The sequence below is a fragment of the Symphodus melops genome (genome assembly GCF_947650265.1).
Source record: "Symphodus melops genome assembly, chromosome: 8".
Lineage (NCBI taxonomy): Eukaryota > Metazoa > Chordata > Actinopteri > Labriformes > Labridae > Symphodus > Symphodus melops.
This window is the reverse complement of record NC_136698.1, coordinates 12,086,363-12,230,541: the sequence shown is the minus strand read 5'-3', so window position 1 is coordinate 12,230,541 and position 144,179 is coordinate 12,086,363. Positions and strand designations below refer to the sequence as shown.

The 144,179-nt window shown below is 40.5% G+C and overlaps 1 protein-coding gene and 1 long non-coding RNA gene across 5 annotated transcripts in view; one reads left to right on the top strand and one right to left on the bottom strand.

The window, feature by feature from the left end:
• The window catches only part of ttll7 (tubulin tyrosine ligase-like family, member 7), a 69,438-nt gene extending 61,567 nt beyond the window's left edge, over positions 1-7,871 (top strand). The window contains exons 20-23 of one of the 4 annotated variants that reach the window (XM_079350479.1): positions 1,076-1,249; positions 2,663-2,772; positions 6,294-6,398; positions 7,238-7,871. In XM_079350479.1, the coding sequence (XP_079206605.1) occupies positions 1,076-1,249; positions 2,663-2,772; positions 6,294-6,376 (367 nt within the window). In that variant the 3' untranslated portion in view covers positions 6,377-6,398; positions 7,238-7,871. Of the gene's footprint in view, positions 1-1,075; positions 1,250-2,662; positions 2,773-6,293; positions 6,399-7,237 lie in introns of those variants that run through there. The other 3 variants (XM_079350481.1, XM_079350480.1, XR_013779710.1) reach the window with 3 other exon arrangements.
• A 31,678-nt stretch (positions 7,872-39,549) lies between these two features.
• Positions 39,550-112,303, bottom strand: LOC306828471. The gene is made up of 3 exons (XR_013779751.1): positions 112,205-112,303; positions 45,469-45,674; positions 39,550-40,901 (listed from the first exon to the last, which is right to left on the bottom strand). It is a non-coding gene; the product is annotated as an uncharacterized lncRNA (long non-coding RNA).
• Between the last annotated feature and the right edge of the window lie 31,876 nt (positions 112,304-144,179).

Below are 144,179 nucleotides of genomic sequence, written 5' to 3'. Positions count from 1 at the left end.
TCCATTTCTTGTTTGATATTTTATCCAAAGGACTTAACAACAATCAAACAGCCTTGCAGCTATTGTGGGCGATGAATTCAACAGGCTTTGAAACGAAGAGAATAGAAACGCACACAGTTTTGAACCTTTCAGAGGAAACACCCCCCACCAGCCAAGAAGTGAAAGAGGGTAGACATCAAACGTATCCCCTGGAGTTGTGTGTCTCAGTTGTCGAAGCTCTCTCACAGTTAGGGGTATGTCCGGGGCTGTAAACGGGGTTAACTGTACTTGGATTTGTTTCATCCTCCACATTTCCCTGTATGTCTGTGTGTGGGAAACGGTGTGCAAACGTGTATACACAGATGTAAATGTAAAGGCCAGACATGAAACAACATATTTTCCTGGAGTATATATGAAGCTATGGAAGGCAAACAGATCTCAATCTGTGTGGCTGTCTCATGAACACACTTGATATACATGTACTGTTTACTTCTGATACATTCATGCGTATGCTTATCAAATATAGCCACGGTCAAATCCCTCATGTCCCCACAAAGATCTGGAAAAACTCATCCATGCCTTCATCTCCTCCAGCCTTGATTATTCTAATTCATTATTCACCTGCCTCAGTAAAAAAAAATCAATCCACCGTCTTCAGACAATCCAAAACGCAGCAGCCCAGCTTTTATCATGAACAAACAAACGTGCTCGTATCACTCTAATTTTAGCATCCCTTCACTGGCTCCCTGTTGATTTTAAGATTCTTTTAATTACTCTAAGGCACAACATGGGCTGACCCCTTCTTATATTTCTAAGCTTTTAACTCCCTATGAACCAGGACACAGTCTGTGGTCCTCTGTCAGAGCCCTACTGGCTGTTCCAAAGTCCAATCTATTTTAACTAATTTTATTAGTCAGATTTTATTGTTGGTTGGTTCATTTTCAGTTTGTTGCTTTTATTGTCTGTTTTAAAGCACTTTGTTGCTTGTATAGAAAAGTGCTATACAAATAAAGTATTATTATTATTATTATTATTATTATCAATAATTGCCAACTATAACTGTATGTGTGTGCATGCTTTCTGGTTTTCTCTCCAGTTCGTCTTGGGAAACCATCTTCTGTAAGAGCAGCGAGGTGGTGACACCCCATGAGCTGCAGTGTTGCCGCCGATTGGTCCAGCTGTCTAGAGACTGCTTGTTGGTCGTCTACAAGTTTGTCTCGGAATCCCGTGGCTCATTGACCGGTCTCAGCCCCGAATGGGATGACACCAGGTGAGAAGGAAACTCAACCTTTTTTTGATGATTCCTCAGGAAGCCTTTTTTCTTATTTTCTTCGAGCATTGTTTCTGTAATAGCTACTTCACAATGCTGTGGGGTGGCTGGGTGGGATTCAAGGATACTAAAATGCAAGATCCAAGCTTAACAATGTACTCGGTTTCCTCTTACAAGATGTTTAGCTTTTGCTCTGGAAAAAAAATCCATAATATAAATGCCAGAAAAGCAGAGGCCAAAAGCAGTTGAAACAAATTCTTGCAGATTTTCTGAAGTAAATGTCAGAGAGCGTCTTCAGAGAAATAACTACATAATTACCGCAGTTTATTGCCCTAGTTGAAAGATTTAACAAGTAAATGTGTATGTGCATGGTCATGAAATCATTAAAACACCACTACAAACTGTACAACAAAAAGTACTTAAATGCTTAGATTACTGACAAAAAATCAACTGGAGATATTGAAAAGAAAACCTTCAGGGTGTTTCAAAGATTGATAATAAACCCAACTGAAAGCAGGTTTAAGCTGCTGTATGAACTACAGAGATGCCTTGTAATAAGCCTTCTGAAAAAAAGGAGAAAAAAAATGAGGTTAAAAAAAACAACACATCGTAAACACACTTTGACATACAGACAAGACAACTCTGATCTGAAAATGTAAACAGCCCTAATCATTAAAGCTCTCAGGAGCATTTCCTCTCTTTTCCATTGGGCCTTAGAGCCATCATCTTCATCACCTAACCCAGATTAAACAAACAAACAAAAAAAAAAAAGGCTGCTTCATTCTATTTTAAAGGTTGATCCCCGCAGGAGACAGCAGCTCAGGTTTGCAGTGAGTGAACTTTTAAAGCACATGTGCTTTTGGGCTGGCAGAGAGGGAGCAGGGAGAGAGGGAGAAGGAGTGCGCTGTTAACAGGAAATAATGGCCCACAGATTAGCGCTCAGGTTAGCCTGGGGCCCCCCGAGGCCTTCTTAATTCAATTAGAGCCCAGATGAGTCTCTGCAGCAAATGACCTTATGAGAGAGAGAGCTCTGTTTTTCCCGGAGCCTCGCTTTTCATGATTCATAACTCTTACACATATTTTAACAGGCTATCACTTTGCACCTAGAGTATTAAAACCTTAGCTGAATAAAAGTGTGGGGGGCTTGGGTTCAGAAAGACTTTTGTTTCCACTAATCCAAAAGTGTTGCTATTGATTGTTTTAGCCTAAACATTTGTGGGGATGAATTGGAGAATATCATTAAATCAGTGGGCGATATAAGGTTTTAAAAGTTGACTGTGATTGGATTCAATACACAAGCATGAGCAAAATGACCCATACTTTTTTCAGTAGGTATCCTAAAGAGTCCATTTAAGCATGCATTGGTCTGTCTCTCCTTATTTCTTCTGTCTATATATTTCTGTGTAAAAAAAGCTTACCATTTGCGGCTGGACCAGCCTCTACCCATGGCTCAACCCCTCCTGCTGCTGTTGCTGCTGCTTCTTCTTCCTCCTCTTCCTCCGTCTCTTCGCCCCTCAACGCAGGTCTCTGCTTGGTTTAGTTCCGCTAAACCCCCCCCCCCCCCCTTCCCTCCCACCATCTTCCAGCACTGTCCCCGCTTTCTGCTGCTCTCACAACCTCACAGCTGTAACGAAGGCTTGGTCCCACCTGCACAATGATGGTTGCAACCAACAGTCTAACATGGTCTCCTCTCCTTTCCCACAACACTATCAGAAGTGTTGTTTGGATTGACTTTTACCTAGTGAAAAATGGGCTATGTTTCAAATGATGTGATTATTTTTAGTCAAAAACATTTTAAAAGTATTCCAATGAAGAAGATTAGAGGAAGAGGAGGAGGAGGAAGAGCCATATTGAGACCGTTAGAGCACTGTTTGTCTACAAGGCAACCATTTGGCAGCTTGCTCCAAACCAGCCAATCACTCTGCTGCCACATGCTAAACTCTACCTCCACTCAATGCTTCTATCAAGAACATCTTACCCCAAGTGCATTTTCAGTACAAGTGGCCTCAGTGGGAACTGAGCTCCTCACCTGCACCGCATCAGCACCATGTTCAACCTAAGCACTGCTCTCTTCTTGTCTCAAGAAGACAGACAATGGCTCGCTTGCATCATGTGGTTCGCAGTTTCTCAACACAAGCAGTTCACATCTTTCCATCAGGCATGCAGGGAACAGTCGCTACCCACCTCCATTTCAGATAGCTGAGAAGCAATTAGGATTATTTTCTGATTGATAAACATGAGAGGGTAAATTGTGTGTATAGACGTGTGCATGCACATGTAATGTGACTGTTTAATAGTACAATCATCAATCTCAAGTCAGTGTTTTACACCCAGTTAAGTGCAAACTATTCTTCTCAACTTGTGTCCACATCTAACTCATAGTCAATCCAAATAACTGTTTCCTAAACAAAACCAACAAAATCCACAAAGTCACGAAGGGGGAATTATGTACTTTGAAGACTAACCCTGGATGACATCCCCTTGACTTGACCAACTTTGACTGCTTAAGCCATACACAACATTTTGAGATTTTTTTTGCATAGAAAAGGGATTGTGGTTTTATTCCGCCAACTCTTAAGTTGTAATCACAGTGGTATAAAAATAAGATGTAATTACTGTAGCCAATAACTCTCAGAGCACTTGTGGGTATTCCAGTGATTTTTCCATCAGGCTTGGAAGAAAACATGAGCCTATGCTGAAATGAAGACTTGGACACAAGAGTAAAAGAGGTTAATTCGATTTCAAAATCACAACTTTATCAACCTTTACTCAATAAAAGACTAAACACTATGACAAGTAGAGAGATCCACTCCTATGAATAGCATTATCAAAAGACTGAACTGGACAGATACGCGTCAGAGAATTACCTTGTGTTTGAGACAATTCCAAATGAATATCAAGCGTTTCCAGTTCATTTCATTATCAGACACAAAGAAACACTAGTCTGGAAGCCCTGTGTGGGAGACCTTCACTGTCGGACTCCCTGAAATCAAAGGTCTTATATTCTGGCTAATTTGTCTCTTTGAATCAAACACTTGCACACTGTCTCTCGTGCATGTACACAGACATCCAGTTGTTGAGCTTGTTAGGGATGGTCTTTTGTTGTGTCCATTGTTGACCACAACCTCCCACTCTCGTTCAAGCATCCTTCCTCCGTGGAGTGCCTTGATCAGGTGTGTCAACAGAATCATGGGCCTTAGAAAAGTCCTTCAGTCTGTGTGGGCAGATGAGAGGAAGTAGCCAAATAGCTCCACTAATAACTTTCTTGTTAAGCCTGGAATTACTGTCATTACCCAAAGACAATTTCCCCATGATGACAAAAGTTCCCCATTCTATTAACTTTCATCTGTTGGATAAGTGTGGCAGTAACTAGGGTTAATTGGGGTGTTGAGCTGAATGTGTGCTGCAGATAACCTTCAAGCCTCTTGTACCTCTTGGTTCGGATTGCGTCAGCTATCAAGGCAGCCTCCCCCCTTCTATCCTTCGCCACGGCATTTCGTCTTGCCTGGCGTCCTCTTAATTCGCCGTGGCACTCCTCTAGATGGAGTGGCGCGGAAAGCATGTCAGTAGTCAACCGTAGTAGATAGTAGCCTTGCATGTGAGGAACAGAGAAAGAGCGTGTCTTTCTGTCTCCCTGTCAACTGTTGTATTGAAGCAAAGCAAAAGTGCATGAAACAAGCCTCCCTCTGGCTTTCAAGCATGCGCGCTGTTGCCAAGACCGTCTTCATGATCAAAAGGAGGACGAACCTGGAAGATGCTCAATGAGGGTCCAATTAAACATAGCCTGCAGAGACAGCAGCCCCTTGGACTTGAGAACCCCCACCCATCCCTCACCACTACCACCACTGTGATTCTTTCACTGAGCAGAATATTCTTATAGTGAATAGCAGAAAATCTCTTAAGAGCACACACTGGCAACCTAATGGATGTTCAATATTTGATTGCCATTTCTATGCCTGTGCTTGGTTATCAGTAAATAACAACTTTTGGAAATTGAAGGGCGAAAGCAGATATCACACCTCAAGGCCATGAAAAGAATCCCAACATACACGTCTGAGGAACGAGGAATACCGTACCTATAGAAATGCAAGAAAAGTAGAAGACGTCAATCCAAAGGTGACACAAAATAATTCGATGAAGTTGCTAATTGTCAAATCGAAGCGTAAGCTTTGAGCTACCTAATTGAGGCAAATGTGAAAGGCTTGAAGCAAAGCAGGTCCTGTCCTTCTGTTCTCTGGGGATCCAGTGCAAGAGTTTAAAAAGAAAAACTGGACTAAGCCTTTGTTCAACGAGTCCAGTCAGAACCAAAGAAGATGTGCTGGAGGGATACCTACGGCCCACTTGAAGCAGTTTCAAGGACACTCTTGTTGGACTAAATGAAGTTAATTTGAATCCCTCCTAACTCTCCTGGGTCTGTGTTTAAGCGGATGCCCTCAGCGACATGTGCTTCCCCCCCCCCTTTCCGGGCAACTTTAGAAGCAGCTCCTTGGCTAATTTGTCCAAGAGCTTTTTCACAAGGAGAGAGAGCTGTCAGAGAAAAAAGTATGCTATCTCTGCACCAGCTTAAAAGGAGATATTACTTTTTTCTCTCCGTATTTCACAGCCCCAGTGGCTTCCTTTTGATTAGATTGTCACGTCTTGAACACTTCTACAGGGACTATTTCTTTTGACCAATGTACTTGTTCAACTAAACGAGTATTAGATGTCTTTTACTATCAAAAGATCTTTGCTGCGGATGTGGCAATAAGGTCACAGTTTATAATACTACAGTACAAAGGTGCAGGGAAAAGCGCAGCAATGTAAGTCATTCTCCCAACTGATCAGTTTGGAAGAATACACCCCCCCTCCCCCCCTCCCGTCCTGTGTCCTCTGAACTACCCTGACATTTGCATAACCTTCAGTTAACCTTGTCCAGGATTTGATCATCTCATCTGACATTAATCTGACAACCATATCTGACTCATTTCCAGTAACAAGCGAAGATGGGAGCAGGGTTCAGCCCCTCCTGACACTTATCTCAACCTGACGCTGGTCTCATTCTCAGGTACTGGAACGCTGTTAGCAGGAGCTGCCTCACTGCTCTGTCTCGGTGGAAGGTGTCATAGAAAAGTCTTAGAAAGGTACTGACGTCTGTGCCGCGGAATGATAGGTGAGGAATTCCTGTTCATGATACCAAAAATTTAAGGGTTAAAAGTTGAAAAGGGTAGTTGTCCTTAAAATAAAAAAAGAGTTGTTTTTTTCTCGGTGTAATGCCCTTTACTTCATCCTCGAAGATAAGATCCATAAACACTGCATGAAGAAACATGACTGCAACGTTTCATAAAAAATTGAGCTGCAACAATTATTCCATTGGTGAGATAACTGAAAGAAGAAATTCCTACTATTTTGATACCTGTGTATTACTGAAGTGATCATTTTTATGCAAAAAAAAACCAAACCCAAATGGGCCATTTCCAGCTTCTCCAGATGACATGAAAGGACTCCTAATTCATATATATACTTGTGTTTTGGACTGCTGGTCAAAGGAAATCTTCTCACCTGGCGTCAAAGTTTTAACCTCTCATGTCTAGGGAATCATGAAATCTTAAAATTTCATTCAAATAGTTGTTTGCTGATTACTTCAGGGTCAAAATTGCACATCAATTGATGGCGGTTATAATCATTGGTTGCAGCCCTAAACAAAATACTCCAGATCTTATGGATCTCACAAATGATATCAACATCTTTTTCTTTCTTCTTCTTTTTCTGTCAAGCAGAGGGTGATGTCATTATGTCTTGAATCACAAGGCCTTTATTAAAGTTGAAATGTGCAAATAGAGCTGGTCATAAATGGTCAAATCAATATATGAAAGTTGGCAGTATTTGGTCTCAGTGCTGAGCACTAATGCGCCCTGACCTCTAAATTGTGACCTTTGCATATCTAATCCTCTCATTATGTTTATCCTCTCCCCTAATCCCTCCGTCCCTCGCTCTTGTCCGTCTGTCCAGGTATCTGCTGCCAGTGACCTCCCAGTTCATTGTGAAGTGGCCTTCGTCCAGCTTTGGCCGCATCTCCTCGGCCGTGCCACGCTCGCGCAGCCTTTTCTCTGCCAGGATGGGCAACTTCTGAGGTCACCGTAGCAACCCTGGCTTCGGACACCTCGCCTTTTAACCTCAACCTTCCTCCCCTGACTCTCACCAAGCCAAACTCAGATATCAGCAAGTCCAGTATGGATCTGAATTCGGGGCAGCTCTGGACACCGGATGGAACCTTAACCTCGGCCAACCCCCCGAAAGACCAACACAGCAACGGCTGGTGGATTTAGGACTGCCAAAGGGCTCTGTTCAGTTTAGATTAGTTTGGACCTTCCCAGACCAGCAGACCACCGGTACCCTCGATCGCCACCTAAAACCCAATAAAAGCAGTCAATGGGTCTGTTCCTTCTTTCTCCTTGTAATTGCTGTAATATACCTACTTACTGTACAGTTACAAGTCAAGGTACTGTAAATGGGGGAAAAAAATAACTAAGCAATGCAAGGATTATATATTTATGTACTAACTTATTTTGTAAGGTATTCCATGAATGCTGATGCAGATGCAAAAATGGAATGATGTAAAAAAAAGAAAAAAAAAGAAGAAGAAGCAATCCCTTGTTTGAGAAAGTGGATGTAAAAAAAAAAAAAAAACAATACGAAAAGCTTATTTTTGCTGGCTGTAATTTTATTTCTGAATGTTATTTATTTAATAACTTATATCAGAGGCTTTATGTTTATAAAGGTTTTAACAGTCACTTTATGTTCAAGTTTTTCAGGTCAGAGTACAATGAGTGGATGGTGCCCACAAAGCTCAAAATGTTTCACTTTTGAATGCTTCATGTTTTTCTGTGTGTTATTAGGTGCAGCAGAATTCAGCGAGATATTGATTAGGATGTTGGTGTGCTAAAGCCAAGCCTCTTTGCCTCTTGGAGAACGAGCTGACTTTTGAGCCACAGTGCAAAAGGCCAAACTTAAGTCTCAGTGAGCACTCGGTTTGTAATACTCACTTTGTCTTAGAAAGAGAAAGTGGGTGCACATGGCAGTAGTGATTGCATGCTTAGACTTTAGACCCTCACCAGACTCTAGTGGTTAGACAGAGGAGCCGCATTTGGAATATACTTGAAGTTTTATTTCATTAATTATCATGTATTGTAATGGCTTCACTCAGAGGAAGACACTTCCCTTTGCAGGTTGGCTGCTCTCATACAGATGTGTAAAGACTAAAAGGGATGTGTTGCTTCACTTCGATTGTGCAGCACGTTGAATGACTCGGCTCTTTCAGCCCCAATGTGTCGCACTGTAAAAGCGATCATTTTGCCTCAAAAGCTGCAGCCTTCTTCCCCACCGCATTGCAGGTACAAAGTGCCAACAATAGGCACATCTACTTAGCCTGTTCAGTAGGACCTCGATTTAATACAGTCTTAAATGTCAATAGGGAGAAACACAGTGTTATATGTTAGGTAGTATACTTGGCTTCATGTACATGTACATGATACTAGATTGTTAAAGATGATAGTTTATGTCTTATACAGTTGAGCTTGCATTTTATTGCATCAAAATTCCGTTCAAATCAATTGCCCCGATACACTGACAGCTTTTCACAATGCCAAATACTTTCATTTTGCCTGACTTTGTTTTTTTATTTAACAGTGGTTTCTTTTACATTGGAGGCATAAGATTTATAATTTTACATAGCAATAAAATGTTTAAACAAACACATCTTCCTCTGTTGCATTCGTTTGTTTCAAATGTCCTTCGTATTGATTGTTTGAACACTCGCAGACTTGTGTCTAGTTTGAGTTCAAAAACTGTCACAGACTATCAATGTTATTTTGCTGTGTCATCGCTACATTGTTTACATGACTCCTTTGAGACTATTCTTCCAAAAATTGCGGATGGATTCATTACAATTAGTTGCCTGAGAAAGAGTCAAAACATTTTGTGCTGTAGAACACACAACCTGCAACATAAAGAAGAACTCATTATAAACAAAAAAATCCAAGTCCTTTCCTACACTAATGGCGTCTGAAAACTTCTGATTCAGCTTATATCCATTACAGGAGCAGCTCTCAGGCTATGTGGGTCAGACCCTGAGTTATATCACTTTTCACAGAGAAGTCCCTCTGGACAGGTGACACTCCTGAACTGTCACTCCCTTTATAAAGGAGAGTGTTCCAAGCAGCCCATTTATGTTCCGCCTTGACCTGCACGCTGCCCTACATGACTGTGTGTGTGTGTGCGTGTATGTGTATGTGTGTGCGTGCGTGCTTAGGAAGAACAGACAGGTTTTATTTAGAGCTGCATTTGCAACATGGCTTTCAGGTTTTTGTGACCTTTCCACCCCTCTTTCTTCCTGCCATCCCTCTTTCCCTCCCTGTTTCTGTCAGGAGAAGAGGTGCGGGGCTTGACCTTGAAGCTCTCCGGCCTCTGCCTTGGTCTGCTGCAGACCAGAGGCTGACAGTCTGGCGCTGCGACCCTAACGTGCTGTCCAAAAAATATTTCCCCCTGCAACAGGGCTGCACTGTTCTGTCCTGACCTTCCCAGTCATCGTTCTCCTTTCTCAGCCCCAATTCAACAACGGGTCCATCCCTCTCTCCCCTACCTGCGCAGGGTTCAGGCAGCTCTGCAGCCACTGTCCAGCCTTTTTTTTTTTTTTTTTTTTTTTTTTAAATCAAACACCCAGATGACCCAGTTTCAGGGCCTTAAGCCGACCTCCCCAGCTTGAAAAGTAAAAAAAAAAAAGCAAGTGGGAGCTGTGTGAGAGGTGGATGGTTCAGATGAGATAAGGAAGCAGTCACACACACACTTTCACACAAAAACAGATGGCCAAGCTTAAAAAATATGCTCTTTTTTTGCTCTTAATCCACTATTTCAAATGACATGGAGGGAAAAGAGCAATGTGATTTGCTCTGTAATTATGAGGGAGGTGTCCAGAGGCAGACATGCCCTCCTTTTTCTTTCTAGTGAAGCTTTAAAAGTGCAGCCTGTAGTGGATTTCGTGTTTCCAAATGACAAAAGTGACCTTTTTTTATCAGACAAATACTGCCTGTGTGTACAGTGTGTGTTTGTGTTTGTGAGGATTACATATCTCTCACTTCCTTTGTTTGCAGCATGTTATGTACTGTATGTGCCTGTGTGTGTGTGTGTGTGTGTGTGTGTGTGTGTGTAGCATGTACACATACACTGCAGTGTTGTATTAGTTTTCCAGGCCTCACACCTGCCTCTGTCTCCTGGCATGTGTGTATGTTTGTGTGTTTAATGTGTAGTCGCAAAGGGACACATTCAATGAAGCCCGCTGCAATATATTATCCACTGAGCCTCGTTTACAGCATCTTTGCTCTCAGCAGGGGTTCTGTCTGTAAGTGACACATAAACCAACAGATAAACACATGGACATAAATACAGATCCTGGATGGTCTTCACTCACTGTGTCCCTGCGCCTCGGCTTATTCATGCTACACACGCTTCTGTTTCTCTGCAACACATTTGCAATTTTAGGCTTTTGTTTAAAAATATTTTTTGCATTACTTATATATTTTAGGCAGGATTTATATTTTTGCTCAATGTAATTGTTGGTTCTTGTAATGTGATTAACAACAAGAGTGGCTTATATCTAAATGGAGCTCATAAGAAAGTCAAGTTTCTTGACACGTAATTTAAAAACACTGATTACTCTTGACTCTATGTGAAACAGTCGACAGCCTGCGGGGCGAAGTTACACTAACGTCAGCACTGCAGCATCCTGAGAGAAAGGATGTGCGCGTAGTAAACAAACACAGGCAGGGGATCATTCGGACTTCTTAAAAACTTCTCTCACAAGAACAAAGGGACCGAGCTAAAACAAAACACGTCTACTAAACGAGCTGTCAGAGACCCCCGTGCTGCAGACACAGGAGACCCAGGTGTAGCTCATGTTAGTTCAGCAGACCAAGGAGGAGACTCCATACAAACGATGAGTATGCGGCCTTCAGTGATCTAATTGGTCAAAGATCTACAAACTGAAGATGACTACATTGTTTTTTAAAATGTTCAATGTCACAGCTCAATTCTGCCACAGCAACACTAAAAAACGTCAATATTAAAGCGAAGATTAAAGCAAGTCAAGTTATTTCCCAAGTAACGAGTTACTTTAATAATGCAGTAACTCTGTTAGGAACTCAGTTACTTTTTGATAGTAGTAACTAATATAACTAGTTACTACTTTTCAGTAGTGCCCAACAATGATAGATTTAAACTTTGTTGGAAGTTTCAATATTGACTATTTTCTGTAAAGCCGGAAACACACACACACACGCATACAAGGACTGCAGGATGTAGAGCTACTTCAAGGTGAATTGCTTGTGTTCATGCAGAGGACTCACGGTTTAGTCTTTCTTCAACAGGTAAAAAAAGGTTACATTAATCAAGACACTCAGAAAATGTTGCATCCTGGAGGACGAAAAAGAAAAATCCTCTATTATATTGTTTCATGGCCAAACACTCTCAAACTCTCTTCTCTCTCCATACCCTTGACTGTTTGAATTTTAATTGTGAGTGTTGTTTTAGTGTGCCTGAGTGAGTCCGCCAGTGTTTCTTTTCTATCCACCATCAGCTCTCATTTTTGAGGTTTTTTTAATCCCTTTTCTTTTTTTAACCTTCATTCATCAAGTGAATGTGTTTTGTTGAGCATGCATGCTTGAGCATACATATACGCACAACATATACACATACAATTAACACCAGCAGTGACTGTTGACTGCAGCATATTCACATGATGCATCATAGCGGGCAGTGTGCGACTTGTTCGTCTTGCCTGCAAGATTTCTACTCACACTCTCCACAGATTATATCAAACCACTGACCTTCTACCTCTAAACCTGCTCTCCTTATCTGTATGGACATGTGGACGCTGACCAGGCGAACTTCTCCGCAGAGGCACTGAAACCGACTGCACTGCACCACTTCCAAATGTTAACCTTGGTTTTCTCGCTCAAGGAGTCTACTGTACTTTGTTCCAGCCACAGGGGGTTATAGATGAGCACACTTCTGCATATGGCCATCATTCACAGCCCCAGGCTCCCCCTGAGTGTGTGTCTTGAGCGTGTGTAACAAATGGAGCCGAGCAGTGAAGGTATTAATGTGAGGGAACGAGCCCTGTGGTGGAAGTGCTGCAGGAAGTCACTTTCTCTCCCATCTGGCCCTCTAACAAGATGAAGCGGAGCAGGCAGGTGTGAGCAGTGGTCTGCTCCTCTGCCGGCTGGATTAGCACATCTGATGGGAGAGAAGAGAGGTGGACGATTCTCGGTGTGGGCTGTCATTCTCTCCCCTTCTCCCACACACCCGTGTCTCTCCATCCTCCTCTTCCTCACCTCCTCTGTGATCACTGCTCTCTGCCCCTCACTCTGCAGCAAGTGTGAGAGGAGAGCGTCAAAATGAGAATAAATGAGGTGTGGGGAATTCGTTTGGGCAGTGTGCCTGTCTATGAGTGTGTTTGTGTGTGTGTGTGTGTGTGTGTGTGTGTGTGTGTGTGTGTGTGTGTGTATATGCATCCATGTACCTGCCTTCAATCGTGTTCACATCTCTTCCTCGTCTGTGGAGCCAAAAGACTGTCCGGGGACTCTTCATCCACTTGCTGCTGAGCGCCCCAGGGGATGGATTGAGCCTTGCAGGCTGGGATTTTATCAATACACACCCTCCAGGCAGCCTGGGAGACAGAGACGGAGCCACTGACTCACACTGCCTATTAGTCTGCAGCTGAGCATCGAGGTGAGGGGCAACAGCTGATTTGACTGGAAGCTCTGCCAACCAGTCTTCCATTTTTGTCTCATGGATCCACCTCAATCTCTTTTTGTATTGTATTTGTCTCCTTCTTCTTCAACCTCTAATTTACAGTCCATCCCGCGGCCTTGCTCCTTCCCGAACAGATGTCTTTACAAGCTGAACACTATTATTCTGCTCTTTCTATGTCCATTCCCCAACCTTTGACGGTGCCAAGGTGCACCAACAGTAGCACCGTGCTTCCCACTCCAGTAATTTAACATGCCCTGATCTTTTTAAAAGCTCTGTTTGATGGAGAAAGCTTTTTTAGCCGAGGCTCACGTCCATGTCACTCCTCTGTATTTTAAATCTCCATCTCCATCTTTGTTTTACAGTTGTTTGATATTCCATTTGTGTAACACGGAGGCTGACCTTGTATTTGCATTTCTGAAAACTGCAAATGAAACTGTGCATGTGGTGAACGCAAGCTAAAGAACTCAACATGGCATTCTTTGAAAAACGGTCAGCTGTGATTTTTTTTTATAAACTCAGTGAGAATCCACAGCGCTGTCAACACAGAAGTTATATTCAGATGTATATGGAAGAACCTACATATTTCATCAAGCAGTAATGAATAAAATATGGGAGCAATAAAGGTTTAAGGGAACTATACATAATGACTCACTGAGTTCCTGTCTAGCTTTCAAACTCTGGTCATTCTTTAACTTTCCCTCTACCCCCTGCCAAATTCACTAATGCCGAATCATTCCCAATTTCCAATATAACCTTGATGATTCACAGAGACATAGATCTGCTCTCAGCTCCTGCACGAAGGAAACTGGAGAAACCCTACACAGCAACCACAGCCTGGTCTCTGGAGCCAGCAGCCATCTTGAATCCCTTTCAGATGGGTTAAACAGACATGACTGTGACCTCATCTTCTTCAAAAAAACAAGAGGAATTCAAAACTGGTGAGCCTGAGAACCCTCATCAAGCTCCACCCCTTGTTTCAGACTATGATTCTCGCGTTCTCGCTCTCAAAGCCACTCAAATACATAACTGCACTTGCAATTTTACTAAAACTCAGCTAAAATGATTTTAGCCATAACATTTTGTGTGAACACAAAAAAAGCGTTCCTCTTTTCACAGAGTTGACATGATGTGATTTTCTGACAGTTTTCTGACAGCTAACAAAGCAGAGAGGCGATATAGCATGTTTGGAAGGGTTAGACTGTACTTACTTGATGTATTGTGTGGAGTATTTTAGGGGTAAGTGTTTGACCTGCAGTAAGGTCATTTTGCATGTAAACACTTCAGTAAATGTAGCAATTACTTCGCTCCCATTATCCCTCACAAAGCCTGTCTTTTAAAACTGACATTTTAAATATACCAGCCTACCAGAAGATGCACATCACTCAAGGTCCCTTTAACTTGTGCTTCCTCTAAGTTGCTGTAAAAGTCATGTCACAGCTGCTTGGAAATACTTCGGAAGTTAAGGTTCTGCATCAAAGTACTTACATAAATGGATGACTAAAAAAAACAAACTTTCTTTCAAATGTAAGAGTGGCATTAATTAGCCTAGGTACTCGAAGGAAGCAAATTGTTCTAGAGTATCTGCAGCTTTTCAACCACTGAACGAGCTCCGTTTCACATAATTAGAAGAGCATTCTCACAGTTTCTGAAACTGGAAATAATTGGCTTCTCAGACGGCTGCTGTGTCTGCAGCTCTCTACTCGTACAGACTCATGCTTAAATGTAATGTCAAGCCAACACAGAGTCATCCAGATGTTGATTGATATTATTAACATGAAACAGAATGCATCTGCACGTTACAATAATAAAAAACCTCGATAAAACCATCCTCGCTTTAATGTCAATAAATAGCACTTGTTACTAGTTTGTCCCTCGTGGCTCAGTAACTTTGTTTTGATTTTGATTTAATAAACTCAGTAATGATGTAACAATTAACCCCTGTTTGGATCACCTCCACGGTTCACACTGTCAGTCTACAGTTCACGGCCAAAAAGGCAATATAATATTTTGTCACTTTTTATCTCTACTCCCCTTTGTTCATTAAACATTTTCCCCAAATTCCAACATATTTATACAGTAATGTTTTAAAATGTTCTTTTATGTCAAATTGGCAACATTTGGCCAACCAAGGACAGATCTACATCAAAAGGACTGACTGAGGTCTGGACTAACAGCTCGATATCTCAGCATTTCATGGTGTTCTAATTAACCCATCATTACAATGACTTCAGAGCTTATCTTTTAAACATCATCCACAAAAATATTTGTTTTGCTAACTTACAGACATAATGGACACCGGCTATATTTCAGCCTTCAAGAGAGACATCTCACACAATAAAACCTGTAATTAAAAACAGTGCTGTATCTGACACTAAATGTTTTTTTTTTTTTTTTTACAAGTAATCTAGAGACACTACAGCACAGCTGGAGCTCGCACTGATACAACACATGAGAAAACATTAAAGGCTTACTGTGCCAGTTTCACAGCTGATTTTCGTACCAAAACAAATTTCCTTTTAAGACATCCTCCTTCATCCTTCCTCAGCTCCCCACTCGCCTCCTCTCCTGTTTCTCTAGCAGGTTTCTTTAAAGCCCGGCATTCACTATACGAGTGTTGACATTTCATGGTGGAATGTCAGTAACATATACAAATTATTTGTGCCTAATTTATGTACTCAAACTATATGATCTGATACTTGGCCATAACCTCAATAGCTCACACTGTACAGGTTAAATCAGGACAGAACATTCACAACTGTCAATATAAAATCCCCACAGATGGAGATTGATTTCAGATGTCTCATATGCATGGCTCAAATGCTCCCACTCTATTTTTCACACGTGATCTGCATCGCCCATAATCAAACACCTACTAGCAGTTGAATCTTTACAAAAAGGCCTTTGCCCTGTTTAAGGTCCGCAGATAACTCTGCTGTAGTTCCTTTCATTATATGAGGGGAAGGACAATTTAAACAGGCATGCCTGCTGTTGTTTGTGCAGGTAAAATCATGGGGGGAAGTCCCCACCTAACTATTTTGAAGATGCTCTGTGAATCAGGCTCAGACTCAGCCAGTACCACTATGAACAACATCACCAAAACGTCAATATCATTCATCATCAATATCATGGTCATCCACATCATCCGTAGCACAGTAACATTTAGTGTGTTGGTGTTCATAAAAGAGTTGGATTTTTGCCAAGGGAGGCAACTTCCGGGAATTTCAGTTCTACGAAAGTAGAGTAAGTAAAGTTCTTACTGCGGAGACTGCATCATTGTGACCTGAGACGAACGCCTAATCTGCTCTGGAGCAAGCTTTGTTCTGGATAAAAGATCGACTTGTCTGAAGCTCCACCTACTGACCAATCAGATTTCTTGATCACATCGCTGATCAGGGAGGAGGGAGAAAGACTGATATTTTGTGTCTCTGTATTCATCATTCATTATACGGCTGTGTGGTTTGATTTTTAGACTCTTTAATAACAACGTTTGCTCTGAGTTTGTGTAATATGGCGATCTGTTGAGGGCAGACTTGTTAGTGAGTATAATTAGGGCTGCTGACAGCTCTCGTCATGTGAACAGACCGCCACCTTTGGGTGAAGCAGCTCAGCTTGGCGGAGGCCATTTTTGTTGTTGTTTTGAAAGCCAGTTTTGTATTTGATGCGATTGGCAACTGGAGGTAGTCTTGCTCAAAAAGTAGCTCTGTAAACACCCCGATGTTCCATACTAAATGTAAAACATGTTGGATATTATTGTGCTGGTCTGTGAGCTGTTCAGGATTTTCAAGTCTGGAATTGTAAAAACCTGACTTTTGGGACAAATGTTGTTACAAACCAAGAGCCAGAGCCAAATATTCTCCCCTATTGCTGGGAGGTATGAATGTGAGTCTGAACTAAATGGGCTCTGATACTGCTCTATAGAATGATGTTGACTATTAACGACATAGACTCAAAAGTGCTGTCAGCTGTTTATCTTGCAGTGTGCCTTTTACAGTCCTTTCAATGAAGATTTGTATAACGTTCCCTTAATACTCAAATTTGGATCTGCCCCTTCATATGTTGAGCGACATTTGAGATGAGTAAGTGGTTAAATATACTCAGTAATTTAGGAATCCACATGGATACGATGCCAGGCTAATGGGTAACAGTGTCAGAACAAGCATAGCCTAAGGGTTCAGGAGTGAGCCTCTTTCAGCTGTAGGTGCAGATTACTTGTGCATATCCGTCACTGGAGGATGAATGACCGGATGATTAACCCATTTCTGTTCTCTTTAGTCATCAAGGAATATACATGCTCTCAGGCTGTAGGCTCTGCAGCTCTAAGAAGTGGCAGTCCTGGTTTGTGAAGTTTTCTGCATGAGAGGCATAACAAGAAGGTGCTTCTCCACAGTGCAGAACTTCAAATGTAGACGGGGGGGGGGGAGAAAAAAAATGCAAAGGGAAAAATTCAGCTTGATTTTAAAATGAATGTTCCTCTGCTGTGCAGTCGTTTTAAAAGTCTTGTGCAGATGTTCAAGGAAGAGATCATCTGAGGTTTTCGGGAGGACCTTAATATTGGAAAGCAAGCAGAGAGCTGCCCTGAACTTCAAACTGTGCTCCTTAAATGTATGCAATGATCAATAATTCTTCATCCTCTTCCTTTTTAAACATTTGTGAAAGACCAAACGCATAAAGCCATTTCCCAATGAAAGTATGAAAACAAAAGAAACACAGACAAATAGTTGGCCCTCTCTGTTTGACAGACCGAGGGACAGATGGGGAGTGAATTATTTTTTGAGGAGAAGTAAACATGCCAGAACACAAGTAATAGGCAACTAGTCATCTGATGATGAAGCCAGTCCTAGACACAACTCCAATTTGGTGTGTCATGTTTAAAAATCAGGCTTTTATTAGAACCTGTCCATCCTTTAAATCACACAGAACAGAAAAGGTTTTAAAAAACAAACAGAGCTTGAAAACTACAAGTTACTTTCTGCTCCGGAAATGTTAGATCATGCTGTGGCTGGATGTGACAGGATTGTGTTTTTTTCATCAGCTGGAGGTTTCCACAGCCAGGTGTTGTGCCGTGTTTGTTTGGTGATGAGAAGCATCACATACAGAGCATGTTGTTGACCTTCTATAGTGCCAGTCAAGCTATGAAACAGAGTGTGATGAACATGTAGGTAAAGATAGTTTTTATAGGCTTCAGTGAGGCTGAGTTGGAGGCGGGTGGTTCTTATCGTCTGAAGAAGAGGGGGTATCAATTCTTACACTATTACACTGTTACAGAGGCGTAAATATCCCGGATTACAACAACAGTCTGAACAGAGACTTGTGCGTGTATGCAGACCTCTCGCTGTTTCACAAGCCGTGCTTCAGCACCGTGAATTCACAGCCTCGGACACCAATACTAAGCAGTTGCAGAATCAATATGAATGTAAAAAGATGTAATGATGGCAGAGATTCAATACAGGGCTGTCAGCAAATGGGGGGGGGGGGGGGGGGGGGGGGTTGTGTATGGTATGAATAGAACTGAAATAAAGCAGGATGAGCAGACAACAAATGTTATAATTAAAGATTTAAACTACTAATTTCTTTTCGGTTATTTGATATAGAAGTGCAGTGCATAGTTGATATTGATAACATATCTAAATACCTTTCTCTGCCTTTCTTGAGTCCTAACCCTCACCCAACCAAGGCCACCAGAAAACCCAATATTCACCAGTCAACTGACCAACTATGAAATCAATGATTCTTACTGACTGAACCCTGGACAATAGAAATGGCATTGGTCTTACCCTGACATCTAAATCCAATGTGTTAATATTTGATTGTACTAAAGTCATACACTTTGTCTTGTTCCAAGGTCAAGGTTGATTCTTTTTCCAGTGTCTCCCGAGATAGCAGTAAATTCTTTTACTACCCGACAAACAAAACTTGAACACATTGCAGGCGTGCAACTTCTGTTTTGCCAGTGGCTTTGTGTTTCAGGTTGTGATTGTGCCAGTACGTGTGTGCTGAATTTGCATGTACAAGAGTGTGTTAACTGCGTGACAGTGTCTCTGTGTGTGAGAACAACGTGCCCTCTCAGAGTAACTCAAAGTGTAGGAGCCGGAGGGGCCCGTAGGGGTTGGTAAAAATAGCCCCGAGGCTGATTAAAAACGTGTCGGTGTGGGGATTCTAAAAACCTGCTCATTACAGCACCTGTAAGGTCTCTTTAAGTAGCCCTTCTGCAGAGCCCATTCACTCACATCTGCCAAGACTGTTCACTATGCCCGTAAACTCCTCTCATGCATTCCCCAGGAGCAGGACATCATGATGCAAGACGACAACGTCGATGCTGGGTAAAAACTCTGGCCTACATACATCCCTTAACACAAAAAGAGTAACCTCATATATGCTAAAATAGCATGCGGCTTGAATTTTTAATATTAAACTATATTGCTCTAAGCATCGTCTAAATGGAACAGGAAAGTTATCTGTTTAACTTTCAAGTTTAAAACCGACTTGATCACAACTCCCTTCTCTGTTTTTCCATACATAGTGCATAGGAGAGTGATGCTGTCATTTCTGTGTTGCATTGCCTGTACACTTCAATAAAAACAAACTTTATGGAAAAGATGACTCACTACTCCTTTAAAACAATAACACAAACAGCTCAACCATGGTTGATTAAACTTGTCCTCTATAAAGGATATACAAACTCCCTGAGAGCGGTGCTTGGCGCCGCTATTGAACCAGCAATCTGTGGGGTCTGAAGAGGCTACGCCCCTCTGTCAAAGAACGGCTATGAAGCCTCAACCTACGCTGACCCCGGTTGACTCCCATCAGCCCTCCTGCTGGGTCAGTAAAACAAAAGAACCCCCAACAGACAGACTGTTTTTAAATGTGTTGTACTGGTGCTTGTCCCTGGATGCCTCTTGGAGGGAGAGAAAGAGGAACAAAAAAAAAAACAGACTGGAAAATTGACAAGCCCTGTGATAGCTGTGAAAAAAAGGGAAAAGTTTTTGTCATTGAGGTCTTTGATCAAATAATGTGTTATGTGGGTAATGTGTTGTGCTCGACCAATATGATTCACCTTACAGAAATAACTCATCTGGAGTTTGCCTCTGGTGTTTGGTAGACACTTGGTCTCAGCTCAGTCAATGAAAGAGTCAGATGTTTGGTTTCTGGCAGGAGTTTTTGGCATACGCTAGAATTGGATTAAATTCAGAAAGCGTTGGACTTTTTAACACACCTGTGTGTATCTTTTTTCTATTACACATTTTCTAATTATTCAAAATCCTTTATCGGACGTTCACCCGCTCAGAGTAAGGCTGAGGAGTTCTTTTCACGGATATATATCACTTCCGGGAAAAAGCACATTTGGGCTAAATCTAACATGCGCATGGTATTCAATAAGTGAATTTTAGACTCATGTTTTCTGTGTTTACATAAACCTGTATTCATCCGGTGAAGGTCACCTAAGCCTGATAGACCTCATCCAACACCAACATTTACATTCAGAGGCCAACACACTTAAGACTTAAACCTGCCACGTTAAATTACAGTCTTCTTCTTCTATTTTCCATCTTACACCGTGATGCCCCTCCACATGTTCCGATCACATCCTGCATGTAAAGCACATACACATGCAATGCCTTGCATACAAATGTGAATGACAATCATTCAGTCTAACACCTTTTTAATCTTGTTTCCTTTCCTTCCCTCTCTCTCTCTCTCTCTCTCTCTCTCTCTCCCTCCCTCACACACATACATACACACACTCACAGTGAAGCCACAGCTTTAGGTCTTCACTTAATCCTGCTGTCCTCTCGTGTTATAACAGCTCTGAACTCAAGCCCTTGAAGAGAGGGGGCTCGCCCACACTGTGTTTTCACAGGCTGCAGCATCTGGACCTCCAGACGTCACTCCTACAGTGTCCTGTTTGGGGTCAAGGACACATCACGGGATCAAAAGGAGCCAACATATATCACTTGTTAAAGATAACATACTTTGCAAGAAGTTGAGGAATGGGTGAGAACGTAAGACGTTTTGAGGAATGCTTTCAGACTCTCCTTTTTTTCTACTTCCTGATTATTGTCTTCCTTTTTTGTTAAAAACTAGACTGTCTTCAGAAAATGAAAAAAAACAATAACGGTGGATCTCTAAAGTTACACTCTGTCTTGTTGATCTTTGAAGCCTACACATTGTTTTAAGTCTCCCTTCTCTTTCTTTTCACTTCCACGTTTATTTACATTTTTATCTTCTGAGTTCATAGCCTGTCCACCTCTCTTTGTCCCTCCTGGATTATAACCCTGCTGACCTGCTTTGTCCAGAGCACACAAACATATTTTCTGTGATGTCTGCCAGCTGCCTGGCTCAGCTTGGCTCAGCCCAGCTCTGCTCAGGCTCCAGCTTTTCTGTTGACCAGTGCAACAATCAGATGCTCCCCAGCCTTTTGCAGGCATTTCCTGGGTCACCTGAGCAGCATGCAGCCCTCTCTCTCAAACATCCTCCCACTCCCCAGTACTCGCCAGTTCTTCCTGCCTGGTTTAGGAGGTCCTGAGAGGGGTCAGAGCGGCCCGGTGCGCAAGAGGGAGCCATACTGTGGATATTTATTATTTCATTTAAGTCCTCCCTTTGCTCTGGAGAGAAGAGAGGCCAATGATGTCTCACGGAGGTGGACAGATAGTTCACAAGGTGACCATGTGAACTGTTGAACCCAGAAGCAGGAGTGTGTTGTGTGTGTGTGAGAGAGTGCACAAAGTGCTCTTAGAAAGGCCCCCTGTAGAGTTGAGCAGCTATGAGTTTATGTGACATGATAAATTCAGAGGAGAGCACATGAACGAGCGACCACACACAAACACAGACACACACATGGTCGCAGCTGCAATTTGGTAGAGGGATGTGTACTGCCTTTTAAGTAATTGCCTCATTTATTTTATGTTGTTTGGCAATAGTAACATGGACTGGAACACCTTTACCCCCCACCCCCCCACCCCCCCCACCCAAACTCACAGTGTTGTTAGAAGGAAATCCAATTCCATAAAACTGGAGGATAATTTATTTAGTTTTGGCCATTGGTAAATGTGATAATAGGTTCACTCTCACACAGTTAATTACAGAGATGTGGGAGAACAGTTAAAGTTAAACAGAAGTTCTATAAGCCAATAAACATTAGCAATTAGCTGATGAAACACATTTAAACGTTTTATTAGCCTAACTTTCAGTTCGGAAACAGCCAAGTGTTTTCTCAGATTTTTACTTGTAGGTCACATAATATTTCAGACGAGCTGATGTTCATGCTATCATTGATAAGCAGGTGATTGGATCATCTAAATATCTAAGAATGACATCTGGGTTTAAGAATTTCCTTGTTCTCAACTCTGGCCAACCATAAAATGAAAAGGTGCTTTTAGGGTTTTTTTGTGCAGCAAGAGAATATTACAAAACCACTGGATGAATTCACTTATCTATGAAACAAGCCTTTCCAAATATCAGTTTGCATATTTACATTTATGTTATTGTGTACATAAAATGCTCAAAAATAACAATTTTGAGAATGAGAAATTCAGAAGGTAATCCAAAATTACGAAGGCAGAAAATCTTCTGCTTTTGTTCTGCTTTTAAGAATAAAATTAAAAGCAGAACAAAAAGGAAAAAAAGGCACTTCACTTTTACTCTCTTGGATTGGCCATCTTTCCAGACAGATTTCATCAGTTACATTGCGAAAGACAATTTTGTAGGAGCTATGTTAATTGTGGCCAAACAGTCAGCCACAAATGAAAGCCAAAGTTATGAACTAGATGGTTTGTTTTCTCTTCCTTCAATCTTATCACATCTAAAAATCCTTTAACAAGCAGTAGTTCAACATTGGGTCAGTCTTTATATTCCCCTGCTGTGCAGCCAAGCATTGTTCAGACCAGCAGAATTAAAATGTTGTTGGGTTCACAAAGTTTTTATCGTATGAAATATGCCGGGTTCAAAGTGGGGGATGAAACGTAAACCAGTAAAAACACATTTTACTCAGTTTGGTGAAATGTCCGAGGAAAACAAATGAAGAAGTAAATCTTTGACTAAGAATACTAGCTAATCTTGAGCGTATTCAAATACACAGCCGATAGTGTGTGTCAGACCATGTATATTTTCATTACATGTGGATGTATGTCTGCACTGTAAACTGCGAATTAACCTGTTAGGGGAGGTTTTAATGCAGTCTGGCCAATATCAGCTTCTTTTTCCCAAAGCCAAATGGAGGCTGGCTGGGGAGCCAGAGCCCCACAAACCAAAGCATCCCAGAATCCTAACATCATTACAGGGCTGAGAGAGGCAATAAAGGCGAGTCTGTGGAGATTACTTCTGCTGCGGCTGGCGTTGCTTTCTGGTTTGCACGTGTGATCTTTTTGTCCGGTCTTGTACAATAAAATGATCGATGATTTAGTCTTGAGGCTGCGAGTGAACTCACTGTGGTTTTCATCACCTGAAAAACCCTCTGATACATTTGTATGTCACCACTTATTACCAATGCCTGATACAACCATAAGACAAAAGAAGGAGTTTTTCTCTCTCTTTTTTTTTTAGAGTGACAGGCTTTCATTTCAGATTGTAATATGTCAGCATGTGTAAGCTGCCTCAGAATCAAAGAGGAACAGATGAAGGTATCACTAAGCCAAACAAGACAGGGATGAATACCATCTGCAACCAGTTGCTCCTTGGGAGGAATGAGATTAATGATTTTCCCAACATGATGAATGGCTGAGATGGCCGATGACAGGCTTTGAGTGACAGGTTACAGCTGTATATGCTCCCAATTCCCAAAACTCTTAGACTCAAACTATACCATGTATCCCTTCCGTTTTTCTTCTAAGGGAACAAGTGCGACAGCCGCTTTTCTTTGCCATCGCCTTTTCTCTCTGACTAGCCGCAACATCGTGCCCCGTCTTAGGTTATTAGGACCCAGCGTGACCTCTGACCCTGTGTAATAAACAGGGTAAGCCACTTGTATGAAGTCTGGCTGACGATAGTCACCAGCTGAATCCCCGGGACTTTGCTGCTAGTTTGCTGCACTCTGTCTTTGCCGAGCAGAGAAACAGTTAAGCTGTCACACATCACAGAGAACAAGTAGCCGTCTTTTGTGCAACACAGTACCAGTTGGCCCAATTGTTGAAAAGAAAAAGGGGAAATCAAAGGGCTGCGAAAAAACAGCTGCAGCCGGGTTAGAGTTACAAAATAAAGCTGACGAGGAACAGGGCAGACTGTGGTCATTTGTGGGAGACTGACTGTCGCAGTTTGCAGCCATTATAGAGCGGCTGCTATTCAAGCTTTGACAAGATGTCAACTTTCACTAACTTTTGCTTTCCAAGTTGCTTCTGATATGGAGTGGCATCAAAGCCCAAGTGCTGACTGAGAACACACTGAAACCTTATTAATGCACTCTGTCTTTCCTCAAGGCAACATTCCTGCTGTTTTGACTTCCTCTCCTGCCATTCAGGACAATGTTTCCTGATGCTGGGTCCAACAGGTTAATTAACTGGTGCTGCTTGGTTTTTTTCATCTTAATAGATTTTCTTTTACTCAGCTAATAAAATCTTACACGTTGTATGAATCATTACGTTTTAATTGTCATCTTCAGCTTGTTTGTTTAGAAGGACAAGTTCAACATCATTCTCAGTCTCCTGTGAGACAATCCTTACAACAGAGAGACTATAAGTTAGGTCTTCAAAATGTTTAATGTACTGAGCATTGTACATTTTAACTATGAGGGACAGACCAAGGACAACAGGTCAATGCAGGTATAAGCACCTGTAATCAAGGCAACCATTAAATAAACTAATAAATTAGGTGGAAAATGGAGACTTTTTATTTTTTAAGTTATCAATAAGAAATCACTGCATTCTTAATGACAGTAAATGCTTTTGGAATAGTTGTTTGCGTTCATATGTTAGATGCTTTAACTTGTTCAGATGTTTTTCAGGGCCAGCCAGGTTTCTGGGAGCAGACAGCAATCTGGATTCTGGGCAGTTAAAGGATTCAGGTAAACGTGGACAATGTGATCTCTATTGAGTTCTCCAACAGCGTTCCTCCCATGCTGCAGTTTTTCTCCTGAGTCAAAATGATAGGCAGCAGCAGTAGTGGGCCCGTGAAGCTGAATCATGCCACTCCGTCAAAGGACATGACAACCTCTGATATCACATCCTGCTTTTTCTCTTCCACTGAAGGTCCTCACCTTTACAAGATCTCTGTCGTTCTTTCTCACGAGGCCCTAAAGAGTGCTGAGACGGCTAAATAAATAGGATGTTAATACCATTAAAAGCACATAAAACAAAAATCAATATATTAGATTGTTGACACCTGAAGACATGTTCAAAGTTTATCGATCAATTTGTGCCAAGTTTACAATAATAATGGAGACATCTAAGAAGAGTGTCCTATTCTGTACTTTCTTCTCCTTTTGCCGCATTTATAATGACCAGCGGACATTGAGTAATATTGCAGGGAATTACATGGTAATGTCCATTTCTCTTACGTGACAAGATAAAGTTGTGGAAAGTAGGACGCCGATGATCAGGTTTGCTCCCGCCTCCTCTTAAAGGAGGGGGAAAAAAAACAAACAGACCAGTCACCTTGGATACAGCGAATCTTACCCTTCAATTTTCTTTTGCCGTCTCACAAACATAGGCACACACACACACACACACACACACACACACACACACACATACACACACACACACACACACACACACACACACACACACACACACACAGAGTTGCAAACACAGGCACACAGACATGCACAAAGACTTTTCCTAACACAAATATGCTTTCTTTTTCTCTCCCACTAACACAAACACTCACAAACACCCACTGGGAGGCTTTACAGAGCGCCTGCTTCAGTGTCCAACCTCGCTGTAGAGCGGAGATCATGAAATCTGGCTGTCATGCATCCGTTTGACAAGTATCCTTGACAAAGCAAATCCCTATCTATATGCGGCTGGGCAGGCGGAGACCTTGTCAAATGCTAATGCCAGGGACACTTTAAAGGCTGTTGCCCTCTGTGGCTATATTTATAAACTGTATATCTCCTTGTTACTCCTGTTTGTGGAGCAGTACTGGAGTCGGCCAGCTGGTGGCGGTGTCTGCGCTTACTTCATCAATCACTCCCTTTTGCTCTCTCTCCCTCTGCCCTCTCTTCTTGTTATTCATTAAAGCGCCTCGGAATAATAAGTCCCCAAGAAACTGGGAACATGTGATGAAGTCGTAGTTAATAATGTATATGCCCCCTCCCCCGCCCCCCCTCCCATCTCCCTCCCTCTTTTTTATCCCCACTTCTCCCTCTGCCTCTCTTCTCTTAACTCTCTCCCCATTCAGCCCCTCTTCCGTCACACAACTGCGTTCTCCACCACACTCAAAGCGCTCAATGCACCCGTGCCCTTGCGGTGAATGGGGGTAAACACACATTAACATATTTATATCTTAAGCCCTGACTACCTGAAAAAAAAACAAAAAAAAACGTGACAATAACGGTGATGTAAATGGGCTCATTTGAAAGCCTTGAGAACACAAGTCTTTTCACACTTCAACGGCCGCTGGTTAATTATGCCATCTTAATGTGTCGGTGAACCCAAAGTCTGCTCCTGGAGTGGTCACTTGGATGTTTTGGCTGCTGTGGTTGTCACGTAGATGTACACACAGAAAATGTGCCCTTTAGCTTTTCTTCTACTGGGTTATGGGTGTCAGTGAGGCGCTGTGATCTCAAGCACTCCTCCCTGATGCTCCCGGTGACGTAGGAGTGCGTTTTTTTTTGTTGGTTTTTTTTTCGTGCTGCACATTTGGAGCCTCTTGCTGATCACGCCCAAGCTCTGAATGCAACTTCAAACAGATCACATGACCATAGGCTAAAAATGTGTTAGAGCCATTAAGGCAATTTTATTTCCCCCTTCTTCTCTTTTCCCCATTTTTTTTTTCTCTGAAAGAAATCCATCCTGAAATCTGAAAATATCCAGGTTTTAATCAGCACTTAGACTTTGCTTTGCGTGAGCAGACCTGGGGATTGTCCTATGAGTCAGAACCTTTTCATATTTTGCTGGTCTAATGGCCAACTTCACTCACCCTGTGCCTACAGGCCTCAGCTTTCCCCCACCATTTGCAAGCCTTCAGGGAGATGCACTTTTATCGGAACAAATGGCAACAATGGGGACGTCATTGTTCTGCATTGGCGGCTCAATTATTGAAGCACGAGAATCGATATGGTAGCTCCGGAGTATTTTTTTTTTATAAGGAGCTGAGTAATGCATACTGCTCATGACACTGTCACAGGAAATGGAGGATAATACTGTGTACACTGTGGAAAAAGCAGGCTCAGGAGAATCCAAATCGATTTAATTCAATTTAGGTCAGCCTGTCTTATTTCAAGGTGGGTTTTTTTCCCTTCTGGGCAAGAAAAGAGAATCTGGACATAGTCGAACACTGCCTGCTTCCGATCATTTTCTCTCCTCTTTCTTTCTTTATTTGTCCTGGAAAAAAATGACTTGGGTAACAGGATATATTATTTATTTCAAAAATTAACTGTTTTCGTCATGCTTCTCTCTCTCTGTGTCTCTTATAAGCTCCAGATGCAAATGTGTCCCTACCCTATAAATAGCAGTCGCCAGAGGGTTTCTTCCAGGAGTCGGCCTGGGTTTCTCTCCCGTACGAAAAGAAGCAGGGGAGGGGAGATTGTTGGAGCAACACTGTGGCAATACAGCCATTCTCACATTGAGTCAGAATACTCGATCAGCATAGAGATAAGTGAGGAGAGGGGGAACTAACAGAGAAAAAAAAAGTTTGGAGTGATTCGTCAGCATGACCTGGAGGCGGCCCCTGATTGGCTGCCTATTTGTTGGTGCTTCATCGTGATTGGCTTTTGAATCCTGCCCCACTTCGCTGCATATCTTTCCCTCACGGTTGGAGACTTGAGTTTAATGAATCTCACAACTGTCCATGGCGTTGATAATAAGAACTTCACAATTACCCTTTAAATGGTGGTCTTGTGTATTGAAGTGTTATAAATACAGAGCCTGGCAGAGTTATTGGCACCCTGATGATGAGCTAAAGAGGCTCTAAAAGAGAGGCAAATTTAGAAAATTGAGAATAGTGTATTCTTTGGTTTGGCTGTGATTGTTCTGTTAATTTATTTTAATTTATTAGTATTTGCACTGCAGGATCTTTTTTTTGCTCCCAAATTATTATTGCTTCAGTGTGTAATGTTTTGTGTCCTTGTCTGGTCTCCACTGCAGTATTAATAAATGTGCGTTTTCAGCTATATGAGCAGCTCTGTTTGTAAAATTGTACAGTGGTGGCTACATTTTATATGAATGATTCTGAAATGTTTAGATTTCGCTGGACCAAGTCTTACTGTGGCCAAGATTATAATACTGGCGTTTCTTTTTTCCTCTAGCTGGTTTCTATTGTACTTAAAGGCAGAAGGTCACGGTAAGAACCTTTGAAATCTGTATTTCTATTGTTTTTATAAACATTGTTATAGTTTAAAAGCCTGCACTCTCATTTCTATAACAATAGTTTAACCAACCTTTAGACTACACTTGAGATTTAATTATATTTAGAGATTAAAAAATATAATTTAAACAATTGACAATTTCCCACGTCTGGTGAATGTAGTTAAAATGTATATATATTTGGAAATAATTAAATTTTATCAACTAAAAGTACTAATACCACGATAACATTATAATATGCGCACACACACACACACACACACACATATATATATATATATATACATAATAATGTAATAAGTGTTTGAATGCATCTCTTTTAATATTAAAAAAAGAGACGCCCACCAATTACATTTTTTAAAGTTTTTACGGAATATAAAAAATAAAAGCTAACTTTGTGTGTAAGTCTAGTTAGAGCTAACGTGTTGTTACTGTTGTCTATTTTTTGAACAGTGACTTATAATTGTATTTGCCGCAGCTCAAATGGTTGTTCTCTGTGTAATAAATAAATAAATAAATTACACAGAAGGGCACCACAAATTCTGGCCATAAAAATAATTTTTAACGTTTGATGGGACGTGAGACATTCAATCCAACAGCATTCAACAGAGAATTTAAAAGTAGGTTCATTTTGCTCTTCGCCTGAAGATACTGTAGGACAAATTGCAATGATTGAGTTTAATTTTTGAAGAAAGTCTTTGAGAATGCGTAAAGGATCCGAGACACAAACACTAAGTGTGCACACTCTCTCCAATCCCATTCACTTTCATTTCAGTAGCAACACACACACACACACACACACACACACACACAGGTACTGTACACAGATGCATGCACCATCCCTTCTTCTCTGTTCTCATTAGGGAGGCTGTATTGTTTCACAGCTGATTGTGAGGACTGCACAAAGTGATCCTGATGAAGTCTTTATTTTCCATCCCAGCTAACTAATCAATTTCATATTCTCCTTTACCCTCGTCCCCCCCTCTGTCTATCCCTCCCCTCTTTCCTCTCTGTCTCCTCTCCTCCTAAAAGCCTGACACAGAGCCAGGAGTGAGACAAACACCCATGGAAATCATTTTAATAAAGACTGCCATCATATATCCGTGGTGCTAACTCTCTGATAGCCTGATTCATAGCAAGTCAATTAACTGAAATATATGGGCTAATGGAAAAGTATCTGCCTATAATGTCCGCATTACTCGCCAAGCTTTACAAGGGAAAGAGAAATGAGTGAGAAATCCCCGCTGTCTGAGGGAAACAAGTTATTTCTCAAAAATAGTCACATGGTTCTACTTTTAGTGATCCTGAATATATATGTGATTGCATGAGTTTATTCATACATTCAAATCTGTTTTCGAGAGCTAAAGAAACGGGGTAGGGTCACTTCCATGGATTACCATTGACTGAAATGAGAATGACAAAACTTGCACAAAAAGCCATAGTGTAACCATGAGCGCAGCCATGCACAGCCTAGACACTGACTATACAGCACTATCTAAATAAATGGCCGCCCCTTGTTACTTAACATATTCATCAGAAGCAACCTGAATTGCATTCCCTGTGACTGATATCACTGTTGAAAATGCATGAACACTTGTTTGCTGGCCCAACGTTTCAGAGCCTGCAGAAGAGACTGTACTTTTGAATTGTTAAAGTCTCTCTCCCTCCCTCCCTCCACCACATGACACAAGCACCAGACCACAGTCACCAGGGAGTCAAGCCGCCTGACTCCTGAGACAATGGACCGTAATCCAGTGGTGTTTTCAAAGCAAGATGAAGGGGCAATGGAGTGCAGATTTTAGTGGAGCAGCTAAGCTATGGTAAAATATTTGGACCCAGCGGAGCACGGATTCAGTTTTTGAAGCGGCACACTCCGCTCCACAAGCCGCCAAGTATTTTTATTCAAGAATAAAAATTGAGTTTTGTCAAATTGGGCTGGTCTTCATCTCATATATTTTGCCTCTTCGGGAGAATGAGAAATCTACACAATGAGATACTATTTTGGCATTGGCACACAAAGCATTAGACCTACTTTAAAAAAACTAAAATATTCAGAGAAAATAAAAAATAACAAGAAATTTACTCACACTCTAAACATCTCAACATGGCTGCAAAAAAATCATACCTGAAACGCTTTACAGAAAATGCAGTAAAACAAGGTTTAATACTTAGCCTTTTTTTTCCACTTTTTAAATGGAGTACAGTAACTATTGGAAAAATACTGCAGCCTGTGAACACAACAACAACAACAATAATACTTTCGTGTTCGTTTTTCACCGTCCCACAGGGAAACTAAGCCAACTGAACGTCTGCATCTCTTCAGCCAGCAGAAGCCGTCTTGTGCATCTAAAGCCTTTTGCTGCATAAGTAGGCCTCTGGAGCTCAGTCCGTGAGCCCGCTGAGCTCCAGCTACTGTATGTAGCTCCCAGGTCAGCCAATGAAATTCCCGCTGAAGTCTCCATGAGAATGACCGCTTGTACATTTGTGGGAGAAAGCCGACAAGCTTTAAAAGAATTCCTTTGTGATTGTCCACATTCATCCAAACTGAGGCTTATTCTTCCCTTTTTTTGACTTCCACGCCATATTTGCAAGTGATGAAAATGAGATTGCGAACGCCAGTGGATATTTCTGTTGAGGGGTGTGCGATATTTATCTCTTTGGGTCTGTTTACCTTTTTCAGCAGCAGGAATATTAAGAGGAATCTAACATTTAGTGCTGCAGTAATCCCAATGATTAAGACCTGCTGACAGTTGAAGGTAAAGTTTATTGTTACCCTGGGACCCAGGGTGCGCGGCCATATTAAAAACTGGCTCTGCATGCAGCGCTGGCCGTGAAAGCAGGCAAAAGAGAGGAGGTGAGATCAAAGGGCTGCCCGGTGAGGATCACTATAGTGGTGCTGTTCAACTAGGGAATGTGTGTGTGTGTGTGTGTGTGTGTGTGTGTGTGTAATGTGTGTGTGTGTGTGTGTGTGTGTGTGTGTGTGTGTGTGTGACGGGGAGAGAGACGAGATCTACAGTGTAATATGAACTCATGGAAACATAACACCTGTCTAAGTTTGCCCCGTAATGCAGAGGGAAACAAAAATACAGACAAATATTTTTGGTCATTTTAAGGTTTACTTACTAAATTCCTAAAAAAACAAACGAAGTTGTTACATTTTGATCTTTGTACCCTACATCTCCATGTTCTTTTAGCTAACATCAATCCTCTGTTTACCTGACTGTTCTTGCCATTTTCAATACCCACAGAGAGAAGGTCATATATAATTATTTTTATCGTAAAAAAAAAAATAAAAAAATAACCCAACCAGTTTATCAGACTCACTTAAGAAATGAACCGACCTTCACAATGGATATACATAAACAAATAGCAAGAAAAAATACAAATATACCAAACAAAGCTGGAACAAAAGAAATTGCTTACTTTTAGGGGACACAAGAAAGAAAGAAAAGTTATTTTCTTTTTTTGTGGCAAAATACTCACTGAACGTAGGACCAGACCTCTACATTTGACAAACATAAAAACACTGTTTCTAATTCCTTACCTGTCCTCCACATAGGACACACACACATTTAAGTCAACACAAATGATAAAAGGAATAGCTATTTTAAAGGCTCAAAAACAGAAACCACACTACCGTTCTAATAGTGGCAAACACAAAAAAAAAAATGGCACAGCATCCCTTTTTTTTTTTTTTTTTAGCTATCCCACCCTATGTCCAATCAGATGCTCAGGTTGGAAGATGAAAATGCCACTTTTCCTGCAGGCAGCCCCAGGCATGTCATTAGGAGAGGAATTTGATGCCCTGGAAAAGCGCTTGGAACTATCAAGTGCAGTAAAAGTGAAAACTCATCAGTTTTGGGGTTGTTTTTTTTTTGTGTGCCAGATTTCACCATGTCCTTGAGTGAAGAGCTAGTGAGAGAGAGAGAAATAAAGAGAGGCCTATAGGATCAGGCCTTTAGGTGTCACTGTACTTTCAAGAATCCGTCCTGCCCCCTCACACAAACACACTCACTCGAACACCAACAAAATGGTGTCACGTTGGGGCATCTATTGTTCAAGAACGCTGGGTTTGGCTTTCAGTCTGTCGTAGCTACACAGAGAGGGCCCTGTGCTCCACTGAGCTCCCCTCTCCAGAGATGGGTGATTAATGGACGAAGCAACAACTTTAGAGTTGTTCACAAAATCACATTTCTCCCCCAGAAGTCGATACAAACCCTAACTTTGACTGCCATTGTGTATTTTTTTTTTACCCAGTTTATTTATTTCCCTTAAACTTTCGTCTTTTGTGCGACAGAAACTGACCCTGCATTCTTACAACAGCAACATTTAAAAAAAAAAAGAAGACGCCGCAAGAGTGCTGGGCAACAAGAACATTTATAAAGTGCAAATTATACTAGCGTTTGCTTGTAATGCACCTTGTAATTCTATTCCGCCTGAGTAAAATCCTTTTTTGAAAGCAGCAGGACAGCGTTGGAAAAAAAACAGGGATGAAAAAAAGCCTTTTTTTTCCCTTTTTTTTTAAATTCTCAACATTACACATACAACACTGCAAGAACAAAGTGGATCCATAAATACATCCATATGCTTTCTGTTTGTGGCTGCGCATATTTCTATTCAAGGAAAAACATGCGGTTTTATGCTGAAAGACTTACTATTCAGAAAATAACCTTTGTAGATGAGAAGATTTGAAACAGTTTTTTCCCTTCCCTCCTCCTGTTTTTTTTTCTGTGCTTCCCCTCTCTCCTTCTCCCAGCATGATTTTTTACTGCTGCATCACCCCAGATAGAGATCTGCTGTCTGTGCTGCGTTCAAGGCTAATCAGCCCTAGCATTGTTATGTTGTTCATATTCAGACAACCCTCTGCCAAAAACAACAACAGGCATAATCACTAGGCCTGAGCTACAGCAACAACAAACACAATGACTACAAATACCAAGCGTACACATACACGCACATGCACACGCACACACACACACACAATACAGTGTCTTAAGTCAGAGATCGGGGGGGAAGACAGACCTAGTTAAAACGGGGTCCCGTAAAAATACAAATTTGTGTATTTATTGGTTGAAGGCAGCGTCACCTCAAGCGGCTGCTGTTGTCATGGTGTCCATCCCAGCTAGTTAGGATCTGTTCGAGCCGCTCTTTGTGTCGTTCACAGCAGTGAAAGCTGCAAATAGAGCAAAAGCACTAGTAGTACCCTCGCAGGGAAACATTAAAAATAAAACAAGGGGCTACATGTGCTGTGCAGGATGGACATGCACTGTGTGGCATGCTTGATAAACGTGCAAATCTAAAACTCACTTGTAATGTTTTCGAATGGCTATTTGAAAAATGTTAAATCACATGAATGAAAATGTTTGCGTTTGCCCAGTTTTAAGCTCCCAACTTGCTTCTTGTGTCACCAATGGAATGCTGTCTTTATCAAGGAAAAAAAAGGAGAGAATGTTGTTTTGGGACAAATGGCTCTGCCTGCTGAGCTGGAACGACCACTTCTGACAAAATTTCGGGTAAAGTGAGGACATTTTTCTTCTTGGGAACTTTTTCTTGCAAGCCCTCAAAAACATTCAGTGAAGAGGGTAAAGCAGCGAGGAGAGACAGCGGCTCTCTCCCTTTGACTCTCCCTCCCTCCCTTCCTTCCTTTTACCTCTGTGTGTGTGTGTGTGTGTGTGTGTGTGTGTGTTTCCTTCTTTCTACTTCATGCTTCTGTTGGAAAATTAGCTGGAAGACAAAGAAGCCATGTGTTGTGACAGGGCATGCTTACTGTACCTGTGTGGTTGGGATTTCCGGTGCATGACCTTCCAGGCATGGCTGCACAGGTAATTAAAACTCATTTGGATGCTTTTTTACATCTCTGCTGACAGCGCTGTTTAGGGTGAGACTTTAGGAGACATGAGGAAGGTAGTTTGGCAGATTTTTATATACGGTAGCTATGAGGCTGATGTGACTCCAAAAGAGCATGAGGGAGAGAAAGTGGAAAGGAAGTAAGACAGAATACAGATATGAGTGTGTGTGTGTGTGTGTGTGTGTGTGTGTGTGTGTGTGTGTGTGTGTGTTTGAATAAAGCAGTCAGGAGAGTTTAGAGGGCAGTGTGTATAAGCAGAGATAGGCAGCAGCCTGTACAGGAGGCTTTGTGACCTACATTGAGGTGGGGAGGTTTGATAAAAGTAGAAAAGGGAAAAGAGACGGGGCAAGCGAGGGAAAGAGGGGCAGGGTTAGGGAGGGAGAAACAGAGAAAGGAGTATGTGAGAGACAGAGGTGAGAGAAAGAATAAAAGATGGAAGAAGGGAGGGAGGGGGAGAGAGGAGAAATCCTAAAGAAAGAAAAAAGGAAGCAGGGGAAAAAAAAAAAAAGGAAAAAAAAAAGTGTTGGGTTTCAAATCCAGCGTTCCCGACAGTGGCATGCCAGATGACCTTGGGCATGTCACGCTGCCATCTGTTCCTTCTGTCTGGCCTGTCAACATACCTCTAACTCCAGTTAAAACATGACATTCCAGCTTCCTTACACACCGAGGGGCAGCCGTCGTCACCCCAAGCGCACAAGATAGAGAGACGCAGACTCTAAAAAAAAAAAAATAGAAAGGGAGTCGGAGAGTGACGGAGGACCCGGGGAGACATCATAAGACGGAGAGAGAGGAGAGGGGGGAGAGAAGAGATACAGTATGCAGAAGAAAGGGAGTGACCTTTTCTCCAACAGCCCGTCTTTATGAGCTGATATTGTTATCAATGTATTACTCCCTGGATGGCCACTAGAGCAACAATAACGCCATTGAACCGACAGTCCATCATCATAGGACAAAGAGGGGCGCTAACACTGACATCCTGTGGGGCATTGGGTTGCAACTGATTGCACTCGTAAATGAGCGTGGCTCTCATAAAATCATGTGGTAACTGCTTAGCGGTGCACAGGGTGATGGCTTTTGTTATCAACAGCACGAGTGGCACGCAGGTTGCCTGTTTTGTTTGCGCTACTGTCCAAGTTGCCAGATGTTGAGTAAACCATACATACGTTTGAAACATACAAGACTGGGATTTAATTATTATCAATTATTTCATTTTTTTTTTATTTCTAAAAGAACCTACATTGTCCTCTGTTGTCTTCTGGCTTGTCTTCTTCTTCTTTTTTTTTTTTTGAAAGAATGGGCAGTGAAAAGATTTATTCTGGCAGCTGGAGAGGACAGAGCTCTGATGGGTTTCGATCTTAGCAGGGAAGCAGGCTCCCAGGGCGACAGACACATAACTATCCCTGGGCACATGTTTTTTACATGTGGCAATAAATACTCATTAATTCCTAATGACATGAGCTGTGTGTTAGCATGAAAAAGCCTACACTTGCTTCCAGACATAAAATGCCTTTTAGTAAACCTACCTTTCTTTGTGGAATCATAAAAGATGGAGAGGATCGTACATTTGGGGCCATTAAAACTCATTTCTTTAAAATGAGAAGAAAAACAAAAACAATAATTATCCAAACCCCAAATTCACTGTTTTGTTTTTTCCCTCTGCTTCTAGATTACTTTACAGGTGAAATGCTAATGTTAAAGAACAACTGAATGAAGCACCTTTTAGAATTGTGCCAATAATCAGAAACCGATAACACCAGTAAGAACATCCCCATTGAATCATTTCATTTCAAGTACTTTCCCCACAGCCCTTACGGGATGGGGGGGGGGGGTAATTCTACAAAGACCAGGCCTCGTGCTCTCCTCCTCATCCTTCAGTGACTGATTCGTAAGGGAAGTGGGACCCTGACCTACTCCTGACTCGGGGAAATTGCTGTGACCTCTCAGCGTTTTTTGGGAGGAAGCCAGACCAGGCACATACGTGCCGGGGTGCTGTGGCAGTCTCCTCTGACCCCAAGGACCTTGAGTTGGCATACCCCCTTTGGCCATTTATTTGCACACACATACACATGAAGTGCTCCTGTTGGATGGATTGAGTTACCTCTAAGAAACGATGGCTGACTCTGTTTTGCATCCTCTCCCGTTCTCATCCTGGGAGCCTTGTATGCCCCAGTCATTAACACCAGCAGCCTCCCGTTACTGGCAGCTAAAAGGTCTGCATTCATGAGAGCTGTCCTGGAAACCAGATGTGCCTCTGCTGTGAGAATTTGTGTGTTTGTGTATATGCGCATATGCGGCGGCTGGAGCAAAATTCAAAGTGTTTAAGAGCAGCAGATAAGGCCATGTGTGTGCGTGTCTGAGCCCCCAGGGCACAAGTGGTGCACAGGTCACCTCAGAAAAAGTGGAGCTTGGCTGGGAGAATCACACACCCACCCTGACGCACAAAAACACACACACTGTGAGATACTCTTTTATATAAGCCATTTGCATGTAACACTAATAATCTAGCGTTACCACGAAGTTTGCAGACTTGATATATTTGCCTTTTTTGCTGGTTTTTAGAGTATATATTATATATATATATATATTAAAAAAAAAATACAATTAGAAACAAAAATTAAGAACAAGCAACAACAATCCCTGCATATTTGCAAGACTCATCTAGACTTACATATACTATCAGTTTCCTTTACAAATGTTCGTTAAAGTGTCACACAACGAGAAAGCCACTGGAAAATATTCCCTGTCATGAAAACTAGCGTCAGCATGGTCTGTGGATATGAAGTAATCAGGGCATTGTTCCTGGAAAGACACACTGTTGATGACACTTTCAATTATACAAACAAGTTTCCATCAATATTGTGGTGGAAGAGTCTAAGAGAAAAAAACAACCTCAAACACCACAGAAAATACAATGCAGGATTTTTGTTTGACTTTAAGAATTGGGAGGAAAAAAAACCATTTCTCTTTTTGAAAGTTTTTAGTAAACTTGATGACTTTTGACTCAGCAAATGTTCATGTCACATTTAGAAATAAGAGCAAAGTAAAAAATTAACCTTTGCAGTCTTTCATATACCTATCAGATTTGTTCTGTCACTCTACCTTGTATCTGCAATAGTAAGTTTCAACCAATATGATTTCCCTGAATTTAATCTGCGAGTCCACAGGGTAATCTTCACTCGCCAAATATCATACCTGGGAAATACAGCTGAACGGAAGTTATTAAACACACCATAGGATGTCAGGAAACACAGTTATCAGCTCTCATTAGAGAGTTTTAATTCTCTTCTTCGATTCACTTTTCCCACACAAATCTAACACTGAAGATACCAATCCCTGCCAAATAATCTTTGCCACCCACAGAAAACCTATGCTGCTGCCAGAACTAAAACTAAATGAAAAATACATTGACTACGTTTCAGAGTCAATTATTTTCCTCTAGTAGCAGCCCTGCTAACACAGCGCAGAACAGTCCCATTTTCAAGTGGCAATCCATTTTGCCCAAGTGATGTCACATAGCCTGTTACTTTAGTCTGTGTGAAGCAGTGGGCCTATTCCTCATCTCAGCGGTTGCTTGTTCATGGTGGGGATAAACGACAATTCTTTCTCATTTGGAAGGAAATAACTGGGCCTGAAAGTGAGCTGGCAGCCAAACAGAAACTGCAAAGACTGAGGACCCCAGCCAGTCTCTTTGTTTTTTGTTTTTTTTGTTTTAAAGTAACATTAAAACATATCCTGCAACATCACAAAGGTTATTTCACTTTCCAGTTGCTTTTAGTAAAATTAAGCCAGCCATGTGTTCAAGGCATCCATTTCCAGGAGACACAACAAAAACAGTAGCAGCGACTTTGAGTTGGGAATAGCAAGCCCCTTAGCCCATTTCAGTTGGTACAATCACAAACATATTCCCTCTATTCCAATTTACACGACCACAGAAATCTTTACGCCAGAGACAGCTTCATTATTTGCGTGCCTTGCACAGATCTCAATGGCAGGATATTAGATAGAGAAGCATATAACAGAGGAGCGGCACCTGGGCATGCAGGTATTGTACTTTTAATTCTCTTCTCTATTCCCACGCCCTATGCACAGTGGGCTGTTGTTCTCAAATGAGTTTGAGGAAAAAATGCTCTTCTCAACAGAGAAGCAGGAAGCATTTACTCAATTTATTATCATAGCTGGATTTCTCATGAAACTTACTTGCAAGCTTTTCAGTAAATTTGACAGGGCTCTCTCACATGGACGTAAACAACAAAACAGTATTTATTTCTTTGACTGATTGCATGATCCAACAGATCTACATCACACATCCCACATTATAATGAGAAGTCCAAACTAAGCATTACCTCAGAGTCAACCTTTTTTTTTATTATCTTGAGTATATTCCAAATACATGAGAGCTTCTGCTTCCATCACCACATCTGTGGAGTAAAATGTCTCCCTGTTATCCTCCATCTAAATGGCCATTAGCTGGACTAACCTAATTAGTGGAACAAGATCTAACACAGCCTGCATTGTCCTTCCATCACAGGAAACAGTAGAGGTTTGCTGCATTCTGATCAAATGTATGGTGATTAATGACTGCGCTCTCACTATGTTGACAGGCTGTAACCGTTCCAAAATCTGCCCCACATCGGCGCTACACATATTTGTCTGTATAACTGACACTTGAACGAATAAATTGGGCAATAGTTCCATCATCGACCTGACTACCTATACCCACATTTTCCCCCAAATGAACAAGAGGAGTGAGATGCTGTCAGGCCCCGCGTTCCCTCCGTGACATGCCACATCTGTGCACTGAGAATAACGACTGGGCTAAAAATATTAGAAATTTGCAGCAAATTGCTTAAAGGTCGTTTTAATTACACGGATGGGCTGTCGAGCAGTCATGCTTGACAGGCTATAGAAACGAATGATGTAATGCTTGAACGAGGAAATGCCGTTCGTTGATAGTTGGGTGGGCACAACAACAGGAAGCTCCTGGGTGTGAAGGTAAAGCTCGTGGCAAATAATATTGTGCCCCAAAAATGTTGAGCTTAATCCGCACGTAGGTTCTTTTATTTCTCAAATGCCTTTAAAAATGTTTTGACAGTTCAAATATGAGGCAAGTGGTTGAAATGGATGAAATGTGCAGCAGAAAACATGTGAGAGTATGTGGGTCATCTTCTCGGCCTCAGACATGTTTTATTTACAGTGTACACTACTTACAACATTGTGCGCTGAAGCCATACTGCTGACTTTTTTTTTTTTTTTATTCACAAATGAGAAACATGAGCTTATGGCCACGGCTTAAAAACGCTTAAATAAATTAGAGGAACACAGAAGTCATGTCACATATTTATTAAAGAGTACAGGTTGAATTGCAATAAAACAAAAAGGGAGAAAACACAATAAAAAATGTATTATCAACACTATGAGCCAGATAGTAGGCATAAAACAAATACTGTAGTAGAGAATAGAAAAGATCAGAGCAAGAAAGCATGACAGAGAGAAAAAGACGAACACAAAGAAAAGGAGGTCGACAGCTCGAGAGAGAAAAGCTCTCAGCCTGTGAGGTGTATTTAAATGATCCCCATTTGAAAAAAAAAAAAAAAAAACAAGTCGGAGGCACTTTTCAAGCCATAAATCTCGTGGCCAGGAATTAAAAGAAGTAAAAAAGAAATAACAAACAGCAAACGTCATGCTGCTTTGAATGTCTGCTGTCTTTCCCCCCACACGGCAGGAGTTCAAAAGAATAATAACTTTGCCCTCAATCATCACCGCCAAGAGAAGCGTTAGGGCAGCTCGTAATATTGTTTTTTTCCTGTCTTTTTTTTTTTTTTAATTAGTAACTCTAATCTGATCATTAGGGGCAGGAGAAACCTGCACAGCTATAGCACAACCGTGAACCAGTCTAGTAATTGAAGCGACAGAGGCGTCATCGTCGGAATAGTCACATCTGTCTGATGCCACTTTGTGCCATTCCTGCCATAATGCATGCTGTGACCAGAAGGCAAAAGGGGCTTTAATTGGGAAATATTGTATGAGAGGGAAAATTATAATGTGATTCGAATAAAGTGCATGAAGTAAGTAGTCAGGATCAAGTCATGAAGTTTTTAATGTTTGTTTTAGTTTGGCTGAAGGAGGAAAATCTCTGAAAACAAAGGCTAATATAGAGGGCGAAAAGGTGGAGAAAACCCTGCCCTCGGTTTGTTGTAACAAATCCATCATCCTCAGAAGTTCTGAGTAAAGAAACACCACCAAGGGGAGACCAAAAACTAAAAAAAAAAACAGTCCAGCAAAAGAAGGTTAATAGACATTGAGAGCGATAGCTGGAAGGGACAGGGATGGAGGCTGGATGGAAGTAAAGCGGTGGAGTGGTACTGTAAGGCCGCTGATGGAGAACAGATGGAAAGAGCAGGGGGTTGTGATTAGCGCTACATGGGGACTGGGTCTCTATAGTGCTCGCTGTCTGGTGGTGGTTGGCCCTGAGGCAACGTCCTCCGCTCTCATTCCCCTCCCATGGTACAACCGTCACTGGCCAGAGAATCCCAGCATGCCTGCCTGCTCCTTCGTCCACTCAGCGCTGCACACACAAAAAAACCCCCCAAAAAAACCCAGACCATTTCTCAACATTCTCATTCTGGCAGAAACAAGACATCCCGCTGGCATGAAACTGTCCCTGAAGGAATTACACGCTTGGTCTCATCGTTTACATCTCCTCCATGCCGGATGAGTCTGAAATTTACTCGGAGATCGGCTTTATTAGGATGCTGCACGTTTGTCACATTATTACCATAGATATCACCTTTGTTTTATATTCATTTTTTTTTTACTACGATTCTTTTCTTTCCACACCCAATCCAGAGCTGGTTCCCTCCCACTGACGCTTCAATTCAACCATCACTCAGCAAAGCACAATTTCAGCCAGAGCCTCAGCCGGCAGAATTAGGGTAACTTGAGCTGTGCCAGATTGTAATCAAAGCGAAAATAATGAATGCAGGACAAAGGCCGGCGCTATTACTCTAGCTGGCTTAAAATTTCTCTCCCTTAGCTTTTTTTCCCCTCTCTTCCTGACCACTCTCCTCCCTCAGAGTCGATAGAAATACAAACAAACTGCAGAACAAAAGTAGGGTTGGGGGTGGAGCAGGCAAGGCTAGTAGAGAGAGCTTAAGACAGAGAAGCGAGAGGGCTAAACAGAGAGAGAGGCAGAGAGCAGGGCAGTAAGGCCTGTACTCGCCTCCACAGCCGGGGACTTGCAAATGAACTAATCACCTGAGGGGATTCTTCTCAGCTTACTTAAACAACCAGTAAGTTAAACACACATGCTCCACAGCCATGGCAGTGTAGGGGTTTCGTGTGTGTGAGTGAGCATTTGTGACCTGCTGCCCAACTGACTGAGGCGAGCAGCAGGCCGTCAAAATAAGAAGGCATCTGTTCCAGAAAGCGCTGGCAGAAGCGGAGACAGTTAGTGAGATGAACTAGGAGGGAAAGCGAGAGCCAGAGATGAGATCATTGTACGGTGGCCCCCATTTGAGGTTTTTCTGATTGTTTTTCTTTGCAGTAATACAGGGAAACTAAATGATATGTGACTGCAATTTGTAAAGAAAACATGGGGCCTGCTGTAAATTAGGCATGCTGCAGTACTTCCACCTCATGCCATGCACTTTTGAGAGGCTTTTGGTTATGACAAGAAGACAAGAAAGGAAAACATGGTAAAGAGGAACAAAGATGGCGCGGGGGAAAAAAAAAATTCCATTTTCTTTTTTTGTGTGTGGACGTTGTGTCGTTCTTTGATGCAGTACGTGCTACGCCAAAATTTGGAGACACCCCAGAGCTTAAGGATGTTTAGAACTGTTCCTTTTCACAGCTTGAAACATTGGGAGAATTTCAGAAGGAGCTCAAAAGAAAATGAGCAATTAAACTACATTGAATATTGAAGCATTATCATAAAAAGTCAGTCACCTACCAATTCAGCCACCTCATCTGCACTGCAGTATTTGTACAAAAGAAGGCAAAACACCAAGTTTGAATTCTTGCACTCCTTCGATCCAGCGCTGTCTCCTCACAGAGTTACTGTCTGAGAGTGCTGTGATACAGCCTCACAGGCAGCTGCACGAGCAATGTAAGAAATTCTGTAAATTTCACACTCTGCTGCCTGCCCAAAAAAAACAAAAAACAAAAAAACCCTGGGTCCAGGTTTGGTGATTTGGCCTCTCAAGTCTCATTCCAATCTACAACCCAGCCTGCCACCAGCAGAGGACCTTGTTCCCGCTGTATCCCTGTTACCCTGTTAGCTACAATAAAAACAAAAAGAATCAATCCCTGACCCTGTAGCCACTGACTTCAGGGTCACTTCAAACAAGTCGGAACATGCTCAGATCTGTGGCGCTGTGCAATCTACATCATGCTCAGAGAAACCAAAGAAAACAATGAAATGAAATGTTGGAAAAGAAACTGAAAGAAAAGGGAAAGAAATGCAACCAAAGTGAAGATTGTTGAGCCAAAATGAGAAAATCTTCTGCTGTTAGTGATTTACAGTATAATAGTTTTATCACAATATGCACACAATGGGCAGATGGACTTGGATTCTTGAATAAGGCCATATTTAATGACTTCAGATTAGGGTTTTTATGAAACCAAAACTCTGAACTAGAGTCTGATATGAGTAAAAATCACACAATGTCAATGCCTGTTCCACCACCATGGCAATAAAAACGGGATCAGAACCGATCCGTTCTCATTTTGAATGAAGTGCAAGCAGAAACCTGCAAATGGTTTTGATTGCATAAATACATCGGCAACGTTTTGGAACTGAAATATTGGCAATGTATTTGTGTCATTAAGACAACGTGATCATTAAAATATTGGCGATTGTATCAGTTTAAAATAATTGGTTTTGGAAAGTACGAACATTTCAAACATTTTGACAATGGCTGCATTTTCTGCTTTTTTTTCTATTTCTTTTGATAAAATCATTGAAGTGTTTGTTGAAAAGAAAAACACTTCTTTAATTCTGTCTGGCCAGGATTTATTTGAGAGCTGAGCGGTAGGTTGCTGACTCGGGCAGGGGATTGTGATGCATTTGGATGCTCCGATGCCTGAAGGAGGCAGAGGGAATGTATTGATGGGAAATAGAGGTACTGAGTCAGACAATTTATGGGTCCATCTCTTTCTCATGTGGGAAAAAAAAAAAAAAAGTTAAGTGAATCATAAGCACTGTGGTGTGCAGAGTTTTCAGCTGGGGAGTGTTTACAAATGTTTGTGTTGAATGCTCAGAATCGACTGCACGGCATGTAACAAAAACTACATTAGGATGCAATATAATGCTTTGGGAAATGTTAGTAATAGTATGGCACTAAATGCCAGAAATGTTTAAAAAAAATAGGAGCATACACGTGATTGACAAAACAAAAAAATCTCCAAGCTCTCATGCCATTTGAATGTGTGCATTTGTGTGAGCTGTATATATTTTTTGCTTCCTTTTCTTTTTTTCTTTTTCCACCACTTGAGTGAAATAAATACCAACGTTTGCTAACCAAGCATACAGATTTTACAGTGCCTTTTTACAGCATAAGCATTTTCCTACTGTACAATTTTTGGGCACAAGGAAACCACTAAACATGGTATTTCACAATTGAACTACTTTTCTATTTCCCAGTCATTGGGGAGTTAATAGCTGGTTACATGTTGCTCTTACATGTTATGTGACATATTTATTGTGAAACTGGCTGTACGACGGCTAAAACATACATCAGTGCTTTAGACCTGGAGAGTTGCCAGACTGCAGGCGCACAACCGTAAATTAAAGGTGCATTAACCTTTAAAAATAAATATAAAGGCTCAAAAGAGAAATGTGGGAAGGGAAACCAGAGCTGCTTTAAATATATGAGGCCGTTACATTAATGGATGCATCAGAAATAAATGGGGGAAACAATTCAGCAGATTTGCCACACCAAATGAGAACCAGGCATTGATTGTTTGTTTTGTTTTTTGGGGGGTGGGGGAGTCAATTCCTAAACCTTCCTGGTTGCATTTGGATGAGGACAGCATCTTGGAAGGGGCAGCCAGTGGGCTTCAATCAGGAGCTGGATTTGTTTTGCAGCATCCCCGTAATTAACTGATTGATAATTTCTGGGTTAGTTCCCCTTAATTATGGGGCTGATTGGAAGTGAACATGCGAAATTGGAGGCGACCTACACAATGTGGAACACCTCTTTCAGATTTCTGCCATGCCTGGTGACCGCCCACACTGTATCTGCTGCCCAAAAGACACTGAACAATCTCTCCCTGGCCGGCCCCCTTTACCACACGCTTATATTATCCTGTTAGAGATGCAGGGAGCGATGTGATTTTTCTTTCAGCCTACATTTTAACCAAGATTATGTATTGTTCAAAGTATGCATTTGACGGTTTTATCATTCTAAATGCTCTATTTGGTTAACTATTAAGATAGACAGAGAGATATATAGGAACTTTATTAATCACTTGGAAAGGATTCCTCAGAGAAACTCCAAAATGAAATACCGGTATCCTGAATATATATAACTCATATTTTAGACAGGCATTAATATTTGGGTTTAAGCAGAACAAAAACAACTTCACACAGATCTATAGTTTTAACCTTGTGCATTCCTTTGAAGGCAAAGCCTGTGATTGGTTGAAATGGTTTCAACAGGAGGAGCCTGTATTAATAAGTAAACTGATGTTCAGGCGAATAGGCAACTTTCATAGTGCACATTTGTTCGGCTTCTTTAGAGACAGATCAATGTTTAGCCGGCGGTATGTACAGATTCATGTACAACCCGGCACTGTGAGAAATCAAAGGAGTTCCTAATCCTCCTTTTTATTCTTGTTGCAGAGAATCTGTTTGATTGCTCTCTTTGGCCAAAACTTTAATGTGATACAATTCACTTGTAAGAGATTAAAGAGAAATTCAATGTATACAATGTTTATATTTAGATCTATGATCTCTTCAAGTAGCAGCTCGGAAATCTATTTCCCTGTGTCATGGGAGAACATTTGTGTAACTTTTAAAGTGATTCACTTCATAGTTTGACTTTAAGAAGTAGCTGGAACACGAGTGATATACATTAAACAGTCTATAGATACAGCAGGTTGTATATGAGCCCGACAGATGATTGAAGAGTCACTCTGCCATGTGGAAGAGCGTGCTGCAGCATCTGCAATCAAGGCCTCTCCGTCGGCCATTACTCCCAGCTGATGGGGAAAGCGGAACCTCCTCATAATGGCTCTCTGACAGGAATCAAGGCCAGTCAAAATGTCCACTACCTCTGAGTCACCCTTGACCCAGTAGCTCGATATCTGGTGAAATCAACATTACAACAAAGGGGGAGAGCTGAGGGAGGAAAACAAAAAAAAAAACAAAGATGGCATTCAGTACATACTCTTACATGAGACCTTCCCCTTAATCCCCATAAATGAGAAGCAGTTGTAAGGCAACTGTTTGTAATAGCTGGTAATAGAAATATCACTTTCAGCACTGGTGGTAGCTCTTAGGTATGGGACTTTCCTTTGTCTGGGGATTGCTCTTTGGCAAAGCTCCAGTAAGGTAAGCTTTTGCAGGGTTTTTCTCTCATGTCTTTATTTCAACATTTCCAGGAAAGGAACATTATGTGGAAACTCTTTGTGATAAACAGAGCTGAGGACAGTGAAGCACATGTCTACAATTCAGTCTTAAGTCCGGATGAAGTCACGATGGAGGTTTGTTTACTGTTTCATCATCATTGCAACATGCTTTGGCGATGCTTCCACTACTACAGAACAATCATTGTGTCTTTGCAGAAGGAACATTTCCAAATGACTCATTGTTTATTGTCCAAGATAATGACACTAGGGCTACAGTTAAAAAAAAAAGAAAAAGATTTGATACAACCTATTTGTGCTTAATCTTTCAGATGCAACGTTTAAGTTAAAAGTAGCGAACATGTTGCAGTAACAAGAGCTAGCACGTGAGAGCTGCACTATAATATAAGGTAAGACACTGAAGTTGAAAAAGCTTTTTCAAACAGCACAGCAGGGACTAAATATATTTACTGTAAACTTGCATCTCCTTGAGCAGTTGCAAAGTGAAAAAAAAAAAGAAAAACTTTCGCTGGCTTTCTATTCTATTGGAGACCAAGGAGCCATCCATCAATATTTTCCACAGTGCTTTACCACCCAAGCTGAGCTCTCGACATAAAAATGAGATCTGTGGAGCAGGGCAGAGGTTTTTGGCCTCTGAAAAACTGTACACAGTGAGCTATAATAATAAAAAATATTCAGACATATTCTGTGCTAAATTTAAGTAAAATGCAATGATTTTTAATTCATAAATATTTATGAACATTTCAACTGATTTAAAAAAAACATATTTATAAATATATATTTAACAAATATTTTATATATGCAGTTAAAATAATATCTAATTCAATCAGTTTTTTTTAATGTAATTTGTAATTTATTTCTTATCTACTAAACATTGTTACATGTAAACAGAGGACACTATTTTTTCACAAATCATTTAAGGTCTCTTTCTGAAGACTTTTTACTTTTTATGCACCTTCACATGAAAGCACAGCCAACAGCAGTGATGTGTCGGTTTGAACTTCCTTGATTTATTCAGAGAGGTCAACGTTTAACAAAATGGGCAAGATTTGATTTGAATGATAAAAAGAGTACAAGTGAAACAAAACTAACAAACCCCCCCAAAAAATCCCTTGATTTAGTATTCATACCATCAAATCCGACCAAACCCTCACAGGTTAAGTCTCGGTCAACATGCTCTCCTTTGAGCGTTAACAGAATCAACAGTAAATTATACATGAGAAGCAAGCTTCTCCCTAACCCATTAAAAAACAACCTAACCTTCAGGTCGAGCAGCAGACAGCAATAAGAGAATCTAGCATCGCACCTTTCCTCGTTGTGTCAGCTGAGATAATAAGGGGCCCGGCTGGGGGGCACGACACCAACACACTCTGATACTAAAGCGGAACAAAAGTGGTGCCATTGAGCGTCCCTGTCAAGTGCCAGAGAATAGAAATACAGTTGTTGAATAGCCATGCAGCCAAATCCACCAGCACTGTGCCTTCAGACAATAGGTGCGGTGCTAATCCCTCTTCATGTGGTCTGCATCCCCTGTCATGCCCAGCGGTGAACCATGCTGAGACGCTGCGTTGGCGACTGACACGTTGACAAAGGCAGCGTCCCAGGAAACTGTTGAGTCTGTGTGCTCTGCACTGCTGTGCATGGAATCTGCATTGGGGGGGAATAAAAGAGATGAGCAGTGTGTTTAACAATAAGCTGCCTGGGTGCCGAGACCCCCGTCAAGAGACTTGGTGTGGCCACCCATCAAAAGCTCTTGAGCCCAGCACTTGAGGCTGGCAGGCAGTCCAGCCCACACCCACCCCCTCAGCCATTCACCGCTGTCAGTCCTGTGTCTGGGCCGGGCCTGGTCGGGCCTGCTCCTCTGTCCACTGCTCTGCTGGATCTGACAGCTGTTACCGGGGAAGGTTATCCACCCAGCGCATCCCTCCGTATGACCCCACAGCCCCCGCCTGTCTAGCCAACCAGCTCTTAAGCTCGCCGACCAACAGACACGGTGGAGAAAACGAGCTGACACTGTCACTCCTCCGCCACTTGCATTTCACGCTAGATATGCACCCGAAGACGGCTCTTTTCGCCCCCCGAAATAACTAAGCTGGCTAAAATGCAGTGACACCGTTTTTTTTTTTTCTTTCTTTTTCTTTTACACATAGAAGGCAAGCTTGCAGAAAATAGGTCAAATGGCACGCAGATGTGGTTCAACTGAAAATGGCTGCTGAGAAAAGCCGTGTTTATTGGTATGGTGGGCTGCAATAGCATGGGGCAGAGATAGGTGGCGCTCCTACTTTATTTAGGATATAACAAACCATCACATTATAATGCACAGGAGGAGAAAAGAAGAATTATTATTAATTGATTTAAAATAAATTGACTTTGTTGTTGTATACACGTGGACATACCTGAAGCGGCTTATAGACTTCTAAACATACATCTCACATCATTTTAACAACAACAATCATTTCTTACTGTTGTATATTAACGCACAGACAATGGAAGCAGCACATTTGTAGCATTTCTCTCTATTGTGACTCTTGGCTCAGACTCTGTGAACATTTTCTGTCATAGCATTTAGCCCCTTGCTAATGCACTTTGAAAACAGCCTGTTGCCACGAGCAAGACAAAAATATGCAGGCTCAGTTTTTAGTTGCCCCTCCTGACATTTGTATTTGTCCAACTGCTGAATTACTGATACTTATTTAGATATTCTGTTATTGTTTCCAATTATATTTTGAGCCTTGGATGGCTTCTGAATTTAACAAAGCCCTCATTGTCTTTAATGCATTTGAGCAGTGCAATGGATTGGTTTCTCTTGCAGTGCAATGATCTATACATTATAAAGCTTTTTTACTGCCTGGTATTGAGTTTCTTGCTATTTACAGATAAGACGGATGTATTTATAGTATGGCACAATCACCGATGTTTGTGTGCTGTGCTGATGTGGTGTACAGTCGGCTAATTGGGAAATAATGAGGGTAATAATGGCTAACCACTCATTAAAATTCATCTGTTGAGCCTCTTTTTCCAGCTAAGTAGAGTGTAAATGAAAGAGCGGAAGAATTGATGAGAGTATTATCTAATAATATTGACAGACTTCATTATACAGTTATATAGTAAAAAGTCACTGTTAGTGTTCAACCAGAATATCTTTATTCAGTTTCCTCTGCAGAGATATATTGTTTTTTTTGACCATGCTGGTGGAAAGGTTCACTGTAGCAGAAACATACATAATGCAATAAAGATAATGCACAGTACAAAGTATACATTTCATTTAATTCATTCTAATGAATAAGGTTCCTACATATGACCGGGGATCTATATTTTTAATTAGTGTGTAATCATGTCATTCACAGGCCTAATTTCTGACTTGACAATGGGAAATAAACCTAAACAATAGCAAGTTATTTACAGTCTTCCTCCCACATGCATATTACTGTAGAGGTAATTTAAGTTATGAATAATGTTTTTTCTTACTTTACTCCTCTAAGCATAGGAAAAAAATATATAAACTCCTGTGTAAAAACATGTATGGTGTTGTAAAGCTGAATACAGATGATTCAATGAAACCCACAGTTGCATTTCTGCACAGTATGCTATATATAGTAAAGACAATTATTCATTGGTGGCAGTGAAACTAATGTGTTTTGGCAGGACAATAACTTATAAATATTCACAGACATCCCCATCCCTGTTACACCGATCACAACCATCAACATTTTACCATCAGCAGCATTATTGTCCAAACTGGGACAAACTCTGAGAAACATCATTACCACATTGCATGTCCTCTGTTCAGTCAGCCTCGAGAGCACAAACGAATACACACACACACACACACACACACACACACACACAAAGACAACTCATAACGCAGTGCGCACACATGCTTACCAACGTAAAAACACACATAGCTCCTCTCTCATGTGGCAGGGCCGGTCACACAGTTTAGTCTCTGCCTCTATCCCTGATGGCAAAGCTGCACTGTCAGTTTACCTTGCCCCAGGACATCCATGGGACAGCCTATCAGCCGTCTCCAAGCTGCCAAAGACATGTAGTCCTGTTTATCACCTAATTGACTCTCAGAGGAAGGCTGAGATTGACAGTGTGGCTCCTGCATCACTTAAGTCCTTTTTAGCCAAGCAAACGCTGCCCGCTTTCACCTGTTAATAATACATTGTGGACCGACTTCTTTTACTGATAAGCACCGCTTCACCTCACACTTTCGCCAATAGAGCCGGGAGGAGAGTCATTAGAAGCCAATCACGTCCCATCATTTCAGGAGATGACTTTCACTGTCACTTTTTCTTGCAGTTCTGGCTCATATCTTCAATCAGAAGACACTAAAGAGATTGAGTTTCGGAGAGGCTAGAGGGAGAAAGATGTCCTGACAAACCCAAAACAAGTCTGGGGTTTGACTCGTTTCATATTCCCCCCAGTTGTGTTCAAATGAAGCAGCGCTCATTTTGCTCAGTGTGGCAGCATAATTAGTAGGGCAGCCGCTGCAAGAGGTTGACAGAATGTTGAGATAACGTATTTTGTGGAGTGTATTTATTATGTGTTGAATGATGGGAAGACAGACTGGAGTTGTTATAACAACTCTAAACAGAAACCACCGGATTGATTGAGCCTAATTGACAGCATGAGAAAGTAGTGTGGAAAAAAAAAAAAAAAAAAATCTGGGTTGATGCCTGTGATTTTTTTTTTTTTCCTGCCCTGCCACTTACTTGTCATCACCTGACAAGAAGCAACTCTCCTATTTCACAATACAGGCTGTGCATTTGACACATTCTGAGAGCCGGCCGGCCTCTTGTGATAGCGGAGGATGGGGCAAAAGGGCATCGGGTGGGAGTGCGAGCCAAGATGGCCCTTGTCCTCGTCTGTCGGAGATTATTTCATGGGTCGCGACTGGTGTGCTGGCGGTTTGTTATGCATCACTTGCTATGATGTCACTTAGGCCACCCTTGCAGAACTTTGGCCAGCTGGGTGCTGTCACAGAGCCTCATCACATCTCAACTAAGCAGTCTTTGACTTTTCGAAACCCTGCAGGGACAGAGTTATTAATAGAGATGCTTAGTTACATGACCAGCGAGGATATTGAGAAAGTGTTACATTAGAAGGTCTGCTTCAAAACAGGTAAACAAATTACTCTGGGCTCCTGGATAAAACTTGTGGCTGTCAGGATGAGACGAAAAGGCGGAAGAGTCAGCGTTTAATCAAGGTTTTGTTGAATGAGTACGATCCACGCATGCACCAGTGAATCACCTCAACTTGTTTGATATGGCAGTACTCTTTGTCTTGGCTCCCAAGGGTCTCGGATTGCCTTCAAAGTTTGCAACAGGCCTGCGTCTGTCCTCTGTTGTAATTCATTCACTACCTCTATAACACATCAAAGCCTCTCTCTGTACCCTATGATACCTGTGTTTGTCAGAGACTGGAAAGAAAAAAAGAAAAAAAAAAAAACCCTCAGTGTTTTTCATCTTTGAATTATTGTCAGGGCTGAGAGACATTCTGTAGGCGCCGTTTTCTGCAGCCTGGTGAACACATAGCTCAGATCTTCAGCATGCGTCGTCATAATAGGGGCAATCTGTAGAATGGGAAAACTATCAAGACCCGAAGACGTGACTGTCTGAGTGCCAGAAGGCGTTACATATGGTCTTAGCCAGTTTGTTTGAGCTGCGCTTGGCTTCAAACATGCAAAGATAAAGAGGACTCACCTGGGGCGAAGAAAGGTTGTCTGCAGCTGGGACAATCAGATTTTATACCCACTTGTATCAATCCTCTTTAGTCATCGCTTATTGAGGATTTCCTCCTCAACGCCCGGAGTACTTCAGTTCATCATGAGCTAATGATCTGTCCGCCTTTTCAAAGTGTCTTCTTTGATTGCAAAAGAACGGACAGAGACTTCTTCAGACAGAACACCGTTCAAGTGCATAAGACTTACAGGCGAGCAGGAATAAAGCTAAAGAAAAGAGACCTTCAGGAGAGCTAAAAAAAAAAAAGAAGAAGAAGAAAAAAAAGCAATCTTTCTCCCTGTGAAGTTAAACATGTAAAGGTTACCTGCCGTGTCATTCATTGTAACCCACACACTCACAGCTGAAGACAAAAGTTGTCTGACCTTGTTGAGTTTCTTCCCTTTACTTCTTCTGTTGCTTACTCTTCTCCAGTAAGTTGTTATTATGGCACATTGAAAATTTCCTTCTGACACTTGGGTGTGTGTTCTTCTAAGTGTGGCTGCGTGTGTTGCCAGTGTGGAGGTGTGAGTGTCCTTTGGAAAGGGGGAGGGGGTAATCTCATTCCCCTTTTCAATCTGGTAATTAACTTGACAGCATGACGAATGGACACGATCAGCTGTCTGCCTCCATAGGACACAAATATGCCGTATTACACGCTTCTATGTGGGATTCCACTCGGCAAAAAATACATTAGAGAATAGCTACTCAAATGGAATCAAGTTGAGTCGAGTTTCGCACGATGTTTAATGCTGCATGTGTGTTTGGAAGAGCAACATGGAAGAAGGGATGCTGCAAACGGACAAGAGTTGCGTAAAGACACGCGCGCGCACACACACACACACACAGTAGCAGACGTTCCTGTTTATTTGATAGCAGCTCTCGCTTTTTCTACTCTCACAATGTGGCTCTCCCACAGGCGGCCCCCTGTTAGGCCCTAATGGCACAGAGGAGTCGACTTGTCTAAGTAGGGCCTACTGTATATCACTGCACTGGCTCGCCCCATATCTGTCCCCCCTCTCCTCTCCTCTACCCACTCTCCATCCCGACTGCCATTAATCTATCTCTCCATCCCTCTATCTTGAATACCTGATTTGGCTGAGAGCTTTGCACTTCATTGCACCGCTGCCTGTTCCTGAGACTTAGTGCATGTGGTTCACAGTGCACCAACTTAAAAACACATGCACATTATTGGAGACTTATCCAATTACACACACACACACACACACACACACACACACACACACACACACACACACACACACACACACAAACACACTCTAAAAGCATGGCCTGACATGTTGTGGCTTTCTGTATAATAGCAAATATGGTGTGTCTCATTGATATCCCATTTTGTGGCTCCCTGTAGTTGCAGTGTCACCTATATGGGGTGTCACAATAAAGCAGACATGAAAACTCCTGGTAGCCTATTTAATTTGTGCAGCTCTACATTAAAATCGTACCGCATCACAGCACCCACAGAGCATCTACCGATAATAGAATGCATCAGATATCATCTTGAAAGGCCTTTTTTTTTTTTTTCGAGTGTTAGGACAAAATAAATACATAAAATAATCCCTTCCTGGCAAAGCAAACAAGGCGTGCTCTGGTTACTGATATTTACACAGTACAAAATAATAACAATGCTAATGTCAATAGAAACACAATAATGTCCCAATCTGATTATGGAGCTTGTGTGTGTATGGCGAGTACAAAATTAAATTTGAAATTTGAGAACTTGCCTCTGTCTGTAATGTATTACTGGGGGTTGGGGGTTGGGGGGGGGGGGGGGGTAGGTGGTGACTGTGAAGGTGGGGGAGGGGTGGAATTTAATAAACCCGCCAAAAGTTTTTAAAATGCATATTGGCCCGAGATAAGGTGGAGACTGTCCTTTTTTCTAAAGTAATTATGAGGTTTCATTCATTTCTGTCATTAGTCAAACTGACAGCTGGTCCCTGCAGGCAGGACGTGTCCCATTCTTCTGTGCTGCTCACCTATCTGAGAAGGAACTCTGTAATGAATGTTTACAACACACAGGTAACAGAGTAAATATTGGACTCATCAATTACAAGGGCTGAGGGAACTGGCAATCAAATCCCATGATTATTGTTATCGTCTGGGGCAACATGAGCCCTGACAGCGGGCTGGTGGTCACATGGTGCAAGTGCAGCCACATACCCACTCATACAGACACATGCAGGGACATAAATATGAACACAAAAAGACCCACACCACCGTCTCGCCATGTCATTTTGTGGAGCTGTCTCACCAGTAACAGACAGGGCAGGAAGACGCTTGTTAACACTGTGTATGTGTGTGTGTGTGTGTGCAGGTGGGGGTGAATGGGAGAGAGAGATAATGGGAGAGAGAAAACAAGGAAAATGGGGAGAAAAAAACATTTAAATGATACTGTTATCATCAAGGGCATATGCTCTCAAGCAAAGGTGGGTAAAAAATTTATATGGTTTACATTTCCAAAAAAGAGGCATAAATATTTATTGCTTTGACTGTGCCTGGGTGAGCCATGATTACTTTCAGAAAAAAAATGACAAACAAGGGGCTTAAGGTCCTTTTTCGATGGTGCTGTGCTTCTTTGGTTTAAGACTTGGTTAATCAACGAGCAGAAGAAAGATTGCTTGTGCTGCTATTGCGACTCAAAAGTGTGTATTTTTCTTTTGCTTCATAACAGTCTACAGAGACTTCATTTGTGTGGCGCTCAAAAGAACTGCATGTCTAGGCATGGCGACTTGGATTCCCTCTCTCTAACTTTGTGCTGATGCCTGCGCCTATCATATTTTGACAGCACCTCTCTCCCGCTAATCCACATTTTGGACAGCAGGACCCACAGCTCAGAGACAGCAAACTGACACCATCTCCCAATTTCCCCAAAACTCCCTCATTACAGCAAAGGATTGCTGATGAGGCTTTGAAAGCAGCCGTTGGTTCAGACAAGGCGGGGGTGTTCGTACATTCTATGCCGTCTCAGTGGCTTTTTTTTCTTTTTCTTTGCTTGGTCAATTAAAATGTTCCGGCGTGAGCAAGACCTGCAGGTGCTTACAAACTCTGATAGCGACGGTATTTGTACTTTTTTTTTTGGTTTTGGTTTGTATTTTCACTCCCCAACCACCATGAACACGTCTTGTAGATTGCTTTTTGCAGGCTAAGTGTCCCCTAGCATCTGTTTTAGCCTCTGAAGACAGCTGAAGGCAGTTTTGAAGCAAAGCTGGTACCAGCAGTATGTAAACCTTATCACTGTGTTCCTTCTATTTGAGCATTGATCAGACTACTGTTACTGTACGCACACACAGTGAAGACAAGTGAGGGGTCATTTGCATGTAATTACACACAATCGAGTAGTCACACACATACACAAACAGAGAAACTGAAACTAGCAGCACTCCAGCATGTACTCAATGCCCCCCTCCCTAAGGGACCAATCTATGTTTTTATGTTGAACACCTGTTAGCTACTGAATGTAATACTACGTCTAAGTGGTTCAATCAAACTAGGCAAAGTAGTGAAATTACAACATTGCTTCAGGTCACTGTATCCAAAAAAAGCATTGACCACAAGATAGCCATCCAGAAAAGTAGGCTGTTATGGTCACATTTGTGAATTAACTGGAGGCACCCTGTGTATAGCCATAATGACTCCATATTAGGATAGCAGTACAGCTGTGCCTCAGCCATTGAGCTTGCCAAAGGCTGGGAACACACACGCTTGCACACTCACTCACACACACATGCATGCATGCCTAGAAAGCTAATAAATTGCCCTGACACACCCTTTGCCAGCAGCACAAACCGCCACAACCACATCCCCCCTCGCCCACAACCAGCCTAACTCCTAATTTAGCTCAGTTTAACAGTGAGACATGGACTCCCCCCCCCCCCCCCCCCCCCCCCTTCCCCTTATGCACTCTCCATTTTCAAGACAGGAAGTAAGTAAGGGGAAGTGAAGGTGGATTGTCAGATACAGATAGGTTCAATGATCTGGAAGTTGGATGAAACTCTGCACTTTAGAGAGTTTAAGTAGATAAAAAATAAATGCACACACAAAGAGATGACAAAGTAAAGACTAAAAACAAGCAATACAGATCACACTGACTGTTTCACCTGCCGAAATGGGAACCAGGTTGATGCAAAGACTTTCTGCGTTTACCAACTCTGTAAAATACTAAGATTACAAGCACAGCTTACAAACGTTAAGACTTGTACGGGACAACATCATCGTATGGGTATGATTCAGATCTTAAAACACATAATACTTTCTTCCAACAAGCTTTGCAACTGAATGTTATTACAACGATGGACTTTGCATTTTCAGAAAGGCCACATTCAATGGCTCTCATTTAAATCATCATCTGCCCATGTTTGTAGTCACCATCCAATGTTTGTGACAGCACTGTGCATACAAATAGTAGTTTACATCATCTACATGTGACATTGTCTTCTCTTGTAAAGCCATGACAGGCACTATGTTTTCTCTTGAAGGACAACAAACAAAGAGGTTTCAGCACACTTACAGGCTATCTTGTCCTTTAACATATATGTGTGAAACACTATCACACATGAAGACCTTGTGATTTGTAAACATGTACAGCATTTGTCTGCAGTTGACAATGTCCACAGTAACATATCATGAAAGCTTAACAGCATTCCCACTCTTTGTAATATTGTTACAATGTCCAAAACAGATGGAGATAAAGACACACACTCCAGGAGAGATACTCACTCTCAAATCAAAGTACAAAATGCAACTATGCATAAATCAGGGGACAATGCTTTTCTTGTATCTTTTCTGAAAAACTTATTTAAGCCGAGCACAATAATAAGTGATTATTTACTTATTTAATCACTTATTATTATTTACTAGTTTCTTTATTAGCATAGACCCTTCAGAGTTTTTTGTCCTGAACTTTTTTTCTCTCTCCATATTTTGGCTCACTTTAGTCTGCTCTTTTAGTTGCAGTCTCGAGATCTATCTGCCCAGTGTCCTTAGGCCAACCTCTCCTTCTTTTGCCTTGGGGTTCCATCTGAAGGCCTGTCTGGCGACGCTGTTACTGGTTTTCTGGAGTGTGTGGCCAATCCATCCTCATTTTTTCCACCTGATCTCCTCATCCATAGGTTTTTTACCTGTCCTCTGTCAGAGGTCATTGTTACTGACTGTATCTGGCCAGTGGATATGTAGGATCCTACTCAGGCAGTTCTTTCTGAACTATGGTTATTGTTGCCCTCGTAATTCTCCGCTTGTTCGCCGCCAAATTTGTTGGACCACCAGATGTTTTTGAGTTGCATCAATAAAGCCCTTGCCTTGCCGATTCTGGCTCTGACATCCCCTTCCATTCCGCCCTGCTTATCTATGACACTGTCGAGGTATGTACAGACTTTTACTTCCTCAAGTGTTGTTCCATCCAGGGCCAGTGGGTCTTCAGGGGTTGAGTTGACCTTGAGGACTTTAGTTTTCCTCTATATGGATGTTAAGGCCTACAGTACTTGTGAGGATGTGTCTGCCAGGAATTTTGTCTTCTGTTGTACTTCTTGTCAACTATAAGATAGCAAAGTCAAGCCATCAGCGAAGTTTAGATAATCTCGCTCTGTTGCGAGTGTCCACTGGATCCTGCTTCTCCTCTGTGCTGTCGTGTCCTTCATTATCCAGTTGATAACAAGGCAGAAGAGGAAAGGGGACAGTGAGAACCCAAGTCTCCACCTGAAAGCGTCTCGAGTGCTGTCTTCCATGGATCATTCTGCAGGTTATGCTGCCATGGGTGTTCCTGATTATGTTTTTTCTGGAGTGTCATAGTTTTTAATCAATTTGCAGAGGATGCTTCCATCAGTGCAGTCAAATACCTTCTTGTAGTCTGTGATGATGTAGAATTCTGCTACAAAGATTGCTCTAACATTAGGCGCACATTTGCAACCTGGTCCACACATAATCTGTTCGGCTCAAAGCCTCCTGTAGCAGTGGATCCACGGCTTACTTCATTTTTCCGAGGAGGGTTTTGTTGAAAATCTTTCCAATCACTGAGAGAAGCACGATTCCTCTCAGTTAGTTATTGCATTTGCTGATGTCTCCTTTCTTAGGTGTACCAGGAAGCCTTCCTGCCATTCTTTAGATATTTCTGCTTCCTCCCAGAGCGTCTCAAACAGTGGGTGGGTTGATGCTGCATAGCTGCACACAAAACGGATACTGTAAACGACTACAAACCACTGGGCGAAGCCGTGAGATTAGCTTAATGTTCTCTTGAGTAATTCAGCAGATAAAGTCGGGGCATGTCTCTCTGTGATAATGGCAATTTGAACTTTTGAGACTCAAACACGACATTATTACCAGTGCTAAGTACTACACATAAAGCGTTTACATCTGTTGACACTGACTCTACGTCTTTGACGTCGCCTTGCGTCGTTAGAGTCACTGCAGCGCAGTGAGAGGTATTAACCTCTGGGGATGTCAAACTGAAGGGAAGCTGGCGAGGCGTGAGGCTACTCTGAACGAAGCCTGCCTGAAATGACTGTCACATCTTATTTTTGTCCCCTTCTCTCTCACCCACGTCCATGCACTTCCTTGTTTAGTGTGGCAAGTTATGTTGGCCATGCTCAGGGGGGCATTTTAACAGAATTGTAAATGGCCGGGGTGCAGCTGTTCGAGTCTGAAAGAGTTAGCAAGAAAGGAGGTCAGTGAATCAGCGCTCATTCTTCAGCATTGACAGTCTCTGTCAGGCAGTGTGAAGGACGCCTCCTGAGAATTCAGCTTTGACAGACTCATTAGAAAGCACACACTCACACACAACACTTGTCTATATGTTACATTCATATCCCTTCAACTCAGTGTGGGCCATGATGTCAATAAAACCTTATAAGAGTCATGTCAAATGTCAAGAGATAGAACTAGAGTGAAGGGTTATTCGAAGGCTGGCGGTGTCTTGGTAAAAATTTAACTGACTAAAACATGTGTCCAAGCAGACACAGAAACATGCACACACACTTGCACATTGAATTCCCTTTCTTCAGTTTATTTCAAGAGACAGCTGAGTAAGTAACACCACCAGCAGCGTGGTCACCATGACAAGATCCAGACCTCTTGGCCACCATGCTGTCGAATAAGTTTATCATTAATTGCAGCCTTTGGGGACATTTGTTCTTGAATTAATTAGTTCAACAACTTAGGGCTCAGCCACTGTGAGGAAGCACAACTCACTTAGCAAGACAAGGTGGCTCTATTTATTTCTTTTACTTTACATCACTTTGCTGACATTGCTGTCTGCTTCAAAACATCTATCTGCTTTCTAGGCTGCTTTTAAAATATTCACAAGTGAACACAGAGATGCTCTGCACTGAAGGCAATGTCATCTGAAATTGTCAAATGTGAATCATACCTTCTTTGATAAATGGCAAATGCACAGAAAAAAAATTCTAAAAAGGAGAAGTCACATTATTGTTGCCATCTATATATCAACTTATTATCCTATAACAATTGAAATCTGATGACATGCTCAAACAACACAAAAGGAAAGACTGAGGACGAACACAGTAAGGAGCAGTAACAAAGAGTAGTCCAACGCACACAGAAACTGGAGCATTTATAAAGACAGAACGTGTGCTGCTGGGAGTCAAGAGTGGTGGGACAGCATATCAATATGGCAACGTGTTGTTTTATCTACTGGCAAAAGTACAACATGTATTTTAATACAAACATACAATGCTCATCATGTCATGAAGTTGGATAAGGTGAACCACAGTGGTATGTCAATGTCACGAGGACAGAAGTTACCTGGACCAAGAAGAAGCTGACAGCAGGATGAAAGAAGTCAGTGAGATAATGTCGGACAGCCATGAAAAGAAGTTAATGGATGAAGCCAGATAGGGGGTCAAACTGGCGACGCATTCATTCACAAAGCATCATGACCTGGGTTTGGAACCAATGGATCGTCACTTCAAGTCCTGATGTGGACCAAAGAATGGAATTGGGTCCAGTTGCTGGAGAGGTAACAGGTCACTTTCCACTGCCGTAGTGCCCCTAAGCAAGACACTTAACAGCTCCCATTTACTCCCTGTGTAGAAGCCCCACTCTGACATCTCTTCATTGATGCATGTCCGTCAGTCCCCTTTGAGAATTTGTGTATTTTGTGCCAAGGTGTGTAAGAAACATGTTTCTAAATAACAGTTTTCACCAGATTATCATTTTTAAAATTGATATGTTGTGTCAAATAATTGTTCTCTCAGGTAAGAAGTTGTGTAATTGCATTAGATACTCCTAACACCTGTTTTCTTGAAGTTTCATTGTAGCGTGTAGCGCAGAGGTAAATGAGGCCAGAAGAAGTCATAGAGGAAAAAGCAGTCTTAAAAACTCTACAGCTTTTCTGGCCATCAGTCCCCGTTTAAGATTAATTTGTCAGGGGCTTTTAGCTGTTCTTTTACTTTGGCTTACAGTGTTATGCTTGGAAAAACAGCAGCTGCTACAGGCCCCCAGAAAGAGTGTCAAGTGGCACTTTGAAAAGTGAGGCTAACCAGAGACATGGAAAGATAGCTAACAGCTTGTGATATTGTTTTTGTTAGGATTTGACACAATGCTAAGTACTCCCCGAGACCCTTGGGGTCTCAAGATTAAGTTTCTAGCACTTTGCAGACAGAGAAACTAAAGAGAATGTATTGTGTCAGGGGAAACTTTTTATTCTTTTAAAAAATATATATTTAATCTATAAATGAAAAAGCTGTCATCAGAACATTTACTCAATTAAGTTGCCACCAGGGTTTAGATAAGCCGGTATTTACTGGCTTTAAGCCAGTATCCCGTGGATTTGTCCAACAGTTAAAGATATCAAAAGTAAAAACGTCCAACTGGGAACCATACCAAATAAAAAAATATTTAAAAAAATGATTAAATGGTATTTGAAATATTGTGTTTCCTCACACATGGACAATATTTGCTGCCCATTTCCCCCCCTTTTTATCACCTATATAAAATCACCAATCACAATCGATACTCTTATCAAATGTACTGTCTCCTCTTGCTCCACAGGTCAGAAGGAGAGGAGTTTGTGATGTCCCCAGACGGTGGTCTGTTTCTTGCTGTTGTTTTGAGTTTCACCATTCAAACTGAAGCTTCCTCACTGAATGAAGCAAGCAAATGCAGCGTGAAAAAAAAACAAAAAACCCAAAAAACATCCTCACATCCCTGTGCTCCAGACCATCGTCACAGATGGGGATGTAGAACGTTAAAAATAATAATGTGAATATTTACAGATGTTAAACAGCGATCATTTATTGTGAAACTCATACAGAGGTCAAATAATTGTTTTCATCACTGCAAAGTTTGATAAACACTGCGGTGGAGTCACTACCTGGTCTCCAAAGACATTTAGTTGCTCCACTTTGCCTGGCTGTTAGTGCCGGAGTTTGGGAATTTGACACTTTTTCAGAATGAGGCTGATTTGCATAGTAAGGGGCCAATTTTTCCCCAAATAACTGCATAATGGATCACTTAAATACAAACAGCACAGACGCACAGAGGCACTTTTTTCTCTACAGTGCATTAAGTTTAAACCCCTCTGTGTATTTTGTGACTAAAAGTCGTCATTTGCACGTGTTTAGTGGATGCAACGCAATCCTTCAGTGAATCAGGCCCTGAGCCGTTTTTTTTCCCGAATGACAGCAAACGAAGGACGAGTGCAGGACGAGTGCAGCTATACACAGTACAGAAAGAACAAACGCTTGATTGTTATTCTGTGCGTTTTATTGCTGTTAAATGTAGGTTATCATTTCGAGCAGACAGTAGGTCCAGTCGTTGTTATAAATGACCAGAATTGTGGGATGTTTGTGGCCAAATTGGCCGTTAACGTCTCTTTGAATAACTCTACGATATTCTTTATATCAAGTCGAGATAACGTGATTAAATAAATGAAAACAAATAGGCTCATCCCATTAAACAAGACTGCATATGGGTCTGACTTTTACCCATCTAACTGGATCCCTCGATGAGCAGCTTCTTGACTGGCCAGCCAGAACTACTATTATTGCGACAGTGCAGTCAAAAATATTTTCTTTTTATTTCGATCATATTTGTCAGTGAAGTATGAGCACTGTTCAAGAAGGAAGTCTGACATCTGTCCAAACATTTTATATCTTGAAGAGTTGGCTCAGAGAGAGGGGAAGCTGTATATATATATATATATATATATATATAAAAAAGGTATGGTCTTGTTCAGCAAAGAGAAACAAAAACATGTAAAAAATAACCCTGGCAGAAACAAGAAGATCAAGGGAGGAATAATAATGAAGATGGAAAGTCAAGCAAGTCATATGTGAAAAGTTTCCTTCCTCACCTCTACACGGCACAACCACTTGGGGCGATCACCTGCTGAATTCATGCTCAGTCAACTTTGGATCGGCAGTCACGTCCGTCCTTTAAAAAACAGCAAGCCAAACATGGCTATCAGCTTTCCTTCAGCTGCTGTCTATCAATGTCATACTGGATCAACAATGCAGAACCCTTCCCGAGTCTCTGCTCCCCTGCTGCACAGACTGCAACCCCTCCACCTCGACAACACAAACGCACACAGTATTGTCAAGGGCAGGTTGTGAACTCAGGTGCAGTGTAGTCGACTTATTTATTTATTTGTGTAACAGGCAGAGAGATCAATATGGCTATTCTGCTGCGAAATAAGGCTGAAGTGTCAAGAGACAGATTAGGGCTGACGCAGCTCGGTGCTGCTCAGCTATCCCTTCTCACTTGGCTCGTTGTAGGAGAACAATTGATCATGCAAAACACACACACACACACACACACACAGTGAAAAAGATTGACAAATCCGTGAGTACATCTTACAGCACTTACACAAACATAAACAAATATATGCAAACATGGAGCGAGAAGTAAACAGACAAATTGACACTAAAGTGCCAGAGCGTATGCTGAATTAAACAGCATCTAACAGAAGAACCTTTTATAAATCCAAGCTGACATTTTGACATCCTTTTCAGTCTTTTATGGCCATATTTGATGTTGTTGGTGATGCTGACTGTCACTGTACAACACCAGAAGGTTGTTCACGCAAGATTTTAATAATGAAACACATTGTTTGATTTTAAAATTTAACAGGAATGAGTTGAGACTAAAAGACAAAAAAAAAAAAAAATCCAATAAAGGAAATTAGGAAGGAACTGATGCATCAGCTAAACTTCTAAGTTGGACAAAAAGAGCCCTGGAGACCTCAGCAAATATTGTGGCATGAACCAATATCAGGAGCCGATGTTTATCAGTTACATCATGTAATGGTGACTTGCTTTTGTGCAACTGCTCAGAGAAAAGGTTTTCATATTGGGCAGAGGAAGTCAAGTGTTGGTCAAACTCTGATCTGTTGGAAGTTTTTGGAGTCTTCCACCACGTAATGAAAAAAAAAAAAGTCAGATTCAGAATCGACAATCTGCTAAAAGATCACATTAAACCTCAGTTATTTCCTAATTTTTATAACTCTTGCACCTCTAAGTCAAATTAACTTTCAATCAACCATGCTAAAAGTGAATACTGCATATCCTGCTCTCTGCCTCCTCTCCATCCCCCCAAAATCCAGTCACCTTTCACTTTTGTAAAAACCTTTACATCCTTGTCTTGATATGAAAATGAAATCATTTTTTTCTGACTGTGACCCTTTTGTCTTCTCAGTTATCAATGCAAATGCAAATACAAAAAAAAAAAAAAACTAATTAAAAGATAGCATGAGCCATTTATTTCCCTCTATAACAACACACACGTTTTAAATGTGAGCGCACAACTGTGGAGGCAGTTCTGCTCTGGAGCTGTTTTTTTTTTTAAATTAGCATAAAACAGTGATCTTTAGAGTTTACTTCATTTGTGGTGCAGTCAACAATTGATTGACTTATTGATCATGTTCAAGGTTAGCGTTACAGCTGTATGTTCTCGCTGGTACACAGCATCAGAATTGACGCACGGATTTGTAAACTGAGAGCAATAATTTCCACTGCAAATCCGTGCCCACAGTCATTACATCCAGGTGCACAATTTAGTGGAGCACATGAATCGTTCACTTTGTGATACAAACATTTGGTACATATACTCTTCAAGTCCCTTTATTTTCAAAAATAAAGCTGGATCTAGGATCAATGGCATTTCCTTCATTTGATGAAACAAAGGTATGTTGGTAGCCAGCATGGCATCGCTATCATTTTCCAGAGTGTAACGAGTTGGAGGTGATGTTAGGCCTGTGTCTGTTCTGTCTTTTTTGACAAAGACAACCAATCAGTTTGCTTTTTTGGAAACATGGAATCTGCCATTTTGGCTTTGATTAAGGCTTGTTACCATAATAATTAAATAGCACACATTCCTGTATGGGATACAACTAGGATCACTTATTTTCGGTTAACCAACACCTAGCTGGATCATTCAGTCAGTGCAAATTAAAGTCCTGTGTGATCTGTAAACCATCCGGGTAACTGAAGCCCCATTACCCTTGGCTCGGCTCTCCTGCGCTGGCACACCCCTGTTTTTGAAAATAGTGGGGTTTGAAGAGTATATGTAGTGAATTTCAAAGTGATCGACTCTTTAATTATCAGCCCCACTAATTTAGAAAACGATCCCCAAAGAGTTCAAATGATTGTGCTTGCGACTGCTTTCAACATGTTAGGCCTGTGTGGGAAGGCTTGTTATCGAGTTGCAGCACAACTAAGAGAGGGCAGAACCACAGCAGCCAGCAGCAGAGACACAGAGAGAGGGAGAGGGAGAGGGAGAGAGAGAGTCCCACTGTCCACATGTCCCTGCACCAACACCTGCACCTCTCCTCTCACATTGTCTCACCTGCATGCTGAACAGTCACATCGCAGGAAGTGCAATGTCAGTCAAGTGACCTGAAACACGTCATGCTGCCACTTTGGTCATGTTTAATGTTAAAAAAACAAACAAAAAAAACAAAAACAAACAGTGACTAATCTACAAAACAAGTCTGTCTGCTATCACCATCACTAGTTAAACAACCAGCCGCAGTGCATTCAGGGTCTGCGTATCAGCTGTGTGTGTGTGTGTGTGTGTGTGTGTGTGTGTCAGAGTCGCTGTAAGACTGTTGGTCCCACTGCAGGATATAGTGTTGTAGTCAAGAACACTAACAAATCCAGACGCGAGACAAGACCAAAACATTCAGGGATCGAGACCGAGACAAGACCAAGACCATAAACAAAAATAAAAATCATCTTGTGTGCATCCTGACTGTTCTCAATTCAAAATCTGAAGTCCGCCCAGTCTGAGACTGAAACAAGCCCGAGTAAAAATACTTCAGAGCAGAGACCGAGACTTTAATAAAGTCAGTACTTTATGACAACACTAGTGGTGTAAAAGTAAATGTTTTTTTTATGATTTTTAATCAGCATATAAAAAAATGAGAACATATACATTAAAGCCCACAAAGGGACACTACATTCTGTACTGCACACTGGTGTCATTTTCTTTTTTCAAATCTCATATACTACATGTTACTGAAAAAAAAAATCTGCTCTATTCTGTAGCTTTACAATTGATGTGTTCTGCTCTTTATAATATTCCTTAGCAGTACTCTAAAGACACTGAAATAACATAACCCATATACTGAAATGTTTCAGTTGACATTCTGTCACATCAGGGGATCCACATGTGTAGAGGCTTCTTAATGATGATGTGTTTCACAGCACTCTTCCTCAACAACAAATGTAGGAAAGCTTCAGAAGCAAGCAGTGGCAATAAATAAATAAATAAATCTAAATAAATAAATCTTCTAAGACGCAATCGCTGGCGATTATTCACAGATCAAGTTTGACCACACAGTAAATCTAAGGGGACCCTCTTTTTCAGCATCTTGTTAGAGATCAGTTTAAGGCTCACTTGGTGTAATCATGCTGTACATATTCACCCAAGTGGTTAATTGTACTTAACCCAATCCTGATGTGTGTCTACTATGTATATCTGTGGATTGCAAACTCAAACTCCTGTCCCACTAGAAAATGGTATACTGAATTCAGCTAGTTTTCATAAATAGAGAAGGTAAAATGAGAGCTAACCTATTGACTAGGTACGGTTAGGCAGCATTAGATTACCAGATGTCTCAAACCAACCAAATTCAACATTTAGTTTTTCCAAAATTCTCTTAAATGGAAACATAAAGTTTGCATATGAAAAAAGACACCAACTTGAGAACAAGCATTCCCCCCTTTGCCACTTAGTGGAATTGTTTTTTTTGTTTTTTTTTTATATAGGATAAAGTGATTTGGATTTGAGGCTTATGGTGTGAGATAGACATGCCTCCCTGTGTGGAAACTGAAAAGTATTTTTGTTCATCTTCAAACCATGGGAACCCAAACACTCAAATCAAAGTTAAGGGACATCACTGCCACCCCCCCCCCCCCCCCCCAATTTTGCACAAACACCTCTCAGTTACACTTAGAGCACAACTCCCATAAAATATGGGCTCCATTATCACCGGGGACGACAGGCCAATATGTTGGATGCCACTCTCACCGGAGAGAAGCCGCGGTGCCTCAACAACCCATAACAATACTCGCCGAAAATAGTGAATTCAGAGGGGACGGCGTTTTAGAGGGGAGCCGACTCTCTTCAAAGCTCTTATTACACTTTTACATTAAATTTCAGCTTGAGTGTCAGATGAGTTTCCAGCCCTCTACTGACACAGCAAGACAGTGTGCAGAGAAGAATAAGAAGGGTGGGGGTGAGAGAGACTGCATATATATGAGTCGCAACAAAATAGAAAAAAAATATGAAACTATCAACTCTTTTTTTTTTCTTTTTCCCCCCAGCACAATGGCTCACTCCACCACGTCCATTAAATGGGTCTGTGCACAAGAGTTATCCCTCCGGCCATTCTCGGGCCCTTTTGCTTTGACGGGAAAGGAACAGCATGTTGTTTTACACTTAATTGCGACTGTCAGCAGCTAACATCAGTTGTGAAAGAACAGTAATGTGACATGACTACAAAATAAACTGCCTTCCCTCCCCGTCCTTTGAAGGACATCTGAACACACTGTAACATACTGTATGGTAAGCAGCGGAGCCTCGCGAGCCAGCAGCGGGGAGAATAAGCGCAGCCAGTGCCACCTTTGAAAAAGACAAACAAAATATATTGCCTACGCTGACGAGGGATGTTAGTGTACAGAGGAGCTTGTGTTGTAGTTAATGGTATGTCACCGATGGGGAGGAGAGGTCACACCAAACAACTGCACGGGGAAGCTTAGTACACACACTGCCCTGCCCCCCCACAACAAAGCCTGGTGTATGTCATCATTTTGGAGTGTGGAATATATTCACTGGTGGCCACAATGCCCTGAGCCCGGTCATAAGAAGAAGAAGAAGAAAAAAAAGATCCTCAGTGTATCCATAAATAAAACCTGCGGGCAGGTACTTTTTCTCTCCTTTCATCAACTAGCATGTTATGCACATCTTGCCTTTGAAAATGAGGTAGAGAGAAGTCAAAAGATGAATAAAGGAGAGCGTGGACCCAGCTGTACTCCCTCTGCTACTACATCATTAACTAGAATAGCAAACAAGGGATGGACCTAAGTTACTTCTACTGCATACGGCAAGCTGAACTTACAAAGTAGCTGAATCAAAGGTTTGCAGTGTAAATGCATCACAATATGAATTCCGCCCCTGCCTTCCTTCAAGACTAATATTCTTTTTGTTAGCACGCTATTTGAGGTCGTTGCTGGTACAGAGGGGAAACTGGTGGTCAATGCAACTTCGCACAGAACAATGGACCATTTATTCACCCTGATTTCCCAGAGTTCCGTGTTTCGCTTCTCTGATGAAAACCCTGAATAAAAGAACTGCTGGTGTCATGTGTTAAGTCAGGGTTGAAGTCTTCATTTGATTGCTTAAGCGCTTAACAATGACCGTCCATCTGTGTGATTTCACTCATTATCACATTTGCTTTCACAGAGACAGTGAGAAAGTGTCGAGAGATCCTGACGACTATAATACAGCAAGTGTGACTTTTGTCTCGTCAAGATAGTTAAACTGTATCCCTTCTAATTCTTTTTCCTCCCAGAGAGGCTCAAGAATAGTCGGCAAAAATTATAAATTCCCTCTTCGCAAACTGCCTGTTTCTGGTGCTTTGAAATCCATAACAATTACCAGACCTCACATAGGTAAACGGTATGTTCCTTGTCACCAGAAAGTGAATCAGGGTAATTGTTGTTGAGAGATTTGTCATGAAGCTTCTACATTTTCAATAACAAATTAACATCTGACCTCTCAACTACCACGCCTCCTCCTACCTCCTACCATAGCTGCCCCCTCCCTCTGGAACACATGTTCAACACTGCACTGAGCCATCCACATTCAAATCACTGCTCAAGACGTCTTCAAACAAGCTTTTGAATGTATGATTGTGATGTGTGTGCTCCTCATCTTCGGCTTATATAATGGTTTTTATTTGATCCGTGTGTAACGCTGTCATGTTTGTTGGTTCTTCTTTCTGTTCAGTCTTCTTTCTTTCTTTTCTTTCAAACTAATGGACAGTGTTTGTTTAGTTCCTGAACAATACTTTATAAAATAAAAATGTTTTGTGAGCATTACTATTGTCTTATTCTTGTATCACAATGTATGGCTTCAAGAGGTTCACATACACTCTTTTATTAATTGTTTACATTGAAAGCAGGCAACTGTTCTTTTTTTTTATCTATTATGTTTTTATTATGTATGTTATGCTATTTTGAATTCCAATTCATAAAGTCAGTGTACTGTATTTAAGCTGAGGTAAAATATCAACTGATGGCAGAGAGGTCACCTTTGCCTTCAAATGAGATTCAAGCAACTGGATAAGATGCGTGCCAGCAACTGGAATTTACTAATTGTTAACCAAGGTATAAAATGGAACTCTCCATTTTCACATCAATAAATCCTTTTCAACAACTGAGGCCCTGTGTCCACCTAGTGTTTTTTTCGGGGAAGAACAATACTAGATGTGCGCTCAGGAGTGATTGTATGAAGCGTTTGTGCTCTGAGAATAAAAATGCAGCATGTCCTTCATGTTGCTATGACAACAGATTGTTGACAACATCTGCTGTATGACCCACACTGATCTGTTGCTTTTTATTGTATGCTTTTTTATTTAGGATAATTTTACCCCAGCACAGATGGAGCAAAAAGGATGTGGGTATAAAGCCTTGATACGTAGGCGGCAAAAATCTGGGAAATATTGCACATTTTCAAAAGAGCGCAGAGGATTCTCAAAGTGCCTTTAGGAACAGATTTTCAACTTGAAGCGCTTATCACCGCCACTGACCGCTGCCCTTTTTTTTACGACTAAAAAGACATAGGCTCTGAAAAAAAAGAAAAGAAAAAACACCAGGTGCGCCCCGGGTCTGACTCAAGTTACCACATAAAAGGATTTGATTTTTTTAATTGAAAAAAAATAATAGATTACTTTTTCTGGCGCTAATTCAGAGCTCAACCACACTTCACTAAAATGGCTTTACACTCACTACTTGTTGTGTTGTTGTGGTCAGCACATCTGGCTCCAAAATATATGGCTATGGGCACTTTTTCCATTGCCAGTGTTGCCTGGCAACACCAACCACAATAGTTTGTATGTGAGGCTGTTTGTATTATTTACCTGACCTTCTTGGTTCATTTGCATACAAAAGTAACACACTTACAAGCTGTCTAAATATTCTCTCTGTCAGAAAGGGGAGGTGTTTTTTTTTTATTACTCCAAAGATGCACTTTCCCGATGAATACATATTTGAAAATAAAGATTATTATGAGAAAGTTTCCAGTGACCCATAACTTTAAACCACAGGGTGTTTACATGAATTTGCATAAGGATATAAAAAGAAAAATGTTCACACAACCGAGTTCACTTAAGACTGAAAATCTATCTATCTATCTATCTATCTATCTTATAAGTACATGAATATAACTTGCTTACATGATGTCACTTTAAGCTCCACATGAGTGCATGTCTTCTGACTTTGTTCCCGTTAAAGGTCCAAGACATTTTACACATCTCCTGACTGACACTTTTACTTGCACATCTTGAAGACAGTAGGAGGGTCTTGATTCCTGTCTAGGTAGCTCTCTTGTTTCTCCTCCCAGTGGAGGCCATCGACATCCACAGCAGCAAAGCCTCCTGCTGCACTCAGTAACTGCAGGCCATCTGGCCTCAGTTCAAAGCTCTGAGACAGAGAGGAAGTCTCTTCAAGAGGGTCTGTACTTGCACAATGTGCAACTGCCATGTCTTAATATCACTACAGCCCAGCAGGACTAGTGCTTCTGCAGCTCAAAGCCTTGTCAAATTGTGTTATTAAATCAAACACAAAGATCAATACAGTTTGTGTGAGTATCAATGAAAAGGCAAGAGGTGGTTCGCTTTTAAGGTCATTTTTAGCATGACTTTATTTAAGAATTCAATGAAGTGACAAACGATTTTTTTTAGGTTGAAGTGATGGCAATGCAAACAAAGAAGAGAAATTAAATTGATTCTGCTTTTATATGATGGCTGAGTGACTTTAGTTGCACTGGTTGCAGGTTGTCTGTGAGAGAACATGTTGGGAAGTGTCTAAGTCTGGCAGGAACCAGCTTGCAGCACATTCACTAACACATGTACTTCCCATTGTCGGAGGGCCGCCGCACGCTGATAAGGTCTTGGATTGCACTTTAGTTCAAGTGAACCACAAAAGGCTTCCTTCCTCCGCTCTCCAACCTCCCACAGCGAAATGGAAAGAACAGGAGATGCTTGAAATGTGGGCAGGGATTCTGGAAACAAAGATGGATGGGGTCAAAAGAAGATGACAACCCTGCTTCTGAATGTACATGAGAGGGAAAGGCATGCAAGAACAAGTCTAGTCAGATAAACAATAAGTCTGTGCTTTGTATTTCTTTGTTCGTCATTGTTTTTGTTTTTTTTATTCTATTGGTGCAACCATGATAGTGAGAATATTGATTTTATGGCTGATGTGTTACTGATTCGTAGAGCAAGGGTTGTAGATTCACTCAAACATTTATTCTCAGGGTTAGTTCAATGAACACCAGGGTCGGTTAAAAACAATGATGAATCCCCTTCTTCAAATGAATGTAACGTTCACATCCCCGCCCCCACACTATTTGAACAGCCGCTCACACTGATGACTTTAAAAAGTGATGTGTTGCACAGATGTGAGGAACATGACCTTAAATCTGCTCCTTTTCAAAAGTGCTGTACCTGTGGGGTTCATAAAATCTGATGTTTACACGCGAATCTGTGGTTGGACAAATGCATTTGCCATACAAGTGTCCCATGATACATAATATCTCCAGGGAGGGACGTCAGCCAAATTCTGCCTTCGACACCCACTCCCTCTTATCGCCTTCATCAAAATAAAATAAATACAACTAAATAATATGAACCTCTTTTGTGGTAGCGGGTGGAATAACCATTTGTAAGGCTCCTTCTCTGAAAAGCGTAAGCCCTTTATGAGACGCAAGGAGAAACGACTGCATCTAAACAAGTTAGGCTCTGCCTTATATCAGAATAACTGTCTTAAAAGAAAAGAAAAAGTATGCCTCCAATCCAAATTAAAAATTGAGACTCCTTTGACTCAACATGTACTATTCTCATTCATCTCCTTTACAAAATACACCCCCTGTCTCATTACATTAAGCAGTTCAATACTGTTCTTCCCTCACATTCTCATTAGCAGGACTACGAGTGAACCAAAGTTTGACAGTGGAAAAAGGTTCTTAAACAACTAAACTGCTATTGGTTGGATAGTAACAGGAAAAATTCTCAACATTATCCAGCTGTACCCTGTCTGTTGTCTAAACATCTGTTGGACATATCTGTAGCATTACCAGCCAAGACTTCCACTTTATGACAGGTTGCCTTATGGGTAACTTATCCATGTTTCGGTCGTCTGAGTCAGTTCATTGAGAGAAGTGAGCCTAACAACAAATGAGGATAGAGGACAGAGTGAAGCTAATGCTGTCCATGGTTTGTTAAGTAACAGCAGTCAGCAGAAAGTTTACAGAAAGGCTTCGGTCAACAGCGGTTGCGAAAAGGGCCGTGATTTATGTTTGCTGCACTTTTTAAATATAGCACTAAGATGTTACTATAAGGACTCATTATCAACATTATTTAAAGTTTTGTAAGTTTACTGGTTAGCAGTTCATAGCCAAAATGAAATACACATTGAATTATTCAAAATGTGGTTCAGAGGACTGAAGTTGGCTATGAAGAATGTTACTTGTTTATAACCTCATTTTTCAGCGTTGCAGTTCATTAATATCCTCATATGTGCAAGAACGCCTTACTTGTTTATGGATGTCTAGATCCGAGTCAAGTGATTGAGAAGTTTAAACAACACACTCAAACTGTATGTGCTGAGATCATAGTTTGTGTGGGGTTTTCTTTGTAATACATGTTGTCACATGTTTACATGAGGAGGGCAGCATCTCAATATAATTCAGTCCAGAACATCTCCATCACGTACCAGCTCACTGCTTAACACTCACCATGTCATTGGATTGGTCTCTATATCTAACCCATTTAGACCCAATGATACCTTAAAAAAAAAAAAAAAAAACGCCCTCTAAAACCTAAGTAATGTTTGAATTCAACCTGAGGGTTTTCAGAAAAACTGCACAGAATTGAATGAAAGCTCAAACCTATTTGCTTTAACTCTAAATTACAACTTCCTTTGCACTCATATTTATTGCCTTATGAGACGTAGACGTCTCATCAGATCTTAAAGGTAGAAGCACTTCTGCGTAGGGTTAGACTCTAATGCTTTGTGATATACATTACAATGAAACTTAAAGGGCATATCAAAGTTTTCAGTTTCATTCGGGTAAAAACAGGCTAAACTTTTAGTTTAAAACCTGGGTGGAGACGGTAGTGTGGTTACAATAAGTGCTTCTATGTCCAACAGTAGGGGATTGCTGTATTTTTCTTTTTAGCTGTTGCTTTCTTTTTGGATTTTTTTAAAATCTGCATTACAGTTTCTATGGAGGAATGTTATGGGTAACTGTAAAACATATCCTGTTTTATACTCCCAGCACTTACAACACCTCTGATGTCTGTCTAGACTCCTGTTTCACAAGGACATCAACACCCTGTTTATACAAGTAAGGTCCAAGTGTTCTATAGCATTTCTAATACCATGTGGCCCATTTAGGTTAGTATGTGTAAGTTAAACCTGTTTCTATTAAAATAAAGGTGTGATGTGTAACTTGTACCCATCTTGATTTCAAATCCCAAAGAGTCCATTTTCCAGCAAGAGTTGTGCAAAGAGTCAGTCTAGATAAAAAGTTAAGAGTGGAACACCTACTTTCTGATCAGTATTGCGAAGCAGCATTAAAAGGATTTCTTCAAAGGTAGCAGGGCAGACCTGTCTGAGCATCTCTCATATGATGGGCTTTACATTGTTTTTCTCTGTACTCTAGCGTGAAACCTTTCTGACCTACAGCTTGCTTACTGAAAGAAGAGTCCATAGGGAAAAAAACGATGGGATATGGAAATTAATCTTGTATGCCAGGACAAAAACTTCTTTGACAAATTACCATTGCCCTCACATCTAATCACACAACTTTAACCGTTATGGTACAATAATGAACCTTTAAAAAAACCCTCACAGTCGCAGTGAAGAGTCTACTTTTAGCTACTCACGAATACAGTCTTCCTGAGAGGCATCATTAGGGAAAATTGGTAACTGAAATGCTTGGAAAATAGTTTGTGGATCAGCATCTGTTTAACAAGTCAATCGGAATTGTAACTGAGTCTGAGCCAGAGAACCTATTTCCATGTATTTAGCTCGGATGGAAGCTTGCAGTAATTTAGAAGACGTATTTATCTGTTGTAATTGGAGAAGATAACGTTTTTTAAGCATGGACGTGGTGAATATTCGGCTTCATACAACACAGTACCTTGTGTTGTCTTTGCAGAAACAACTTCATTAAAGAAAAATGCGAGGATATGTATTAAAATAAATACTTTGTCGAGAACATTTTGGTTCCCACACATGCTCAATTTGCCCAAATGAGGCATACACTAAACTTTTGAAAAGAGAAAATAATTGCCGGAAAAAAGTGGAAGTAAAAAAACAAAAAAAAAACCCTAAAGAGCAGTAGTAACAACCAACAAATGTGTGTTTTAGTCCATGGACCGTAAATGTATTGAAGTAGGGAGTGTGGTATCAGGCTCACCATGGATGATTACATAGCGTAATGGTCTTGGCTTCACCTCATGTTTTACAAGCCCAAATGGTCCCAGTGGTCTGATAAATCATCGGCATATCGAGTCAGACTGCTCCAATGAACTGTTGCCATTCCCAGGTTCCTAACTGGGGGAAGCAGACATACAGCAGGCCAATATAAATAACCCTTATCCTGTAGGGATCACATCTAAAAAAGTAAATCTAGGGCTGGACTTGTGAAACATTGTTCCTGCCCTTAAAATTGGTCTCTTTTCTTGTTCGGGACAAGGTGTCAAAGCATCAAGAGAAAAAAAAAAGCAAGATAGCTTTTTTCTTCTCAGCACAATGCATTGAGCTAAGAAAATGTTGAGCACTCTACAGGTGGTGTGTGTGTGTGTGTGTGTGTGTGTGTGTGTGTGGGGGGGGGGGTGATGAAGCTGTGAAAAGGTTTCTGCACACAGCTCGTAATGAGAACAGTCGCTCAAAGTTTCTGCTGCAGGTATTATTATTGACTTCATTTAAGTTGATGGTCGGACTTAACCCCCTGACCATAGACTCTTAAAGGTCTCATTTGATTAATTAACTTCTTAACTGTAGCTTCAAATACATTTTCATCAGATATCCCTATGGCTTAATAATAATAAAATAAACATCAGCAACTACAATATCCTACCAAACATTAAAAACATTTCATCAAACGTGACATGGACTAATAGAATTTTGTCAGCTGAAATTCTATATTTTTATGAATCTTGCTTTTTTTTAGTGACCACTTTGCTAAGTAAAACACTTTGTGCATTTTATGCTATAAATGTTCCATTTGGGGACCATAAACCTTAAAAGAATGTCTATAATAGTTATTAGTGTTTACACTGACCTTTTTATATACCGGTGAAAAGTCATTGTAGGATTGATGTATAATAACTATGTACATGTGCACAACAGAAACCACCAACCATTTTAGCCTTATTTCCCATGTTAATGTTTTTTTTGCATCAACACACCAAGATAAATTCTTACATGTAAATGTACTTGGCAATACAAAACAATTCTTATTCTGACCATTTCCACAAAGACTCCAATGCCAACAGGTGAACTAGGCCTGGGTATTTCTCACAATCTCATGATACAATATGTATCACGATACAGAGGCCACGTTACGATGCGTATCACGATACAGAGGCCACGTTACGATGCGTATCACGATACAGAGGCCACGTTACGATGCGTATCACGATACAGAGGCCACGTTACGGTGCGTTTCACGATACAGAGGCCACGTTACGATGCGTATCACGATACAGAGGCCACGTTACGATGCGTATCACGATACAGAGGCCACGTTACGGTGCGTATCACGATACAGAGGCCAGAATACCGTATGTATCACGATACAGACGCAACAAACCGTACGAATCACAATACAGAGGCTGTAATATCTGTCACGATACGTTAGTTTTGGATCATGACCACATCCTACAAAGAATTCCCTTTAACAGCTGTTCTTTTTTGTTGGGAATAACAGCAGATACATAGATTTAAGGATCCTTAAAAGTCAGAAATTTACACCCTCAGAGATCCTAAAAGTAACCCAAAATATTTAGTTTATAATGCCAGAGCTATTAGTATGCAAATGCAATAGTCTTTCATTTTTATTAAAATACTGCTCCCTGTTGTCTCTCTGTTTTGTATAATATGTAATAGATTGGTTTCACTTGACTATCAGTCCACTTGAGTATTTAAGAATCTCTTTTTGATTTACATCTGCAAACTACTGAATCAGTGTGGATACTGTCCTGAATGAACGAGTGGAGTTACACAATGTGACTCACTGAGCAGCTGTCTGAACCCTTCCTTACCCAACACTCTATACGTTCGTAAGTCTTTACAAAATACAGCAGAGAAGTTCTTTTGTCATCTTCTGAGCTCGTTTACAAGTTGAGTGACCATGAAAGCGTTATTTGGTACTGGCACAGACGGCACACACTGACGCTGTGTGGCGAGCCTAGCTGTTCTTGTCATTTGTTCAGGGACATTGGTCCTCTTGCTGCTGTGTTTTATCTCGTTTTTGTGAATCTTGAATGACTCAAGTCCAACTCCAGACTGCCTGGTGTTTGTAAAAATACAAAAATGTTTTCTTAATCTTTGATTTCAGTTTTGAGTTTTTGTTTTGATTTGGAACATGCAGTACATCATGTGGTTTTGCGTCAACTGCCCCCTATTGGCTTTAATGGGAACTGCATAATGTAAAATGAGTCTTTCGGAAGGCGATATATTGCCATATTGATTTTTTAAGCACAGGCCTAAGGTGAACCTAGCTGTTTATAAAAACACAAACATTGTAGGAGTTGGCCAAGTTTATTGATACTTTTTTGTCTCTATGCAAAACATTCTTGTCAAGGTTAAAAAAAAAGAGAAGAGATCGAAGCCTAATTCCTGCCAAACCATCTGGCACACTTTAAAATGTTCATCTTTGGATTTAATTAAAAAACAGAATTTGTCAATTCAAAGTAGTCAGACTGAACTGGACTACATGAAGCACAGATTTAAATGTGCATCTTAAACTTGGGGATGGATATGTTAACGGTTTGATTCACATCAAGCAAGTATTAGTCATCAAAACAAAATGAAGGTCATTTCAGTGTTTGTTGAGGCACTGATTCTTAAACTACTTTCTGGGACCTACAAACTCAGAAAAATAAATTTTATACATGGAGCCATGTCAGTTGCACTCTATATTATAACCAGAGATGTGTACGCCTAACACCAATTCTAAGGGTATTTTGAAATTTGAGGACTTTCTCTTCTTTAGCTAATGTGTGACGAGGCTCCAAATGTGGAGGCAAGACAGCAGAAAAACTACTTTAAAATGTAAGTCAGGAGGTGGGTGTGGGATGACACAGTATGATGGTGGTGATTAAAGTTTATCAATTGATTTAAAATAAAAAATCTAGACTTAAAGCTTCCCTCTTACATTAGCACTGCAGACTCATATTAAAAGGTAAATTAATTTGTGAGATGATTATATTCAAACAATGCACTTGTGATTAAATGTATTCTTTCTGACTAAGATTCCATTTTCATGTGATATAGTGTTAATATTTATGGTACAGTTGCTCTCCAGAACCTTTAGAGGTCACAAGTCTGTCATCTGCTTCAGCCTAAGTTGAAAGTGATTTTCATTGCTGGCCGTGGAGCTCAAAGTGCTTTTTTGAAAAGTGATGGAGAGGGGTTTAAAGACAACCATAATTCTGCTTCAAGCTTGGACAGAGTAAACAAAAAGGCCCTCAGAAGAAAGACGTATAAAATGTTAGCCTCCATTAAAGATGTGCTGTGTTGCGATGCTGCCTAACTAAGCTCGACAAGCCTTATACGGTGAAAGTCTTTCATTTCAAACGGTTGAGCTCAGAGATTTTATTTTTATTTGCACTAAAGTGAGTCAATAAAGTATTTATAAAGAATATGTTGAAATCTTTGCAAAGAGAGACAAAGACAAATTAAAAAGAGAAAGACTGCATGATAAAAACAAACGAAGCAAAAGCTTTACATGCATTTATGATAATATCTGTGTAAATGTATGACTTTATTGAAGCCATAAGAAACCATCGACGAAGCAAAGACACGATGTCAGAAGGGCCAAAAAGAAGGCAGTAAATGTGGAGTCTAATTCTGAGCTCAAATCTCAGAGAATCAAGACCAATTTTAATGATATGTAATTAAGGCCTAAACAAATTTTCCCCAACGGATACGATTAATGGGGAACTTATTACAGGCTATGGCACCCAAGGGGGTAATAAATTCATACTAATCTCATGGCTGTCAGCCTAGGGGCTTCATGGCAATTGAAATGCCTTCATATTAAGGGCAAGAGTAGACAGGAAGTAGAGTGTCCAGGGAGTTAAATTAGAGGTACGATAAATTAGTGGCACTGTTGCTTATGGAGTCAAAATAAATGACAGGCCGGAACTCCAGGCCGTATTCATGAACTCACAGATGAGAATGTGTGTTTGACAAAGTGATTCGGTGAAGCAGACCAGACAAAGGCACCATAGATCACAACACGTAATAGCAAACAAGAAAAAAAGAAAGAAGCATTACATATTACCGGAAACATAGCTACATCTTGTGCACTTATTGCAAGTGTCTGTCTGTTTGTGTGTTTGACTGTGCATGTGGGAATGGGAGTACCGGGCAAGACCATCGAAACCCGAGGACAGACAGAATCCCAACATCAACCGAGACTGAGCACATTTAGGAGCGTTACATTCCAGATAATGATTAGGTATCAGCGGGGTATGACAAATCACCACTTTTAGCATTGTGGTTGCATTAATTGCTTGCACACAACCAGCTCCATTACCCCGGCTGGGCGGAGTTAAAAGCGTGCAAATAAAAACTGCCTCTCAAATCTTTCAGTCTGCAGACAAACTGGAGACAGTGGCATTGACGGAAAAGTTAATGTCAGAAGAGGGCCGGTGATTGATGACTCCCTACCTGAAAGCTCAGAGTGTGTCTATAGTGCGCACACACATCCTCCTCGCATTGCAAACAGAGCACACGAAACATCATCGGATATAGTGGGGGAAAAGGGTTTGCATGTTTGATGATAGATTGGGGTAAATTACGGCAAGAATGTAGATGATCTTCATCCTTAAATGTAAATCCACCTTTAAAAAAATACAAATGCGGTCAGTGTAGAGAAGTTAGAAGTCTCTTTATCTCTACTTTATCACAACCCTCATTTAATAGAGATGATCATCTAATCCATATACACTAGTTCAGTGCCTCTGTTAAGTGGATAAAATTACAAAAAAAACACTCAAGTTTAATAACCCTTGAGTAAGGGAAGTCTCAACTCAAAGGGCAATAATTAGGAAGAGTTTCCATAAGCTAGCATGAAGTCATTAAAATGTTCACTGACTGTGAGGTAAGCAGAGGTGGCTGAGCATGAGCTGATGATTTTTACTGATTAAATGAAATGAAATTAAAACTAGATTTACAGCAGCCATGTCAAAGACAGAATGCAGAGTTGACAGTTAATTTAAAACTTTTATTATTTTTAAACTCTCAAAAAGTGTTGGGCCTTTTATTTTACATTACTAATATACAGTGTTTCTAACAAGGTGTAAAAATGGTCACAGAAAACTTTACTTTTCGCAAACAAATGCCACATAGACTTCTGTAAGGGTAAGTATTTGTATTTTGTATTTTTTTTTTGCCTTAAAAGTGACAGTTTTCTTTTTCTTGCATTTTCAAAATGAAGCCATATTCAAGGCCATGAACTAGAACCCCCTCCCAAAGCCCATCATTCACATTGTAAATATTTTGAAAACATATCAAAGAGTCACTGTATACATGACTATAATTAATGGTAACTTAAAACAATGGTTGAACAGAGTAAGTACCGCACTAATCACAGAGCTTACAGTGTTCACTGTAACCCGGCCAGTGAACCTCATGGAGATCTCTGTAAATGTTTCCTGCTGCTCAAACAGCATTTGAACAATCCCTCCATACATCCTGTTGTTGTTTGCATTATTATCTGAAATGCTTCGTTTCGAACTCAGAGAAATACTGCCCGCATTATTAAGGAACAAATTGCCCTGCAGTTCCGTACGAAGGCAGCCGAGTAGATGCACATGGTTTAGTTGGCCTCCTCAACATCCAGCTAATGGGCTAAATTGCTTTCAGATTGAGTGACCAGCATTACATCGAGGAAGTAAAAAGAAACTGGATAGATGAGATGATGGTGGCGACGTGTATTTGAATTTGACTGAGTGACAATTACCCATATAATAATGTTATACAGGTTTAACTCAGGTTGTATATTATGAGCTGATAAAATGATGTTGTTCTCTTTCATGTGAGATCTTGGTCCTTAGCTGAAGAAAAGGGAATATTGGCCACATTTTAAAAATGATTGGAAACACACTTGCACACAAAAACATACACAAACACAGATTACAAATGAATTACAATGTTTACTCAGGGATGTATGAAATTGGCTGACAAAAGGTGCTATAAAATCGAAGGCAGGCTGGAATGATATACATTTCAACTTCCTGACTTTGCCTACATTCCTACAAATGTAAGAGTGGATGTTGACTTTACATTTCTCTGAAATGTAGAGAAAAAAGAGAGACTGGATTTACCTTTTTAAGATTTACCCTTTTTTGGGGGGTTAGGGAACCTCCTGCAGCCTTAGAAGGGGAATCAAGACCAAGGCATCAATGTCCAAGGTGAGAACTAAAAGAGCCATCAAATCGTTTAGTACCACACAGTATTCAGCTATACTCAACAAGCTCAGATTATAATGTATGAACTTGGCACAACGGCTGGGTAACTTTGGCCGTCTCACGATTTGATGCTATTTCGTTTCTTGGGGTCACGATTCAATTCAGAATCTACTTTCTATTTAAAACTATAAGTCTACTTTTTAATTAGTACATCAGGATCTACTCCAATCATCATTGAGACTGGCTGAATTTCTTAGTACTCTAATTGAGTTAGAGCTAGTTTTAGCAATAAGCAACAAGCAAGAGTGATCAAGAGTGATTAGCTAAAAAAACAATTTTTGGAAATTATGAATCTATTTAAATAATTAAAATCTCAATTTTTTAATAAAACATTTTTTTTTTTAATTGAAGTTGCTGTGAAGTTGATTTCACAGCAACTTCAATTGCTGCTCCTACTTCAATTGTGAATTCCCCTGAATGTAATGATGCAATACTTAAATCATGTTTATGATTTACTTTGTCCTGTCCTATATGGTAGTGAAGATGTTTAGTCACTTGTGTTTCGATGCCATCAGTGCAAGGCAAACTCCTCTGGGAGCAATAAAGGTTTTATTCATGCATTCATTCACTTCCCAGTGTAAACACTGACTGTGATTCTCTAAAAGTCATAGTATGAAAGGGGCATGCTGGCTTCTCCATCGCTAATGTGTTTTCCACTGCCTTTGTGACAGACCCAGCATCTGTGTCAAATTATACCATCAAAAGCAGAGCACAAGTAGCGGCGGCATTGTATTTAAGATGGAGGTGCGCTTTGCACTTTGCATATTCCCATGAAGCCTGTAGAGTGAACCCTGCAGCCGAAACAAGCCCAATCAGAAAACACCTAATAACATTTACTGACAGTAATCAGAAGGATATGTTGCAATCACTGCTACACAGCGAGAGTTCAGCTCGCAGGGAGCAGCATGAGGTCCAGCTATCGCACAGCACGACGCTCACCCTCACTGTCAAAATCAATGCTTTTTGACTTCCTTATTAATAAATATAGCCAATTAAGATGCAGAAACTATTTGCCAACAAGTTGCTCTTTAACAGTGCACTGACATTGCAACTGTTGTGACACACGAACACAACGATCATTGCATTCTACTATCACACAACATCGAGTCAAAATCCAATCTTGTTAAAGAGTATACCTGATGTTAATTTATGTGAATAATCTTTATTTTATTTACATCTTGGATTTTTTTTTTTTTAATCTTGCTTATTTGCTTTATGGTGGTTCAGTGGTTAGCGAGGATGTTCCTGGTTCGAATCCCCGTCCGACAGGTCCTTTCTGCGTGGTGTTTGCATGTTCTCCCTGGGTACTCCCACAGTTCAAAGACGTTCTCGTTAGGTCAATTGACTCTTGATTGCCCGTAGTTATGAATGTGGCTGGTTGTCTATACGTCAGCTCTGTGATTGATTGGCAGAGTGAACCCTGCTGCTTGCCCAGTAACAGCGATTATCGGCTCCTGTCCACATGCGACCCCAAACGGGAAAAGCTGTAATAATTGATGGGTTGCTTATTTGTTGAAGGGTTTGGCTTTATTGTCATGATTTGGATACAGTTGAATATCACTGTTACGATGTTACTGCATCCATCCTTTCATTTATTTATTTGATAAGGTGATCAAATCATCGAGTATAAGACAACAAGAGAAATGTTCATTTTTCACTTTTCAGCCTGACTCTTGGGGATATTTGTCCCCAAGCTACAACGTAAAACTCAGTCACTTAATACTTCCAAGTTGTGTCCCTAAGGCAAACTGTGGCAATAAACACACACACACAGGTACTGGGAAAGCACAGGCGCTCTTTATAGGCAGTCTGTCGGCCTACTCATCTGTCTCTCACCAGATCCTTTTCCGAGTGCCAGCGGAGAGGAATAACAAGCAGTTAAATATTTTCTTCTGCTTGACCCGTGACATGTGGCTCCCAGGCTGAAACGGAGCCAAAGAAGAAGGAAATCTCGAGGCCAGAGTGCCAAAACCGCCGTGTCAGCACACGGCTCGTCTGAGAAGTCTCCGGCTTGTCAGCGCGGAGTTCGGGAGCTGATGGTTTGTCCGCGACTTTGAAAAATGGGAGATAAAGACCGACTGATTCCAAATTCTGATTTCAGATGTGCTTACTGATTTTCAGTGATGGTAACATTGAAGAAAGGACTGGGAAAGAGTATCTCATTATGATTTTGGCCACACACTGTCAAGCTATCATCAAAACTCGAAAGTCATTGAAAAAGCTAAATTAAGGGGTAATTGTACATGTGCAGCATGGCCTCTTTGTGCATGAGATGGTTGTGATTACACAGCTGCCACTTTCACTCACAGAATTAAAACCACAATTGAAGGTAAATGAAGCAAATCATTGCTGTGTAGGTCTTTACCATCGTGTGAAATCTATAACCAAGAAAAATAGCACTCCAACAAACACGATTGCGATTCATTCTCAGGGGAAAATTGCTACATTACGTCTTTTATTATTACATTTTGATTCATTGTGATCGGCGGAAACGATTGAATTATTTTTTGTACAAGAAACATGTGGACAGAACGAACATTTGGAATCAGTGAGCTTGTTTATAAGGATTTCTGGCTTAATGCTCCACGTACGAAATGTCGGGCTGCGTAACAGATACTGTTACACATGATAAACAAATCAGCCCACAGGAACTCATGACGAATGCCCCGATTATTTTAAACTGCTATGGCCAAAGAATTAGGTCTCAGACAATCATTATTTACAGCTGAGAAATAAATACATTGGTTTAACGTGACATTTGATCTTTGTGAGATTTCTAAAAAAAAAAATAATAATAAAATGTTGGCTTGAACTGTTCTCAGATGTGTTATCTCACTTACTATTAATCCCAGCTTTAAACTGATTTGGTTATTGTTATTCCTGCTGACTATCAAAAAGAAATCTGAATTCCCTTAAGTAGACGCTACAGAGCTATCCTCATCCTGTGTGCAGCTTTACACAGAATAAGTATTTTAAAGAGCACCCCAAAATATCTGAGGATATTTCTTTCGGCTTTGCTTGCTTTGATTGTGTTTATCTAAAACAACAAGTCAGTTTTATTTGCTATTATAAATATCCAGGAAGCCCTTTACTGTACAGCATTTCAGCGTTATGGGGGGATTAAGCATGCAACCTGCCAGGCTTGTAACTGTACTGTAATAGGCATGTCTGTAGAAGCCCGAGTTTGTGCAGCCACCGGCAATGTCACAGTTTGACAATTCATAAGGGCCATACTCACAAGCTGTGTCATGCACTGTTGTGTCATTAGACGCCTGTAGCGCACACTGGACATGGCACACAGACAGAATAATAGTGGCTGTATAATAAGGAGGTGTTTGCATCGAGGGATCTTTGAGACTACGTTTGAGAAGCGTTGATGCATAGTGATGTTGGGAAATAAGTGTGTCGTGTCTTGATGGGGTGACATGCATCAACCTGCTATGACATGTCCTGAAACAGAAAAAAAAAAAAAAACAGAATCAAATTGAGAAAAAAAAAAAAAACAGAACGCTGCAGTGTTTTGACACATGTCACCTGCTGCTCAGGTGTGCTGCCCTTTAAATAATTCTGGATTCCTTTCAGAGTTTTATCGAAACAGGAATTCAAAGTTTTACCAAAACTAAAAAAAAAAAAAAATGTAAACTCAAAGCTGGAACTTGTGATTAGCTGGTGCGGCAGCAGCAGCTCAGTGAGAACACTTTGTCACAGTCCTTGGTCTAATTTACCCATTTCAGTGGCTGTTATCATCACCCTGTCGTGGGCAGTCATTGAAGGCAATGGGAAGACACTGTTTCAAATGCCGGACATTTTATCATTAATCGACAGCTAGAGAGTGAGCTGGGGGGAAATGAAAGTGAAGTGAGGGAAGGAGCTGGTGAAACGTGGAAATAAGACAAGCTCTTTTTCCATTTCATTCCAGTCCATTTCACTAACATCCACATTTGAAACGTAGGGTGAAGGCAAAAGCTCAAGACAACATTTATCCACAGAGCATTCAGCATGTTCTGGAGAAACAAAAGATCATAAAAAGATGGGCAGAGGCCATTTCAACAATGGCAGAAATCATAAAACACAGCAGCATTGTTCTGTAAAAAAAGAGTTGAGGTGATGGTTACGACGTTATGTGATTGTCACTCCACCTGTGAAGGTGTTTGAAGGACAGGTTGTTTGTTCTTTGGTGTAATGTGTTGCATTTATGTTGGACGCCCGGAGATCATACATGCTTTTTTTCCTGACCCCATTTTTTTTCTTTTACATGCCAGAATGTTGATGCTTTTCCCCCCTCGTGGTTACCATGGAAATGCAGAGGTTTTTTTTTTTTTTGATTGAATCTGCTACATGAAGAAAGGCAGGTATATATGGCAGTGACCCAGGGTGAGAAAAGGAAGAAAAACCAACTGTCAGAAGCCAGAAGTAAAGTCATAGTTCCAGGTAAGTGATAAGTTTCACAAAGTTTAACAACAGCCATGACCCAAGTGCAAAGCTGGGTCAAAGATTTATGTCTGACGTTTACTCAACAGCCAACCAGCCTTCAGTACTTTTGTGCGTGTACCTGGATGTTGTTGAAATAACTCTAGCTAATGAGTTTCAATATTTAGGCCTAACACTGGACCTAACATTAACATTTAAAAACACATCAAACATCAAATTTTACTATGAAATAACAATTTTAGACAGGTAAGACCCTTTATGACTATCAATGCTGCTCGACTGTTCCTACACTCAATGATTTGTTCACATTCCTGTATAACCACATGGTCACTTTCTGCTGGCACAACACTTAAACCAATACAATCTCTTTTAAAAAGGCCAGAAAACATCATTGACAAAAAGCCATTTTCATTTCACCATTGCACTATTTTAGATGATTTTGTTCATTTTCCAAAATACATGTTTTATATATAAAATCTTGCACAGACTTGCTCCTCCTCCTTTGAATGACTTCACAAAGCTAAAGTCTGCCGGTGGGATCGGCACCAGGGCCACAGCTCGAGGAGACAGTGAGGTCCCACGCAGACGCACGACCTTCAGACAATCTGCTCTGTCAGTCAGAGGAACTAAATATTGGAAGATTCTCCCACTCACAATAAGAGACTCCCAAACATATGCAACCTGTAGAACACACCTCAAACAGTGGATGAAAGAACCCCAAGTCTGTGACCACTTTTAACCTTTCCCTCCTGTTATTGTCTTGTGTCACTTGTGCCTTTGTGTTTGTAATGTCTGTCTCTGTTACCTGCCGAAGGACAACAGATGGAAACGAGCACTTCTGCTATAATCTGGCATCTTTTAGAGCTGTAGTTGTTACAGCTGTTCATTAATATGCACAGTCCCTAACAAATAAATACATACATTAATTTAAAAACAAAAGGCTCCAGGTTTCAACAATTGAGATTATTGTTATTATGGAAAGGAATATAGTCAGATTATGCACAACCGTAAAAATAAACCCTGTTTGTATTGAGACAGAATTACACTTTCAGATTTAAAATCTGCAAGAACATTATTTCATATTTTTGCAGCTCCTGCAGGTGTCATTCATTCTTGATATGAAAAGCCTACTTTATAGACACATTTGTTTTAGATTTGTGTTTATATAATAATTGTAATAATAGTAAAATCAATCATTTTTCATTGACATGGCTCCGTTTGATTCATAACATGTTACTCATGACATCAGACAGAAACAGCAGGTCATTCACAGAACAGCCCTGTTATATGGACATATTCTCTTTTCATTTGAGCAAAACTTTATTCAGAATTTGTCTTTGTTCCATTGATATATCAAGTTCACAACCTTGGACATTGTGTACAATGAATCATCTCAATTTCTTTGACCAGTAAGATAAATGTCCACAGTCAGAGGACATTGATTGTGAGGAAGGCAGTTAGGATGAAAGTGCAAGGGTAGTGAAACATAACCAACGTCAGTCGCTAAAGGACAAGAAGCACAAAGTGTTCTTGGCTTACACCGTTCACGGTTATGAAAATATATATGTTCAGGAGAATTGCGTACTGTTGGGAACAAAATAAGAACATAACAATAAAAACCTTCCTTTGGGCCAGAGAGCTGAAGCTACAACCAAGCGGCAACCAGTGTTGTGTCGGTGTTGAAAAATGAAAGCAGGGATAAAATGCAAAATACTGCAGCTCATCAAGCGTCCACTTGAGGCTGGCTCCAAGAGACCCTGCAATCACATACACACCCATTCAAAGATGTTTTTTACAGCAAAAATTAGAGCCTGGTACAAAAAAAAAAAAACACGAACAAACAAAAAAAAAAAAAAAATTTGTGGTCTGATTAGTTATATTTGTCATCAGAGCACACTGTTTTGGAGGAGATTTTTGTAATATTACTTGCATTTTGGTTTCATGAACCATACGAGTTGTGACAATACGACCTAAATAACAGACGGGCATGATGTGCCGCTTTGTCATGACACTTAAAATTTCCAGCATGGCCAGTGCTGCCAACGGGCTTCCAAAGCCCCCCTGCACGAACAGACGGGTCACGTCACTCGGGCTTCGTCCGTTAATATTTACAGTCTATGGCTACAATATTGTTTCAGACAAACAGGGGAGGCCTGAGTGTCAGTGCTGAATTCACAATCTTGCCATTCCCTTTTTCCAGGTTTTATTTTTGAATCTGCTCCAGAATTATTGTCGGTGGTGTCAGTTCAGTGTTTGTTTTGGTGATGTGCCAACCGCATCCAAAAGTGTGTCTGAGAAAAAACGGGAAAGCATAACCAAGGAAGACAAAGCACAACTCCACTAAGCCTGGAGGGTCCCTCAGGCCACATTTTAAGGAGGCTAGAGGGTGAATATAGCTGTGCACTCTCCGCATGTGACTCCTGTGCCCTCCACTCGTTGGAAATGGCTGACTAGATGCTAATAAGCTTGCTCTGTCATGCTTAGACTGTCACAACTGGTGCAACTGCATGTTGAGATAAAGAACCTACATTTGGCAATGCTGAATCCCAAAGGTCCTAGATCCTACTTATGTTTTAGCATATGAATGAGCAAATGTGATGCTAATATATTTCCAGAAAACTTCAGCTGTCCGTCTTTCTTCTTCGTACAATATCGTAGAAACTTCTCCCTAAAACAAAAATCCATCTACGCTGCGAGCTGGTGTTTCTGCCTGCAGATAGCTTTTGTTCATGGCTGGCTGGCCTTACATTTTGTGCTTGGTGATTGGCAGAGTCCAGCGGGCCAGTTCCTTGAAGACAACTCCTGTACTGTCTAGAGGTCCTCTGCTATTGATTTCCTGCTCGCGCTCGCTGCTTGACCTGCCAATCAATGGTCAGAACAGTGGGACGTCATTGGGAGCAAGTGGACGACGTGTGATGCTTGGTAGACATGTAACTGATGGCACTGAACGAGCAAAACATATTGGGGGGGAGAGAGAGAGAGAAAGAGAGAGAGACAGAGACAGACAGCTGGCCCGCAGGGGGAGCGCACATTAAAGTTCTGTCTTTTTTTGTCATTGCAGAAAGAAAAAGTAAAGTTATTCTTAAATTAAAAAGCAATGAGGTTTATACATGGAGGGGGGTGAGGAGAGTGTCTTGAAAAATCCAATCACTTTGAAGAGAATCACCTCACGCAGGCGTCGATTCAACTCGTGTTACTTTTTTTTTTTTTTTGTACAGTACAAGTGAGAAGGACTTACAGTATCAATTCGATCCAAGTTACAAGTGATTAGCTGTGAAGTTAAATCTTCAGAGAAACTCGTTTGAGCTGTGAACACTGGAGTGAAGACTATTGAGAGACATCGCACCCCCAGAGTTTGGCTGTGTGATTTTAGAGATGGGCTCGAGGGGAGGCCCAGAATAAATAAATAACATTTTCTTCTAAGCACCACATTGTGTGGATTTCTAATTCAGTGATTTTCTGGCCCATAGTGCATTTTGTGTGACAGCTGACTTCATGACACACAAGCGTGTACAGTCCTCCGGCCTTGATTAAAATATAGAGAGCATCCTGCAAAAGACAAATGCATTTTATATATATTTTTTAAATTAAAGCTTATTTGTACAATAAGAAAACATTTTTGGCCTCTTGTTGTAGCCAACCATTCAGCATAAGAGTATTTATGGCTCTATTTTGTGTACTTTATTTATTGAAATTGTTAACTATTCTGAAATTGTTCCTTATGGTAATATTTTGTCACATTTTCATTTTACATTGGTCTTAATAAAATCAAGTTCATTCTGGTTCTAAAGATCAATAACAAATAATAATACCAATACATTCAGTGTTCTAAATACCTGCTTTGGAGTGGTTGGATTCTTTTGTTTTAAGTTGAACATTTATGTGAACATTTACATGTGTAGTATTTACAGAAAGTATATCTTGAACAGTATCTTGATTATCTTCTAAAGTTTTAAGCACCTCCAGCAACTCTACATGCAAGCACAATGGTAGGTATGGTCTTCTTACACTTTATTTGATCACTGTTTCATAAACACTGTACTGTCTTTTATTATACATGCCCGCTGTGCATATGTACAGTATATGAACGTGTACATGCATGTATGTACACATTCATGTGTGTTTATATAAAGTAAAATTGTTAATATTATTTCCATTGCTCTAATGTTTTCATGAAAGTGGCTGCCCTGTTACATTTTGTATGCTGCATCATTATTATCTCACTATCTTTATCTCGTGTAATTGTAAAAATGTGTTCATGAAGGAATTTACACAGTATTGTATGTTTGTGTGAGTCTGAGTGAGAGATTTTTTTTGTATCTTTTTTTTTCTCCGTATTTTTTTTGTGTACAATATGTTTTTCCCAAATTTTTGTATTACATTTTTGCAGACAGTACCACGGTGCCATATAGCAGTAAGTCAGTGCATATCTATATTATTATACCTTCCCAAGTTAGTTTTATTTGACAAAAGTAAATAAAAAAGACAAAAAAAGTCATGGCTAAAAATCATACAAAATTAAGTAAACATCGAAAAAAACCCAACCTAAAATGGGCGAGGTGTTTCTGACAAGCAGTTAACGCTACGTAATCTGTTTTGTTCAATATTTTAGATTTATATTTTTAATTGTTAAAATATTTAATTGATAAATACTTCTAATTTTTATTGTATTATTTGTTTTATGCTTTGTCAATATATTGTCATTTAAACAAATAAAGCTGCATGAATCGGATTGAGAGAAAGAGTGAGAGAGAGGGAGAGTGTCGTTGTGTTCAGATGTGTGTTTTATTTTATTTGATACATGTATGTTTGTGTATATGTGTAGACATGTAAATAACAGTTATACACAAAAAAAATAATTCTCATCATTATTGCTATTATAACAGTTGGCCTTTTTATCATTACTACTTTGTATTATCAATACTTATTGACATAAAGTGTTAAACAGTTTGGAGAAGTCAAAATGATGAGCTGAATCTTTTCTAAAGCTTTTACTGTTTACAGGAAATATGTGTGTATGTGTGTGCCTTAAGCAGACCACTCACTGTTGTTGTTGCTAATTACCTTGTGATATAGTTAACAGAGTTAAGCATGAAAACATAATGAATTTTTCATCAGCTTGTTGTTGTAATGGTTGCTTCTCCCCATTAATGTGAGCCGCTGAAGTCCTGATGGACCAGTCAGCATGAAATATATATCTCCATAAATACTTTAATGTTGGGCTGATGTGTGCCGGGCTCCACACCGCTGGAGAAACACCACACACTTATAGGGAGTCAAACAAGGGGATCTAATCTCATTTAAATAAAAAAATTATGTTTAATAACTGCAAACACAATCCAGAAACACTGTTCAATATTTATCTATTCATTTAATGCTTTTCAAATGTATTTGTTGAATATTAATACATTCTTTTTCAGTCCGATGATGAAGCCGGAACACCACAGTCTCAAAAGCCATTTGAAACTTTTTTTTTTTTTTTTTTTTTCCAATAACTTTGCAAGGATGACAGAGTCAGGCATTCAGCTGATACAATGCTATTTTGTTGTCAAGGGTACTGGCGTCAGCAAAATGTAAACGTGCCGGTGGTAGACCTAGCATCAAGTTGTCTGCAAAGGAAACACTTTACCCACAGCTTCACTGACAGTTATGAGAAACCGCCATTAGTGCATTATGCATAATTGTACATGCACTACTATCAAATGTCAGTGAAAGACAACGGACAGAGCGGGTCTGTCGACTCGGGCACATTTGTTATTGTGAACCATCAGCATATCTCTATGTAAATGGAGTTGCTACAAAGGGCCATTTTCCAATCTGCTGCCATGAAATCACTCTACCTACCTCTGTAATGATCAACCTTGGAAGCGGATTTCCACTCAATTTATTTTCCTGAAAGACAACAGTAGGTGAAATAAAAATGTCTGTCCTGGACAAAGGGTTTTTTTTTTTTTTGAATACGTTTTAAATATTCTTTCATATGCAGGCTTAATAGTGGTGGTCGATGTGATGATGGATTGCCTACAATATAAAGTGGGAATGCAGTTTTGCAGAGCTCGTTACTTTAAAAAAAAAACATTTAAAGAAAGTTTTCTTTTCTTTTCTGGAGTTGCATTTTATTTCGGTTCGCAGCTGTTTAACCTAATGTGACTATTTGCTGCATAGCTTATTGATTGCCTATGGAGAGTGTACACCCACGCGCGAGTCCAAACCACTCACACCTCATATTTAGCCTCTTTATATAACACACATATATATATATGCATCCACAGGGTCGGACTCACACAGGCAAATTCCAGGGCTGACATCTACAAGACATCAAGGTCATCCTCAGGGTTCAAATGTTCATCTTGCGGAGAATGTACTCCTCCACATCTTTTTGATCAGGTTCTCTCTGGCTGCTTTGATCAATGGCTCATCATCACTTATTGGCAGTGATGTGTACTTGACCGTCTGGTATGTGATTGGACAAGGAGAGGGGAGCAAAGCAGAACATGAAGAGGCTGCGGGGCACCCTACTCATCAAGACGTGCTCCGGTGTAATTAGACATTAGCACCCAGCAGGAAGCCTGCTAACATGAGCTGAACCCCCGATTAGAATGATTATCAGAGATCATTCACTTTAATAAGTACATGACAGACCACTGGACTCATGCACAGAGAGATAAGACTAGATGCTTTTGTAATTACTGCTTAATTGGTGCATGCAGGGTGGCTGATTTCTTCATATTGATTACAAGTCTTTATTATGTGGGGTCAAATATATTCAGGGTGATCGTGGTAAGCATTTGGTCATTATTTAGTTTCCTACAATCTTACTGGTACTTTTTATTGTTTTCCAATTGTTTAAGTTTTTAAAGTCAATATACTTTAATACTGCTGCCATATTGTCTACAAGGGGAAAGAAAACACATAAACCAAAAGTCCCTCACAAGAGCTTTTAAAAAAAAAACACAAAAAAAAAGACACAATGGGCAAGACTACAAATGGTTGTTTCTCGTGAAAGTTTTGACATCGGAAAAAATAGGTGCAATATTACGGCCGAGTGTCTTTGTTTGAGTCAAAAGAAACCTGTCTCCCCAAATGGCCACCTCACAGATAGTGCTCTTTAATATCAGAGACAAGCTGTGCGTGTAGCTGCGAGCCACAGACATTGACAAGCTGGGCCTGCCGGGACTGGACGAAGATAAAGGTGGCACACAGACAAACACTTGACTTTTGCTGCTCATCAGCTACAGTGGCGCAGGGATTACACAATCAATGGTTGTTCTTCTATTTGAATACAATATCTGTTTAGAAGTAAGAGAAAGAAGAAGAAGAAGAAGAAGAAAAAAAAAAAAAAGCATTCCACTCCCACTAGAGTGGGATCAATCATCAACTAATTTTACTGGACTGCTCATGTGAGACGCAGTTGGGAGTCTGGGCTCCCCAGTCGGGCCTTAGCGCTCTGAAACACTGCATTAGGGTCTGCAGGCATGATTAAACTGTTTGTGTTTTACACCACAAGGATATGTACTCACACACACACACCTACACATACATGCACGCACACACACACACACACACACACAGGGTAAAATATGAACTCTGCAGAAAAATAGTCGAAACAATAGACTGGTGGCTTTATCCCTCGCCTTTGTGAAATAATAATCATTAAAAGTTTTCCAAATAGCCCAGCATTGTTTCTTAGAATGATTTTTCTTTAAAGTCATTCAAGCAATATGAGAGAGAGACAAAAAACAACTTCACCTGAACTGTTCCACGATTTTTTTTCGAGCTCTCCACACAGCCTACCTCTCACCAGACGCAGCATCTGATACATGGAGCCCATAAAGACACCTCGCCATGCTTTCTCCCCAGGGGGCTGATAATAGCTGCTGAAAACCTTCGTCTCATTCCGTTCTTCAGCATGCCGGATCACGATGTCACTCTCCTACTGTTATATTTGTGACATCCCTTGGGCTTAACACTTTCCAACCTCTATGATGAGACATCATGGCTCTTAAATGGATATTTTTAGGCCTACGACAATGATGGTTTCAACAGATTTATCAACTGGATCCAGGAACACTAAATCATTGATTGAGTGTTTTCATGATGTCATTGTGAACCAAAAGCTGTCCGAGCAATATTTGACTCCACGAGGTGTTTGGAGTGGCTTGTCTTGCGATACACAGAAAATGAAATCTTTCCAGTCAATTATGCCGGCAGCAACAGCAGCAGCAGCGAGCGGCGTGACACTTTGTGGAACCCTCGGAGTGTCTCCGACGCTGACATACATTTCTTGATTCCTCATACGAACAAATTTGAATACACACAGGCACAAACAGAAGCGACATCAGAACATGAAATTTGCAACTCAGGCGCACTGGTTGACAAAGGAAGCTATACATAAACAACACAGGCTCCAGCGTTCTGTTGCGTCACGCATGGTGCTAATGATCCAAGCAGAAGCTTCTGTTGGAAGAGAAAAAAAAACAAACATACACAATGGACCATTTCTGTCTTTAATCCTTTACGTCTAATATCACGTCCATTCTGCCTCCATTCTCATTTTTAGTTTCTTCACTTTCAGAGAATTTATTTCACTTTGTCGGCTTGATTGAAATCTCCGGTCCTGAAGTTAAATATTGCTTCATAGTGATGATGGAGATGTGAAGAGTTTATCGTTGGGAAGAAGAAGAAAACCGGAGAATGAACTGCTTGAAAGTGGTGCGAGCAAGAAAAGATGACTTTCCATTTTGGACAGCTTCAGGTGGATTATCACGACTCTGAACAGATTCACGAGCCTCTCCAAATGAAGAAAGGGGTGTGTTGGTTTAAATAACATGGCCTGTCAAACTGTGTTCAAGTCAAACACAAGTATTGAAATATCTTGAGGTGGAAGAGAGGAAGTGGGATGATCAACAGGAGACATGATTATCTGTTCTTTGCTGAATCAGTTTTATCCCAGCTGAACAGTCATCTCAAAGGATGACACCCAGCCCTAAGTTTGAAAACATACAAAGCTTTCAAAGACTAATGTCTAAAATGACATTATTGATCAATAAATATCAGGAACTTATAAATGGGTTTATTTTTAAATATTGCATTTTCAAGAACAAACCCCTCAGAAAACAAGACAAAACATATAACAAAATATTTGGTTAGAAAATATTTATCGTTCAGCATTCAATGTGCTCATATGACTGTGATACTGAGTACTACCCACTCACTCAACTATTCATTTCGACTTCAATTCTTCTTTTCTATGTTTATAACATACTACTTAAAGACACGTGGCTCATCAGATTCAATCATTTTCTCCATCATCATTTTTGCATCCAATCATTTTCCATCATTGCCAACATTTTCCAGGACATTCGACTTTCCCCTCTCATTTTCCACGTACATTCCATGAAGGGAAAATAGGTGAAATGGTTTCCAGGGTGCGTGGGAACTCTGGTTACATTTGAGTTCAAAAACCAGAGAACTATGACATAAGTTATTTGATTTAAAACGCAAGTGGTGTGTGTGTGTGTGTGTGTGTGTGTGTGTGTGTGTGTGTGTGGTCTGTGAAGCTGAGAGGAGCTTTATTGCTTCCCAGCTGGGTAAAGGTCACATTGTTCAGTTTGAGAAGTTCACATTTAAAAGTGTGTGTGGCTCTGACTCTACAGCACCGTTCACACACTCTGTCCTGAGCTGCTCTGGACTTTTTTTTTTACCCCCTTCCATTTATTTACAATCTATGATTCACATATTGCCATTTTAGTTTCTGTCAGTTTTTTTTTACTGACTTTGCAAATGCTACATTTGTTGATATGATCACTACAATGTTTTCTAGTCCAGTAACTCATTCCACTTCCTGCAACTTGATCCCTGCGTCGCTGTAAGCATCGACAATGTTCTCTAATGATTCATTTAATTTAAAGGCTTTACTTTTATCTACGTCTTGATCTGGACTGTAGCATCTGAACATGGGGCGTACGACATAACCGCCAGGCCACTGGCACTCCGTTTAATATCTGATTCATGTGATTGCATTGAAAAAATGTCGGCTCAAAGATGAGTTCACCACAGATCTCACTTTAAGAATGAACTACAACAAATGAATGACAGCATTCACACTTGTAATATATCAGGGCATTCTGGGAAATGTCTTCGCAAAGTGGAGATGTCACAATGCTGTTAGTTTCGAAAATGAAAACAATACAAATACTTCAATACATCAACAACACCAGCTTCTGGATCCTTTGTGTTTTAATTACAAAGAAAATGCTGTTAATCTCTCTCTCTCTCTCTCTCTCTCTCTCTCTCTCGCGCGCCACTTTTTGATTCGTTTGTATAAAGAGATTGTAGCATATTAAACACGAGGTATCAAACATGATAAAAGTATCAAACATTTTGGCAACTTGTCTCCGAAGAAATGAAACAAAAAAAAAAAAAAAAGGACTCCATCACATTTGTCTGCTCAAACGGGTACAAAAAGGAAAAAGTCAGAAAGGAATTCTCACTGCTCTTCTCTTGTCTCATGTCGGACATGGGAGATCGAAGCCTGGAAACTCCAGCAGTCTCAAGAAGCTGTAAAACAAACAGAGTTTAAGCCCTCTTCTAGCCGTGACATGAGTCACGTTGTTTATATGCTGTTTCACCTTTAGGAGAGGAAGAGAAAAAGTGTTCTGCAGACATGATCCAGTATTCAACTCTAAATAAGCCTTTGGTTTTGGACACAAATAAAACAGACTGGCTTCATGTTATTGTGTTATAAGTCCAACTGCTGCACAGGAATGAAGTCATTAAAACTATGAGGTGTGTTGTGTTGTTTAAGTGTAATGATGCAAAATAACTACACTAATTTTACAACAGAACTGGGTAGGCCTTGACATGAGCAAGGTTTTATTACGTTTAATTTATTGATAAAAGTAATTCTATTGAGCGAGTGAAAAGAGAAAAAAAAATAACAAGCTCATTAATGAATACTCTTCTCTAGATACACATTTCAGTGTATCTAACTGGGACATTATTGTATCAATCCCTTACAGGCTCTTTTTATTAGATTTATTGAGTTTCTTATTTCAGACTTTTTCCTCCAAAGCAGCAGGTCAACTCGGTGTTAAATGTGTGAATGAAGCTAATTCTTTCTGACTCATGTGAAGAGGTGAGCCGTTTTTATAGATATGAATAGACCGCTTCAGCCAGCACAGAGAGTATTTTTGGTTGGAAAATAAAAGAGAAAAGCTGAAAGTGATGGAAGAAGACGATGAAGGCCGTCTAAGAGAGCTGCTGAGGGGACACGGAGTCCAATGACAGCGGAGAGAGAGGGAGAGGGGGAGAGACAGAGAGAGAGAGAGAGAGAGAGAGAGAGAAGTTGACAGATATCATGTCCTCCCCTCACACTCTAAAAAACTTGATGTCCTCCCCGGGTGATTGCTTTGGTATTGAGAGATGGACAGATACAGGACAGAAAATTTAAGGACATGGGGAGGACTCGAAATTTTAGCACTAAAACTGAAAGAGAAAATGCAAGAAAAAAAAAAAGACATTTTTCTAGCACTCTGAATAAGATGAAGATATGCCTCCACAAACTAAAACACCTCTCTCATCGTCAGTATCAAAACGATGACTTCCAGCCATGACTTTCATTTCCAATGAATACTGGCACTTGTCTGCCACCAATTCCCCACGTCCCTGTAAAACTTCCTCCACTCACTTATTTAACCTTATGTCTGAATGTCAATGTGACAAGGAGTTGACTGGCGCTGGAGAGGACGAGTGACAGCAGTTTAATTAAAATATCAGGGTCCTTTTTTTTTTTTTTTTTAGCCATGAGGCTCTTCACATGGCAGCTTAAGCTGTGTCACGGGGAGCAGACAGTGAGGTCATCCTGACTGCCTCTGGATAAAGGAGCTGAGTGATTTTATTACTCACTTGTGGATATTCTTCACAGGATATAGCAGCTGTTTAAATTGTATAGCGTCACATTATATGCATCGTGATGGGTACATCCGCCAGCTCTCTTACACTTACATCAGCCAGTCCGTCAGCCAATCACATTCAGAATTGTCTCCTCATTTAAAAATGATTGCTATTCATTTTCTTGATAAAAACTTACTGTTGAGGAATTTTAGATCCAATACTTGGGAGACGGGGCAATCACTGCTATGTCGTGTGCTCTATTTCCCCTTACACCCGGTATCATATTACATTCACACTGTTAGAACAGAAATTGTTTCCGAATGTGGACGGACACATTACTGAATCTGTGCTTGAAGAAAGATTTACAGTGTCATCGTTCTGTTGCTTTTGATTGAGTCACTGTGTGAAGATCAAATCTTTCGATCAGAGGATGGTTCATATTCTTCCCGTGTTTGGTTTCATCACTCGGAAAAAACGTCGCTGGGACCGAGGTGTCTTCAACATGTTGTTGGTTATTAGAAAATCTTATTATGGATTCCACTACATTATTCCTGAGAGGAGAAAAGTGACAAAAATGTTTAGTTTGGTTGTCAAATAGTTGCATCTACATTTTTTCTGCATCTCCGACAGACTTATCAATGTTGAGATTAAAGGTGAAGGACATGAAGTCTCACGGTACTTTTCTATGATGTTGGCTATGAGTATAGTGACATAACAGCATTTCAAATCTCAGAGGGATACATCCCTTTCTTCTGAAGAATGATCTACTATCTTAGGCAGCTGAAAATACATCAATAAATCAATAATAATAATAATAAGGGAAATTAAAACTAGGCTCATGTATTAAGTGTGCTGGACCCCTCCCAAGCGCCATAGAGCTACATTGAAAAAAAAACAGCCCAAGTTGCTGGAGATGCCCATCTCAGGTTACTCCAGAGCATGTTTTATGGAGCTGTCCCAAGGTGCTCGATTACTGTTGTGAGTGTGAAGAAAATCATTGGTTTTCAGATTCCTTTTCATTCACTCTTACTTCTTTTGGGGGATCCGTCCCTCTTACAGGGCCTCCCTTCCCCCAAGGCAGGCTGGGTTCAAACCTAAAGTGATGCTGGGCAGGAGGCTACTGGTACAACCATGGAAATCTGCTCATGGCCCCTCGCGAGGGGAATGGTAGCGACTGCTCAGCAGAACTGCAGCCTTTGAAAAGGATATCTTTTAGTCTTCGACATAAAATAGACAAGTATTTATTGAAATGGGATCGCTACCTACGACAGGCCCCGAACTATCTCACTCCCAAGCTTAACCCAGCTTCCCTTGTTTTAATGCTTGATGACCAAACCCTCCCGTGGCCACAGCTTCACTTATGGTTTTGTGTGTATACGTATAAATATACGCGTACGTTCTGCCCATGCCTCACACCAAAGCACTGACCCTTCTTTAATTCGAGTTCCTTGTCATTTCGACTCTAGTGTGTAGAGGTGTTTGTGTGTAGAGGTATGTATGTGTGGATGGGCATCTGTTGCATTATGTGCTTTCAAACGTGGAACTTTGTTGTTTTTTTTTTTGTCTTTTTCAAAACAGCGCATTCTAAGAGAGCTGGACAACAGGGGAGTGCAGGCCTGTGTTTGATTTCATGGTTTGACTGTGACATGTTTCGTATTTTTATCTGAAAAAAATAAATACATAAAAAAAATTATATGTTGATCATAAACAAAATAAAAAATTAACGGTTCAGTGCAGCAGATAAATAAAAATACCAGGAGCAGCTTTAACACAACAAACTTACTGAAGTTAGCAGAAACATCAAAACAGTTGAACATTTAAAGAGTCAAATATTACAAAAGCTTAGAAATCTTAGAAATAACTTTTTTTTTTATTAAAAAAGTGCTCTAAGCTAATTTGACAGTGAAGAAAAGACAAATCAGAGTTTGAAACAAAGTAACCCTACACCAGGAACAACAACGTGTTGCGTATTGTCTTTGTGTGAAGTTCTGCAAAGAATATATTATGCCATATTCGTACGCTGCATTATTTTCACTGAGACTCTGTACAGAGATTTGACTGAAATATTTATCATAGGCTTGTTCAGAATGGTTTTCATCGATCCATGGATCACATTCAAGCGCGATCCATTTCACTACTTTCGGCACCTATGTTTGAAACTGAAGTAAAAATGGGAAACCTGTGTAAACTTTGGCCTGCTGTGTGAACAATGCAGGATCATGTTTTGTGTTTGTAAATTGCAATTTTACAGTATTTTCAAAAGATGATAGCATTTTTAAAATATCTTCAAAATAATAAAAAAAAGATTCGAGTAGGGTTAAAAGTGAAGTATTCTTAAACATCTCAAAGCTTTACAACTCCTTATTGTTACCCAGGTAACCAAGGTCAGAGAGAAGACAAAATGAGAAATGACTCGCATGTTTAACATTTAAGAACTGAATTCGTCTGCCATAGTCCAACACGAATCAAGTGGTTTGAGAGTTTATACAGTGAACCCTGCTGTCATTTCTATGTACTATAGCGAGACAGGGTAAATGCAGAACAAATAAAAATCAGAGTCTTCCAATTGATATGCATTGGATGTTTTCTCACTGTTCTGATAGAGATGCCTCTCCAAACAGTGGTTTGGAGATAACGGGCAGGCCAGGCTGTGTTTGCCCGGGTGGTGGAACAGCAAAGGGATGGAGGGTCACCGTATTGATAGGAAACTTGACAGGTCCTGTCCCTGCCTTTGCTTTGACTACGCAAGACAATGTAAATCCACTGAAAAAGACTGATACAGAGAGAGAGAGAGAGAGAGAGAGAGAGAGAGAGGCTCATGCGTTAGCTGCTAATGGACCGCTATAGTTATGTGTGTGTGTGTGTGTGTGTGTGTGTGTGTGCGTGTGTGTGCGTGTGGGTGGGCGCACATGTACTCGCATTGCACAGCGATGGGGACTTGGTCCAGGACTGATGAGATGCTTCAGGGATAATGCCAGGCGTAGAGTTGATATGTGATTTGGGAGAAGGCTTTATGCAATTTTTTACTCATTATTCTTAATCACATACTTCAGCGTTTTCTTCACACTCCCCTCCTCCTCCTCCTCGCCCGCTCCCATTCTTTTTACCGCCTTCTCATATCCTCAGTCTGGAGGCTGACAGTGACAAATAGAGGAACACCGCAGCAGTATCTCCACACGACTGGAGGGACAAATTATCACAGGTTATTTTCCTCTTCTTTTTCAAAAAGCCATGCTTATTCATGTGGGACCGTGGAAATATATGACGCCTTTCACTCTCAAACGCTTATGTCAGTTTCGACAATTGTTAGCTGCACCATCATTGCACAGTTTTTCCACATGATTAAATATTTTTAAAACAGAATACTTTAAGTGGCGGATAACTTCACTTACTGACGAGCGTTACCTTCGCATCACTGAATGTAGTCTTCATCTGGTGGACACCTTGAATGGCAAGAATCCCGTTGAAGATGGGAGCTTTTAAAAAAATAATAATAATAAAAAACTGAATAGCTGGTGACAAGGGTGGGTCTCGTTTATTCAAGTGACACTCTAAACATTCAGATTCCATGTGGGCACACTTTGAAACCACTTTATATCCATTCTGTATGTCTGCTTCTAAAATGTGGTGTGTTGGGATTATTTCCAATATTTTGCATCCAGCTGCCTTTAATTTAAAACTCGGTGCAGTACAAGAGAGGGTTCAAAGCCCAAGGTTAATACCACTTTATAGATATGAGGGCTTAATATAGTTCCTCAGGGTGAAATTACACGTTACAATGACTATGAAGCACCTTGGTTTCTTGGTCGATATTGATAATATAAAGAACATTTCAAATGTCTTTTTATTCAGTTATTCACAAAAGGCTTTCCTCAGTGGGCCAGTCAGGGGTAAAGGACAAGCCTGTATTCCTAGGTGGAGAAGCCATCATGGGAATAACTCATAAACATGTCATCCCCTCTTCAGGGATAGCTCAGTGCAGAGGAGACGCCGTGCTAGACAGGGAACTAGTGGGCTGCATAATTTCCTCCGATGCAACTGACACCTTTTCCATATGCAGGCACTAGACTGGGCTTAAGTGTGATGGCTATGCATCATTATGCCTTGGAAATGGAGGGTGCAAAAGTGCACAAGCAGTGACTGGCTTATCTGACAGTTGGCCTTGTTTTACATTAGTCACATCAATTCAAATCCCCTCTCTCCACAGAGTAGGAGATCAAGTGCCAAAGACTTCAGTAACCCAGGGAAATAATTCATGAGTCAAAGACTACTTCTTCTTTTTTCAGTGCTTTGCTGCTGCTCTTATTAAGTATTGCCTTGTCTAAAGTAATTTCACATTTTGCAAACATAAACCCCATTTTCACACAAAGACAAAAAAGCCCAACAAAATCACATTTTTGTCATGTCTCCAGTTTCACTGCGTGTAGATGGTTATTGTCTGGTTTTCCAAAGTTTGGATAATCTTGGTGGCAGCGTTGAGCCTCACATATCGAAATCTTGGCAAATAAAGCTCAATCATCCACAGGGAGCTCGAGACTGTTCAGAAACATCCTGTTTTCATGCTGATTAGTCAGCGCAAAGTGCAGAAGTGTACGTAGAAGACGCAGTAGAGATAGGAAAAAAAAAGAACTTAAAGTTTGGGTGGCCAACCTGTGGCTCTGGCTCTTTGCCCGCTCTCATTGGGCTCCTCAGTTCATATCAAAATTGTGTGTTCTTTTTTTTGTGTTTGTGTTTAACCTTGCCCGTGGATGTCAGTAATTCACACGTACTCCGAGCGCGCCACGGTCCTTCAGTGCTCCACGCTACACTATAGATGTGTTTAGCCGCCACTCTGGCCAATCACTGTGTTCACACAGTGGGCACTGCATTCGTCTCCGCTTCGAATATGCTATATGTCTACTTTTGACAGCGTGCAGCAGGCAGGCGTCAAGCTTGACAGAATATGGTAACCCGGACAGGAAGTCAGACAAGGAAACGCACAAAACATCCGGTCAATTTCAAAATAAAATACCATATACAGAATCGCTTTAAATTTAAAACATTGTTTACGTGGAACGCTATTATAAAATGTATATTTTTTTGTTTGTGGAATTGATTGAACCGACTGTGTGTGAGACAGTACACACAATATTCATTGTAGACAATGACTGGCCTGTGGTCTTAGTTTTTGGTCTTTTTTTGGTCATGTCATGTTTTTGTGACATTGACAGTGTATGTGCCTGAACAGAGGTGTGTGTGTGTCTGTCTGTGTGAGGGTGTGTGTGTGTCTGTCTGTGTGAGGGTGTGTGTGTGTCTGTCTGTGTGAGGGTGTGCGTGTGTCTGTCTGTGTGAGGGTGTGTGTGTGTCTGTCTGTGTGAGGGTGTGTGTGTGTCTGTCTGTGTGAGGGTGTGTGTGTGTCTGTCTGTGTGAGGGTGTGTCTGAGTGTCAAGGGCTATTGTTGTTTTTTAGATTTGAAATCTGTGTGTGATAGAAATAGAGAGGAAGGTGAAGGAGGAGGAGGAGAGTGCAGGAGGGACAGAGAAAGGTAAAAAAAGAGTAAAAGCTGTGATCACAGTGACTTCAACAGCTGTGATGATCTCACAATGAACCTACAAGGTTTTACATTTTCTTTGCTTATACCCCTGATACTGTCGCACAATAACCAAAGTTTGAGCTATGTAACTGTACTGGATCATCTACATATAAATAAGGTGAATGTTTATCCTTTGTTTTGTCGAAGGCCAAACAGAGAAATGTTCAAGTACATCATCTTTTCTACCCGAGAGAAAAACGGTCGTACGGACTTTCTTATAATACAATAATACATTTTATTTGTAAAGCACTTTACATTTTTAAAATCTCAAAGTGCTACAGAGTTTAAAAGGATAAAAGAGTAGTTAAAAACACAAAACATCTAAAAAAAAAAACAAAGTTAAGAGAAGGCTTCTCTAAAAAAAGAGGAGTCTTAAGGCTTTTTTTTTTAAAAGCAGCTTTAGTCTGTGGGGCCTTCAGGTGCCTTCCACAGTTTTGGGGCAGCAACAGAGAAAGCCCCATCGCCCATGGCGTGGAGCTTGGTCCTCGGTGTTAGGAGGGGGTGCGTGGACGTATGATCCCATTTTCTTTTCTTACTTGCACAAATAAACTTGGGGGCCTCCTCTGAGAGACAACAACACACGGTATAGTGGGTTTAAAGAACTGCTGATGACGTTCTGTGGGATTAACGTGAGGAGTTCTCATCGTCTGTATTTGTATACTTTATTAACACATCTTGAGGACTAATGCTGTTACAGATGGTAGCTTACAGCACCTTGCGAAGTAAACTAAACAACACTTTAGCATTAGGATCCGTTCTTTTCTTGTTTACACGTTTCCCTTGCGGTGAGGAAATGCCCCCAGAGATCTCTTCTTTACACAGACTGGGGAGACTCTGGTCTTACTGGGGGAGAAAGAAGAGGCTATTTTCACATCATCACCCCGCACTGGTTTATTTCCCAAGACCCAGATCTCAGACATACAGTACCTATTTCACATTGTTCATAAGTGTGAAACACTGTTGACCGATATGTACAGTAAATAACTCGTTCCACTCTACTTTTAAAGTTGCCGGACTTTCTTACTTCTTAGCATTACTTCAGTTTCAGTACGTCAGCGCAACTTTACAAGTTAAATAATGACATCTCTGGCAACAACTGGCCCCGACAATTGATCAACGGCTGCTTAATTTTGAGCATTAATTACTTCTGAGGTAATGAAATGGCCCATCACTCTCCTCATAAACCAGTAAACAGTGGGGCAAAAGAAACCATCCTTCAGGCACAGGCGTGATTATGCAAAGGCACTGTTAATCACTATGCCCCGTGTTCCTTCCCATTTTATTTTTATTTTTTTTCCTTAGTTGCTTAATGTTTACCACCAGTATGATGTTTTATTTATCAGTTTTGTCATAAGGTTCTGTTTCACTTGAATCTTGCAGCTCATGCATGCAGTATGAGTGTTGGAATTAGCATCTCATTACTTTGCAATAATTAGGCCAATGAAGGCCAGATGTTGAGCGTATGATCTATGTGCAGGCAAATAGCTGGCTCTAGCTTTTTTTTAATTTTTTATTAGAACCACTTAATAGCTGATAATAAAGTTTTACTGCTGGCATGAATTACACAGCCTTGTTTAGTGATGTTAAACCAACAGGTTCATTGATTGAATCTCTAAGGTCATGCGAGGGTAATCCACGAGCAGATTTTGTATGCCACAAAGAGAAAACTGAAATGTCTTCGAGCCTCGAACACATTCAGCGTCATGTTGATATTCATGGCTGCTGTGGGAGGTGATAATGATTACAGCAATGAGACTTACTCTGGTGAGACAGGGAAAAAAAAAAAACACTAAAAAATAAGGTGCTCGCACTACAGCATAGAAAACCTTAACAGAAGGAGAGCCAAGTCGGAGAAGAAAAAAAAAAGGCAGCATTTCTGGACATTTTCTTCTTAGAAGCATTGGTCTGCCAAAGCAGTGAGCACAAAGGACGCTAACAAAAGCTCTGTCCAACCCTGACAACTAACAGGTGACGCCGAGTCCATCACACAGACTTCAAAGCTCTACTCGCTGGCTCGTCCTTTCTACAAAGTCATGCACAAATCCCATCATCTGACGCTGGTGTTGACAGATGAGGATGAAATGAGCTGTGTCAAAAGCAGTTAGAGTGATCTCATTCAAAATGCATTTCCCTGATAGGACATATTTCAGTCATATATCAAGGCTTAGAGTAGTCCTTTGCTTTTCATTCCGTTGTGTTGCGTCTCATATCGCGTGCCATTGACAATGACAGAAAAACAGTGTTAAATTAATGACAGGGCTGGTGTACGTCTGGGATTTAATTAGCTGCAACACTGAGTTATTTTTTTTATTTATTTTTTTTGCTGCACTTCTTTCTTTCAGAGGGCTGACAGTGGTGACTCTTTTCATAATACGTCCATTTTTCCAAGGCGGTTGTGGCTCCTTTAAAATTGCCATGAACATATTAGCATTGAAGTTATGTTGAGTGCTTAAAATTAACCCAATTACTTTGGGTATGTGAAATTAAGAACTTAACAATACAAAAAAAGCTTTAATTATTAGGTGAATTATGTTGAATATAAATCTAAATCTGCTCAGAAAAATGTAATTCAAGCCCTTCATCTTCCAGTTGAATCACAACCCTTTAAATCCCAGTCGTTTTAGTGACATGGCTCTGTCACTGATATGTATTTTACCCTATTATCACTGCCAGCTGCAGTGTGTCCTCTGGAGGATGATACCGGACGCATCGCTCCGTGTGCACTTCAGTGCGGCTAAAAGGCACGTCCCCCCACTCGTTCAAAGAGGGAGATTTAAAGGTCACTTTGTGCACGTCACCTTTCTACAGATCCTGTATTATTCTTCTCAACGCTTTGCAATGGGAAATCTCGTCTTGCCCCCTTAAGAAACAAACTTTTTCCTCTCAGCGTGAAAACTGCATGACGTACAAAACATAATCTCAGCCTCTTTTTTTCCCCAGAATATATATATATATATATATATATATATATATATATATATATATATATATATATATATATATATATATATAAAAAATGTCTATTACCAGAAGACAAAACAGGAGTGCTGGTGGCCCCCCCCCCCCCAAAAAAAAGATGTTTCATTAATAAGACATGCTTATCACTGGGAAAACAGCCACCAATTGATTTTTCAGAGAAACCTGGTGGAATGAGATCAATAAATGATTGAAACAAAAACACAGAAAGACATAGCCATATGACTGCATTATATTAAGAGTTCACTGCCTGCCGGGCGTCTAATGTTTCTCATCCATCAGTTCCTGCTCCTGAGCCTCCCCTAGCTCCAAACATAACCAAAGGAACATTAATAGATACTTAGAAACATTAAATGAGACCCCGGGTCACTGCCTCTGTGTGTTGGCAACAACAAGACTTTAAACAGATTTTCAAGTTTGACGACTTCTAATTAGTCTCCAGAGCTCCTTCTGTGTTCTTTGTCTCATCATATGACGTCGGTTTGCAGAACGATAAAGCTAACCGAGGGGCGCATAGGAAACTAATGAACCATTTATAGAAAGGAGAAGAGAGAAAACAAATGTGTCAAGCTGGCAACAAGAAAACACACAGAAGAAAAAGGTGTTTACGTTTGCAGAGAAATGCTTAACATAAGGAAAAGTGGCCCCTGAACACTCGAGTTGTTTGCGTACTTCATTTCCTTTAACACAATCCGATTTCTCTCCCTCCGCTGTGGATGGACACAGAAGATATGGCAGCCATCGCTACATTGCCATTTCAAGACCAATTGTAAGCCTCTCATGAGGGGAAGCCCCAGGAAGTGTGCTGCAAGCCTTGGATCATAATGATCAAAGTGAAATGTTTGTTGACTGAAATCAATTGCATCGGGGGTGCCTGGAAATTGCTATTAAAGAGCCCCATCGATTGAGCAGCAGTTGTTCCGTGATGGAGGGACAGGTCTTTCAGACTTACAACAACTGTGAACGTTTCCAGTGGCAGGTTTGTTTGTTCTTTCCTGAGGGATTACTTTAGTTGGAAGATAAAGTCAGAACTGTGTTTATGATCGCCCGGTGGAGCCCGGAGTGAACCGTAATCTACAGACCTTTTGAGCTATGACCACGGTGCAAAATTAGCATCCGCCACTCGACGAATGCAGGTCCTCTGACTGCAAGTAACATGTTTAGCGTGAGTCTGACATGACGCAGGTTACACACACAGCAACAGTTGGAAGAGTGAACATGGAGTTGGACAGAGAGCTTTCTCTGCTTAGTGCTATAGGCTTCCTTCAGACTGTCATTCATCCACCCCGGCCTTCCTGTTGTGCCATGAATATGGCAAATCATCATGATCCTTGCCTCCATCACATGACTGTACATTATGTACTGCTGTCACTGGGAGGGAGAGGAGTAGTCAAACACCTGAGAAATGCAACATGAGAGAAATAGTCGTTAAACGCTGAGCTACAGTTTGGCCATCAGTAAAGGTGCACATCGGCATGTGACAGGACAATCGGACAATTTTTGGCCTGGTGATCCGATTTTGTGCTGCCAAAATAATTGAATACCTGTTTTACTTTACATCAATGGAGACAATTCCACCATAGGAAAAAATACAGGTGAAATGAGAAGCAGCCCAAAATCAGTCAAATCAAAAAGCAATTTGTGTGTGTCGTGTAGGTTCTAATTATCGATGTGTATCTCAGTGTTTCCTGCAGCGCTTTAAAGTCACGATCGTCCTGCGTCTGATCCAACAGCTGCTTTGGATTCTGTCGAATGCACTGCTTGGATCACCTCGCATGGTTCAGTCGGCACATGATGCGTGAATCATTTAATGTACAAACATGTCGTCTGTCGTGTTCTTCCGTCATGGGTAGAGCTGTCCCAAAGCGATTGATTTTCAAACGATTAAACAAGCGATTATTTTTTCGATGTAATTATTTGTACGATATGTTTTGTTGCCATTCTGACACAGAGCTCCCAGGGGTTTTCTCGTCAAATATTTGTTCACTGCTGAAGGGAATTCATTCATAGAAGGGTTAAGAGTAAAAAAGGTGGTGCAGTGGCACTGCGCGTGTCCCCATGTACCGAGGCCACAGTCCTCGCGCGGCCTGTGGCATCCTTCCCGCATGTCTCTCCCCACTTTCAGACCCTATCCACTCTCCTCCCTCTACAATAAAGGCTATAAAACGCCTAAAATAAACCTTAAAAAAAAAATAAAGTAGAAAAAAAACGACCTACAACCACTTCACTTTTGAAGACTGTGTGCATGATTTTTTTTTGCTAGGCTGCCGCCATTGTTTTTGTGTGAATTCTTCTGTTTTAAACTATGGCGTCTTTGGCGACTACCTTTCTAGGTCCTGGAGCGTGGGACAATCTAGTCATTTGGGATGACACGTCAAAGCAGATTATTCATGCGACGAATTGACCCCAGCGATAGATGTGGGGGAGACAAAAAGTAAGTGTTTAGGACTACAAATAAACTTTCTTTTGTCGATTCTTGGTTTTTAGGCCTTTTTTTGCCATTAAAATAGGCCATCACTACTCAAAATAAAAAAGTCACTGGATTTGTCGCGAGTAGCTTTTGACAGAATAATCTTTTTCTCAGAATATTTACCGAGCAAGTCGCCGAGTTGCCAACACTAATTCAGGCCTTATATCTGTTTATTTAAAAATTGGACGTTCGTCGGGGTAAAAAATAACCAACACAAACCTTTGAATGAAAACGAGCTCAGCTTTCTATTTAAATCTTTAATGGTAGTGATTTTAGATCTCTTTAACTGTATCTGTGAAGTACGAGGAGACGGCGTACGATTCTTCCTTTTGGCAGAATAGGTCTCAGTCCAGTTGTCAATCATAACTCAACTGTACAATTGGTAATGGCATGTGGTTTTGCATAAACCGGCAGGCAGACAGTACTCGACAGAGGGGTCTGATTCCCAGTGGGACCACTTGTGCAAAGAAAAATGTTTCTGGGTACTTCCAGCTCTGTGGGGAAGAATACTCTCAAACTAAGAGAAAGCTGTTTTTTTTTTTCCCCTGAAAGTTTTGTATCATGGACAAGAATCATTAGACAGCTGAAAGAAGCAGGGAAGCAAATGCATGTCCAATTTTCTAGCACCAAATGCTAACAGAATCTTTAATAATAAATATTCTGCATCATAATCACTTTAACGGTTCAAACTTGAATATGTCATGCCTAAACTTTCCCCAAGCATCACCATATCAATCCTTCTGCTTTTCGATAATCTGTTCCATAATCCGCTCAACTGCAGCCCACATATTTGACTACTTCTGTTTGTCATCATTTAATATCCATTACAATCCTTAATAGAAAGACATCGGCAGCTTGTAGGCCTGAACGCGTGTTGCTTCTGCTGGGCAGAAAATTGGGAAAGTTGAAAGAACGGTTATCATCAGCGTGGAAACTTTTTCTCAACAGGGTATCATATCTCAGTAAATCCCAGACGTTAATGACCGCTGGGCCACAGAGGGTTGCTCTGTTTTTCACCAGATGCTAGATTTTTGGAATTCCCCAGATTCTAATATGCACCATAACTGCTTTTTTTTTTTTTTTTGCTTTTTTTCCAGCTAGAGTCCCAAGCAGCATGTAGCATCCCATTAGCTCCGGTCACTGATCGAGTGTGATAAACATGAAACCTGACACACACTGCAGACCTCCACCATACATCTATTCATCTTGTTTCTCATAATGCATGATAAATGGCTTTCTGCATTTCAATTTCTTCTGCATCCTTGGCCCTTGCACCAGATGTTTCATTTGAAAATGTTCCTTGTACATGCATGCTTTAGCAGCTTGGAATAAATGTTCTCAATGAAGAATGCTTTGAAATACGATACATGATACAAGAAAGTTACATGCAAAGTCATTTGCCACAAATGTAAGTGGTGACATAAATCACACTGCAGCATATGTAGTATTTTGAGATTGGATGGAAGTCAGAAATGAACGCCTGTGTCCGACAAACACCGTCTATTGAAGAGGAAAACATTTAGTGTTTGGGTGCACTGTGGATTCTATTCTATCATCCCCAGGTAAGACCAAGCTTGACCAACCACATTCAGTACGCAGCATCTGCAAAATGAAAGTGAAGCATAGCCCGAGCTCACATCATATGCCACCTGGAGTTGAAATAAGTGGAACAACAGCCAACCTGCTGACCAACGCATTACTTTAGGATCTTCCAGCCAATTCAGAACGGGCAATAAAAATACAGAGTTCATTCATCTTTTGTGAAAGACTTACGCCTCTACAGCATCGTCAGAGAGGCTTTAGATTGAATGAAACTTCTTTTTTTTCAGATGGCAAGTTAGCCGTCTAAAGCCCACACATTGTAGTTATGCAAGTATTTTGCAAGTGAAGCATGGATGTTATCTTTGTTTTAGGTTTTTCCTCTGTGTACCTCCATTACAGTCATCGACGTTAAACAGAAGAGCTGTGTTACTTTAAATCAGAATTTCCGAAGCTTTTACCTTTAAGGTTGCATAAAAAGTGAGACGCTCAAATAATAAAACGTACTGCAGGCTAGAGTAGATTGTAAAAACAATCCCTTGTACCAGATTGGGAAATGTGGGAATCGGTTTACACAAGAATTGTTTTGCGAATGAAAATCTTATGATGCATTACCTAGAGTATGTCAGGAGCTTCATCTTTAAATATGAGCAGAGTGAATTATACATTATACATTCACGTGTCCTTAAAAATAAATAAATAAATTAAGATTTCAAAAATCTCTTTAAGCCTATGTCAGGTCCATGACAGAATATAAAACGGGATTCATCACAAGTGAAAACACAGCTTTACTTGTATGATTATCATGACATTTGCATGCACTCACCTGCACACACAGATCACACTCACACTCGTCATTGCACTATTTAACTGCAGCCAACCGGCCCTTGAGTGCCGCTGCAAATGGACTGCAGAGGAGGCTCTCCTTTCTCTGCTTTTTCCTTTTGCCTTCGCCCCCTCAGCACTGACAGCTGCTTCCTAACGAAGCCCACTCTCTTCCAAGCAGACCCTGTGATAATGAGGCTCTGCCCAGGACTAGAGGCAACCAGGGAGCAATGTCAACAGCTCCGAGCTGACCTCCTGAATGGGCTTTCTTCCCCTCGCTCACCACGAGAGCAGACGCTGCACCTCAGTGCTGGGGTGGAGAGTAGATCTTTGCCTCAGGGAATTGGCCATGTCCAATACCAAACCTGAGTTGCAACAGTGCAGAGGCTTCACATGCATAGATATGTGCGTATTCATGAGCGTGCACTCTGCAGAGAGAGCGGCCATGATGTAGTCGAGAGCACACACACACACACACACACACACACACACAATGGAGAAGAGAGTTACATGTGACAAATTCATGTCACAGAAAATCGGAATTTAACAGTGGTAAATCCCGGTTTGACTTCAAATTTAAACATACCAGCGAATCAGCAAACATCTCCGGTATAACATATGGTATCAACAACACATGAATCAAATCAGGAATGACAGAAAAAAAAAAGAAAAAAAAAAGAAAAAAAAACATGGCACAAACCCACACAGTAGGACGCTTTTTATTTTAGCATTGCTTGACACAGACCATGTAAAATTCATGTTTTGGCTATCGATTATACATTTCCTGTGCATACCTGATAATGTTGCTAAGGCCAACCAATTTCACATATTTTAACACCACTTTTTAGTGTTTAACCAATATATAATGTGAAGTTTTTCTTGGGAAAGTGCAGCCGCAGTAACAGAAGTTTGTGTTGAGGGGAAAAAAAAAAAAAAAAAAAAAAAGGACCTCACTGACTTCATCTGTTCGCTGACAAAACATTAACAGAAAAACACACAGCATGTGACATATTGTAAGAATATCTTTTCAATTTATCCCTTGGTGGAGAAGACCCTTTAAAAGACCAGTCTTTGTTTGCTTTGGTAGTTACACAAACCCTGCATTAATCACACTGGATAAGCTCCGCAATCGACAACAGACACCCTCTGTAATGAATAACTCAACTAATCTGCACCAGCTTAGAGACTGTGAACTAGAATAAGAGCAGCCTGGGGATAACAGCACAGAAAATGGAGTAAATAAGGATTTTTAACTCGGCAGCATGTCTGTCGAAATGAAAGTCTCGCCAGACTCTGTGCTGCTTTAATGGAATTAATTGACTCATTCAGGGAAATAAAGAAAATAATTCATGGAAAACTTAGGAATCTTGCAACAACAAAACCAAGTCCTGCTAAAGTTGGGTGACAGCACATTGTTAAAAACACCAAAAGTTTAGTCAATTAAAACACCAAAGACAAAATACAATCACACTTTCTCCCCAGTTTTCTCTGCAACAACTCAGATCGTGTTTTATCATTGCTCCTATGTTGGGGCGGCTTTGTATTCAAAGCTGCTACCACCAGAGAAACAAAACTTTGCCAGTGACTCATTCTGGCTATGACATTGAATAACCACAGAAGCAGCAGGGTTTACAGATAGTCTTCAAGGCTGGAGGCAGCAAGGATACTGAGACGAAACCAGAACCAACTTAATTGACTGCACAATGAAGTCAACTAACAACCATCACAGAAAGCTCAAAACAAGCCCCACTCCAAAGCATGGCTTAATAAATCAAATATTCAACACCATGGACAAAGACAATCATGACAAAAATGAGGGAAAGCAGACAGATGCAGACTGTGTTTGATGTGCAAAATTAATCTCTCCAGCACAACAGAAGCACAACATTGCCAGTGGTCTGAAAATTAAGAATATTTACTCACCAGTAAAACAGCTGCAGACATCAAGCATGGTTCCAGTCATTATAGCACTTGCAGGTAAATACGTCTCTGAGAGCCAGCTGTCTATCTGGGCCTTGAGTGTTTGTGAAGCATGGCTCTTCAAAGTTCAATGAAAATATTTTTCAATCATGTTATCCGTTAAAAATAAAGTCCAGCATCTGAATTCATTCACAAAGTGTGCGTGTTATGCTCTCACGAAATAGCTCCTTTAACAAGAACTGAGTTATTGCAGCTTGTCAATTCAAAAATAAAAAATAAAAAATAAATCCAATCTTGTTAATGGCGATGATTCTGTCGCTGCTTAAAACGACGACAGGTTGACTGGTTGTTGACGTCGGGGGTGTTAATTGCAACGTCGCTGCTTAAATTAACAATAGGCTATTTTATTTTTATTTTTTTAAACGAAAGATGTGGGAAAATATCCAAAAAATTATTTTGGAAAACTGCTTACCACCGAGTCAGTCTTACAGTATGTAGAAGTCTCCCAAAACCCAAACAGCAGCACGCGTTAGTTTCGGCAACATCAAAGACATTGCAGACAGACCAAGATGGAGATGATGACGACAATGCAATTGTGGCAGAGAACTGACGTTTAACGTCTTCATCCACACTCCACATCAGCTGACAAATAAGTCATGTGGGCTTTTGAAAGCAAATACAGAATCGATCACGATGTAGGCCTAAATGGATCAAATATACCTGGTTGGACCTCATCTATCTGGTACAGGTGAAGATGGATCAAGAATAAATTGAGACTGTTTGGCAAAGGATGTGCAAAATCCAAGAACTGTCCATGTAGATGTTTTTGTCTGCTGCAGCTGACTTTGTGCATCATCACACAATAGCCTACAAACTTGTATAGATCCTCTCCTGGAATGTGGTCTCCCCACTTTATCACCTCCTGAGTAAATGTGGCAGATCGGAGGCCCTCCTGCTGATGAAGATGGAGAAAGGGATTATTGCACTGACATGATTGTCAAGTTTGGAGGAATAAGGAAAAGCTGATTAACTGCATAAAGGTAGGACACATTTATAATGTATCTTTTTTTCTGGCTGTGTGCAGAGTTGTGTTCATGTGGTTGCAAATGAATTGTATTTATGTGCAGTGTTTGATATTCTGATAAAGTTAATGTAATGTGCACTGTCGATGTACTCTTTTCATATTCTGATGGCTGCATTGGAACATGCATGTTGGCACATGCGCCTTTTTTCATTCTTATTACTGCATCACAATATGTACTGTTGCTGTGTGCATCGCTCTTCTCATTCTCAAATGAAGTTTCTGTAATATACACTTTGGTTGTGTGCAGTGCTCTGGATGTTATTGCTATGCGTGCAGTGCTCTGTGTTTCTGTGAAGCTGTTTATTGCACATGCCTTCCTTTGAGTGTTTACACTTTACACTGTATGCCTTTCTAGGAACACCCTCCTTCTCTCGGATTGTGTTTATTCAAGGTTCACAAATATCAGTGACTGAAGCAACATTCTGTCTTTTACATGTCTCTTTTGTCTGGTCTCCTTTAATCTCCAATAAGGTTAGGTTGGTTCTTGGTTCTTGGGGCGTAGAGGGATTTTTTAATTTTTTCTTTTTACAGATTTCCCCTGTTGACAAATGTTTTAATAATCTACAATGATTGATCACATTTATTATGCTATGTGTCAATTGTTTGTTTTCATTTGTTGATTGGGATTTTTCATGCCACATGAGGAAGCTGACACTGTATTTGTCTATAGGCAGTATGTTGCTCCCCATTCATTCTCAAAGCAAAGACAATTACATTTAACAAATTTTAAAAAAAAGTCAGTCAATCAGTATGAATCCAATAGCTACAGATTTATTCATGTGCCCTTCGAAGTAATAGCAGTTTTCACATTGTGACTTTGCAACAAAGTTTTGATGTCCTTACACTTTTGTTGGCACATTGCGTTTGCAGCTGTATAGTATTGGTGTGGCTCAGTTGGTGGACTCAGTCATCTCTCTACATAAGGTCGGGGGTTCAAACCCCATTTCCAGCAGCCACATGTCTAACGTGTCCTTGGGCAAGAAACTTAACAGCAAATTGCTATCGCTGTGTTGTTGGTGGCATGTGGATGTGTATGAATGGGATTAATACTGATGGTCATTTTTAATGATCACAGGTCATTCTGGCCACCTCCCCTTTGGACTAATATGAAGTCCTCTGTGGTGCAGATGGCAACACGTAAGAAGATTATGGTGAAAAGTACAGCCTTCGTGGTTGTAATTCAAACAGTTTAGAAACCACTTGATTTAGTGATAAATCCTTCTGGATGGGTCTGTGAGCAGATGTGACTTGTTGAATTATTCCCCTTTTCCTGGAAGCTTTGCAGGAATCATGAAACATATGGCGCCTTACGCCGCAATCTTGGACAAAGCCATTGGACATTCCCAAGAGTGTCTGAATCCAAGAGTACCCGCCCTGCTGCTAAAGTCCCCTTACTTACTGCAATTATCAAAAAAAAAGTTGGCAGCAAACAATGACTGTCTTATTTTAAATTTCAGACCTGTCTAGGGCTGAATAGGCCACATAGGCACTTACTCAATCAGATTATATGGTCCTCTGAAGGCACCTTGTATTAATTTTGGAATATCAGGACTCAGTTTTCTCTTTTTGTCCCTTGAATCAGTTTAAAGTATGTCTAAATATGGCACATAATTAAATTCGGCCACATGGAAGTACCCTGCAGCTATGTATACCTGAGAGAGTATAGCATCTAGGAAAGATCTGGGGCACTGTGGATGTGATGGCTGAGGATAGATGAGGGATATTTGTCAATTTTAAAAGCAGAAATGTTGTGAGACATTGAGTTACACTGTAGGCCTGCTTTAGACCTACGTACATCTGCATCCCACATCTGTCTGCCCGGTAGGATCATTACTGTGACAAGCCACATAAAAGAAGAAGTTAACACCATTTTCCTCCCACTTTGAATATAAATCAAACATTCTTGTCTTTGTTTCAGGAAAACATCTAAATAACATAAAAGAGTATAAATATGAATTACTTTATGTATTGCCATTTGTTTTTCCCCAATTCAACATCCATTGAAAAAATCTTGAAATTGAGTTTTATTTTTATACTGCAAATATTGCACACATCATTGTTTCACAAATATCAGAAGGTACCGTAATGATTATCTGGGTATGCCATCTGTGCATATTATCGAATCAATATTGAAGCCTATTTATTTGTCTTATCGACTCATGTTCCAAACTGAAATCAAACTGAATTTTGACGTTCTTGACCAAGCCCTGAAAAACTTAACCCTAAAGCTCGAATTTTTTCCAAGAAGAAGGAACGCAGGAATTAAAGCTGTGTACAAAAAATAAATAAAAACAGTGTGAATAACAAGGGGAAGATGTTAAACTAGCCCATTTCCTCCAACAGCTTGATCTCAGTGTAGTAATATTTGGGGTGAATTAATTCTGCCAAGACAATTATTACATAACCACAGGGTTCACACTTTTCCGAGGCATGCAAGACTTCAGGGCCTTTCTATAATTTGATCCCCTGACTGTGTCAGTGGAGATAAAATCGTACAGTATCTCACGTTGCTCATTGCATTCTCCTAGGTAGTGGCTAACGTTTAACATTTCAGAGTAAAAATGGCTCTAAATCATACTGTGCCAAACCTGCAGCAAATTTGCTGACAGTTAAGATTGTGTTTTATGACTATATCAAATAAGGGTTGTGTGTGTGAGTGTGTGCAAGCGTATGCGTGTGTGCATATATGGAAGGCCAAAAGGTCTATACTGTACATGAGCAAAGACCCACGCAAATGAGTTTTTGCAACTGATGGAAATACATTTAATTATAATGGTGTCATAAAAAGCAAAGTAAGAATACATAAATTGCTCACTTTAAAAAGTCTTACCACAAAAGACTACAGAAAACAAATGTTCAAGCAGGCTGGGCTTGAGAGCTATTTACATGAAATGAGCGGAGCGCTTCAATTGGCTTAAGTCCAACGCCATCCTCCTGCCTGTCTGGCCTACGTCCATGTGTCAGTGATGGTCATCATTGGCCAATGACATTGGAGCTAAGACCAAATATCCTGAACCAGCCAAAGCAGCAGCTGCCTGTTGTTTGGAGGGCTTAGCTAAAAGCACAAGTGTCTGAATTAGATAAGACACGGGTCATACTTTTTCATTTTGAGTTAATAATGGGCGTTTCAGCATTAATGAAAATGTGAGAGATGGAGAATAACAAACATATAAATCTGAAGGCTACAGAATGCAATGTTTCAGGCGAGCCACAAATCTGGCTTTTCCGCATGACATCCATACACATTACCTATTTTCTTCAGTAAGTGTATACATGAAATAATAAAATGTGTGTGTGTATGCGTGTGTGTGTGTGTGTGTGTGTTTATGTGTGCGTGTGTGTATGTGTGTGTCTTTGCACTGAAACAGATCTCTCTCTACTTCCTTGTTGTATGTGCTGGAGAGCTGCTCCACTGAGAAACGATCACATCTTATTTCTGTTCGTCATTTCTTACACCTTAACCCTCAACCTAAAACTAACAACTAAATTCACTCGGTGTTCTGTAAGTGCACAGTGATTATGAAAAGCCAACATAAATGGAGCCCTGTTACTACGATTCACCTTGGCAACAGGAGACAATAAACAGGTACTTTAACCCTCTAGAAATATAGTGTTTGCATTTAACCTGCTTACTGAAACAGGCCTCTGGTCTTGCTTTCTCTCCGAGATAAAACACAACACATTTAACCACCTAAAATGCAATATAAAAATGACTTGTTAATTGTTAATCTAACATTAATACACATGAACTGTAGAGTTAAATGTTTTAATGACAGTTATCAGAAACCTACATACACAATATTTCTAACAAAGGAGCAAACTCTCATGGATGGCACAGTTTTTGTTGTTTATTTGTTTATTTTTTTGACTGTGTGTGTGTGTAGGTGTGTGTGTGGAGGTTCTTCTTGTCATTGTCCAGGCCCATTTTAATTTCCTGTCAATCAGCCACATTATTAAAACAGTCTAAATTGCTTTTTCTACTTTTTTTCAGCCTCATACCTTTGCGAACACAGACGATTTATCTTCAAAGTGCTATAAACGAACTAAATGTCAAAATAACAGTTAAAAATGGTATGCGCCGGATATCCAGCCCTAATTTTCATTTGAGAAGAATTTAATTTCAAGTCAAAGCCTCGTGATGGTCACAATCATTTTTCAATCTGGAACATCCCTGCAGACATGTTAATAAGGGCACAGTTAAACATGTCATGTACAGCATAACTTTATCAAGCCCATAATCTCAGTTTTGACTGCGGGAGATTTTTCTGTTCTATTTTTTTTACCTAGTCTTGTCGAGAAAGACTTTGGACCTTTTTTTTTTTTTTTCATAAAGTGGAATGGAACTGCTGAAATACTGTCCAGTAAGGCTGAGCTGCAGGAGGCAAAAAAAATCTTCTCCACAGTCTCAGGCAAGCTGGATACATGTCGCCATCCTGAATGAATAATTTAATCCTCAAAGTGTACTTCAAAGCTGCTCACCAGGTGGTGAGTCTCCCAACAGCTGCCTCACAACCCAGCAGACAGTCAAAGATCGAGCAAAATGATTTTTCTCAAAATGTTCGACAAAACTGTGTCCGGATGATAACATTGTGTTGGAGGACAATCATACCTGCCAGTAGACATTCCTTTTCTCCGTCCTTTTTCAGCTTCTGTTCAAGGGTACAACAGTGAAACAGTGGTTATCCAGATGAAAGGAGAAGCTTAAATTGAGGAGGAAGCTACCCACCTGAAAGATGATTTCACCTGTATTTGGCACAAAAAAAAAAGCTGCTTCATGGCGCACCAAGATCCGCATAGCACATTGTTTTGCTCCAATATGATCTTTTTCTGATTCCATCACTGAGAATAAGGGTACTTGATACAACTCCAGCAGACGTTGCCAATATTTATCTAAGCATCGTTTTGAATTCCCAAAATGAAGGATGCTGCATTGACCTGATCTCTTTTAAATTCAAGCCACCGAGAAAACGTCAGTTAAACACAATCCACAATGGAGGTCCCCTGGCTCTGTTACTGGTCATTATTGGCAGTGCAGGAGGACAGGCAGGCCAAAAACTGCTGAATGTTGATGATCTGCCTGACACGGCCAACAGAATAAAAAAAATAAAAAATACATTAAAAAAAAAAACCTAGAGCAGAGAATATTTTGTATTGATTTGGTGTATTTGAAAAATTGGGCTTTCTTTGTTTTGACAGATTGTAGGTCACGCTCAAACTTTAGGCAAGGCAGTACACAGTGCAGCTAAATATAAACCTCATTATACTCCATGCCATCATGGTTTCATTGACACTTCAGGCATAGAAAAATGGCAGAGGTGCAGAGATGGAGGTTGCGACGGAACAAAAGTCTGTCATGAATGGATGTGATGGTATCAACAGCACACTGGAAATCAAACTGCACCCTGTATTCCCACAAGATAACAGCCTCAGCCTGCCAAGATTCTCCCTCTCTTGCAAAACATTCTGTTTTTCATTTACTGCAGTGTATTTACCAACATTTGGAATTTTATTTTATGGTCAGTGAAAGTCTTTTTTTTTTTTTTTTTTAACATGGGCAAATCAGAGTTGTATGTATTGAGAATGTAGTTTTAAATTGTATAAGAGAATAACATATAAATCAAAATATGGAATGTATTCACATATTCAATGAGGAAAATGTTTTTTTAGAAACTGAAGCATGAGGGCATTGCAGGTTTTTATTCATATTTAAGTCTAAGTGCACTTGACATTTGATCGTTATGAAGCTACAGAAATGAAGTGTGTCCATCAGCCAGGTTGTACCAAAGCGCTCTGAAATAAAAACAGAATATAGGTTATGTGTTGCGACAAATTGTCAATGCACTGAGCCATCTTTCATTTCCTTTGACTTATTAAACACAGTTACTGTTTGAGGCAAATGATAGAGCTCCTCTGGAACTCACTACATCTTCCCACTTAACAGGGAGACGAGAGCGCGCCAAGCCTGCAGGCTGACAATGTTCACCAAACAAATCACGGCAACACATCCACAGGCAGTCCAGAGTAAATTGTTGTATTAACCCCCAGGCAAGGGTCCCCCCTCAACAATTCAATAAGCAGAGACGCATTCCTACACATCCTAACAGAAAGCTAAAGGATTTGACAGCCGACAGGGCGCGCCGGTGCCAAGCTGGGAAGGCTGTCAGTGTTATGGGTCAGTGTGTTAATTGTTTTCTGTTACAGGACGTTTATCTTTTAGGGCTTCTCCTGCTGCATGCATCGTGACGCATTACTGCAAAGGGAAAGTAAATTAAGTAAAGGATTGTTTCTGGGCATTCGACAGCATGTCATTTTTTATGTGAGCAAATAGAGAAGGCCATCCTCATTTGAATAATGAGGAACATAGATCATTGCTATTAATCTGTATGAAGATAGATCTTAAGATAGAGCAACGTATGTGCGAGAATAAACTTTAAATCCGTTATTTTTATTGAATTTTGGGGGGGAAACCACATTCCAACCATTGAATATTCCCCTAAAAAGCCCCAAATTAAACCATTAAAACCTAAGTGCACATGATCTTAAGCGTGCTGAGTTCAAGCCGAGTAAGCTTTTCCTGGATGGAAAACACTTCAGTAAGAAGTCTTATAGGTCAGGGGTGAAGGACACTGTCAGGAAGTGGATGCCTTTATTTTGTTTTACTATAATCCCCACATCAGATTAACATCAGCTAAAATGAATCCTAAGCATAATGTGATCTGCAAGTCACCTCGCTGTGCTGACAGTATGTTAAAGTTATCCAATGCGGCGTACACATTATGTTCCTGTCTATTCACTTACCCAGCGACACATGTTCTGCAGCAGCCATTGCTAATTAGATGAAATGCACTTGTCCGTGTAGCCTTGGTGAAGAGATGACTACAAATGAAGCCGCTCGCATCCTTTCAAAATTAATTCAAGCTGATATCACCGCCACATGCTTTCCTCGTTCTTACACAAAAAAAGGGAACGCTTTGTCGATATTTGCATTTAATATCATGCCTTGGGAAGACGTTTTCCAAGCAAACCCTTCATTATGTGACAACACTGGGTTTTTTAAAACTGGAGACAAAGTGTCTAATTAGCTATCTATGGTAATATTGACATTTTACTCTTGCACAAAGTGATGTTTTCTGCAGGGCTGTGACTTGGTGATGTGCTAAACTCTTTCTGGGCTCCATGTCTCCATGACGTCTCAATTATCTACGGATAACAACCGAGAGCCACAGCAGATCATCAACGCTGTTATACACAACGTGAGCAAGAGTAGATGTTTGACTCTTCATTTGAATAACTGTGTGCAATTAAATATTTAGAAATCACAAAGCAAACATAATCTGTGTGGATACATGACAATAAACAGACACTGTATACTAAGAGGTGGAGCTAGCTTGTCGGCAGGGGGTGGATGCTGCTCCCTGTGTATGTATCAGCTAAAGAGAAACTTCTCGTATTACAGTTAATATTATAAAGTTACACCCTCTTTGTATGTGGAGTTGTTCATTTTATACAATGAAGCCATAATTCAAGCTGACAGTCTGATCCTATTTTTATCTTCATCCATTCATCCATCTGCAACTCCAGAGAAGTCAAGAGTCCAGCCCCTCTCGAGGAGCTGGGTTCCAAGGCCCAAGCCGTGTGTGGAGGTGAGCCTGACTATATCCAGCTGGTACCTCTGGACCTCCCGCTCAGGCCCCCCCCCAGCCAGAAGCTGTGTCCGGGGATAGGCCGCCAAGGCCCCGCGCCGTCGACTGCCACGCAGTCCACAGTGCACCTGATTCCTACGGTCTCCTCTGTGGGTGGTGGTTCCACAGGATGATGGGCCGATGTTGTCCGTTCGGGCTGGGCCTGGCCAGGACCCACGGGCCCAGACCTGGCTTCAGGGTGGGGCCCCAGCTGCTCTGTACTGGGTGGCGTCACAGTCCCTGTCTTTCTGTTTTTCATAGGGTGCTTTGAACTGCTTTTGGTCTGACCCGTCACCTAGTACCCGTTTTCCTTAGGAGACCCTACTGGGGCCTAAAACCCCTGACAACATAGCTCTTAGGATCATTCAGGTGCACAAACTCCCCCACCACGATAAGGTAGCAGTTCAGGGCAGAGATTTTTTCATATTTTTTTCAACTTTTTCACACTAAATATAAAAATATATATTTGCCAGTCAAACTTTTATTGTCAACTTGCAATCTACTGTGGCACTAATTAGATGAAAATATTTTGACAAAGTTTGGTTGGGCACTTTTCTTTTATAGTGGCAGCACATTTTACATCTTACTAAATTCAATAGGTTTGTTAAGCTGACAATTAGGACACTTAAACTCTACATGGCAGCATTTCTGCTCTCAGTAATTATGCCTCACAATTTTCATCAGGTTTTTGTACGCTTATAAAGATGTGAAACTTGTAGAACTTATTACATTCAGTTGAGTTTAATTCAATGGCATCATATCTGCTTTTTCCATAAAATCCCACTTTTATTAATTGCTTTGACATCCTTCGCTTTTCTCTTAAGCTTTTGTGGATTCAAAGTCAAATATCCAGGAAGTGCTCATGTGCCCTGTCAAGCAAACTTTAGAACTCCATTCAGGCTTCTCAATTCTCACAAAGGCAGACAATTTTTCCAGGTGCTGTTTTTTTGCTCCCCTATCTCTTTTTTTCTCCTCCCTTTGCTATTGAGAACCTCTTCCCCTCTTATAGACATGATCTGACAGGAAATCTTTGAGAGGCAGCGCTGTGCTAACTGCCCAGAGATTTCAACTGTCTGTTCTTGCTGGAGGAGAAGCTGAACGCTGGCCTCCTATTAGTCTAAACACAAGGAGCCCCCCCAGTTCCATCGCTCGCTCTCTCTCTCTTTCTCTCTCTCTCTTTCTCTCTCTCTCTCTCTTTCTCTCTCTTTCTGTCCTCTCTCTCTCTATTGCTTCTCTTCCTTGTGCTGGCGAGGGGGCTGACAGCTCTCAGCGTCCCAGCCTGTCAAAAAGGGCCTGTTATTCAGCACCCTCCCTGTGGGACATTAGGAAAACACACGCACACACACACACACACACACGCACACACACGCGCACGCACACACACACACACACACACACACACACACACACACACACACACACACACAGAGCATGCTCTCACAAAGCCCTTGTACATACCACACACACATTTTCATAAATATTTTTCCTCTGCCCACGAAATCCCTGCACATACAAAAACTTTTGACTGCTCTTTGCGGATGTTCTGCTTGTTGTCAGCATTTCTCAAAATCTGCTGACATTTTGCATGCACTAATCAGGATCAAATGTATTATCCATGCAGACACTAATTTACTGAGCTTTCGCCCTTTCCACAGCGGCGCTGACACAAATTCCTCTCTTTATGGAGTCCTCTTGTCAATCCATGGGATTGGCTGAAATTTACCAATCATTAGCAACAATTTAATAATGCCTGGAGAATCGAAAGAGCTGACAGGTGTCCAATCAGGAGTTTGAAATGATCCCTTAGAGATTGTGAATGCTTGCTTGCAAATGAACCTGCAGGTGCCTCCGCAGCTGTATTCCCGAGTCCATTCACAATACTATGTGCATACTAAGGAGCAGAAATTGCTTATTGCTTCAGCCTACTGTCTTGTCCTGACAATTTGGGGGATTTTTCAGATTTGAATAGCAGAGATATGACATGGATGCGAATTTGGTTGTGAAAAAATACAAAACCTACCGAAGTCAACTTGAGTGATTTCAGTCACTCAAAAGAAATAAAACATAGTGAGATAAAGGTCAAGATCATTAGGATGAATTCATTTCCATTTAAATGTTAAAGGCATTAAAAAGTATTACGTGTGATAAAAACACAGGCGCAGTTAAATTATTCTAACAATTGGCTTAAAAGCAAGCAAAAGTCACATCAACTGTTTACGTATATAAAAGATTTCTTTACTCAAGGAGATGCATTGAAAACCATTTTTTTAATGATTTTTATTATTGACTTTAAAATGTGAGAAAACTACAAGACTTAAATTATCAGAGTAAAAATTTCTAAATTCATTTTCTGTCATTTAGACATCATGCTAAATAAAGCATACACTATCCCAATGCAAAGGAAAACATACACACACTAATTGTACAGCAGGATGTTGCTGTGCTCAGTCTTTTATTTCCTTTCTTAAAATCAAAGCCCGAGCCCAGAAGTCGCTGTGGGATAATCCCTGTTCAACTCCAAGGAACAAGTCATGATTGCAGCTGATTACACATTTTGTCACTGGAGCGCTGTAGCTCTGTGTTGCAGCAGCCTTTAGAAAAACCATCAGAGAGCAGGACTGTTTGTTACTGGATGTTGGAAATAATAGCAAGCAAAATTCATTGTGTGTTTAACCTTCACTGACTGCAACTTATCAAAGTGAGATAAAAGCCCAGACAAAAGCTGAATAAACTTTTTTACTCGAATGCTAGCTCAGCATAAACATAGTTTCCCTTTCTCTCCCATGTGGCCCCTTTTTGTGAATTACTTCCCCACAAATCGGAGTGATAATATCAGTGCCCTTTTTAAAAAGACTTTTTCTATCTGCTAAATAAGGAGCTCCCTTAATTTCTCTTCTTGACGCCGGCCTAATTGCGTTAAGAATTAATGGAGCATTTTCACGGCCAAGCTTGCCACCAGACACCGGTTACTCTGCTCTTCCTGCTGTGCCCGATGCCACACAGCGGGCCCAGAAGTGCCTGTCGATCGTCAGCCCCAGTTTCGCTCCAGCTCGGGGGGTGAGAAACTTTGCGCTATACATATGCATGAATATCTCTCATATCTCCCCAAAGGCAGCTATATTTCACCATTAGTCACTCTCAAAAGTCTTCTGTGGCACATAGTATTGACTTCTGGAATAATTTCAGGCAATCCCAGACGTGATTTATGATGATGCACATTATCGATCACTTAAGGAGATATTTAGGTATTCAGAATAAAAAGTTATGTTCTCATTATGTTGATGGCGTGAGGCGCCAGGCCAAGGGGAGAGGGGGGAAGTCACTGTACACTTTACCGTAGAGGTAATTAGCACGTCTGCGCTGAACAGCAACACTCCCCCCTCCCCCTCTCTGCTCTCCTGCTGCTGAGGCTGGGCTCACTTGCCTTAGCGTTAGCACAAATTGTTAGTGTCGCGCCACAGGTGGGAAACTAGCTCTCATCACCTCATCACCCCAGAGGATGTGAGACACAGCAACATATATTAAACCGCTATCCTCGCAGCAAGCGGCTCGAGTCTTCATGAGATATTTTACTCTTTATGGAGCCCATGGGGGACACACAAATCCAATAGAGCTCCCTTTTAGAGGGGCACAGGCGAAGACATGCATACAAACAACTGGGATTCAGAGTGATTCCTCTGCCAGAAGCAAGAAAAGTGACAAGCCATTGGAGTGCTGTAGGCGAATGCATCAGCACTGGCAATGCCACGGGCCCTGACACAATAGAAAATGAAGGAATTTACCTTGTGTGAGACGGTGCATTGTTGAAATCCTGCTGCAATTTCAGGACCGCCAATGCAGACGGGGAGAGAGATATTTTACACAGCAGTGTTTATTATACCTGTTTGTTCTGTAATTCTCAAAATGGCCATTATTATAGCAGTTTGTCACAGTTTCACACTTTGGGAAGCGGGGAGAACTTGGAGAGGGTTTTTAAAACTTTTCCTTTTTTTTCAACCAGGAAGTTTGGCTTTAAACCAAGGAGGCCATTACCCTCTTTGAGGCCTGCTGACGAGAGACACCAGACTTTGTTCATGGCGGAGGGAAAAAAAAGAAACATGCGCAACACTTTCTAAAGCTGTTAATGTTTTATCCCATAATTCACAGGCCCGGGACTTGCAAGTATGTCTTTGTGGGAAAGCCTTGGCTGGACATGGTGGAACCAGCATCATTAGTGCCTGTCTCCCCGGGGTGGCATGTGTGGAAATTACTGCCCCAATCAATAAGCAAAGTCCAAGTGTTGAAATATTTATCCAGACAGAGCTTCATCTTTGTGGTGGACTGTCTGAGCACTCTTCCTGCACCTTAAAGGGTTATTCAGAAAGCCATATATGGGCAAGAGTACACCTTGAAATCAATGGGGTGCCACTCACTGGCTGAGTGCTGAGTGCTACAGAGGTCCATTAATTTATTGTCAATACATAGGGCGGAAACAGCAGAGGAAGCCGACCTCCCCTGAAGGTGGATTGGAAATAGTGTTGTCACGATACTAGCCTTTCTAACTTTGATCAAATAAGTCAAAGAATATCAATATTTGATTTGGGCCAAAGACAGGGAAACCTCTTTCAAGGAAAAAACACACAGTTGTACATACATGAAGTCTCTGTGTGTCACTATTGGAGTCAGATCTTTTCTTGACACTATAGGAAAAGGGAAGGAGTAGGTTTTTTTATTTATCTCTGGAAATATTCTTGTTGGTGTGCATAAAGGGGGAACTCTTTACACATATTTGAATATACGGTTGTTTCAAAAAACAAATATTAGAAACAGCCCATAAAACGAGAATTTCCCGTTAGATTAAAAAAACAACAACAACATCTACACCTTAGAGGAAAAAGGAGACTTTTGAAAGCACTTATTCTCCGCCTGTTTACATTCTAAACATGGAAGATTAATTCTGCGAGGGCCAAGGCATACACACCCGACATGATCGTGTGATTCTCTCTGCAAGACTTCCTTTGAACTCCAACACTTAGCTTGTTATCTCACTTTATCTTCCCACAGAGCATGTTACGGACGATTAAAAGCTCTATGTGATACTTGGGCTAACATCTCATTATAAGAGAGAGCCCATTTGTATTGCTTACCTCCATAGTTAGAGTCCACAAAGGATGACAGCTGACTTCCCCTCCTCAGCTTGAAGTACTGGGCTGAAACATAGGCTCATTATGGAAACGTGGAGTAAAAAAAAAAAAAAAAGCTCTCATTTGTTAATATAACATTTTCAGGACCTGGCGATGCGTTCAGGACAAGGTCTGGCTGCAGAATAATGTGGCCTTTTGAGATGTGAAACTAAAGTGATTCAAGACTCTCCTTTTTAGTTTCTGTCTATTTTTCTTTTCGAAGTTGCAATTGAAATTTGTCTCAATAATTTAGAAGATTATTGGTCACATAAGTTTAAACAATTATCAATAACATCAGATCTAATTCAGAGCCTTGACCTTCACTGCAGACACAAAGATGAATTATAAAAAAAACAAATAATTTGCTCTGTAGAAAAATAGGCAGAGCTGATCACTACCTACCATTTGTCTGTCCTGCTATGATTTAAAAAAAAAAAAGTCACAGAAATGTATCGTCCTCCTAAAAAGCCTAAAGAATAAGATTTCTGCATCTCAACATGGGGCCGCTTTGTGAAGCTGCTGCATCATTCCCCTAATGATAATCTGATCACGTTGATAAGCTTAGGGGGAAACAGTAGACACTCTTGGCTACCATAAATCTCAATTCTGGCATCAGTGTTAACAACCACTGAGGGGATATAAAACGCTGATTGTGTGTGTGCAGAAACCATCGTCAATGAAGAGTGATCAGAAGACTCCTTGTCTCTGTCCGTAATCATGTTGTTCCCCTCATTAACTGAAAGGTCTTCATTAGCCGTGGCATTGCACTGGTCCGAGAAACAATGTTCAATTAGCATGATCAGGGTTTGTAATTTCCATTTGTTTGCCTTGTCGGTTCATATTTTCCAGTTTCGGCTGAGAAGCATGTCGCCCTCCTCTCCTCTCTGGATGCCTGCCGGGTGTGGAAAGTTGATGAAATGCAAAAAAGGTTACATTGCTCAAAGCTTCTCTGACCCTGTTCAAACAAATCTGAATGAAGATTCGACAGGCATGTGGGAAAGATTTCAGAACATGACATCCTATTATTTGGGCTCTGTATCCCAAAAGAGAGGCAATGTTACAGAGGGCATGAATGGAGAGAAACAAAAAAAAAATAATAATAATAATAATTGTGTGAGGCCTGAAGAATGTAACACACATCGAGATGGCATCTGCAACTCATTCTGTGTGTAGCGTTAGACCTCCACATGTAACCCAGCAGTGTGTCAGACATTAGATATGTTTATGCTCATGGACCTTGGCTTAAGTGTAGAATTTTCTGTCATGACAGTGTATGGTAGGACTGCTTGATGATGAGAAAAATCATCATCATGATTGATTTGATAGATTTTGAGATCCTGATTATTAAACACAATTACTGATTTATTTTTACAACATGTTAATTAAATTCATTTATTGAAGACTTTGGGAAATAAGCAACACTTGAAAATGGATTAGTAGAAAAACTATTTCAAAGTAATATAATTATTTTAGTATTAATGGATAAATACAAATAAATTAACTCTGTTTTTGAGGTAGTGGTGATGTACTCTTGTGGCCAAAATATAAAAACAAACACAACCTATGGACAAAATGAGGCACCACGCCTGAGATCAACACTCACCTTTTTTTTGCATTTTTCAACGAAAATAATACACACGTCACAAAATAACAAATTCTACACAATCTCAATAAACTCACACAATCTCAGTAAACAGACAACATACACAAAAATAAGACAAATCACCTTCCATCCCAAGAAAACACAACAAAATAACACATCTACAGTAAGCCACATACAACAAAAAAACTCAACTTCAAAATTCCCCAATCCATCAAACTCATCTCATGAAGCAGTATTAGTCCACTCTGTCTTCTACTCTCTGTTTTTCTTACCCAAACGAGAAATGATCCAGCCATAAAATAAATAGTTTACAGCAATTCATTCATAGTTTATTCTGTCTGATCCACGTTTGGCTGATGTGATCACCTTGATGAGTCCCAGCTCAAAGTTACTGGTAATGTCAGCTGGGATTGGTTCCACAGCCCTCCGTTATTACAAATATAAAATCCCACACAGTGTTTATGTAGGGATGCAGATAGCCAATCAGGATTGACATAATATGTCGAGCTCTAATGTCCCTTCATAAAGGAAATTAATCTAAAACAAAGAAAATAAAAGACCCATATTTATTCAAATAATTACTGATAATTTATGCTCAAAATAATGACCGTTTTTATTCATGTGTAATTGTTCATGCCTTTGTTACTCAATGGAGCACATCATTCTTATTTTCTAAAAAGTGTATACCTTCATATAAAAAGTCTCCCACCTTCACTGGTGTGAAGCTTGATCTGTGTATTTCACATTTGGCAAGAATTTGTTGAAACTTCAAAATATTGCAGCCTGAGAAACAATGAACTGCAGATTAATATATATATACACACACACACACACACGCACATACACACACATGTATATACACACACACAAACACACACACACACACATATATATATATATATATATATATATATATATATATATATATAGTTACATTGGTAAAAGGCGTTTTTCTTCAAGATAAAATGCTCTGACGAATAATACGCTGGGGCCTTGAGTACTGGAGCGAAATAGGCTGAAAGCATGCTTCTTGTAAAAGACTAGAATATTAGACCAAAAGGCATCGCTCTGTGTCTCTGTTACCATGGTGTATCTCACTGAGCATTTGGGGAGCTCGCTGGTGCAATATGAGGAGAAACCACAAAATGTACTCGCTGTGTAATAAGCTGACAAAGAGAGCCCTCGCCAAGGTGTTAGCCTTCCCGCTGCCAGTTCCAGATGCTGAAATCCCAGTGTGAGAATGTGAGAAATGACAAGAACGTGCAGTCCATTTATTCTCTGCTGAGCTGTATTTTTTTCTTTCATTCAATAAAAAGAAGTTTGTGTCACCAACTCCTGCTGTTAAAACAAACTACAGCTTTTAAATAGGCACCTGATGAATCCTCAAAAATTTTGGCGCAGGATAGAACAACGGCAAACCATGGAAAATATAGGTTTTGAGAGGAAGAGAGAGCAGCACGAAAAGCTCAGGCATTATAGCTTAAATACTGCTGAATTGATTTTAAATTGTTTCCAGGGTATCAGCCAGGCCAGGCACAGCAATTTGATCTGAGTTTGTGCAAAGCCAGTCTCCTGTGTGCACTACTTGTGTTAATTTGAATGTTCATTATTGGTTCATTAGTGACTTCCTGACTTTATAGCACCATTTATTTACTACATCAGTCCTCTTCTGACAATAATTGGTAACACAACATAGACTCGGTTAGCTTTGCTCTGCATGACTTCAAGCATCAGTCCTCAGTAGTCTGAACATTAAGTCTTTTTTAACCTAATGTGCAGCCACATTCGTGTGAATGTAAAAAGTTTGGGAACAAGTTCGAACAAATACCTCACTGCACACACTTATTGTTCGAGTTTTCAACACTTAACATGCATTTTAATGAGGAGGCCTGATTTCCCAAATGGTTGTACAAATGTTGAAATTAAATATGATTACATTATTAATTACCCAAATTAATAACCACCTTAGCATAACCGTTAGTGTAAAATATTGTGTTTTACAGCGGAGCATTTTAAAGAACAACCACATTGCTTCTTTTTTTTTAACTAATTTTATTTTTTTCTGGCTTTTAAAATACATTAAGGCTTTGAAGAAATGTTGAAAAAAAAAACCCCAGCCTATTATCTTCTTTTCTCGCAGTAATGATGCTCAACTCGCATCTTAACCGTAAAATAGTCTTTCATGCCTAGACAGTGACAGACACAATCCCAAGTTGTTTTGCTCCAAAACTGCTTCAATTTCCCAGCACCTCCGTGAGTTAATCATTCCAGTTTCAAATATTTTTGCGCCAGCTGACTCTTCTCCTGTAAGTGGGGTTGAACGGGTTGAAATCCTAAACTTCCCTCGGCTGTCTTTCACTCTCCGCAGTGTACGCACGTGTGTTTGATTATCCCTCCGGCTTTCTTAGACAAGGGGAAAGGAAAAGTGCAGCTCGTTCGTGTCCCATCTCTAAAATACCTCGTCTCATAACAGACCACCACAGGAAATGGGGGGGGGGGGGGGGGGGTGAAGCAAAGATCAACATAGAAAAAAGGAAAACAACCACTCAAGCAAAAATTCTGACAGTGGATCTTTCTCCCTTGATTTTGCAATTTCACTTTCCGGACTGAAGAGTTTATTTATTTGTTTATTTTTTGGTATTTTTTTTTACACCAGATAATAAAAATGTAGTCAATACAAAAAATACAAAAGAAGCTTAATTGATTGATTGATATGCACTGACAGACACCCACAGTGTGTGTTTGACACACACACTGTGGGTGTCTGTCAGTGCATATGGGCATAGATTTAAACCTTGTGAGAAATATTCCAAAGGCCAGATATGATCTTTCAAATTGCGGCTGATGTTATTGTTTTGTCTCTATCTGGTATTCATTTACTTCACATGTCACTCAGAAGACTTTTCCCCCTTCTTTTCTCTCTCTTTGAAGGTGAGAATTCAGGAAAAAATTAATCATATTCCTGCATCGCTTTAAATTACTTGTCCAACTGTTATGCCCGTTCAAAAAAAAAAAAAAAAAAAGGCGATTCATAGCCAGAAGTTTGCTCTTACAATACATACCCGATTATTTAGCCTCCCTCAATGCAGACACAATATATTCACTCTGCCTTTTTTCCCCTTTGTGCTCGGCTCGACAGATGCCCACACAGGGATAGAGAAAGCCATTGTATCTAATTGCAATGCTCAGGATTTTGATTACACTCTTGCCTTGAAAGCACAACACTGTAAAAGAACAATTGCTCAGAGAGCACCGAGCAGCAGGAGGTGCAATTTCAGCCCCTTCTTAATGAGAGAACATATCAAAAGGTAAAAGGGAGGAATTTATACTTTAATTCCATTTCTGAAGTCATAAAACGAGGGCGCCTTTAATTTATTAGTTTATTAAAGGTAAAACTCAACCTCGGATTATTTCTCTCCCCTTTGTTTTGTGTTTCAGCGATCTTTCCATCCCATTCTGTTTTGCCCATATTTCTGAAACAATGGACCTCAAAGCAGACTTCCCACAGGGCCTGAGTGATGTAATGGATTAATAAGATGACTATAATGTGCTTATCTCTGGGACACACTTTTCACATAAAATGAAACCAGTCCTGGGAACCTATATTAAAGTTCTCGTGTCACATGGCTGTGTAAGGCATAAACTGAAGTTGAGGAATATAACTGTTTAATCTGCTCTCGAACTGAACACACGGGAGGGTTGTTAATTTTTTCACTTGTTCAGTGGATGCAGAACATCTATTTCAATCCATTGATTATAATAAGAAAATGCATCACATAAAAAAACACACTTTAACATTTATAGAATGTTTTTTTTTTTTGTGAACGATTTTCCAATAACTGAAATTGTGAAATAGAAAAATGTGCTCTTTTGAAACTGGACATGAAAGACACTCTCAGACAGGCAGCCTTCAGTGCAGAACACAAGAGATTCATGTAATATCTTTTGGCAGTGAAGAAGCACCATAGTGGATTTCTCACACAGGTAATTTTTTTTTAAATACTTCTTATAACTTTCAGAGTGTGACCCTGCGTAGGAGATGTTCTTGCAGGGGTTCGTACTCTCCCTGCTGATACACTCTCACTTGTTTTAATTCTGCCATCTCAATCCAGTAATTTAGTGGAGACGACCTTGCTGGCTACAATACAAAGTGAAGTGCAGAACAGGTTTACATCAGAGAGTGAAGAACTGCTTCACCCTGCTGAAGTGTTCTAAAGTGACAAACGACACCGTCTCCTTCTGTCACATGGAAACCTTGTGCCTTGGCAGCAGTGCGATTTTCAGAATATCAGTGCATCTGTGATGAACATGTTCTGAGTGGATTTCAATGACCCCAAATGTAACAACTATTTAAAAAAAACCATTTCTTTAAACAAATGACATGAGAATATTCAAGCTATTAAAGGGCACACTGCTCCTTACTCTGAAACACATTGACATTTTTAACTGTATAGTATGTGTACATCTCTGCTAATACTGTTTAAGTAGATGTAAAAGGAACAGTCGATCTGTGTACGACACTGATGTGAGGTTTAATAAAACAAATGAAACATGATAGAATTCTAGATCGTATTGCAAACAGGAATATTGCACTTTTTCTATTTGTGCCTTTTAAAGCAAAATCCATTAACATGAATGAGGGTTTCATCTGAGAGAAAGATGTGCTTTATCACTTTATTGACAATAGGCAAGTAAACAGTTGTACTCTCTCTCCCCTACTCTTAACAAAGCATAGTTCTTCTTTATTTAGTTCTTATTCAGAACAGTTTGGAGGGCGGGGGATGATGTACACTTGTGTTGTGTGATGATGTACAGTGTCCTTGAGCGACCTGAAAGGCGCTTCAAATTAAATGTATTATTATTATTGTTACACTTACTACCTCGGAAACAACACAACATTTTTTTCAGAATCATTTGACATCCGTTGTTTCAGGAAAAAAACAAATATGAAATAATTAGTACAATGATTATTATTAAGTAGTATAGTTATTATAAAACACTTCTAAAAATTCCCCTAGAAAAATTGTATTTTTCAGACAATTGAAGGGATTCATTTGAAAAATGAACACAATAGACAGAATAGAGTGTGAAATGTTTCAGCGCGAGGTCTGAGGTCATCATCCACACATTTACTTGACAAGCAGATTGAGTGAATGTTTGTATGGACTCACAAATAATAGCCCCACTGCATTGTAATTGAATTGACATGTAAAGTGAAATCCCAATAAATCAGCATTTTCCTGTTCACTTAATAATTTAACAGACGACTCTTTTTTAATTCACAAAAGGACCACCTTCACCACTGTCTGACTCTGGTATGAGGGTGAACATTCTAGCAGAAAGTTTCTTTACTAATGGACTTTTAACCATATGAGGATTTACAGTCCTGAATAAATCTGGAATTATTGTGCCTCCTCCCTAAAAAAAAAAAGAAAAAAAAAAAAGCAGAAGAACATCACATGACAGCACGGCAGCCGTTGTGGGTGGTGGAGTTAAGTCGTGTGTTGTTGTGTGATTTATGCTGTTTGCCTCAAGTCAACAAGCCGGGAAAACAACAAACTGCGAAGGTAAACATCGCTGATGCACCGGGGCATACTCATCTTGATTAATGAAAGGAAGTCAGATCTCATGCAGATTAGTGCAGTGGTGGACAGCATCCTGTGTGAATATTAATTTCCCTTGAAGAGGTGTACTCGGCCTCTCCTCTCAAACGCTGCTCGATATATTGGACGAGGTCGCCAGAGAAGGTCGCACACAAAGTTTTTCTGGCAGCTAAATGAAAGTGCTTCATTAACCGACTAAAAAGGTAGTGAATCCAATCTGTGTTTAGCTGTTATGTCTTTTCCCTCTTCACTCTGTCTCCGTGTCTTAATGGGTGCCATTATGTGAAAAGAGTCCTCGCTCTTTGGAATCAAAGGACGTATTAATTCCCTTATAAACAATTTGTATTGAAATCACCTTCTCCTTTGCTTTTGATTTCAGCCCATTTAATTTTATTCAATTTAATTCAATATGTGTCGTTTTTTTTTGTTTTGCTGGATGTTTTTTATCACCTTGAGTTTTTGATACCCTTTACTTAATCTGGATTTCTTTATCCAGGCGACACACTTTTTTTTTTATTGAAGTAAAGAATGAGTAAATCAACTCCCGAGAAGGGTTGTATTAATCGTTTCTCTTAAAGTTTCTCTGAACTAAATACTTCAAAACTCTTCACATGTCCAGGTCTACGGTGTTTGGAATATTTCAGAAATCGTCAAACACCCTGGTGTTGCCTGGCTCTTTGTTAAACTAACAGTGCGGTAAATGTTCCGACTGAACAATGAAAGTGACCTTGAGAGCCTCAGTTACAGTAGCAGACCCTCCTGGTGACTGATCCGCAGAGATAGCGAGATATGAGACTTATCCAGTCCTTTTCACCCGTCACTGTTCACGAGGGAGAGGGAGGAAAGGATGCGGCTGCTGCTGCTGCAGGCTATCGGTGACAGAGTGAGTGTCTGAAGAGATCGGTAAGGGAGATTAACAGCTCAGTCCATCTCTGTCGCTGAGTGCCGCTGAACCTTGACACTGCTTAGAGGTATTACGAGGTCACTGAAGTAACAGCATTGCAGCACCGGAGGAGGCAGAGCCAGGATGTATATGCAGATACCTTAAGGGAATACAATGCAATACCTGCCTCAAACATAATGCATCACATCCTGTTTTGTTTTTTTTCGTTTTTTTTCTTTCGTACCTCACAGTAGCTCATTGAAACAGAAATACAAATATTTGTTCACCACTGTCAGGGGCTCTCAAGCATGGGCTTTTTTTTTTTTTTTTTTTACAGAGCTTTTGTGATTTCTTAAAACACACTTTGGTCTGGATTTAATGTTGCAGGCATTCTGTAATGAAAGGAGCCCTCATGAAAATCAATATCTCATAGGGGCTGCTGAAAAACACAACATGATTCAAGGCTCGTCTTCTCTGCTCAGAAACACAGGGGGAGGGCAAAAAAAAAAAAAAAAAGTTTCACGGCGTCTCTCTCTATATATATGATCATGCTGCATTCATGGAGTTACAGAGCAACGTGAGTTAGAATTTGACTGCACTGGAAGTCAGATTATGTGGATTTTACAGCGCCAGCCTCGCTCAGCTGTCTGGGTAATGCTATCATCAAACACTTTTTCATCCAAAGAGAGGGCACACAGCATGTCTGCTGCGAATCTCTTTGTCTGTTTTGACAGAATGTCGGAGAACTAAAAGCAAACAGAACTAACAAGCCGGTTTCTCAACAAACCTGTGTGTGTGTGTGTGTGCGTGTGTGCGCGCCTCCATGAATACGCACATTAACCTGTGTTGGTGAGCGTGTGTATTTATCATGCGTGTGTCTGAATGTTTTTTTCTTTTCTTTTTTTTTTTTTTTAATACCAAAGTGATCCTGCTCTTTTGGTATCAATAGCAGCTACAATGTCAGCAGCTAATAGGGTAAAATTTTCCACCGTTACTGCTCAGCACAAATTTAGCAGAGATTAAAAAAGAAGGACTCAGAAGGCAGCCAATAAATCAAGTGCAGTGCAATGACTCAGGGCTCTGTGTGCCAGAACCTGCATGCACAGATTAAAAAAAATACTCAAGCACTTGATAGAAGTTGATTCAAACTTCACAGCCCCAAAACAGATGCTCCCCTTAGCAGAAAGCAGGCAGGTGCAAAAAAGAAAGAAGATTGGCTTAGTGGTTAGTTTGCACGCCTGGGCTGTTGTCCTTGAAGCGAATGACCTAAGTCTGTTTCCGACCTGTGGCTCCTTTCCTGCATCTCATTACCTATACTCTCTCTCCCCTTTATTTCTATCCAAATCAAGCCTTAAAAGCCCCTCAAAAAATCTGAAAAGAAGAGAAAAACATTCATTATGTAATATATAGACATAGCAGGGGCTGAGGTTTAATGTGATTAGTAAGCAACAAAGATGGTGGTCAGTCTGTCCATGGATCCCAAGAGAGGTGGGAGGTAAGATGTATGCATGTGTTTGGAGGAGTCTTGAGTTGGCGTGTTGGTGAAACTTATTTATTTTTCTTTGTTGTTATTTAACGAATAACTTGCAACGTTTGGATTTTAAAACGTTAGGGAAACAAAGAGTCGTCATAAATGAGTAGTTGGTGAAGAACTAAACTGGCTCAGAATATGTGTCGGTGAGTGTGGAACGGGAGAACAATTGCATGTGTGTGCGTCTCTCTTGGGCACACAGCAGGTGACGATAAGGATCCATGACAAACACACACACTCGCAACCATTTACAATCTGAAAAGCAGTCATAGCGTGAACACTTCAGCTACTTGTCGGGTGCTTACACTGGCATCCACCATTGACATAACAGGTGGCCTGGAGTTGACCAGGACGGAGTTGTGAATATCAAACTCAAATGTGTCACAAGTGAGCATTGGATTTTACACTCTCCTTCATCCAAACTCACAGTCGGACGTCAGCATTTCTTTTGCTATTTTCCTGAAACTACAACTTGGATTGATTGCAACGTGAACGGACTCATAAAAAAGACGGTTTTGCAGTCCGAGGTTGTCTGCAAAATCTCGTGTGCAGCTGTAGAAAATCTCTGTTCCACCTCCCTCAGTATGTGCTGGATGAATATAGCACCAGCAGGCAGGAAGATAACTGACGTTCCTCCCAATGAGAACACTTATTTCCTCCTAAAAGTAGTGCCATAAATATGTACTTGATTTACACTCAAATGTCCACCTGTGTCATTCTAAAGGGCATTTAGTGAGACAGACTAACAGCCCAATGAAGTGTCCATGAATCTCCTCGTTTCCCCCACGGATGGAGAGGGATGGAAATTCATGGCAAACTTTATACAGGCGCAGCAGCTAAAGTGTGGCTGTATATCCAGAGCTGGCATATGACATTACACTTTCCCATATGTTTGCTTCTGCTTCCAGTCTGACCTCCCCCCTCAATAAAAAAAAGGCTTTGTTCACGAGGAGAGCTGCTGAGTCTCTCACGTACAGTACTCCCATCTGGAGCTGGGCTTTGTGTGTGTGCACGTGTGTCTGTAAATGCTTGTTTAATGTGTTTGTTCTTATATTATAGGTGTCTAAACACCATTTAAATTACCTTTTTTCATAATTTATGACGAACGTAAGCCATTCTCTGAGGTGAGCAAAATATGACTTTGTTCATAAATAACTCAATATATCTGTAATGATATGATCTAATTAGCCTCGCAAGTAATACAGCTTTCAAGAATTTCCACAAAGGAAAAAAACCCCACCTAACTTTATAACACATCCACTGTACCACAAGAAATCGGATGACATAAAAGCGAGAAAAGCATTTAAGTTCGACTGAGGAAACAAGAAACGGAGTTGTAGAGCCACTTTCACAGCAAGGTTATAGAAAGGTAAGTATTTCACAGGTTCTTAAGAGCCTCAGTTCGCACAGCTTGTTCTTCAGGGTTCAATGTTCAGACTCTTAATTTATGCACGAAACTTCAGATGAACTAGAAAAAGCAAGCACTTTCTGTATAGCCTGTTTGAAATCATCTTTGTGCATTTTCTTTTGAAGGTAATCAACAAGTGAAATTATAAGACGACAGTATACGTTTGACTATAAGCAGAGTTTTAAAACCAAAACTATGCATCCACACAGACAGATTTCCGCAAACATTTCTCTCCACACCCATCTTTCCAAAAACTCTGTCTCTTGTGTATGTGCTCCAATAGTGCATAAAGCAGCTGTCTTAAAAAGGTGTCTAACACGAGAGTGAGTTTTACACTGTGCACTGCTGTGTGTCTCCCTGTCTGTTTGTCTGCTGAATGTTTTGCTCTTTTCTCAGGAGACACAGTAGACATTTGGTAAGCATATTCGCCATTAACAAACAGGACCACAGGGGACACTAGCTAAAGATAGGCACCAGGAAACAGACCCAGCAATCCAAAGCACATGTGTTTTGATATTCTATTTGATAAGTTCCTACATCCTGAAGTAAATTACTGTATTTCATATGTACAGGGAACACTGACAAGTTTATGTATGTGGGACCTAAAAGGAAGATATGTGTACTGGCCATAAGCAGCACCACATGGTGTCTTTATTACATCCAGCGTACCGTGGCTCAGATTGAACTTTATGATCATGTTGGTATAAATATGTAAAATTCATTGACTTCATGAATAACGTTTTTCATTTCTTTTATTCAGGTTTCAACAACTGTAAACCATAAAATACAGAGGTTTGAGTGGAATATGTTTAGAATTCAAGACTGAATGAAAGTGCAGAAATGTGTCAGTCATGTTTTACTTTACTGACACACTCGGCTTACATTCATCATTATCTGTTACACTCTGAATACAGCAAAATGTATGCGTTTCTCAGTGTGTACATGAGGGTATTTCAGTTGTGACCAACTTTATTAACTATTACAGTAACTATGTTGTGTTGCCAAAATGACTGAGAGCCTTTTCCTCTGGATCCACCTGAAAACAAAGTGGATGGACCCTAAACTTCACGGTGACGTTGAAATTGTGATTAATCTAAGTCTTTGTAATTACTTCTGAAAATCTGACCTCAATCAGATTTTTAATAAGAATGGGCATTTTGTGTTACTATTATGACTGGACTACGCGTTGGACTTGATTTGTAGAAAAACCCCATATTTTTATTGGACACATGTTGAACCTTTAATAAAAGTAAATATGACGATCATGAGTCTGGTTTTGCCCAGGAGTTCGGCCTTTTAAGATGTTTGTTTTTTTTCTTGCCACTGTAACTTTGCTAAATGTTGCTCATGATGGATTCATGTTGGGTGTTTGTTATAGAGTAATGTGTAAGGTAGTAAGGCCTGTTTGTAAGGTCTTGAATTGGCGCTATATAAATAAAGATTGATCGATTGATTAAAGAGGTCTATTACATTTGAATGCAATACATAATTTCTGTTATATAGACCTGTATGACTGTATGTAAGCAATCCAATTAAAAAAACATCCATTCTTCATGTAGGCTATTGCTGTTTTGTATCCAACAACTTCTTCTATGAAAAGTTTTGAGGACACAACCTGAAGATGTTGACAATATTCTAAATCAGTTTCCTGTGTAATCAGTGTTGAAGACTTGACTAGCATTGTTTCCAGGAAAGCACAGAAGTTGCACCGATGTTATTAGATCCCCATGCAGTGCTGGGATATTTAAGTAATTAACAAAGGTATACGCAGTATGTGACCCATGCATAATTAAGTGCAGCACATTGCTCAGATTAGTGAGTGCAGATGGAGCCCACATTTCATTCTTACAGCTGTGTGAAGGCTTCAAGTATTTCATCAACGCAAAGGGGACAGACATTATACATCGCACAGGCAGCTGTGAATGGCATTATTAGGAAAGAATGACTCATTACTCAAACCAGGGCTGACTGAATTAATTGCATAATAAATGGCATTTTCATGGTGACTGTCACCTCCATAAAGGAAAAATGTGGCAAAGTTAAATCTGCAAAAGTCAACATACATTTTGGAGAGGTCAGACTTTGAAACTCAAAAAGCGTACAGCCAAGGAAATAGGGTGTTTTTTTTTTTTTCAATTCTGAGACAAGAATTACAATTTCATCCATCAATCTGCATAACTGTTCAGTTATTTAAAACCTGTGCAAATGTATCTAGAACCAAAGGATCCCCTAGAAATGTGTTAACTATATATCATACATCCCAGCTCTGTGTTGGAAGATTTCAAACAAACCAAACTTCTCCTAGATCAGAATCACACATGCAACAGAATCTCTTTCATATTTAGGATGATTATTTTTTTAATCTTCAGTGATATGAAACTGTCAGCATTTTGAGGAAAGAAAAGATTTAGCTTTTTGTTTCTTTCTTCTGTTTGCAGTGAAGGTTAACACTATTATGTGGAGTACTAGTGTTCCCTTTCTTATGTGCATGCACACACCTTTTCCCTCTTTCATAAGATGGTTTTTTTCACATCTAAACACTGTGTCCTATATCCAATAAGTGTAACCTGCTTGTGCTGCAGAGTTAGAAAACACTATATATGTATATTTACACACGTGTGAGATGCTGCAGGGCAGAGTTTTTTGGGATGCTCTGCATAATCGACACAATGTATACGGCACAAAGTTCTGCATATGTCACTGCAGTGTTGTGATTTACAGACATTGCCTGCCAAAACCTGGAGAGTCTGTCAGGCTCTATGGCAATGCTAAGTGTACAGCAAAGACATGTGTGTGAGAGGCTGCATTTCACCACGCAGGCTGTCTGAGAAAACACTTCCAGAAAGACACTGTGAGCGCCTCAGCGTGTGTACCTGCCCTATCCTGCTGCCATCCCGCAGTAAATGGCTATTTATCATGGCAGGGATGGATTTGACAGCCTCTACCTACCTCTCAGGCGCTGCAAAGGGTAAATTACGCCCTCTCTTCACACAGAATCAACCTTACGAGGGACAACTTTTTGGCTGGCAGATTGGCCTATAGGTATAGCAAGGCTGTCTAACAAGTGAAGGACTGTTGGCTCTATCTTTGGCACTGACGGGCGACTTTCTTCGAGCAGTCGCATGACAACAATATTGGGTGGACGCTGTTGTACTATACATCTATGAGCACCACAAAGATTACTGAGTGACTTTTAAGCAGCTGAGCGACAGACTCCTCAAGGACTGTTGTTGTGCAGCTGACCCTGACTCTTGGGATTCTCGAGAGCCGTGACACAAATACTTGATAACCACCTTAGAACATGACATATAATCAACAATAGATTCTCTTCTTTCTTTCAGTAGTCTGGGCATGACAAACAGTCACATTTTATATTGTGTGTGTTTTTTTTTGTGTGTGCTTTGCAAATTCTTTGTTGAATATTTCCAATGACTTGTTGTTGAAGACGTATAAAACATGACTTTGACTTTTGACTTTTTATTTTATTGTCCCCGAGGGGAAATTCTTTTTCACCAGTATACAGTTTTAAGGGCAGCGCGCCGACGGAGGGTGAACACAGGGAGATACATGTGGGACAACAGGACATACAGTGACAGGACATACAGTGCATATGGTTATGGGGTCATGAGGTCTTCTGTTCTGTACATAACGGTTTGAATAAAATGAGAAGATAACAGAGTAAACAGGTAGTACTGTTTCCCACTTTCAACAAACATGAATATAAAATTAAAATGAACAGATTTTTTTTACAGTACCACACGATAAGAGGTGAATGGGTTGCAGAAGAAAAGTAGACTGTGTTATACAGCGACACTGTGTTATGAACAGTGAAACTATTCCAAACAAGGTGTTTTAATATGATGTGACAATAATGTGAACTAAAGAGACATAAATACATTGAAGGCATTTGTTCATGAACATGCTAATTAATTGTTTGATAGAGACTGCCCTCAGGTCAACACTAATCACTTTACTAAGACAATAACACATGAGCAGTACTTAAAATAATATTCAATAATAACCTTTATTTATAAAGCACTAATTAAAATCAACGTTTCAAAGTTCTTTACAAGGAAAGCTACAACAAACAAACATTAAAGATAAAAAAAAAGAAATCACAAACATCTTCAGGCATCAAATCTATTTCAAAGAATTCCAAAAAAAAAATAATACAATAATTCAAAAAGAGTTATAAAAAGTAAAAATCTAGAAATGTCAGCTTGAATCAAGAAACGCTTGCAGGTATTAACATGCCTTAAGAAGGGAATTTATTAACTCAGTTGAGCTACTGTACAGGACGAGGATGGGAACATGTTTTTAAATGGTAACAGAGTGAATCAATCTGGACAAATCTACTTGTAATCTAAGAGGCAAACGAAGTGGAACCAGAATATCTGTTTAATCTGGTTTGGCAGGTAAACTGGTGTCATACTGGCAGAGCTTCAAGGATGTGCTATCGTTGAAACTTTCTAAGAAATTAAATAAAATCTTGTCTTATTCAAAGGCAATACAAGAATGAATAACATCTTGTTTCATTTTGCCGTGGCTACATATTGGATCGGTTGTTGTTTATGTGTCACTCAAAATGTAATTGCTTTAATTACAAGGATTCCTACACCTCTGGTTCAGTCACAATGCACATGAAGTTTCAGTGCCAGACCTGAAGAGACTCGCCAGACTTCCAGCGATGCTGCTTCCAGCCACGGCTTTATTTGTCCAGGAGAGCTGCTTTTTTCCTTTTTATTCTTTTCTTCTCATTTCACATTCCTCTTGCCCTGCTCGCATTGGGCTCATCCCCCAGACTTATTAGAATGGCTTTGACCTCATTATTCTGCATAGACCCAGCTGCCTGCTCCTTTTTAATATCAGCAAAAGCTACAAAGAATGAGAGCTGTGTGTGTGTGTGTTTGTGTGTAGGTGGTGAGTATTGGTCATCAACATGTGTCCGCATCCCACAAGCTGTGATTCAGATAGAAATGAGAAAAGAGGGAAGAAGAGGAGGCGCCCCAGCCATCAGGGAAGTGTGGGCAGACTTGGGGAGACGAGAAGATGCAGGTGTTTGGCTGCTTTCTGTTGAGCAGGTGTGCCATGTGTTTGTTTGTGTGTGCGCACACTCTGGAGTAACTGTAATGCTAGCCAACAAAATATTGAAATAAGCACTGACACCTCTCAGATTGGGAAGAATAATTTTGACGAGGGACTGCAAATGATTACCGCATTAGAGTCCTTTGCTCAAGAATCAACACCTGCACACCTTCAGCTCGGAGAGCTGCAGCACACACAGAGGAGATGGATGTGGAGGCCCCTGCTCGCTCTCTTCGTCTTCCTGCTTTCTCTTATCGCACTCACAGATGCACAAAGACATCCTCGCACAAGCGCATGCACGCATACACACACACACACACACACACACACACACACATCAGCGCAGGTGGTCTGGAGGATGTTGAAGATACAACGACAGTTTTTAATTCATTCAAAATATCCTCGATGTATTGTTTGGTCATTCCATTTTCCTTTGTATTGCCCTGTTTTATATGCACAACTAAGGGCACAATTGTGTTGTTAAAATATTTATGTGTTAAATTTAAACGTAAAGGATCTTTGTACAAGGAATTCAAGCACAGAGACAAAAGCACAGGTGTTCAGTGACAGGGGAGATTTCTTTTTTAAACTTTCCTGCTTTGCTAGATCCTCATTTATTTCTCCGTTCTGCTCTAATTGAGTTCTCTATTTTCAAACACAAAGTGTGCATTTCCCACTGTATAAACCAAATTAATATTGGTGAGTTGTTTCATGAAGAACATTATGTAATGTGCATGTAGAAATGTATGGCAATGTTGCTGTTTAGACAGGAATCCTCTGTTGAATCAAAGCAGATGATAGCCAACATGAAATTCACATGCAAGAAAAATAGCTGAAAAAATGCAGTGTGAAAACATATTTAAGAGCCCTGAGGTAATGTAGTTTAATATCCTTCAATAAAGATAGAAGCTGCCTTGGTTTGTCCCTTGCTAAGCAAAAACCGTGAACACCTTTTCCTCAGAACATTAATAACACTCCTCAGTCTGCGGTGCAGCTTCAAACAGAATCAAGAGTTAATAACACTTGAGGTCAAAATTTAAAAATCAAATACTGAGTCACAAGTTAAGAGATTACAAAAACTGCGGAATAATTCCGGATGAATAATTTATCAACTTCAAATGAGAACGCACTGATTCAAGGATGAACATGCCATGCAATCCTTGTCATCGTTGGGCCTATAAATAGACAGCTTTTTTTTTTTTTCTTCTTGCCACAGCAGCTGAGCCCGTTAAAACATTATGCATATACATGCGTCTCAGGAGAGAGAGAAAGAGGTGTCACTGGATACAGCAGGAGAAATATAGACAGTAGTTACCATGTAGCGTTCGCCGTGGTACCCAGCAGTAAACATCTGTGCCATTACGGGTGTGTGAGCTCCGAAGGATGAGGCCTGGAAAGAATCCGAGCAGGCAATTAGACAACCTCAGGCCAGCTGCTCTCCATCCCCGCAGCAGAGGCAGAGGCATCAGCGGGGCCTTCTTCTTCTTCCTCTCTTCCAGCTAATTACATAACAAAGACAGTCTTTAATCAGGTCTTGCCTGTCCCCCGCTCCATACCCCCCCCACCCCTCCCACAGCTTCCTTTTTCTACTCCTCCTCCTATTCTGTCCTCTGCTCATCCTCTCACAGTTTCATGCAAGGCTGAGCTGAGCAGGAGGAAAAAAATAAAATAAAAAAAAAACGAAGGCCAGCGGTTGCTCTTCCTCATCTTCAAAAAGAGTTAGCTGGATGCAGCTAGCCTGCTGACCCCTCATGTGAAGACCTTAACCATAAATTAATTTGGGAGAGATGAGGGAAAGAGACGTGAAATCAATTGTGTGGGCTGTTTCAGACAGGAGGAAGGGATTTCTGCTCACATAACGTACAGAATATTCAAGTTCTGTAGGCCTGCACAATGTGAGCCACATGATGAGCTCACTGTTTTACATGTTTTACACAATGAGAAAAAAAATCCTTCCTGAAACCATAACATATGCAGTGTGTGTGTGTGTGTGTGTGTGTGTGTATGTGTGTGTGTGCGCGTGTGTATAATATTTGCAACTTAATTGATAACATTTAATATAAAGTACTTTAGTATTAATCTCACATCTTAAAGTGGCACTGTGTAGATTTGATCATGAAATTTTAAAGTTGAAAAAGGGAAACAATTCTATGCTATATTTGCTGAACTGAATTCACAAACTTTATTCAAAGGACATGATGGGTTCCTAACACTGTCTGGAGCTTAAAAGCTACCAGGAGAGTTACTGTTATATTGTTGTGGGCCCCCCCACCATAACTTCTTGCACAGCTTTTTACCTTCAAACAGTATTCCAGGAACAAAATCTTCGTCTGAGAACAGTTTCTGCACGGAGTTACGAGCATATATAACACAATTTATACATTTCTACAACTTTCAATTTCTCTA